This window comes from Papio anubis, chromosome 13, assembly GCF_008728515.1.
Source record: "Papio anubis isolate 15944 chromosome 13, Panubis1.0, whole genome shotgun sequence".
NCBI classification, from domain to species: domain Eukaryota; kingdom Metazoa; phylum Chordata; class Mammalia; order Primates; family Cercopithecidae; genus Papio; species Papio anubis.
The window spans coordinates 48386881-48531059 of NC_044988.1; the positions used below are offsets into that span (position 1 = coordinate 48386881).

The following is a 144179-nucleotide window of genomic DNA, read 5'->3' on the forward strand; positions in this document are numbered from 1 at the left end:
GATTCAGCAATCTATGCGTTGATAAGCATTCAAGGCCATTGTGATGGCTGCAAGTTTCAGAACCACTGCCCTAAAATAAACCTACCTGTGAGTGTACGTGTTGCCAGAGAGGAATTAATCTGTCCCTCTGAATTTTGCCCCACAGCTTCAATCCCTTTTCTACATGCTGGGAAAGACTTTGCATTGATACACGCTTTTTATTAAGTGTTTTTTCATATTTTATTACCTAACTCCTGCAAATAAGAATCTTATACAATAGGCAAAGCAAGTCAAAAAGTTTAGTATGCCCGTCTAACCATCATATAAATGTGAAAGCAGCAATAAGAGATTAAGTGACTTTCTTAAAATCACAGTTAAGAAAGTGTCAGAGTTAATGTCAATCTGGTTTCCTGACATATACCCTAGCTCGCTCTTTCTGTGTTTTAGAAATAGTATTTTTTTTCTACTTGTAAGAGTCTAATACATTAGTTGAAGAAATGCTGGAAAATACAGAAAAGACTACAGAAGAAAGCAAAAAATCATCCAGAATTCTACCACTGATATCATGCATTTCCCTCCAATCTTTTTTTTTTTTTTTTTTTAATGCATGAGTGCATGTGAGTGCAGATGCAATCCTCTTTCAATTACAGGACACATCACTGTGAGGAGATAAGTGGCTCTCTTGTTCTCAGTGCCTATGACAACTTTCCGATGGGACCATAAATAAGAAATTTAAATAATTATTTTATTTATCTTTTGTTCATCAAAGTTCTACGTAACTCCAAAAGCAGATGCAAAAATCTAAGTGAAATGAAATCAGCATTGCTGACTTTTATTATAGCCATGACATACTGGAAAAATTGCTAATCCCTTATGAAAATATTCAATAGATCTATGCTCTTAGGGGTGCCTGAGGCAAGTCCTAGTGCAGAGAGCATGTGTAGTCTCATGGTGACTAACTGTAATTGAATTCAATAAAAGATTCCATTATCATAATAGTCTAGGGTGTCAATAAAATTGATACTTCTGTAATAGGAAAAAATATAAAATATACCCAAGGGCATACAATGGGAAGCTTTTAATTATTGTTTATTGACCCAGACAATTATTTTTCCCTGATTCTGGCATTATTCTGAAATCCAGTATTTCTGTCCTCACTTCTTTATCTCCCTTTAAAAAGCTAAGGTCAAAAAGTCTAAAGAAAATTCATGGGAAGGCCAAACTAAGTGCTATTTCTGACAAATAACATTTATTTAGTGCACTCGTAGGTGCTTATTTTCAGCCACACTTGTTTATCTTGTTGGTTTATGAGACAGCTAGCAAGAACTTCTGCAAAAGGGTTTTGAGTTCCTTTTGGGGGTTCTTATAGGAGTCCCTAACCTGCTGGATCTTTATTTCAGAATGTAATTCCAACAATGAAATCAACAATTTTATTTCAGAGCAACACAAGGGAAAAAAGCCAACTAACAAAAACAATCCCAGTTGTTGAGTGTCTACGGTGGGCCAGTACTATGCTGGTGCTCTCCAAGTCACTGGAGTATAATCTCTTTTTAAACTTACAAAATATTTTAAACACTCAAAATGGCATACAGAATGATATAATAACCAACAATGAATCTACTGCCTGATTTATTCAAATTTTAGTATTTTTAATATTCACAGTTACTTGAAAGAGGTAAAATAATCCAGATAAATTTAAAGCCCTTGGCCAGGCGCGACGGCTCACACCTGTAATTCCAGCACTTTGAGAGGTTTAGGCGGGCGGATCACGAGGTCAGCAGATCGAGACGATCCCGGTTAACACGGTGAAACCCTGTCTCTACTAAAAATACAAAAAATTAGCCGGGCGTGGTGAAGGGCGCCTGTAGTCTCAGCTGCTCCGGAGGCTGAGGCAGGAGAATGGCGCGAACCCGGGAGGCGGAGCTTGCAGTGAGCAGAGATCACGCCACAGCACTCTAGTCTGGGCGACAGAGTGAGACTCCGTCTCAAAAAAAAAAAAAAAAAAAAATTCAAGTCCTCCGTGTTCCCTTTTCATTCCACTTCTCTCTCTCCCTTCCCTCACCATCCTGAATTTGATATTTATCATTCTCATGTACTTTCAATGCCTATACTTTCTTTCTCTCCCATTATATACATATACATGCATGTATATGTATTTAAAACATTTCTATGAAAGTTTTCATAATATACACACAAAATTTGCTTATATTTGCTGTGTTACATTATGCAAGTCCTTATACATATAGTTAATCTCTTTATGCCTTAATCTCTTCATCTGTAAAATAGGGATAATAATCCTACCTAGAAGAAGACTAACTAATACTGATAAAGTGCTTAGCACAGTGTCTAGCATGTAATCAGCATTTGATAGAAGTTAGTCATACACATGTTATTATCTGACATACCACTTTGCCTTTCAAGAGGTCAAAGGAAATTCTTGTCTTACCTGGAAATTAACTTTTACTATGAGTGTCTTCTCTAATTCATATATTTCTACCTGCTCCATGTGACACAGGACAGATCAAATGCAAATGTATCACCATAGACTGCTTGAACACACGTGTGATGGCACAGACATGTACATACACACACCACACACATGAAGGCTAACGACATGACAGGAACTGACTGGAGCTGCTCTGGGTCAATCCATTTCATCCACACAAATCAGCGAGGTGTTTTGATTATTTTCATTTTACATATGAGGAGACTGAGGTGCAAAGAGGTTAATAAATTGACAGATATCACAAAGTTAGCAAGTACTATCACAGCAAGATGTTCTATGCAAGCAGTCCTGTTCCTGAGTGTGTGCTAAGGGCTGACACTCAGTTGCCTCTTGACTCTTAGCCTATACAGATTTTCCTATTTGCTGGTTCTGCAAAATTCGTAAGTTCACTAAAGAGTTATGTAATAGTAAATATTATGTGTGTTCCCAGGTTATTTATTGAATTATTTACCAAAAGCAAATACCCAAAGCCATTTGTTCTGGACAGGGGCTCACACTCAGCTTAGCTGAAGCAGATATAAAGATACTATGCAGGAGAGGAGATCTGTGATTTCAGTTGCCTGAGTACTTCTATTAATACAAGAAAAAATTCCCATTCCACTCATGCAAGCCAGCAGGCACATTTTCCTCTTTACCATGAGACTTGTTTCTTTATACTCAACAAAATGACAAAACATTAATCCCTTCCCTCTGAAAAGAATAACACAAGAATTTTTAGACTGGCCTCCACTGATGCAGTGGGGTAAGTGGTGGAAGAAATTGTTGAGTCACCATTGTGAGCACGTTTAATTAAAGTTCTGTGAGTCACAGCTCAGCAGTAAGATTGTGCAGAATGAATGTCAGATGTGGTGGGTTAATGTTAAAATTATGATCTTTGTGGTTTAACCTGATAATAAATTTTCAGCAATATTGGTCAGTCCCTTCATCTAGGCAGACTAGGCCCAGATGTTTTTATTGTCCCTTTTTTGATTTTTTTGTTTGTTCGTTGGTTGGTTGGTTTTAACAACACAGCTAAAGACATCCTCCCGGCTTCCTGATAGCTCTGGCCTGACCAGAAGTGATAAAGCATTCCTAGAAACAGAAGGAAGGGTGAATCACAAAGTACAGTTCAGCCACAGAGGAGGGTGATAAGCAACCCTCCTCCATTTCAAATGGAGACAGCTAGGAGGAAGTTGGTTTGTGTTAAATTAGAAACAACAAGAACCTCCTCCTATCTGGAACAGGTTGCTGTACCAGATTGTGTAAGCTCCTTCTCTCTAGAGACCTTGAAGTACAGGATAAGACACATTTGATCAGCACAACCGGCTTCCAGAGTTATTTCCAGATGCCATTAATAAGCCCCTGAAGTTCTCATGAATCAGCAAAATTGCTTTGGGCATTCCAGATACTGACCCAAGTCACCTCTCTTTTCTGCTCTCAGCTCAGGTTACTTAGGTGAGAAAGGTTAAAATAGACAACAAAAAGATACAAAAGCCAGACCTCCTGAATCCTCAGCAAAACATGGTATTCAATTATTTTTAAATGAGATAAAAGAACAGCATATATTTCATTTATTTTGGCTTGTCTTCCTATCTGAATACTGCTAAACTAACCAGAATCTTTTTTTGACCATATTTTTATATTTGGTTGGATGTCCATTTTTAAAAAAGGTATTTGTGTGTATGTTCAAAGGATAAAACAAAGACCACCAGAGATTAAAAACAAAACAAAACGAAACTAAGTTTATTGCTTGTGGGATAAGGGAGAACCACAGCTCAGCCACATCATCCAATAAATGAGTTTAGCTGGTCTCTTCCTGTCTAAAAGCAAAAAGGACTGTTTATTTCTTGTTAGAAGAGATTCTACGCGTTATAAGAAATGTCCAACGTAGATTAAATTTAGGGGTAGCCATATTTAGCAAATAAAAATTCAAGATGCTCAGCTAAATTTGCATTGCAGATAAACAATGAATCATTTTTAGTATGTCCCAAATATTGCATGGGATAAACTTACGCTAAAAAATGACTTCTTGTATACTGAAAATAAAACTTACCTAACATCTTATATTTTATCTGGCAACTTGAATTAGGTGGGACTCAGTGGGGTTTGGGGTCACGCAGCAGCAGCTAGTCCATATGCTCACAGTTGGGACTTGCTAACATTTTTCTTTAACAGTGTAAAGTAAATGTCACATTGCAGTGCATTCTGCTAAAGGGACCCTAAACCAAATTCTCCCATCTAGGATCACCTGTTGTGAGCAAGTCCAGTGGAATATACCAAGTTGGGGAGCAAAGCACATGCCTGCTAGACCCTCCAGGAACTCAAGCCAAGGTCAGAGGAACTGCAGTTACCCATGCTTCCCAGACCAGGAGAATCAGTTGTTGGACACTGTCGGGGTACACTGGTGTCAGAAGGTGGTTCAAAGAAGCCTTTGAAGACAACTCCAGTTTTTAGCTTGTAAAGCTGGCTGCAGGATAATGTTTTAACTGAGGTCCAGAACACAGGAAGATTCACTGGGAAAACCAGAAAGGCCCAGGGGCCACTGCAATCTCTCTCTGTCCTCCCCAGTTGCCTAACGAACACTTCTATCTAAGCATCCTCTGCTTGGATACCCCGCAGTTCTCAAACTCAACATGCTCAACACTCAATTCATCCTCTTCCTTTCCAAACCCATTTGTCCTCCTATAATTCCCGACTCAACTACAGACAGCATGGGAAGGCTCTAACAGCCCCAGGCTAGAAGTCTCCAAGTCATCTCCAGATGCCACTGCCCCCTCATACTGCAGCTAATCAAATGCCAATTCCTTTTGAGACTATGTCTCCTTCAGTTCAAGTCATCATCATCTCTGATCTCAACAACAGCAAAAGGGTCTGAACTGAGCTCCGCCCCTGTCTAGTCATTTCCCCTTTTGGTCTACTCTTTTCATCGATATCTTTATAAAATGCAATTTTGAGAATGTTTCTCTATTTCTTAAGTACCTCAGCAGCTTTTCATGCCTAGAGGATAAAATCCAAATGCCTCCAGGGAGACACAAAGGTCCTTCAAGGTCTGGCTTTGGTCTGTTTCCAGCTTCTCAACCATCACTTTCCCCCAACAACAGATGGTGCCAAGCTACCAGCAAGTTGTCTGCCATCTGATGCTCTTCCACATCAAGACGACTTTGCACAGACAGTTCCTGTACCTGGAATGTCCTCTGCCTACTCTGCTTTTGTCTGGCAAACTCACTGAAGACCCTGCTTTAGTGTTAGGCAGGCTTCTGGTAAGCCGGCTTCCTTCTCGACGGAAGAATTAGCTCCCCGCCTAGTTTATATACCCATAGCATTCTGTGCCTGCCTCCACTATGGGGCTTACTATTTTATGCTGAGTGTATTCGGTAACATGTTTGTCTTCCTTGTAGGATTATGAACCTGGAGGAGGAACTATGCTTTATTTGCTTTGAACCCCTAGGACTTCACACAGTGCTGACTGTAATACTTATAGCAGTAAAAATTATTGTCGCCAACACTATGTGCTGGGCAATTTTCTGGGGCTCTTTATCCACCTTAAATTGTTAATCCTCACAACAATGCTAGGAGGCTGGAGCTACTATTATGTCCATATGACAGAAAAAGAAAGCAAGGCAAAGATGTGAAAGGCTGGCCAAAGTACTATATAGTTAGTAAACTGGTAGTTTCCAACCCAGCTACAAAGTAGAAGCACCTGAGAATATTTTTTCAAAATTTAAAAATCTTGAGTGGGCTCCAGCCCACTGGAGAACCACTGAAGCTGAATCTTTGGTGGGCTGGGACCTGGAGGATCCTATTAAAATTTCTCAGGTGATTTTACTGTGCAGCCAGCCTTGAGAACCACTGATCTCAAGTTCCTAAGAAACTTCAGCCAGTGCTGGGGGGAAAGGAGAGAAACCAAATCATTTTTTGGGGGAAAAAGGGATGCAGACATGGGGAGTGGAGAGTTCCATAGCTCTGCAGCCATGGCCCCAAGTGTCTTACCAAGCATGAGACTTGTAGGTGAGCAGAGTACCAGGCTCACCTGACATGGCGATCTGCCCCCTTCCTGAACATTACAGATAGGACCATGGCTCTTTCTTTAGCAAATATGTGTCTGGAGGATCAGGTGTGGGAAGGGTGGTGGAGCTGGCTCCTTTTTAACCTGGCAGTGCACTTTACCAAGAGATAGAAGAAGGTTTGGCTGAAATAGGCATTTCTGAGCACAGGCACTATAATTCTGCCTAATCTTCAAAAACAGAATGAACTCGTCCTGCACCTCTCTATGTACCAGCTGCTTCTCTGCAAAGAAATCATTCCCTTCCTCAAATTAGAATGTACAATGTGGTAACCACTTTCCATGTAGTCAAAAGGTTGTCAAATGACAGAATTTTACCTTAAAATGTTAATTTGATGAGTGCTTGCGAAACATTTGCGTATGTGTCATCAGTGCGAGATGCTTTCCAGGGAAGAAATAAGAACGGAAACTAGAGAGAAGAGGTGCAGAAGGAATGAGGACTTGATCCAGGATGGAGCTTGGTAGATAGAACAGGGATTTTTCTTGGTAGATAGAAATATACAGTAACTCACCCTAGGAAAGATTGTTGTGAGGACATAATAAATTGAATACACATAGATTGATTGATTGATTGATTCATTCATTCATTCTCTCTCTCTCTCAGTGTTAGCTGTTAATATTAATGTAGATTCCTTACCTAGGAAAGGGTGAGTTACTGTAGATTTGATCAGCAGGAGTCAAACGTGGGGCAACAATGCAGGCTTATGGGGTGATGGACAGATCAATTCTGACTCGAACACTGAGGGCTTATGACAGGATCCGAATGAGAAAAAAATGAAGATTCCCTATGACTGGAAAAAAGAGGCTGTATCTTTAAGGGTTAAATCTGTCAAAGCGATCATCATGGCAGATAAGGATGCCATTTAACACAGACCATGCAGTCACGCAATTCTGGGGAGCTGGACCCTGGCCCAGCCCCTTGGGAGCTCCATCACGTTGGGAAAACTCCTTAAACTCACGAGCCTCAGTTTCCTCTTATATAAATAGACTTAACAAAAAACCTACCTCATATGGTTGTGGGGAGGAAGAAATAAGGAATCTACATTAATAATAACAGCTAACACTGAGAGAGAGAGAGAGAGAGAGAGAATGAATGAATGAATCTATGTGTATTCAATTCATTATATCCTCACAACAATCTTAGACACTAGGTACTATTCCCATGCCCATACTACAGATGAGGAAACTCAGGAACAGAGAAATTGAGTGACTTTCCCACAGTGGTATATATAATAAGTGGCCAAACCAGATTCTGACCCAAGGCAATCTAACAATCTAGCACCACCTGCAATACTAGGCTCCTACTGCAATACTATGCTCAAAATTCTCTATATGAATTAGCAGACAAAATGAGGACAAATAACAGATGCAAGAAAAATGTAAGGGCCAGAATCCCTAATGATTTCAAAGGAGGTCCCTAATCCCTCGGGTGCCCGGAGTAAGATTTAGACCTAGATTCACATTTTATCATATTCCGTCCTTTTCTTTGCATACTCTAGCTGGATGGAGAAGGGCCTTGAATGAGGGAGGACACAAAAGGCACCATTTGAAGTACCCAGACCACTGGTGACTCCTCCAACTCAGCAGGCAGGGAGGACAGGAGCCTGCAGCAGAATCATTTCTCATCTAACAACGTCTCTCTCAACCAGTGCTCCACCAGGCAGCACATCTGATTTCTCAGATTCCCCAGTCCCAGCATTTGTGAAACTGCATTTTGTCTGTGTTGACAATCAATAAAGCTTTTAAGAATAGAGATAGCTCTTATTCTGAGAGTTCTAAGTGCTGGTGAGCAGATCTAAGAATGCAGAAAAATATTAATGACCCTAAACTATTAACATCCCCAAATAGTTTGTTCATTTTCGTACAGTTGGGTGCTTATTAGTCAGACTGGCACAAAACTAATCTTTATTTTTAAACCACCATCTTCCTTTAGTGTTGCATTCATCTCTATTTTTTAAGAAATGAATGAAATTTTGTTACTGTGAGCAGTGGTATCTGAATCTCCAAGTTTCATGTATCCTCAGGCACTTCCTTGCTTTAGTATTTTCTCATTTTTTCCACCAAGCACAGTGTTTGCCTACTTGGCCACCTCTTTAGAATAAGTCATATTCCTTTAAAACTATCATCCCATCAAAGGTATGTACTAGTGAAAAAAGCAATCCAAGGACTAGACAGGCATCCTGTGTCATCTGGATGTGTACTGGACAGGAAGAACACAGCAGTTCCTTCAGATTTCTGTCACAAAAAGTGGCAGGGGATGAGACCTACAAGTACTTTCTGGCTCCAAAAATTGGCATCTGGCAGCATCTCCTTCCCCCTGCATCAAACTCCAAGCTTCTTTTAGAGAATCAAGCAATCTTTTCAGCAGCAAAGGTATGAAAATGACTGATTAAATTACATATTTGAACATGGATACAAGAAAGCACACTTAAAAAAATAAGAAAAAACTCCTATCCTTTCCACAACATTAACAATTTAAACTACAATATGAAGGTAAAAAAGGTTACTACTCAGCTTTCACCAAGGTAAGCCACTGAATGAATTCCTCAGAGATTCTGTCAAAGGAGCCACATCCTCAGTAGTAGGGTGGCAGAAAGGATCCACCTGCAGCCACAGGCCCTGCCCCACTCACTGCCTCCCCAAGACTACAGTCCACTCTTCTAACAGCCAGTCTCTTCCTGAAGCCACCCCGTCTATCCTCCTTCCCCAAGGCATGAAGAGCATAGGACTTGGAGCGTGACAATCTGATGACAGCCTGGCCAGCCCTATTTCTCACTGTGTGACCTTAAGCACTTCAACCGAAACTTTGAGCCTTGAATTCTTCAATGACATGGGGACTTGCGCCCAGTGTCTATTCCACCTTCCTTCTAGCATGCCTTCCTGATCTGCAGAGGCTTGGAAATCTGACAGTACAGATGCCCTTGCAGCTGGGTGCAGGGTTTATTTCGGTTCAGCCAATCAGACACTCTCAAGCTGGATTTAGAAGGTGAAAGTCAGGTTAAAGGCTGTGTTTCTTGTGTTTCTGCTCTTTCTCCTGGAAATCATGGGAAGAATTTTTTTTTTTTTTTTTTTAAATAACCTGTGGTGTTTTGTAACTAGGATCCTAAGCACTGAAGGGCAGGGCCCTGGTAGTGGTATGTGCCGAAATGCAACTCCAAGCTTCTTTTAGAGAACCAAAACTGTGCCAAAATGCAGTTCCGGTGGCAGCATCCCAAATCCTCTCCTTCTTGACTGGCAGAAGCAGCTGCTCTTCAGGCAAACCACTTTTACAGTGAGGTCTGAGACATAGCGCACTGAGACCTAGCCTGCTCCACAGGCCTTTCAGTGATTTTGTAAGCATCTAATTCCTACATTAAAACCTGATCTCTCTTTAAAATAATAAGATGGTTTCTATTTTCTGCAACGTAGCCCAGACTGATATACCTCCCTATCCTTCTGAGCAGGTGTAAAGACTGAAAGATGAAAGGGAGGCAACAGAGCACAGCAGTTAAGAACATAAGCTCTGAGCTCAGATGGCCTGGGCTTAAATCCTGGTCCCCCCTCTTGCTTGATTTGCAACCAGGGGCAAGTTCCTTAATCTCCAGTTTTTACATGATGGGGATATTATAGGATTACATAAGATAATACATGTAGAATCCTTGCCAAGTACTTGGTCCCGAGTAGGAATTCGATACATGTTAGTTTTTTCTTGTCCTGAGTTCTCACAGGACCCTCTGTACACTTCTATTAAAGCAGCTATCCCATTGTATTGATCAATTCTCTGTGAGCACAAACCCAGAGGACTGTTTATCATATATAAGTAGAAAGTAGAATACCCCAAATTCTAATCCACGTGACTTGGGAGTAACCTTGAAGAACTGAAAAAAATAATTGAAACTTATTAAGTGAAAACATAATTGTATCTACCGTACTGTTATGGAAATAGTGTGAAACAGGTGGCCAGGTGTGGAATTATAACATAGAGGGGAAATTACAGCAAGAGTTGGCCAGGACTGTCCAATGATGCTCAAGGATAGAGGAAATCTTGGCTGGGCAAATGCTCTATTTTCCTCAGTAAGGTCATCCCTGCTGTGGGTGAGAGTCTATCAAGCTATTTTAGCAAAGCAACACTTCTTAGGTCCACCACGATGCCATAATCTGGCTCCTTAGTTTGTTATCTGTACAGAGCCAATGTGCTAGTCAGAACAGTCAACTTGACAGTTTAATTCCTAATCGTAAATTAATAGATTGTCACCTGGTTATTACAATTTTACTTGCCTACAGGCAGATACGGCACTGATTTTAGCTTTCCATTTGGTTTTAGTGATGTAGCTCTCTTGTATTACACTGAGCTGTAATTGGATTTGTATTAATATATAGCAGTCATAATGAGCTTGGTTCATATAAGTCCACCTAGGAGAGACAATCCCTTTGCAGTGAGCCATCACGATCAGGTTTATGATTCCACTGGGCTGAGGGCCAGGTTCCTGACCATGGCAAATTCACCAAGTTACCTGCTACCCTCTAACTGCTTCGAGTGCCCTGTGTGCCCAGCAATAACCTTCAAATTTGAGCACTGAAACTGTATACAATGATCTTCTTTCATGTCTGTGAAATGATCATTCCTAAATCAGATTTTACCTCCAAATGCCCAGCCAGGCACATACATAGTTGATATATAATAAATATTTGATGAATGAATCCATAAACAAATGGATGTGCCCTTCTGCAGAGGAGTTAAAAAAAAAAAACTATAGAAATGGCAAGAAAGAAAATAAATCCAAAGGGACTCTGAGAAGAAGAGAATCACAGGCTTAAATATTTTGTGGTGATTCTTTGCGAATATTCAAAGCTTAGCTATTGATATTCTAACATTTTTGGACAGCTTTTTATATAATGCTGTTACCATGAGTGTATTAGTTTTCTATTGCTGCTCTAACACATTACCACAAAATGTGATGCTTATAACAGTATTTATGTATTATCCTACAGTTTCTGTTGTCAGAAGTCCAGGCCCAGCATGGCCCAGCTGGGTTCTCTGCTTGGGCAATCATGTTATTCTGTGACAACTAATTCACCTTTGAAAAGCACTACAAATTATCCTAAAGTTCCAGATTATTCTGGAGCTAAAAACCAGATTTTGTCTGGCTCTATTTCAGACTAGGCTCTTTGAAAGAAGCCTTGACTTAAGTCTGTTTACTTCAATTGGAAAAAGATGATGCTTCTGTAGTCTTTCTCTAGCAAATGCTCAAGTTTAGGGAAGTATTTTAGGGAGAGAAAAGGTGACACCAGAAATGTATAAAACTAAAGCTTGGTATTCATGGCATTCATACTTCTTTTACTGAAGCTTTTTTTTGTTTTTGTTTTTTTTTCTTTCTTTTTAGAGACATGGTCTTACTCTATTGCCCAGGCTGGAGTAAGTAACACCAACATTACTCACTGTAGCATCAAACTCCTGGGCTCAGGCAATCCTCCTGACTCAGCCTCCAAAAGCATTAGGGTTACAGGTGTGAGGCACTGTGCCCAGCCTGAAACCTTTTAAAAAGAAAAATGTCTACCTCAAAATTCTGGAGTCAGTTCATTCAATTTGCCAACTCACATTTGAAACAACTGACTAATCAGATGATAACAGGTTGTAAATTTCTTGAAGGCAAAGCTGCATTTCATTTGTCTCTGCACCCCAAGAGCTGAGCATGGGGATTGTTGTGTATTTAGCACACTGTATGTTTGATAAATTTGAGACCTTTGGATGAAACTAAACATGGCAGCAAAATACATGGCTGTATAAAAACACTTGTCAGTAATTGAAAAATTTCACTGATTCATAAGTTTAGTTCCAAATAAGAAAAAAATCGTAAAGCAGTTTCTTTTGTTTCCTCTTTTCTTTCTCCTCCTCCTCCTTTGTCTTGCTTTAAATAGTGTTCACCTAAAATTTTAGAAAGCTATTTTTTTCTTGTTAGCAAATAGATGCAAAGCAGAAATAGCCCACTGATAATTAAAAATTAGCTTGAGGTAAGGGCCAGGCCCATAACTGAAATAAAGAAACATTTAAAATACCCCAATAAGCCAATGGAATTTCCCAGTCCTTTAAAATAACATAAAACCCAGTAGAGACCTTGAAAAAGATATAGACATACTACTATCATTTATTTTTCTTCACCAAAATTCACATTGAAATTTGATCTTCAGTGTGTGGTGAGGATGTTGGGAGGTGGGGTCTAGTGGGAGGTGTTTGGGTGGTCATGGGGGATGGATCCCTTATGAATGACTTAGTGTTATACTCTTGGTAGTGAGCTCTCCCTCTGGCAAGACTGTATTATTACTCTTGAGAATAGATTAGTTCCCTCTAGAGTAGGTTGTTATAAAGCCAGAATGCTCCTTGGGTTTCTCTCTGCACATGTCCACTTCCCCTTTTACCTTCTTTTTCATGTCAGAACCCAGTATGAAAGCCCTCCCCAGAAGCCAGGGCCATGCCCTTGAACTTCCCAGCCTGCAGAACCATGAGCTAAATAAACGTCTTTTCTTTATAAATTATCTAGTCTCAGGTATGATGTTATAGCAACACAAAACAGACTAAGATACCTTCCAACAGAGAAACTGAAGAGATTTGATCACTGAGTCTATGCTAGAATAATTTTTATATAAAACAGGAAAAACTGGTTTACAGAACATTAAAGAAAATAACCTGTGACCTACCAATAGACATGGAGTCCAGGCTTTTTGCCTGAACTAAGTTGGTGAAGAAGATAGACACAGGGAGTATCCATCAACCCCAGTTTCCCATCCCATCACTCTTTGTCCACAAGAATAGGACCTCAGCCCTCCTCCGGAATAGGGAACGAGGAACAACCATAAATAACCTGCTTGTGGGGTCAGAAAGTTTTCTAATTAGGACTATTCTACATGAATTATGAACTTTCCTTATTTATTTTCAGTAAGTCTTTAGTTAAAAAAAAAAAACAAACCTAAGAATTAGAATATAACATTTGGAAAACTCTCTTTGCTATAAAGGAACAAGAGATCATGGTTTCCTTCTTTTGAAAGAACCGTAGGAGTAGTGTATATCTGAAAGGTTTTTCAATGGGGTTGGCTTTTGCAAGTATGGGAGTCCAAGATGAAAGAAGAAACTTATCAGGATTGGTTTGTTTTCAATAAATAAAGGTAATTCCTTTTAAATAATGCTATATTCAGTAGGAAAGAAATCAAGAGAGTCATTTCACTTTCTGCTTATCGCTGGTGTCAATAATTCCTGCTAATCAGAAAGTTGTAGCTAAAACACATTCTCTTGTTCTACTAAGGTAAAGTCATCTGTTCTCCTTGATTCAATAGCTTACCTCATACTGCAATGCACCTTCCTTCTGTTTCTGGGATAGACTGCAAAAAGTGCTTGCCTAACTCTTTTCTGTCAAGATTGCACAGCAATCAGTATGCTGCCTATCGATTTATGTGAAGACACTCATCTTGCCAAGTGAAGAGAAATAAAGTACAATTAGCTTACTTTGTGATCCTGCTGTTTACAAAGAAGATCAAACAAAAGACACCTACAAGCAGCCACCTAGATCTGGAATACAAAGCACAATGTTTCTATTTAGTTCCTGATTCTTACCATGTCTGCCATATGGTAGCAAGTTGGCATAACCTAAATACCAGAGAATCTTGTTTTGAATTTCCACAACCATATCTGGGTTTCTCAGTATTGGTGTCCAGCCCATCAACAGATGGTGCCCAGCATTTTACCCATTAAACACTATGATCTCCATAACCATTTAATAATGAGATTGGACCAGATAAGATCAAGGAACAGATTAATATTCTGCACAGATTCTGCCAGCTTTTCAACTGCAAAGTGAATTTATAGATTGAATCCTCTGAAATTATCCCATAAAAGCAGAACAATATTCGTTAGTCAGTTCACAAAACAGTGTTTGGAGGAAAATGGCAGCATTGCAGCCATATGGACACTTGCACTTGAATGATAAAATTTGACAATGTAAAAACAGATTACTTACAATTAATTGCTGTATCTTTTTAAGTAAAGAATACTCTGGTTGACCTTGGTTTTGATATCAGTCATTCACCAATAATTATTTACTGGGTATCTATTATTTGCCAGGCACTCTTTTAGGCATTAGGGATTCATGTGTGAAAAAACAGATTTCTGCCTGAATGAAACTTACAGTTCACTGACTTCTTTCTATGTTTCTACCATAAACTATATACTGGCATAACTGGGGCTCCTAAGAAAGTGAGTGGACCACCCTTTAGGCCTATCAAACTCCATATAAACATCGTGCTATATCCTTTTGTTAAAAAACAATGTGGCCTTTTAAACTAAGATAGATTAGTGTTTATCACCCTTGGCTTTTCAAGCAGTACAGATTTTGGTAATTCAATCTGAGCCACATAACTTTATTTTGTTGAATGTTGGTGTGATCCACAAATGACTTTCAATACTCACCAATGAATTTTTCAGTCAAATTGTGGAAGTCTGTTGCCTTTTATTCTATTGAGAAAATAGAAGCAAAAAGACAGCTTCTACAAGTCCCTCCAAGACATTCATCCATTACCTCTAGCTGGGCAGTCACCCGGCTCCCTCCTTACTATTAATATGTGGGCACTTGTCAGGGCCTTTCTATTTGTGTGCAGGATCCCCTGCCCATTCCCCATCCATTCAAGGACAATGCACCAGTAATTCCCCCTCTCTTGAATTATCAAATCTTTCCTCTGCTGTGTAATTCCCATTACCACACAAATGTACTATAAGTTTTATTATTTTTATTATACTCTAAGTTCTGTGATACATGTGCAGAACGTGCGGGTTTGTTTCATAGGTATACATGTGGCATGGTGGTTTGCTGCACCCACAACTTGTCATCTACATTAGGTATTTCTCCTAATGTTATCCCTCCCCTTGCCCCTCACCCCCCTGACAGGCCCCTGTGTGATGTTCCCCTCCCTGTGCCCATATGTTCTCATTGTTCAATTCCCACTTATGAATGAGAACATGTGGTGTTTGGTTTTCTGTTCCTGTGTTAGTTTGCTGAAAATGATGGTTTCCAGCTTCATCTATGTCCCTGCAAAGGACATGAACTTGTTCTTTTTTATGGCTGTGTAGTATTCCATGGTGTATAGGTGCCACATTTTTTTAATCCAGTCTAACATTGATGGGCATTTTGGTTTGTTCCAAATGTTTGCTCTATCGCAAGGCCAGAAAACCAAACACCGTATGTTCTTCACTCATAGGTGGGAACTGAACAACGAGAACACCTGGACACAGGGTGGGGAACATCACAAACCGGGGCTCGTTGTGGGGTGGGGGGTGGGGGGAGGGATAGCACTAGGAGATATACCTAATGTAAATGACGAGTTAACGGGTGCAGCACACCAGCGTGGCATATGTATACATATGTAACAAACCTCCACATTATACACATGTACCCTAGAACTTAAAGTATAATAAAAAAAGAAATTAAATTTTTAAAAGTTTGCTATTGTGAATAGCACTGCAAGAAACATACGTGTGCATGCATCTATTGTTTCCTGACTTTTTAATGATCACCATTCTAAGTGGCATGAGATGGTATCTCATTGTGGTTTTGATTTGCATTTCTCTAATGACCAGTGATGATGAGCTTTTTTTCATATGTTTGTTGGCCGCATAAATGTCTCCTCTTGAGAAGTGTCTGTGTCATATCCTTTGCCCACTTTTTGATGCTTTTCTTTTTTCTTATAAATTTGTTTAAGTTCCTTGTAGATTCCAGATATTAGCCCTTTGTCAGATGGATAGATTACAAAATTTTTCTCCCATTCTGTAGGTTGCCTGTTCACTCTGATGGCAGTTTCTTTTGCTCTGCAGAAGCTCTTTAGGTTAATTAGATCCCATTTGTCTATTTTGGCTTTTTTTGCCATTGCTTTTGGTGTTTTAGTCACGAAGACTTTGCCCATGCCTATGTCCCGAATGGTATTGCCTAGGTTTTCTTCTAGGGTTTTTATGGTTTTAGGTCTTACATTTAAGTCTTTAATCCATCTTGAGTTAATTTTTGTATAAAGTATAAGGAAGGGGTCCAGTTTCAGCTTTCTGCTTATGGCTAGCCAGTCTTCCCAACACCATTTATTAAACAGGGAATTCTTCCCCCATTGCTTGTTTTTGTCACATTTGTCAAAGATCAGATGGTTGTAGATGTGTGGTGTTATTTCTGAGGCCTCTATTCTGTTCCATTGGTCTACATATCTGTTTTGGTACCAGTACCATGCTGTGTTGGTTACTGTAGCCTTGTACTATAGTTTGAAGTCAGGTAGTGTGATGCCTCCAGCTTTGTTCCTTTTGCTTAGGATTGTCTTGGCTATACAGGCTTTGGTTTTTTTTTGTTTTTGTTTTTTGGTTCTATATGAAGTTTAAAGTTGATTTTTCTAATTCTGTGAAGAAAGTCAATGGTAGCTTGATAGGAATAGCATTGAATCTATAAATTACTTTGGGCAGTATGGCCATTTTCATGATATTGATTCTTCCTATCCATGAGCATGGAATGTTTTTCCATTTGTTTGAGTCCTTTCTTATTTCCTTGAGCAGTGGTTTGCAGCTCTCCTTGAGGAGGTCCTTCACATCCCTTGCAAGCTATATTCCCAGGTATTTTATTCTCTTTGTAGCAATTGTGAATGGGAGTTTGCTCATGATTTGGCTGTTTGTCTATTTATTGGTGTATAGGAATGCTTGTGATTTTTGCACATTGATTTTGTATCCTGAGACTTTGTTGAAGTTGCTTACCAGCTTAAGGAGTTTTTGAGTTGAGACAATGAGGTTTTCTAAATATAGAATCATGTCATCTGCAAACAGAGATAATTTGACTTTCTCTCTTCCTATTTGAATACGTTTGTTTCTTTCTCTTGCCTAATTGCCCTGGCCAGAACTTCCAATACTATGTTGAATAGGAGTGGTGAGAGAGGGCATCATTGTCTTGTGTCAGTTTTTGAAGGGAATGCTTCCAGCTTTTGCCCATTCAGTATGATATTGGCTGTGAGTTTGTCATAACTTGCTCTTATTATTTTGAGATATGTTCCATCAATACCTAGTTTACTGAGTGTTTTTAGCATGAAGGGGTGTTGTATTTTATCAAAGGTCTTTTCTGTATCTATTGAGACAATCATGTGGTTTTGTCAATGGTTCTATCTATGTGATGGATTACGTTTATAGATTTGCATATGTTGAACCAGCCAGGGATGAAGCTGACTTGACCATGTTGGATAAGCTTTCTTTTTTTTTTTTAATTTTTTTTTATTATTATACTTTAAGTTCTAGGGTACATGTGCACAACAATAAGCTTTTTAATGTGCTGCTGGATTCAGTTTGCCAGTATTTTATCGAGGATTTTCACATCAATGTTTATCAGGGATACTGGCCTGAAATTTTCCTTTTTTATTGTGTTTCTGCCAGGTTTTGGTATCAGGATGATGCTGGCCTCATAAAATGAGTTAGGGAGGACTTTCTCTTTTTCTATTGTTCGGAATAGTTTCAGAAGGAATGATACCAGCTCCTCTTTGTACCTCTGGTAGAATTCAGCTGTCAATCCATCTGGTCATGGGCTTTTTCTGCTTGGCAGGCTATTAATTACTGCCTCAACTTCAGAACTTGTTATTGGTCTATTCAGGGATTCAACTTCCTCCTGGTTTAATCTTGGGAGGGTGTATGTGTCCAGGAATTTATCCATGTCTTCTAGATTTTCTATTTTATTTGCATACAGGTGTTTATAGTATTCTCTGATGGTAGTTTGTATTTCTGTGGGATCAGTGGTGATCTCCCCTTTATCATTTTTTATTGTGTCTATTTGATTCTTCTCTCTTATTAGTCTGGCTAGCAGTCTATTTTGTTAATCTTTTCAAAAAAACAGCTCCTGGATTCACTGATTTTTTGAAGGTTTTTTTTTCTGTTTCTATGTTCTTCAGTTCTGCTCTAATCTTAGTTATTTCTTGTCTTCTACTAGCTTTTGAATTTGTTTGCTCTTGCTTCTCTAGTTCTTTTAACTGTGATGTCAGAGTGTCAGTTTTAAATCTTTCCCACTTTCTCCTGTGGGCATTTAGTGCTATAAATTTCCCTCTAAACACTGCTTTAGCTGTGTCCCAGAGATTCTGGTACATTGTGTCTTTGTTCTCATTGGTTTCAAAGAACTTATTTATTTCTGACTTAATTTCATTATTTACCCAGTAGTCATTCAGGAGCAGTTTATTCAGTTTCCATGAAGTTGTGTGGTTTTGAGTGAGTTTCTTTATCCTGAGTTCTACTTTGATTGTACCATAGTCTGAGAGACTGTTATGATTTCTATTCTTTTGCATTTGCTGAGGAGTGTTTTACTTCCAATTATGTGGTTGATTTTAGAATAAGTGCTATGTGGTGCTGAGAAGAATGTATATTCTGTTGATTTGGGGTGGAGAGTTCTGTAGATGTCTATTAGGTCCTCTTGGTCCAGAGCTGAGATCAAGTCCTGAATATCTCTGTTAATTTTTTGTCTCATTGATCTAATATTGACAGTAGGGTGTTAAAGTCTCCCACCATTATTGTGTGGGAGTCTAAGTATCTTCGTAGGTCTCTAATAACTTGCTTTATGAATCTGGGTATTCCTGTGTTGGGTGCATATATATTTAGGATAGTTAGCTTTTCTTGTTGCAGTGATCCCTTTAGCATTATGTAATGCCCTTCTTTGTCTTTTTAAATTTTTGTTTGTTTAAAGTCTGTTTAAAAGATTGCAACTCCTGCTTTTTTTTGCTTTCCATTTGCTTGTTAAATCTTCCTCCATCCCTTTATTTTGAGCCTATGTGTGTCTTTGCACATTAGATGGGTCTCCTGAATACAGCACACCGATGGGTCTTGACTCTTTATCCAACTTGCCAGTCTGTGCCTTTTAATTGGGGAATTTAGCCCATTTACATTTAAGGTTAATATTGTTATGTGTGAATCTGATCCCGCCACTATGATGCTAGCTGATTATTTTGCCCATTAGTTGATGCAGTTTCTTCATAGTGTCAATGGTCTTTACATTTTGGTTTGTTTTCGCAGTGGTTGGTACCGGATTTTCCTTTCCATATTTAGTGCTTCCTTCAGGAGCTCTTGTAAGGCCGGCATGGTGGTGACAAAATCCCTCAGCATTTGCTTGTCTGTAAAGGATTTTATTTCTCCTTCATGCATGAAGCTTAGTTTGGCTGGATATGAAATTATGGGTTTAAAATTCTTTTCTTTAAGAATGTTGAATATTGGCCCCCACTCTCTTCTGGCTTGTAGGGTTTCTGCAGAGTGAACTGCTGTTAGTCTGATGGCTTCCCTTTGTGGGTAACCCAACCTTTCTCTCTGGCTGCCCTTTTTCCCTTCATTTCAACCTTGGTGTGTCTGACAATTATATATTTTGGGGTTGCTCTTCTCGAGGAGTATCTGTGGTATTCTCAGTGTTTCCTGAATTTGAATGTTGGCCTGTCTTGCTAGGTTGGGACGTTCTCCTGGATAATATCCTGAAGTGTGTTTTCCAACTTGGTTCCATTCTCCACATCACTTTCTGGTACACCAATCAAATGTAGGTTTGGTTTTTTCACATAGTCCCATATTTGTTGGAGGCCTTTTCATTCTTTTTTCTCTAATTTTGTCTTCATGCTTTATTTCATTAAGTTGATCTTCAATCTCTGATATCCTTTCTTCCACTTGACCAATTTGGCTATTGATACTTGTGTATGCTTCACAAAGCTCTTGTGCTGTGTTTTTCAGCTCCATCAGGTCATTTATGTTCTTCTCTAAACTGGTTATTCTAGTTAGCAATTCCTCTAACCTTTTATCAAGGTTCTTAGCTTCCTTGCATTGGGTTAGATTATGCGCCTTTAGCTTGGAGGAGTTTGTTATTACCCACCTTCTGAAGCTTACTTCTGTCAATTCGTCAAACTCATTCTCTGTTCAGTTTTGTTCCCTTGCTGGCGAGGAGTTGTGATCCTTTGGATGAGAAGAGGCATTCTGGTTTATGGAATTTTTAGCCTACTTGCTAAAAATTCGTGGATTTATCTACCTTTGGTCTTTGCTGTTGGTGACCTTCAGATGGAGATTTTGCCTGGTCATCCTTTTTATTGATGTCGATGCTATTGCTTTCTGTTCATTAGTTTTCCTTCTAACAGTCAGGCCTCTCTTCTGCAGGTCTGCTGGTGTTTTCTGGAGGTCCACTCCAGACCCTGTTTGCCTGGGTATCACCAGTAGAGCCTGCAGAACAGCAAAGATTGCTGCCTGCTCCTTCTTCTGGAAGCTTTATCCCAGAGGGGCACCTGCCAAATGCCAGCCAGAGTTCTCCTGTATGAGGTGTCTGTTGACCCCTGGTGGGAGCTGTCTCCCCTTCAGGAGGCATGGGGGTCAGTGACCCATTTGAGGAGGCAGTCTGTCCCTTAGCAGAGCTCAAGCACTGTGCTGGGAGATCCGCTGCTTTCTTTGGAGCTGACAGGCAGGAACGTTTAAGGCTGCTGAAGCTGTGCCCACAGCCGCCCATTCCCCCAGGTGCTCTGTCCCAGGGAGATTGGAGTTTTATCTATAAGCCCCTGACTGAGGCTGCTGCCTTTCTTTCAGTGATGCCCTGACCAGAGAAGAGGAATCTAGAGAGGCAGTCTGGCTACAGCGGCTTTGCAGTGCTGTGGTGGGCTCCACCCAGTCTTAACTTCCCAGTGACTTTGTTTCCACTGTGAGGGGAAAACCACCTACTGAAGCCTTAGTCTTGACAGACGCCCCTCCCTGCATCAAGCTCAAGCATCCCAGGTCGACTTCAGACTGCTGTGTTGGCAGCGAGAATTTCAAGCCAGTGGATCTTAGCTTGCTGGGTTCCATGGGTGTAGGATCTGCTTAGCTAGACCACTTGGCTCCCTGGCTTTAGCCCCCTTTCCAGGGGAGTGAACAGTTTTGTCTCACTGGCATTCCAGGCACCACTGGGTTAAAAAACAAAAAAAAAAAACAAAAAAAACTGCAGCTAGCTCAATGGCTACGGCTGTACAATTTTGTGCTTGAAACCCAGGGCCCTTGTGGTGTAGGCACCTGAGGGAATCTCCTGGTCTGTGGGTTGTGAAGACCATGGGAAAAGGGTAGTATCTGGGCCAGATAGCACCATCCCTCACAGCACAGTCCCTCATGGCTTCCCTTGGGTAAGGGATGGAGTTCTCCAACCCCTTGTGCTTCCTGGGTGAGGCAGTGCCCCACCCTGCTTCTGCTTGCCCTCTGTGGGCTGCATGCACTGTCTAACCAGTCCCAGTGAGGTGAACTGGGTACCTCAGTTGGAAATACAGAAATCACCCACCTTCTGTGTTGGTCTCATTGGGAACTGCAGACCAGAGCTGTTCCTATTCAGCCAACTTGTCCAGGAATTGATCTATAAAATCTTTTACTTTTAAAAAGAAAAATCACTTGACCTTTGTTTTAGTTCATTTTCTGTTGGTTATAAAAGAATACTTGAAACTGGGTGATTTATAAAGGGAAAGAAGGAGGCTGCAAAGTCCAAGGTCTAGGGGTTGCACCTGCTAAGAGCCTTCTTGTTGGTGAGGACTGTCTGCAGAGTCCTGAGGCAGCACAGGGCATCACATCGTGAACGGGCTAACTATGCTAGCTCAGGTCTTTCTTCTTCTTCTTATAAAGCCATCAGTTCCATTCCCACAATAACCCATTAATCCATGGGTAAATTAATGGATTCATGAACACAGGGCCCTCAAGACCCAACCACCTCTTAAAGGCCCCACCTCTCAATACTGCCACATTGGGAATTAAGTTTCAACATGAGTTTTGGAGGAGACAAACATTTAAACCATAGCAACTCTATATTTTTCTTCCAGCTTCCACTCCCATTTGTTCATCCTCCCTTACAAATACCTCTAATTCACATTCTCTCACTTCTTGAACCCATTTGACCAGGTTTTCACCCAAGTACTCCACCAAAGCTTCTCTTACTAAGTCACCAATGACCTCTTCATTGCTAACTCCAATGTTCAATTCTCCAGTGAGCTGAGATCCGGCCACTGCACTCCAGCCTGGGCAGCAGAGCGAGACTCCGTCTCAAAAAACAAAAAACAATGTTCAATTCTCTGTCCTCATCCTACTTGGTCACCAGTTTCTTTTCTTTGAGTATAGTAGCCTCCCCTTATCAGAGGAGGATATGTCCCAAGACCCCCAGTGGATGCATGAAACCTCAAATAGTACTTAACCCTCTCTATATTTTGTTTCTTTGATAACTGAGATGGCTACTAAGTGACCAATGGGTGGGTAGCATCTACAGTATGGATACCCTGGACAATGGGATGATTCACATTCTGAGTGGGACAGCACAAAATTTCATCATGCCACCTGGAATGTCAGCACTCAACTTAAACTCATGAATTGTTTATTTCAGGAATTTTCCATTTAACATTTTCAGACTGTGGTTAACTGTGGGTAACTGAAACTGTGTATACGGAGGGACTACTATGCTTTCTTCATCTGGCTTCCTCATCTCCAGGTTTCTTCCTTCCTCAGTAGCTGCCACCTCCCAGGTTCCCTTGCTGGTTTCTCCTTGTTTTCCTCATGTTTCAATGCTATGAATCTCAGGACTTAGGCCTTTGAGTTCTTCCCTGCTACACTCATTCCTGGGTGATTTTATTCCATCCCATGGCTTTACACATTATCTATATTCTTATGATGTCTGAACTTCTATTTCTAGTCTGAATTTTAGACTCATACCCAACTTCCTACTCAGCATCTCCATTTCAGTGTCCAAGTTAACCACCTTAAACCCAAAATTGAACTCCTCTCTCTTCTACTTGAAACTCACTCCTCCTGAAGTCTTTCCCTTTTCCATTAAGAGCAATTCCATTCTTATAGTTACACAGGCCAAAAAATCTCAGTGTCACCCTTGATTTCTCTTTTTATCATACCCGCATCAAACCCATCAGCAAATGTCGTTAGCTCTACCTACAAGATATGTCCAGCATTTGATCACTTTCACTGCCTCTGCTGCCACCACCCGGGCCAGGCCACCACTGTTACCCATCTGATTCATGGCACCAGTGCCTGAACATGTGGGTCACTCTGCTCACACACTTGACCCTACAGCCTGTCTCAACAGTTCCACTGTCTCTAACACGAGTCACAGTGAACATGAGTCAGACTTTGTCGGTATTTCTTTGGGTATTATCAACATTAATTACTATATTACTCTCATGCCTGCAGATGCCATGAGGTGAAGTGTTGTGCTTTGACCCTACACTTACTGACCCCAGACAAATATGTTTTTCTACGTTCTTATAGTTCTTCCGATGCTTACTGCCACTGACTGTGTTATGAATGTAATCTGCAGGGCTGCATCCTACACTGTGCATTTGTGCACTGCTCAGAGATGCATGACTGAGTGAGGCTCAGAGCCCATGTTCCACACTCCAAGCCATGAGTCCTGGTGGGCACAGCATCTGTCCACCCAGAAAAGATGGCACCTTTCTTTTTGCACAAAATGCCTTTTGCTCAACACGCCCTACACCTATAGGTCTGTCTACACTTGTGTCTGTGGGGGGTTACCTGTTCTATTTGGCCTGCTCAGAGCAGGGAGCCTTTTAAAATCTGCTTAAAGACACTAAATAGGTCAGTAGCAGGCACTGTGCACACTGTGCACTTACTTTAGTTACTTTAGGTAACTTACTTACCTAAATAAAGTAAGTTAGGTTTCCTGGCTCATCAAGAAGTTAGAAGCAGCAAATACAGTCTGTATCATCCCATGTAGACTGCATTCGCTGCTTCTAATTTCTTTATGAGCCAGGAAGCCTAACTTACCTGATTTCTGTATATGACCAAAGTCAGCAGACTTTAATGGAGTCTCAAGAAGTTGCTGTATGACTAAGTGCCTGGAATTTAGAGCACTGATCTTCTTCTATTTGGCTGTTCAAAAGTTCTCTTGGTTTTGGATCATGGTTCTGTTCTGGACATCTAGGTAAGATACTTCTGGATTAATGGACATTCATGGGATCAAAATCATACCCAAATATAGTTTGCCAGAAAGTGCTTTATAAATCTCTCAAGATTAATACATATGCTTTTTTTTTTCAGGTCACATTAGAGCAATCCTTTCTATAAAGACTATTTGAACTTTACACTAAAAATGTGCTTGAAATCATTTTACTCTACTTGTCACTGTCTCTTCATGTCTGCAGTTTTGTTCTAGCATGGGCTCAGAGAGTGATCCATTCCTATTACCTTACTAATTATCATACTATCGCACAAGGCAAGAGAAAGGCCATCTGCTCCCACTTTCTGATGGAGAGAATTGGAAACAGATAAATGCATAGGTAACTTATAAAATATTGGAGCATGTAGTGAGATAGTAGCACATAAAAATATTTTGAGATAGGTTTATAGAAACTAAAACTTAATATCGATCATTCAGTGAGTCAGTAAGATCCTCAGAAAGGTATTTATTTCCCAGGACTGACAAGGTCAAAGATAGAGAAGAGCAACTCATAGCACATTAAAAATACTTAATATTATTTTTTAAGATGGTAAAAAACAGCTCTTTAAATTTCTGTAACCCAAACCCAACTCTAAGACTTCAATAATTTCATTAAGAGGCCCTTGCTGATAATATTTTTTAAACAAGCTATTCAACTCTGGAAGATTCATCCTGTGATTCACATTTGCAAGAAACTGGACTGAGTTGGTGGTATGGTATTCTAAGCAATGTTTTCTTAAAGATAAATACCGAAAGCATGTATTGGGGCTGCTGAGAGAAGGAAGCATCATTCAGTAGTGGCATGTGGCAGAGACGCCAATCCAAGGTAATTATGCAATGAGCATAACTGGCAGTAACACTTACTTGGGGCTTGTCTCCCAGTGGAGATAGAGTTGGATTAATTTTTAGCCCAGTTTATGATTCTGCACCAGTGAAGCATGTGGTGTTATTTCCCAGGGCGTTTAAATTCTTCCTCCTAAAGCACAACACTATCTTGTCCTGTTCTATTTATTTTCCTTAAGTGTGTGTGACTTGCAGAGCATTAACACGCCAAAACATATGTTTCCTAAGCCTGTTCTCCCATCTCACCTTCACTTAGACTTTCAAGGTCAGAGCTATTTGTGGCTATCCACTTAATTGGACTTAAAATAAAAGGCAGCAGAAAATAGTAGATTTGTAATGGCCCTTCATAGTGAGCATCAAAAGAGCAGCCTGGCTGCTCATCTGAATGTTATTTAAATAAATCAGCCTCTTATAATACGTCAGGGCCACAAAACTCCATCTACCATTCCACCAGTTACTGTGTAGCTGACACAAGCTAGAAGCGAGAGGGAGGATGTTTCCTGAGCCCCTTGGAAACCACTGGAGCTTTGAACCAATTGTGCATTTTTGTATAAAGCATGATCATGTGGTTAAGTTCTCTTTGCCCTCGGAATGTGCACATTAATCAGGTTTGTGCAATTACTGTCCGTGCTAGACAAGGACAGAGTAGATCATTACTGCTATTGTTATTTTTTACTATATATATAGAGCTTCATACAATTACAAAGTGCTGTTCAAGATGGATGCAAATGTTCCTAGGGCATGGAATGGGAGGGGTTACATGTATTGGGGGATGGAAGGTGGATGGACAAGTTTGGTCCATAAGCAAGATGTATAAAGCTAAGGGCCCAGGTATAGACAGCAAAACAGGCAAAGTTCACATATGGGAGCAAAGGCCTGTGGCCTAACTGCTTTGCTGGTAGGGCTTCTGGGCAAGAAGTAGGGAAGATTTTATGACAAGAAAGTCTTTTAGATAAGGCAGAGAAGAATCAGGAGAAGGCAAAGAAGGATGATGCAGCAACCAGATGACAGACATCCTGGGTCCAATGTTCAAGTAGCTTTGCATTCCCAGGTTCTCTAAAATCAGGAAGTTCTGAGCCCCAAACAACCCCTGAATCCTCCTCCAGTTCTTAGCTTCAGGGGAACAATCTTTTCCAAGGACCAGCTCAAAGGAAGAAAGGGCTTTAGGGTTGATCCAAGGGTCTCAAATCACTCTAGATAACAATGTGCTTAGAAAACAATACAGAACAGCTTGGTAGGGGTTCCCAGGCTAGGAGCTGCCTTATCTGTAGAGCACATTTCTTAAAAGCTCACAGAATGGAAGAAAATATTTGCAAATCATATATCTGATAAGGGGCTTGTAACCAGAATACATAAGGAACTCTGAAACTCAATAGTAAGGCAAATAGCCCAATTTAAAAATGGAAAAAGGACTTGAGTAGATACTTCTCCAAAGAAGTTATACAAATGGCCAATAAGCCCAATGTTATCATTTATCAGGAAAATGCAAATCAAAATCATGAGGTATCACTTCACAATCACAAAGATGGGTATAATGAAAAAGACAGATAATAACAAATGTCAGCAAAGATGTGGAGAAATCGGAACTCTCATACACATAGGAAAGCAATATGGTCCAGGGACTTTGGAAAACAGTTGGCAGTTCCTCAAAATATTAAACACAGAGATAGCACATGACCTAGCAATTCTACTCATAAGTATATGCCAAAGAGAACTAAAAACATGTATTCACACAAACACTTGTAAGTAAATGTTCGTTTCAGCACTATTTATAATACCCAAAATGTGAAAACAATACCCAAAATGTGAAAACAATCTAAATTTATTCACCAACTGATGAATAAATAAATAAAATGTGGTATACCTATATAGTGCAATACTATTTGGTCATAAAAAGGCTACAACATGGACGAACCTTAAAAACATTATGCTAAATGAAAGCAGCCAGTGCAAAAAGCCACATATTATAAGAATTCATTTATGTGAAATGTCCAGAATAGGCAAATCTATACTGACAAAGTAGATTAGTGGCTACTGGGGGCTGGGCAGAGGGAGGAATTGGGAGAGACTATCAGTGGGTACAGGGTTTCTTTTTGGTGATTAAAATGTTCTAAAATTAGATAGTGGTGATGGCTGTATGACTCTGAATGTATATGCTAAAAAACACTGAATTATACAACTAGGGTGAACTCTATGGTAAATGAATTACATCTCAGAAAAGCTGTTATTAAAAAATCAATAGAGAAACATTATACAATGCTAGAAGGCAAAGAGAACTATTTTGGGCCACAGCTGGAATAAACTGGCTTTTAGAATTGAAATGCCTTACCTAACCTGATGCCCACACTTGCAACCTGAGGGGACAGGAGGGTTTCTAATGATTCCTCTTTCGTAAGTAGGAAATTAGTCATTTGCTGCTCGAGTTTAATACAAAAACACTATATTTTATGACTGATTCAGGCTCAGACTTTTTATCATGAACACTCATCATCACCATTATCAACTTCTGGAAGCGTTAAGTGCCCTTTGACCTTCTACCTATGACACCAAGCTAGGCACCAAATACTGCAAATGAGACCAGTTAGTTACTGAGTCAAGGGGAGTGATTCAATCCAAGACAGAAAACACAGATGCTGGCAAACCAACATCAGGCACAGCTATGGCTAGATGGGTGCATGAATAGCTAAGATTAAATATTGATGATACACACAAGAGTGAACACATTTATAGGGTGGCAAGAGGAGGGCTCAAGAGAATTTCATGGTTGAGCAAGGTTTAGTTTCAGAGATAGGAAACTATTTCTCTCTTAATCCTCTGCAAGAATAAAAAGAAAGCAGGGTCAAGTCCAAACACTGAGGATTTGACTATTAGTTGGGGAACTGCAGATTCATATGGCTGCAAGGGAGACATCAAGAGGAAGGTCTAGGAAATGAAGCTTAGGAAGTAGGCGAGGCCCTGAAATGGCAGTAGGAAAACACTCTGCAGGGAAAGATAGGAATGAAGAATAGGCTTATAGCACAGAGAAAGGACTCAGAGCAAAAGAGACCAGGATTAGAGTATCTTTGGTGAGTTGGGGAGGAGGGGTGCAGAAACTGGACTCTGCTAAACACGTTTCCTGTTTAATCTCATCAAAAATTCATACCCTCCTTATGAGGGAAATTCTAGTACTTTAAACATTTATGGATAAGTAAAGCCCAGAGAGGTTAAGTAATGTATCCAAGATCACACAGCTAGGAAGGTCTATCCAAAATAATATCTGTCCTAGGTCTAAATAATAATTTCATTGTGTTAAGCTTTAGCCGTCATCAGCCATCTCAGAAAATTAAGAGGTTCCTGGAATACACCAATATTCGATGCCTACCACAGGCCTGAAATAAGTGGTTCAATATATATTTGATTGCTATCAGGTGGTTGGGAAAAAGAAAACCACCTCAGCCTACGTAAGTTGCTAGAACAACAGATGACAGGTTATAAGTGGGGAAAACGGTGCTTCAGGTTTTAGCTGAGGGTGAAACCTGTATTTCTACCTGCACCCTGCTTGTGTAACTCAACATCCATCAAGCAGTAAAAGAGAGTTACTTACAGAGAAGCAGAAACTCATCTGGCCCTTTCCAAGAAGGTCCTATAGATGGATAAAGAAGCCCCTCATTACTCCTCCAAAGGAAGCAATCCTCTTTAATTGGGTTTCTTAATTGGAAAGGCACTCTGAAGGAAAGAAGTTCAGCGATTCATGACCTGACTATCTCTTCTGTTGGCCAACCCATAAATACAAGCAAGTACACTTGTTTCTTTCCCATTAACAGAGAAGCACAGAGTTATCAGAGCTGGCAGGATCTTGGAGGTAAACTAGCCCTTTCATTTCCAAAGAGAAGATGCTTGGGGCAAAGTGCCTGGCCCAGGGTTATGCAGCCAGTGTCCGAGACGAAAGGGACTTCTTTCCAGGCTTAGTCCTGCTGATGCAAAATTGTGACTGCACCCTTTAAAACTGTGAACATGACATTAAATATGGCCTGGTGCCCAGATCCTTTCCAAAACCACCAGTTTTAACCCATACAAGAACAATGTCTGCATCATTTGGTTTACAAATCCAATCCTTCATAAAAACGAAACCCACCTAATCTCAGTGCAGCTTCTTGTCTAGATTCTGCTTTTCTCTGATTTCATAACCTCTCTGCTTCACCCACACTTCTTTTCCACCTGATGACAAGCTCACTGGGAATCAAGAATGACTGGAGGCTCAGCAAGCATATCACGCTGTGATCTATGCCTTTTTTACTCTGCAATCGTTTTATCTCAGAGCCAGAGAGCAATATACGGTTTGCTGGGTGTTGGCGTCAGGATTCTGCAGAAATCTGCAATCGTCAGAGTTAGCCAAATGGGCATAGATGGTGTGTGTGCTTGCGGAGGAAGTAATGATGACGTGTGGATCTAGGTCTAAATGGCTGAAAGAGTACCAGTCATGAAGATTAGCATGGATTTACATGTATTTAATGGTCCTTTTAGATCAATGGCTCTGAAGTGCTAAATTAATTATTAAAAGGAAAAGTTGAGGGTAAGAAGCAAGGCCACCACCAGGCCAAAAGACACCTTTGTGGAATTAAGAAAAGGCACCCCTTCCTTTAGGCAGCCACAGTCCCACACCAGTGCATTCCACTCATTCAGTAGAGTGATGTCTGGCTTCCTTCTCCTGTTTGTCACCTTGATCAAACAGATGCCCTTGTAGAGTACACCACTAGTAAAGCTTTGCAGGGCAGCCCTGCTGAAAGAAAGAAGGAAAAAAAACATTCTTAACATATCTAAGGCCACAGCCCTTTGGTGGTCCATGAAATTATTTTAGAAAGTTGAAACCAGTATTTTTAATAGAATGAAAAATTTAAGAAACATAAAAATGCCTTATACTTAGATTTTATCTTTATATGGATATGTAAATATGCACATATGTATGTGTGCATGCATGTGCACATACATATTGAGTTGAGAGGTAAAATATATTTACATGGGTCATGGTCAAAAACATTTGAAAGTCACTGATTTGACAGCTCCCAATGTGAAAAGTGAATCTAGTTTGGAGGCCTGCCTCGTCTGTATTCTTAACTGCCCAGTGAGAAGCTCTAAGGTACAAGAGAACTAGCTTGCACTTTGAAATCAGACAGGCTCAAGTTCAAATGCAGTTTAAATATCACTAAATTTGAACCTTAGGCAATCATTTGTGTTTCCCAATCCTCAGATTCCTGATCTGCAGATGGAGGTGATAATATTTATTTCAGAGTGTTGATGTAGTAAGTACCTGGTATTAAGCACTGCCTACTTTTCAGATCCCTCTCTTCTCTTGACTTTGGAGAGACCTACAGAGAGCAGCAGTCCAGGGACACACATGCAGCTGCCAGGGATAGTTTTCCTCACCAGAAGCCACCAGTGCTGAGGTGGTCTAGTGTCCTACAGTGAACTTAAATGACTTTCTCCCATGCACGTTGTTCTCCCATCTGGATGGAAAAGCTACCTCCCACAGCATGCTTAAGCTAAAATTATTGCTTGGTCAAGTCAATTAAATCATTTGAGAGAAACTACTACATGTAAGTCAGTTAAGAAAAAGAGTTGGGTGACATGGGTATGGCTAGACTCTGATCTTCTGTTTAGGGTGAATGTATTAGATTGCTGCTTTGGCCTGGTTAGAATATTCCACATTGTAAATATTACAGCTCCTGAGGATAGAAATGACCAGCCAAAAATCTGTTAGGTCACTGAGGGCGAATCTCCCACATTCCAGATGTTTCAATAGGGTTTCTTGGAGGTAGAGAATCCCCCAAAGTTAAATGGCCGAGGAGCCCATCCCAGTCCCTGAAAACTTCATTTCCCAACTCTTTGGTCATGAGGACTTCTCTTCAGAATAATTCTCCCGTTAAAACGAAAACAAAAACAAAACCTGCAAAAACTTCCTGGCTTCATTTAGGTGTGGAAATGGGGAGAGAAAGGAGAGCTAAAGTTAGTGATTCTCAGCATATATTTGTAAGAGATCTTTGTGTGAGTCATCACAGCTAGCTTTAAAATTGCCACAAAGGACACAGGAAACTGGCAATCTATAAAAGAAAAATGTCATTCTTCATAAACATATGTTTCAAAGCTCAGACTCCCAAATAAAGCAATGCACATTAAAAAAAATTAAAATGCTATGTTTCATCTATGAAACTGGAAAACATTAAAAATTATAATATTCAACACTACCCAGTATGTAGCAATGTGGCAGAAACTTTAAAAAGCTAATAAGCCCTGACCCAGAAATTCTGCTTCTATGAAATCAGAAATTCATGTGTAAAGCTATTTGTTGTAGTATTTTTTATAATAGTGAAATATTACAACAAATGGCAACATAAAAGGCTTTCTGTATTATGATAATACTAAACAGTAAATAGCATTTTAGAAAAACATTTAATGACAGGGAAAAGGCTCCATAATAGACCAAATTCTTAAAAAAAATCTTAAAACTGTATATATTCAATATGGTAAATTTAAAATTTTGCATGTCCAATATGTTCCTATTTATTTAAATATATAGGTGTGTGTATATATGTCTAGGTACATATGCATGTGTATATGTATGAGAAGTTCAGAAGAACGCTATATACAAAAATGTGCATAGTCATCTTTGAATGATGCAATGGAGAGAATATAAACTGTTCAAAATTTTCTTTTTTATATTTTGATGTGTTTTTATACTCTTGTACAATGAATACATTAGTATTTGATAAATATATTAAAAGGCAAACCTAAAATTTAAAATGGCCTCATATAACTTCATGTTAGAATTGCCCCTCAAATTTGAATGACTAAAACTTGCTGTTTCTAGGATTTATTATTTTGATGAGAAACTTTACTATGATGCTCAGGCTGTATTAAACATTGAAAAAAATGCCATCAAAATTCCCTAACAGTGTCACTTGTTGTATGCATTATCTTTTGAGAAATCTATAGTCTGAAGCATATATTTCTGGCAATAGAATAACAAACCCTTCTTAATATAGTACTCCCTAAAATGTGGGAATATTACACTTTAAATATATTTTTTAAATATCTATTTTATTTAGTGAGGAATAAAGGATTCTTAGAACCCGGAACACTGACTAAATACAAGTCTAGAAATGTCTGTGTTGCTTTGCCTTCAAGGTATTTGCCATTCCCTGGCCGCCTAAAGACTAGGTTTTTACAAAACCTAAAGTACAAACATGAGGCCTGATAGGGGGAAGAGAGTTCAGAGACCTTCTGTATCTGTAAGCTGAGACTCCTGAAGGGTTGACACTTTGAGTAAACAAATAAGAAAAAAGAAAAACTACCTCGCAAAGGGAGATGGTAGGATGTGTCTATTTGAGTCTTGGTTTTTAGTGCTGCTGAAAGTTGAACAAGGGGAAGAAAGATGAATCTCCCTTAAGAATTTTTAAGCACAGGCTCACTCATATGGGTTTGCAGTCTGAATTCACACTACCCGGGTAGCAAAAAAAAAAGTCAAACATGTAGCTTAGAATGGCCCCAGTTGGTAGTACTCCCAGACCTTCGACAGGACAGCAATCCTCTCTGGAGGAATGCACTTAAAACCCAGGCCTCAGTGGAGTCCCACAGGAAAAGTTCCAAGAAACATGTGCTCAAAGTTTAAAAAACTTTCATAGTTAAGAATCAATAAAACAACAAAACTAGACCCACAAGGATATTGCCACAAAATTTATCAACAATGAAATATAAAATAAATATACTTAACATGTTTAGAGGAATTAAGAGGCATTAAAAGTATGATGAAATTAGAAACAATGAAAAGCAACCTAATAGATTTGAAAGAGAGCCACATAAGACTTGTAGAAATGAATAACATAACTAAAATTAGAAACTCAACAGATGAGCTTTAGAGCAGATTAGACAAAATTAAAGAGAAAATGAGAAGCTAGAAGATAGATATGAAGAAATGACAAGAATGAGGATCACAGACAGAAAACCATGAACAGTGAAAAGACATGGAAGATAAGATAGTATAAGATATGTCTAACTGAAATTCTAGAAGGCAGACTATAGGAAGATTGGGGTAGCGGCAAAATTGCTGGAAAGCACTAATCCTCAAAATCAAGAAACCTAGTGAGTCACAAATAGGGGATACCTAAATGAGAAGATCACACGTGACATATCTTAAGGAAAATGCCAAATACTCAAAGCAAAAACCTTAAAAGTAGTCAATGAAAAAAGAGAAATTTCTTATAAAGGAGCAATGTTTACATGGATGGTAGTCTTTCAATGGCAAAATGGAATTGAGGGACAGTGGAATATTATTATCAAAGTGGGATGAGAAAATAATTTTCTACTCACTACTTTTGTCCTATATTTCAAGAACAAAAGTGAAATACAACTCTAAGTAGATAAAAATCAGGTGCATTTACTATTAACAGATTAAGAAACATTATGAATGTACATAAGGAGTAGAGGAAAAACCTGTAGATAAAAGGTTTGACATACAAGAAGGAATGAGGAGGGGAAAAACCAGTACATATGTGGATAAATCTAAAAACAGTGACGGTAAAATGACAATGTCTAATTTATGAGGCTTAAAAAATTAAACCTCAATAAAGCTGTTTACAAAGAAACATCTGAAAATTGTTAGGCAGTGGTGTGAGGCTCACATATAATCTGAGCACTTTTGGGAGGCGGGTGGTGGATCACAAGGTCAGGAATCAGCCATCCTGGCCATGGTGAAACCCGCCTCTACTAAAATATACAGAAAATTGGCAGGCGTGGTGGTGGCCTGTAGTCCCAGCTACTCGGGAGGAAACTGGGGGCAGGAGGTAGTGAGGCAGGGGAGGCTACAGTGATCGAGATAGCCAGCCTGAAGCTGACAGAAGTGAGGGAGGCTCAGTCTCAAAAAACAAACAAATAAACAAAAACACATCAAAATAGAACTTAAATTCTGGACTTCAAATTATATACAATGGGTGAAGTGGTGACTGAGTAATTTTCTAAGGTACTCAGGTTGTTTAGCTGGAGCATAAACATCTTAATTAACTTTATACTATGTTAAGTTAAATACACAGGTTAAAATTTCTTTCTTTCTTTCTTTTTCTTTTTTTTTTTTTTTGGTTGGGATGGAGTCTCACTGTCGCCCAGGCTGGAGTGCAGTGGCCCGCGATCTTGGCTCACCGCGCAACCTCCTGAGCCACGGGTTAGAAACAGGTGGCTGCATAAGCCTCCTGTCGATACAGGTCTCTGTAGAGACGGGGGTTTCACAATCTTGGCCACGCTGGTTTTGAACTCCTGACCTTGTGATCCACCTGCCTCGGCCTCCCAAAGTGCTGGGCTTATAGGCGTGAGCCACCGTGCCCGGCCACACAGGTTAAAATTTCTAAGGCAAGCATCAAGATAATAGAAATAGAGTGTATACATTCCAAACTATTAAAGGGAAAAACAGATTTAGAAAAAAATTCAAAAACAGGCAAGAAAAAATTCTAAAAGAAACAGAAAGGCCAAAACAAATAGAAAGTAAATAATAACATGATGAAACAGAATCCAAATGTTACAGTAATCACAGTCAATATAAACAAACTAAACTTTCCAGTTAAAAGATAATGCTTGTGAAACTGAATTAAATAAAGTGCATGTATATTCTGGTTACTAGAGACTTATCTAAAACAAAAGAAGTTTGAAAATAAAAGAATGGAAAAACTAAACCTGTCAAATCCACACTGTGGATGTACTTGTGTCCCCAGTAGCCATACAGCAGCTTAACATACGATCCCACTCTTTGCTAAAGTTAAGATACAAATTATCTACTTCTACCAAAAAAGAGGGGAGGGGGACAAACGAAAAGAAGGGAAGAGGAGAGGAAAAGAAGGACAAAGAGAGGAATAGAAAGGGAAGGTGGAAGGGAGACATATGGGGACTCCAGTTCTCTAGGCTTCACAAAGTTTAGGTCATCTGTTGCCAGGGGAAACCAGAATAGCAAGGGAAATAGCCAAGGGCAATTTGAACTGTGTGTATCAAAATCCACTGGGCCCTTTGGGGTCTCTCAAAATGCCTTGTTCGCTCCCTGAATCACAAGCAGTAACTGATGGGTTTACTTTTAGGATAAGTAGAGGGAAACAAAATAAGGAAAATATCACCAAGCTATATCCCTAGATAAACACACTACTTTCACAGTCAGTTAAGAATTTTAATGCCTAAACTTTTTTAAAGAAAGACAGAGAATTAGTTTCCAAATCTATCAAGTAATACATCTTTTTATTTAATATAAGGACCATCTTACCTACTTTGAAGCTTGTATATTAATTTTACTAATTAATAAAATCTGTGTCTTAAGCAAAGTTGGGGCAACACATGTATACTTATACAATTATTTATGGCTTAGTACTTTACAAGAAATACTTCATGAGAGAAAAGAGAGACTTGGAAGGGTGAGAGGCGACTGAGGGATGAGAAATTACTTAATGGGTACAATATACATTATTCAAGTGGTGGGATACACTAAAAACCGAGACTTCACCACTACACAATATATTCATGCAACAAAACTGCACTTGTATCCATTAAAATTATACAAATAAAAAATAATAAAAATAAAAAAAAAGAAGAATATTTATAATTTTGTTTTAATCCTGAGTTTCCAAAGACCATTAATCACAGTTTGAATTGCTAAAATCATTTACAGCTTTTCAGAAACACACAAACTGAATAAAGCAAAGCACACCTAAATTACTAAGTAGTCCGGCCCTCCAACTATCCAGCTTTAGGCATCTTTATTTAGATCGTGCCCTTCATTAGAACCAGGCCAATTTGCTGTCAGATTACAGTGCCAAGTCTAAGACGAAGTTAAATACCATGGACAGCTGCTTTCTAGGCCAATGACAGCCTAGCACCATAACAGATCAACAGCCCCCAGCAGCCAGGCCAGGAGCACAGCAAAATGAGCCGAATGACCTGAAACTTAACTGCTTCACATCCTGCAGGATTCAAACTTATTCCTAACCAACTATAGAAACGTTTTAAGAAGAGAGCCCCAAGCATCTATAAACAAAAATACCCCGAGAGCAAAAGTCTCTGCTCAGCACAGATATTGCTAAGTCCCAACCAATGAGCTACTCACTTTAAGTAAAATTCTAAATAATAAAATTCCAGGACAAAATAAAGACATTTTGAAGTTTCCTTGGAGTTAATGTTTGGCCCATTTATATTCACTGTATGTGAACTAGAGCTTATGAATATTATAATACAGCAAATATTATATAACCCTAAGGGGTAAAACGGCCTGCTTAACTCGAGGATTCACTGGAGCAAATTCAGTCTTCAAAGAATGTTTTATAACTCTTGAATCTAAAATAATTTATTCCAATTCATTTTTCATTTAAGAATGAAACATAAAAGGAAGGCATTAACATTTATTGAAAACAACCCACATTTTCCAAGGATCACGCTAGATGCTTAACATTCATTTCTTCATTTAATAATTTTACCAATCTTATGAAGTAGGTATCATTATTCTCATTTTCCAGTTAGGAAACTGAGGCTCAGAGAGTTAAAATGACTTCTCTGAAATCACTGGGCTTATTACACAACCAGGCTAAAAACTCTTTCCTTTTTGAGTAAAAGCCCCAGGGTCTCGTCACTGCATCATGACAGTATACAACTTTTCAAAAAGGGTAGTAGCATCACTAAAAGAAATAACAATAATAAAAATAAGAACCACACACAAGGTAGAGAAATTAAATGAGATGAGAAACTGTTGCTTTAACTATGAAAAAAAAATGCCAGTTCACATTTTTCCATGCTTCACAGTTACCCTATGATGTACATCATCAACAATGGAACCAAATTAAGATTTTCTATTTGTCTATGAAGCAAGTAGTTTCAAAGCTATTCACTGCCTAGAGCCCAGCAGAGTTGACTTTTTAGCAAGAACCATTTGATGATTTGTATAAGAATATCTAAAACGTGTTTCCTCTACCTTCCCAAACTCCCATGCCCCATAATTTTGCAAATAGGACAATGAAGTGGCTTTGCATGAAAACATGCTGAGTATTTTGCTTCCTAAATTCTTGTACAGCACATTTCTCTCTATGAAACTCCATCGAAGGCCGCATTTGACTTAAAGTCTTTTTTTCCTAAATGTTTTGGTGATGTCAGAAGCATTAATTTCTGTAAGAAAGGTAAGCTACACAGTCAGAATTCAACTCTGCAGCCCAGGGGACTAGATGACCACACTCAAGGATTCATCCCAAAAGATTTTAATTACATTAAAATCACATTCGGAGATGACACCTTATGTTCATTGCTTGGGGAGCAAACCTCCCTGAGTTTCTGAAATCAGGCATATGATAAAGGCTGTAATTACTGAAAAAAATTCCAGTAATAATTCAAAAGTGAAATTGGCAAGGTGAAATTTCCTAAAGGAAATCACACATCCTTATGCACGTTCCACTTAAAAACGTGTGACTGCGCTCTGGCATTTTTTTGAGAAGTACAAATTAAGACATAGCTTCGTTTAGAAAAAAATCTCTACTTCCATTAGTTATCGAATGTCAAAAGAAACATTAATGACTAAATGGAATCAGTTAAAGCTATTTGGTGCTAAATGGAAAACAATACAATGAACACATTTTGGGGAGAATCAGAAACATAAATAGTTATGAATATAATCTGCTTCTTTTTAAATTAAGTAAATGTAGAAATTCCAAATTTTAGAACACACAATATTAAGTATAGCACAAAATTATGGATATAAATAACAAGTGTTAAGGGATGACAACCTGAATTTCTCACTTTAAAATAATCATAAAAACGATACAATAGTCACCTAATTGAGTAGGTAAAGATCCTTCCAGGGCTACTTTAATGAATGGTTTATAATTGACTAAATATAGTTTATAAACCTGTATTGGGAAAGCTATTTCTAAAATGCATGAAACCATCTCCCACCCCACTAAAATCAGAATACAAAATCCTCCCGCAATCCTACATACACCATTGTATTGCTCTGCAGGTTCATTTTTCATAAATGTTGCCAATATAACGTTCAGCCAAGTCTCCGTCTAAGTTAATGAAGTTCCACTAGGGTGTAAGAAAACAAGAAAGTACTGAGTTCTCAAACAGACTTTTTGCCATTGATCTGCCCAAGAAATGTATAAGACGTTGAATCATTTCCTTGTCTCTAAAAAATATGCATTTCCTTGACAATCGTTCAGTACTTTAATTGGAATAAACTGAAGATTATCAATGTAAACCACCCAAACAGACTTGAGGAGAGCACTTGAGGGATCATCTTTTCGGCTGCTAAGTTAGAGTAGGGGAGAACTTCCAATGATGGTCCTATCTTATGCCCTGAAGGAGATGTACTCAGTTGTCACATCTGAATGCTTGTTTGCCACATATTTTGCTAAATGATTTTTTGGTTTTACTATAGTTTCTAACAAACAAGCATATGAGAGAAATGTTAGAAAAAAATGTAGTACAAGTAGAAATATTACTAGTCTTTTTTCCTGCACTTTGCTTCCATTTCATGGCTGCAATGAAAATGATGGTCATCAAAATTGGCTATAAAAGAATTATGTAAATTTAACTAAATTAATATCATTTTTCTTTTTGGACAAAATCTCTCACCCCCTGCTGAAACATCTGTTTTTTGCATACATGAGAATTTTCGCAGATGCTGGCACGAAAAGTCTATGTATGTATTTTGACTTTCTGTTTAAAATCACATTCAGAGATGACATTTCACTGCTGGGATATAAATCAGAACTGAAATTACAATACCACACACAATTTTATTGATGCCACTTGTCCACTACTTTAAAAATTTACGTGTTTGCAGGAATTACTTCTAAGCTCTTTACCAACATGCTTTCCACCCACCTAAGTGGTAGGATGGCCACTATTGTTATTAAAACTCCCTCAAATTCTACTCTAAAACTAGTGAAGTCATGTTTATTATGGTGTGCAAAATGGGTCATTGTGATGCAGAGGCAGATGGTGGGGCTGGCCAATGACTCTCTTTACAATGGATACTGATCAGTTCCTGGTCAAGTGATCTAAGGCATGATTGTGTCAATCAAGAAAAACAGCCATGACAACAATAATGACAAGCCCTGCTGGGCTAGGCTGCTGACTAGAAGGTACAGCTATGGTGACACAAACTTTCTTCCTCAGACGTCTCTAAAGAGATGGTTCTTTCTTGGTTTTTGTCATGTGTTCATTAAAAAAGAAAAGGCCTTGCAACTTTCTAGGCACATACGCGTTTTTCTGTGAAAATTAAATTGTTCACAAAATCATTATGCCCACTTTCAGAAAATAAGAGACAAATAACTGCTGAATCGGCTCTGGGAGGCTTATGTAACCTATATTTACAAGTGTTTTACTCTGAAGCAAGTAGCTGGGCAACTTAGTAAACATCTGCAAGAATACCCTAAAATTATTTTTTCCACTGCTATGTTAGTCTAGCTATCACAGAACTGCAGAATCAATCTGCTATCCATAAGAACCCCAAACACCATCACATCAAAAAAGTTGCAGATATCAAAAACATAATAATTCAGAACTGTAGTCAAGAAAAGCATTAAATAAAAAACCACCACCACCAACCTTTGCTTGGGCTTCTGGTGCTGTCACCTTGACGACCTTATTGCGGTTTATCATTTGCTTCACCCATTTTTCTACTTGGACGTTGAATTTCATGAAAACCACATAGCAAAAATAAGCTGTTAAGAGAAGCAAGCTTTCCCACCACATGATGACATTATCCAGGAAAAATATGATCAGCATGATCAAGTCAACAATGTAGAAAGACACATCTCGAAAGAGCGGCCACCATGTCAGGTTTAAGATTTCTCTAGAAAACAGAGCACACATGCCAATAACAAAGAGGATGTTGAATACTGCTGAACCTACAATTGTGCCTATGCCAACGTTGCTGTGAGCGATAAATACCCCTATGAGAGATGTGAAAAGTTCTGGGGCTGACCCCCCTGCAGCCATAAAGGTGGCTCCAGCCACATCATCAGAGATGCCCAGTTTTTCAGTGATGACAGTCAAAGAAGGAACGAAGAACTCATCACAGACAATGGCTAAGGCTATGAACATGTAGATCATTCCAATGACATGCAGAATGATTGCACCTTTTCTTCTCTCCTCAAGGGAAAAGATGTCTTTCGGGTAGTCTCCTTGGGCATGATCTGTACTATTCTCAGACTCACCTTCCTTAGGAATAGGTGGCTGTGGAGTATAATCCTGAATCTTGTCATTTAAATCTAAGAGAGTTCTCTGACGGTAACCCTGTGCTACCCTAGGGCCACTTACAACACTGGCCTCTCCTGTGCTCTGTGTGTCTGTCTCAGAAAAGGCACTGATTGAAAATGAGACAGTGCTAATGGCTACCAGACCCATGAAAAGGCCTAAGATTCGAATTAACTTCAGTTTTTTCTTGACATGATAATGTCTTCTGCAGCCAGACAGTGACTCATCCAAACACCATTTCTCTAGGAAAGTGATGGTGGTGCTTTGGTGCAGATCCATCCTGGGTCTTCTGGTGGATATGGTGATCTTCCAACTTTAGACTCAACCAGATGGTTCTTTCATACTTTTCCTTACTTTATAGTTAACGATGCTTGTGGGGCACTTTCACAATCAGGGATTCTTATGCTTCACAGGCAACTTTCATCATTTATGCTTAAATAAAAATAAAAAAGAGAATAAGTACATCATAAAATCATGTCTTTTTAATAAAAAGATATTTGCAGATATGATTAAGTCCTGTCCTGCAGCTGTGTGATCTTGGATAAGTTACTTTACTTCTGTGCCTCAGTTTCTTCATTTGAAATGGGGACAGTTACAGTACCTATCACCCAGGATTGTTTTTAAGATGAGTAAAAACATATGTAGCACTTAGTATAGGATGTGGCACTTATGAAGATGTATGTATAAACCCAAATAAATATTTTGGTAAATCCAATGATAGGTGTAGAGAATGCAGATGTAAGAATAAAAATTTTATAGGTGAAAAATCTATCAGATTATCTCATCTTAAATCATGTAACAACCTTCCAGTGCTATAAGTAGGTCCCACTTCTTTCAGAACTGTCTAGGTACTTGGCAACTAACAATTATTCATTGTTTTCTTTTGGTCCAATTACATAATTCTCAATTGTAGGCAAATTTTTCTGATTTAAGCTATCATTTGGAAAGTGTTTCTTTAATTTAGTTTTATTTTTTCTGCACACACAGTGATATCAGATCTTATTTTTCATAAAAAGCCTCTCCTTTATCAGATGTGGGAAAGTAGTCCTTTACAAATTTAAGTTTACAAAAAAATATTCTGGTGATATGCACAAGCTGTCTTCCCTAAACTAGACATTGTTTGCAGCTAAAGCTTTTTTTAAAAAACAGCCTTTAGTCATATTTAAAATAGGCAGCTTAGTAAGTCAAACAACTCCCGATGCAGTGAAATAACAAGGTTATTTCGAGAGACCACATGTGTATTTCATAAACAATACGCAAGTTGTAGCAATACCTCTGTCCACAAAATCTGCCCAAAATAGCCCCAGCACTGACTTTAATAGGTTAGATATCCAAAGCAGAGTTTTCATTCTCTATCCCATGGAGGAGATGGGTAAAATAGCCAGACATGACAGCTGATATTCTGAAGAGTCCTCTTTTTAGTTTTTCTTTAAAAAGACTATTCTTTTCCATATCAACGATTTCATTTTGGAGGCAGTCGCTGAGATAATCTCAGGTGTAAAATAAGCTAATTAAACACACGCTACTTAAATACTGAGATTAGCTGGAGCTCAGGTTTTCAGAGCAAAGCAAGAGCACAAATCAACCCAGCTGAGTTGCTGCTACTCCTGAGATAACCCGAACCCATCACGGAGATTCCCAGCTGGCTGCGAACGTCAACGCTTAGCAGGAACGATTAAGCGATTCACAGCACTCGGGGGATTGTCTAAATGCCCGGCCCGGGCGACCATCAAGGGACAGATTCAACTCCCCGGGCGCAAAGTCATCTCCAGCCGGATCCTCGCTTCCCCTGCAAACCCACCGCTCGTCTCCCCGAGAGCTGCCTCCGTAGGAGAAGTTCGCCCCCAGCCGCGCCCCAACTTTGCCTTGCGTGGTCCCAAACTTTCCCTGGTGGATTAATAGGAAAATAAATCTAAAGGACAGACGCCCCACCTGTGAGCTTAGAGCTGGGTTGCATTTGGTGAGGCGGTTGGCCCGCATCCCCCTGAGTCGTTTGTAGGTGACTGGGGAAGGGAAGCGCCCCTCTACGCGTCTCCCCCGACGGCAGGCCTTTCCCCGCGCTCCCCATCCCAAGTCAAAAGCAAGGGTAGGAGAGGCGGGGGCTCCAAATCCGCGCCCCGGAGCAGAGAGAGTTGGCTAACTCCTAGCGGGGCCTGGGGCGCCCACATCCACGGCAGAGCCACCTGTGAGCCTGTAGCGCAGCAACGGGATGCCCGCAACTGGGATCCGGGCACCACGACCACCGCGGCTACAGCGGCAGGCGGGGCGCAGCCGCCCGCACTTACCAGGATAAGATGGGAGGACGCGCACACGGCGGGGCCCCCGAGCGCGGCCCGCCGTTGCAGTCCGCCGCTCTCTCCGGCCCTCCGCCTACCCGCTCTGAGGCCCGGGCTCTGGCTCGCACTGGCCGCCGTTCTCGCCAGCCGGGGCTGGTCTCGGCAGGAGACTGAGCCGCTGTGAGCCCGGCGCTCCGAGTCTGCCGCTGCCCGGCCCCCGCCGGCCCCTCCCTCTGGGCTGTGCGCTGGGAGCGGGGCCGCAGCGCGCTCAGCTCCGGAGTCCTTTGCTCCACGCCTCCTGGGCGCAGAGGCGACGCTGGCAGCAGTCTCTTAGGAGATTTCTCCGCAGTGTGGACGGGGGTCAGGATTTGCAGGCGAGCAAGGGCAGAGAGGAGAAATCGTACAGGTCGGTGACGCGCCTAATTCACAAAGCCTGAAAGTGCTGTCAACTTTGGGGTCATCTTATGCTGGGCACCGCCTCTCCAATTATCTGCAAAAAGTGATAGCAGCCGCGCTTTTCTTTAGGAGGCGATGCGATGTGTAATGGTGGAAAAAGACGTTCAGTGAAAAGGAACGGAGGCCTGCAGGACAGGCTGTTGGAGTTCAGGGTTTCTTGAGTGTTGCATTTGGATGCTTGGGACACTGCAGGGGCTTCAGGCTTGCAGGGTGACCTTTCATTTCATGGATGATGAGACTAAGACCCAATACCCAGTGTCATTTTGAATCACTGATAGGCTTCGGCTTCTGGCCTCGGGATTTCCAGCCTAGTGCTCCTTCCTGTCCTGTCTGGAAAGCAAGATCCCCTTGACCACAAGAAATAGAATCAGGCTTGTTGGGGCTGAAAGACTAGAATCTGGGCCGAAGAATGGAAGACGATGGTAAGACAAACTGGTAGTGAAGGAACCCCTTTTACCCAACCCTGTGCCCACCAGCAAAGCTGCCAAGAGGTACCCACCTCGTGACGCTCTGGAAGCTTTTCGCACATTTTCCCCTCTCCTTACCCTCCAACCTTCTGTTCTCTCCCCCATCCAAGAGGGTTTCCTCATGCCCTCCTTATGATGGGGGTAATGGGTATATCCTGAGAGCTCCTGACCTCTAACTTAGAGTACAGCTCCGTAGTCAGACCTCTCTGCCTACTCATCGATAAGTCAAGGGAAGCCTTGGGAACTTAGAAATCTTTTTCTCCCCACTCCCTCCCAATCAAAGTCAGGCATTCAAGACTCAACTTTTTTTTTTTTTTTTTTCCTTTCTCCTTTCGAGACTGGATCTTGCTATGTTGCCCAGGCTTGTCTTGAATTCCTGGGCTCTAGCCATCCTCCAGCCTCAGACTCCCAAGTGCTTGAAGACTATAGGTGCCTGACTGAATTTTTTTATCTTTAACTTTTAATTTAGTAAACTTCAAACATACACAAATGTAAGAAAGTAGTATAATGAATCTCCGTGGGGCCAGCACCAGCTTGAACAATTATGAACTCACGGCCATATTTCATCTACACCCCTTTTTCTTGTGTCATCATTTTGAAGCAAATCCCAGAGCATCATATCATTTTATCTGTAAATATTTTCAGAAAGTAAGAAAACTATCAACTACCACTAGGGTTGTGTCAAGAAGACTCAGGGAACAATTCAAACAGGCAGTCATTGACCAAAGATGAGCTAATTTGAGCATCCAAAAAAAAAAAAAAAAAAGATCGCAATTGTTTAAAACACATCAAACATGATTATATCTATTAATTGATAATATTTTAAAAACAACTGAACAGATTGATTGCTTGATGGTTGAGAGGGAACCAGTTCATAATTTTCAAAACTATTTTAGGAAAAAGAAAACAATTGTGCATTTATTTTGCTTTTTCTATACAAATTGGACCTCTGGGTAACCAATTAGGCTTTATTTTTACCCTGCCTTTGTCTATTTTCCTAGTTTAACAATCCTATTCTTCCCTGAGGCAATAGGTGCCTCTGGCTACATGGGGTGTGGAGGGGAATATCATGCACAAAGTTCTGCTTAAAAGAAAATATTTTAACATAATTAAAAAAATTATTTCTACAACCATGTCATACTGTTCCTACCAGGATCTTTTGTTGTTGCTGTTTGTTTTTGTTTTTAAATTTTTATTTCAATAGGTTTTAGGGTTCAAGTAGTTTTGATTACATGAATAAGTTCTTTAGTGGTAAGTTCTGATATTTTAGTGCACCCATCACCTGGGCAGTGTACACCATACCCAATATGTAATCTTTTATCTCTCACTTCCTCCCAATCTTTCCCCCGAAGTTCCCAAAGTGTATATCATTCTAGTGCCTTTGTATCCTCATAGTTTAGCTCCTACTTTTAAGTGAGAACAGACGATATTTGGTTTTTCATTTCAGAGTTACTTCACTTAGAATAATGGCCATTAATTCCATCCAAGTTGCTGCAAAAGACATTATTTCATTTCTTTTTATGACTGAGTAGTATTCTGTGGTGTATACCATATTTTTTAAATCCACTTCGTTGATAGGTACTTAGGTTGGTTCCTTATCTTTGCAATTGTTAATTGTGCTACTATAAACAAACAGGTGCATGTGTCTTTTTCATATAATGACTTCTTTTCCTTTGGGTAGATACCCAGTAGTGGGACTGCTGGATCAAATGGTAGTTCTACTTTTAGTTCTTTAAAAAAAATCTCCATACTGTTTTCCACAGTGGTTGTACTAGTTTACATTTCCACCAGCAGTGTAAAAGTTTTCCCTTTTAACCACATGCATGCCAATATCTATTGTTTTTTCACTTTTTAATTATGATCATTCTTGCAGGAGTAAAGTGGTATCTTGTGTTTTTAATTTGCCTTTCTCTAATTAGTGATTTTGAGCATTTTTCATGTTTGTTGGCTGTTTGTATATGTTCTTTTGGGAGTTGTCTATTCATGTTCTTTGCTCACTTTATTTGTTTGCTTCTTGATTTGTCCGAGTTTCTTGTAGATGCTGGATATTAGTCCTTTGTCAGATGCACAGATTGTGAAGATTTTCTCCCACTCTGTGGGTTGTCTATTTACTCTTCTGATTATATCTTTTGCTGTGCAGAAGATTTCTAATTAGGTCCCATTTACTTATTTTTGTTTTTATTGCATTTGCTTTTGGGGTCTTAGTCATGAATTCTTTGCCTAAGCTAATGTCTAGAAGAGTTTTTCTTATGTTATCTTCTATAATTTTTATGGTTTCAGGTTCTTCCCCTACAGCCCAGAGATGACCCTGAATCTTGATCTGGTGAGAAGGGGAATGAGATCCAGGTGAAGACCTCATGAGTCCACAGAGTGTATTGGTTGGGATTTGCATTTGGTTGCATATAAAAAAAATTCATTCTTGGTGATTAAACCAAACAAGAATTTATTTTTCTCATGGTAAAAAGAAGTCTGAAAGCAGACTGCCCAGGGTTTATAAAACAGCTTCAAGATGCTATCTGGGAACCCAGATCCTTTGATCTGTCTTTCTTAATGTATGGCTTTATCCTCATGGCTACAAAATGGTTTCTTCTTTTGGCATTACATCTGTGTTCCAGGCAGGAAGAAGGGAAAGAGTGAATGGTGAAAGGTAGAAGGCCTCCTTACTAGGCTTTGTCTTTTTATTTAGGAAGGCACACTGTCAATGCTTCACTTACATTTCACTGATCACGACTTGGTCACAAGACATAGCTGCAAGGGAGTGTAAATGGTGTTTCAACTGGGCACATAGTCATCTTTTAGAAAATCAGGGCTCTTTTAGTAAGGGAGAAGGGGGAAATAAATGTTGTGGGAGTGACTAGAATTATTTGACACACAGTTCCAAAGCATCTCAATGAGATCCATATTCGACTGAAGATGTGGCAGTTGACCAAGAACTTGGCAATTAATTGCCACAACAGTTGAGAAGGCTACAACTTCCATCTTGGTAGCAATGGAGAAAAGCAAGGCCTGTCATTTGTCCAAGTCACACTACATGGAAGCAGAGGAATTGAATAACAACTGTAGGTCTCCCAGATCCACAGACCTTATTGCCTAGTCACAAAGAAAGGATAGCTTCAGGAGAAAATTTACTACCATCAGATGAGTTGTTAAACAGTAGCACTTGCTAAGAGACTCAAGTAGATTAATCAATGGGTCTCCTTTTAGAAATTATTAAGGAGCTACTTCTTTATATTTGTAGATACTTGTATAAGTATAAACATTAGTTGGCATCATATTTACCCTTCTATTAGCTGTAAGATTGGTTTTAACATATAGTTTATAGGAGTCATTAGTATTACTAGTTAAGAACAATGGGCTCTTTTTGTTTTGAAGAGGAGGCTTTCAAAAATCAGTAATGAATTTTAAAAATCACTGGGTCATACTTAAGCTAATAAAGGATTTTTAATATAAAACTGCCAAAGGGGTGCTAGTTAATAGTTTTGCTAAGCACCCATATCATTTTCACATAGCTATCTAGGATGGCATGACTTAAAATAGGGTTAGAAATATCCCCTTACCCCATCTGAAATAACATCCCCAGGGGACCACTGTATCTACAATTCCGCCATTAGAAATTCATTGCTTTGGCTTTATATTTTATAACTTAAGGAATTTTTAAAGAAGCAAGTAGCTCTGGAGTCATAGTAATGATTGGCAATTTTTTATTGTTTTTGACTTGACATTCAGTCTCAAGGGAAAAAAATTCTAGTAAACTGTCATGAGCAGAAGGTAAAAGAGATGGCTGAGGGCCAGGTGTGGTGGCTCACGCCTGTAATCCCAGCACTTTGGGAGGCTGAGGTGGATCACCTGAGGTCAGGAGTTTGGCCAACCCTATGTATGGTGAGGCTCCTATCTCCACTGAAAAAAAAAAAGCTGTGTGTGTGAGGTGGCAGGTGCCTGTAATCCCAACTACTTGGGAGGTTGAGGAGGTAGAATCATTTTACACACAGACCTGGGAGGTGGGGGTTGCAAGCAGGCTGGTCACCATTGCACTCTCAGCCTGGGAAACAAGAACTAAATTCTGTCTCAAAAAATAAAAATAAAAATAAAAAAGATAGCTGAGTCAGAAAGTTTTGGACAACCCAGGGACAAATGAAGTGCAATGCCACACTTTCTCATTTCTTTCTTCATTAACTCCACATATGCCACACTTTTTCTGACTTTTAAAAAAATCTTTAGCTTCTCTGTTATTAAAATTGCAGGCAATCAGCACACTTATGAAGTATTCAATGTGCACAAAAGCAGTAGTTCCAAACCCGGCTTTGGCTAAACCACAAAGAACTGGGGATTTTTTTTTTTTGAGGCAGGTCGCTCTATGCATGGCTGGAGTGCAGTGGCGGTCCAGCTCACACTGCAAGCTCAGCCTCCCAGGTTCTGCGCCATTATTCCTCTCAGCCTCCCGGTAGCTGGGACTACAGGCCATACCTCGCCCGGCTAGTTTTTTGTATTTTTTAGTAGAGATGGGGTTTCACGGTGTTCGCCAGGATGGTCTCGATCTCCTGACCTCGTGATCCGCCCATCTCGGCCTCCCAAAGTGCTGGGATTACAGGCTTGAGCCACCGCGCCCGGCCGAACTGGGGATATTTTTAAAAGACTCCTGACAATGACCCTCACTCTTCCCCCATTACTATGAGCCCCGTAAGAACAAAGAGTCAGTATCATGCATTTCTCAGCATCTAGCCCTGTGCTTGGCATTTTGGCCAACACATAGCAGTGAAGTGAATTAAGATGATGGCAAATACAGTTACTTAAAGGAAAGTGAGTCAGTCAGGAGGATGTAGGTTATGCTATGGTAACAAAAAGTTCAAAAATCACAGTGGCTTAAAACAATGAAGGTTTTTGTTTCTCACTTGTGTTACCTGTCCTTTGTGAAGTTTGCTGTGTCATCCTAACTCCTAACCCCAAGCTGGTCACTATCTGGAACATTGCCATTTGCTGTTGCAGAGAGAAAAGATGCATGGCAAACCTAGAACTTGCTTTTGAAGCTTCAGCTTGGAAGTGATGCATCACTGCTGCTAATATCTCATGGACTGAAGCAAATCAGATGGCCATATCTATTTTCAAGGGAGCAAGAAAGTGCAGTTGCATTGTGTGCTTGGGAGAAGAACGGAAAGATTTGGTGATCATCAATAGTAACTACCACGATGGGCATCAGTGGTGGGCAAAGAGAACCGATATGTTACACACCTACCATGAACTAGAGTGTTTGCTAATCTCTTTTCAATCTCATGAGTTTTTATCACCATTATTATCCACAGATGAAGAAACTGAGGCTCAATGAGGTTAAGTACCTTGCCCAATATCAAACAGCTCCATTTGAATCCAATAATGGCTCCAAAGCCCGAGTTCTATTTCTCATAGTATATGATAGTCTCTGCTTAACTAAGAGTTAGTTGCATTTTTCCTGTTGAGATTATATACTTAGAACCTATGGATTTCTACCAACAGCCCGTCAACAATCAAGGATAGTTGTCTACTTCCTAAGAGGATCTGCTTTGCTTGTTTAAAAAAATCACAGATATAAGTATCAAAATATCCTGATGTTCTTTAAGAAATGTTCTCCTCAGGCCTCCAAATCTGGACTGATTTTATTTTCCTTTGCATTGGGCTCATTTTTTGTCTGGTGGCTTTCCTTTTCAGTTCAATGAGAACCATAAAAGTAGAAAAAAAGTTCTGCGGGATTGAGGGATGAAAGTGCAGACTGCTTTGTTTTTGACGGAGATTTCTGCAACAGCACTTAAGGCCAACCCCCACATGATTGCTTTTTCTTCTTTTCTTATTCACTTACGAGGTGAGAAGTGATGAATGCCTATTATTTTTACATTAGGAACAGGAATTTTTCTGGCCTTAAAAGCCCAGGAAGCCCTGAAATTAAGCTTTTCTTTGCAATACCAGCTCAGCTTCATTGCACCTGAGCACCAAAACAGGTTATAGTCATTATCCTAAGTGAATTAATGCAGGAACAGAAAACCAATGCCACATGTTCTCATAAGTGGGCGCTAAACATCAGGTACACATGGACACAAAGAAGGGAACAGTAAACATGGAGGCCTACTTGAGGGTGGAGGGTGGGAGAAGGGTGAGGATTGCTGATTACCTGGGTGACAAAATTATCTGTACATCAAACCCCTGTGACATGCAATTACCAGTGTAACAAACCTGCATGTTTACCTCTGGAACCTAAAATAAAAGTTGGAAAGTTGGGAAAAAAAGCCACAGTGTGAAGTCTCCAAGGGCAGAAGTGTGGTCTGTCCATTTCATCAAGAGACTTGGTGTCTCAACCCTTGGCTACTATTGCTACTGATTCCAGCAGGGACTTCCTGAGAGTCCTCCAGGGTACTTCCTCGTCTCTCAGAGCCACATCAGTAAGGAAATAAGGATAAATAATACTTGTAAAGGAGGCACACTGGAGAAGAGGGTACAAAGGCAAGACAGCCCACTCAGAAGGCAAGCAAGGAGCATTGCTTTTTATGACTCAAAAAAAAAAAAAATTGTGCTCCTGCTGCCTTCTTTCTTAAGCTAGACTCTCTACCTATTTCTGGTTCAGAATTTCAACATAAAATAAAACTTAAAATACTGAGAAAGAGGAGCCATGTGCCTTGAGCCTCAAACATAGGACAAGCCAGAAGAAAGGTGCTACTGTGTCTGTGGTTTCTGAATACTGAACTAAAATACTTGTTTTATTCAATTCATAAAATTGAAAGCAATGTCACTATTTTCCCAGCTCGGTTGTGGAGAGGGGTCTCAAGTTGTTCTGCTGGAACTAAAGCTTCCTCCATCTCCTCCATACAGTATGTACATATGTGGTGGGTGTAGTGGGCTGGGGAGTATCCCTCACCATCCTGACACTGTGTGAGCAGGCACCCCTCCACCCCCCCTCCCCGGCCCAATGCTGGGATTCAGGTAATAAGCCTGTTTGGGGTTCATGCCCACCATTCTCCAAACTGGCACTTCTTAGTAATAACAGTGACAGTTCCTCTCCACTTGCCTCTCTTTATGCTCATCTCCCAATTTGTTTGAAGTCAAGATAGGAAGACAGGTGACATATATTGAACCCCTCAAATACTCCAAATGTATATGGAAAAACTGTAAATCTTTCTCCCCGACACTTCTGCTTCCTGGTCTCTAGAAAGAACCATATTCAAAGGTTTTAGCTGTTTTGTTTTTAAAAGTTTTTGTTCCCTGGTACTTAGAACCATCTTTCAAAGTAGTAGGGTCACTTTCCTGTCTCTTGATCTTTCTGATTTGGATGTTAGCTCTTAAATGTTTATCAGGGAAGAGGTGGATTTCTTCCTCTCACAATATTCTCCCCCTTCCCTCTCTGAAGCCTCCATCTCACCATACTCCCTCTTCCATTCTTCCCATAGAGTTATATTACCACTTGGAATACATTAATAGTATTTACATCCTATAATTATGTAACTATAAGAATCAGTTGAGCTGCTTAGTATACTAATTCACCCCAAACTCTCTGATAGAACTGTTCATTTCCCCTCAGTGTTTTCAAACATGTCAGTTGAACTTCCAGTTTCTTGTTTCTTCCTTGACAGCCTATGCCCAAGTTTTATGTCTCCCACATGGTACTTCATTCTAGGAATTTTCTGCGCCTCTTCTTTGTGTTAAAAACCCCATGTCCTGAAGCCTCTTTCTTGTTTATGCCTTTGCTTTTTGGAGCACAGCCTCCAGTGTCTTCCCCAGAATGGGGCACAGGAGGAAAATGTTTGAATCCTTGTATGTTTTTGATGTCTTTTTCCCACTCCCATACTCTATTTTCAAAGTATGGCTTTGTGTAAATATCTAGGTTAGAAATCATCTTCCCTCCATATTTTTAAGGCAATCCTTTCTTCACTGTATTTGACATTTCATTGTTTCTATAGAGAAGCCTGATATCATTTGAATACCTGGTCCTTTTTGATGGAATCTATTTTTTCTTTTGAGATCTTTAAGTCTTTTTACTTGCAGTGTTCTAAATCTTGATGATAATATACCTTGGAGTGGATCTTTTCTCATTCATTATTTTCTGCCTAGAAACTCATAAATATCTGGGAAATTTGTTTTGTGTATATTTGAAAAGTTTTTCTTCTCTCCATTTCTCTTTCCTTTTTGGAATCTCTATTATTTTCATATTGACCTCCTTGCCTGATCCTCTGATTAATACTTTATCTTTTCTCCATTTGCTATTCATCAACTTTATCATTTAACCCTTCTCTTGGTAAAAAGTCCTCACATTTTTAACTTTTAAGAAGTTCTATCTTATTCTTTGCATATTTCTATTACTGTTTCCCATTTTTATTTCATAGGTCTTGTAGCTTCTCTTATGTCTCTGAGGTAATGTAAGTTTCATGAGGTATAAACTTTGGTTTGTTCATTACTTTATGTTGAATGCCTAGAACAATGAGTGCCTACTGTAGTAGGTGAATGATAAGTATCTTTGAATTAACAAGACTATTTACTGTAGCTTATTGTGTATTCTGCTCCCTGAAGTTTCTGTTTCCCACAAGTTCCTTTTTACTGTAATATTTGTTCTGGCCTGGTTTTCTTATCACAGGCCTTTCTAATATATCTGGTGATCTTTGTTGTCTGTTAATAATTACGAATCAGGCATTAAAATGCTAATGAAAGCTCTTGCTTGGATGCAACCTGCCAAGTAGAGGTCTTCCTGTAGGGTAATCAAGTGAGGATGCAACCATTTCATTGCCAGAAACACATGTCAGTATCTGTGCATAATTTCTTAGGCTGATCAATTTCCCCAGAGTGGGGTTCTCTAAGCTCTTCTCTCTGAAGTATTTGTGTTTGGCTGCCAACAGTATATGAGAGTTGAGCTAAAAAGTGGGAACTTTATTATTCACTTTATGGTTACCAAGTTAGCTTACCCTTATCTTCAGCTTTGCCTGTTCGAACAACAACTCTGGCTTAGCTCCTACAGAGAATCAACCTCCCCCTTTTTGCCAGTGCGGGAAGGGGCAGTCTCCTGGCCATAAAGGATGGGGAACGGTGTTTGTAGATATAATTGCATCTTTAAGATTTTCAGCCCCACCTTGTGCCTCTGCTCTACTGGTTTTGTATTGTAGGCTATAACAGATTACCACAACCTTTGTGTTTCAAAACAACATTTATTATCTTACAGTTCTTTAGGCCAGAGGTCTGGTATGGGCGAGTTCTTTCCTGGAGACTGTATCATGTTTATATAGAATTGGATCTTATTTTTTAATCTGAGATTAAATTTCACTTAATAAACTAGTTTATTCATTTCAGTTGCTTGAAGTAAGTTTTATCTAAAATTTGTCATCTCATTTGATATTTATGTTTTTAATGCTTCATCATTTTCTTTCATTTGTTCTTTTATATAATACGATTCCACTTGTATTTGCTGATTTGTCAATGTTAGTAGTACTGATTTGTTGCTAAAAACAAGGCCATTTATGAACTTAACATTCTTTCTTAAAACTCCTTTCCCAACTGCATAGAACAAAGTAATTCCTACAGCCATAGTTAGCCTTAGTCCTTTACTGAATAAGTCACATACTCCATCTACTTCTTCCAAAATATGATTTTCTTACTTGTACAGTTTTAATATTAATTGATACCTTGGTTAGCTGGATTTAATTACCAAGTCATTTTTACAAAGAGGGCCTATGAGTGAGATCTTTAATATTGATAAATCTTTCCATTTCTTTTATATATGAACAATAAGTTTGATCAAATTCTTTATAACACCCCCCGCCCCCGGAAATTGCAGATACTGTTCCACTGACTCCGTCACCTGGTTTGCTAATGTAGAGAAACATGTATCCATAATTTTTTCACTTGCTTTATCTGCTCATATGCATGAAGTATTCTTCCTTTACCTTTGAAGTTCTGTAACACAAATGGCAAGTCTCACTGAAGATCTATAGCTATAGCTATTTATACCTCTCTCTACTTTTTCTCAAATAAGGTATGCCCTTTCTCTCTGAATCTTTACTTTATTTCCGGTTAAAAAACGTGATTTTTCTGTTTCTAGTTGTATCACCTTCTTTGGGAATAATTACAATTATACACATATCACCTTTCCATCCTCTGTAGCATCTCCTCCCTCATTTTCATCTTCTTGTATTTCATTTCATTTTTTTTTCACGGGATTTTCAAAGAAAGCTTCTTCACTATTCTAACTCCTTTTGAAAATAGGTTTTATTCTACTTCTTGCTGTTGCTAATGGTAGTTTTATTTCTACTGTTTCTATTTTTTTCTTTTATTCAATTTCTTTTTTTCAACTCTTCTAACTCATGCTTTTTTCTCCTACTATCTCATTTCTCCAGTTTTATCTTTCATTCATTATCTTAGCTTTATTTCTTTTATCTACTTAGAAAAAGCCCTTGTCACTTTTATTTCTTTGGGAGAAAATACTTTGCTGAAGTATTTGCCTGATACACTTTTTCTGTTTCCTAAAGTAATTCTTCTTCTGTATATTATTTATCTGCCCTCTGCATGTGATGTTTCTTTCAACTCCTGTCACGTTCTATGTGTATCTATACGGTAGAATCCATATTGTGTCCTTTACTCACTCATCTTTTACTGTGGTAAGTTCTCTACATGCCTGCACTTAGCTCATGAAGTTTGGAGAGGAATGGGAGGTAAGGAATGAGGCGGAGTGATTTGAAATAGCTGTCAGCTTAAAATCAGCTTAAAACCACAGATAGCATAAAACCTATAGATCCTCTGCATAAACCAGATCTCACCTTAACTTTTAGCCTCCTCTAACTTCAGTGAGAAAGTACATCTAGGCGAGCTCACAGCGTGGCTCATAATGAAGGCTAATAGATCGCAGATGCTTTGTGTTTCATAATTTGGTGTTTATTTCTATTCAGTCCACTTTGGTCACCACTATAAATATGCTTAATACTCTCCCCTCTCTCCATCATACTCTGGTTTTTCAATTGGTATATTAGTTTCTTTGGGCTGCCTCAGCAAATGACCACAAACTTGGTGGCATCCAACAACAGAAATTTATTCCCTCACGGTTCTGGAGGAATCTGAAATCAGGCATGGTTAAGGCTCCAGGGCAGAATCCTTCATTGTCTCTTTCTAGTTTCTAGCGGCTCCCAGAAATTCTTGGCATTCCTGGATTTGTGGCTGCATCACTGCAGTCTCTGCCGTCTTCTTCATAGGGCTTTCTTATATGCGTCTCTCTCTCTCTCTATTCTCTTCTTATAAAGACACCAGTCATTGGATTTAGAGCCTACTCTAAATCTAGGATGATTTCTAAATTTGGAGTAGATCATGTTCTGAGGTTTCAGGTGGGCTTGAATGTAGAAGACATTTTTCAACTCACTGCTTGTGAATAGAAGTCCAGGTCTGAGAAAATAATATGTTGTGCCCACATTGTGACCCCTGTAGCCCTGCCAATCCATGATGAGAAAGTGAGGCTCCAAGGTATAGCCTGTACTCCTCTATTAGTCAATATCTTCACTTTTTGTTGTTGTAAGCAAGAAATTAGATTTCTCTTGTCTTATCACTTATTTTGAGGGAATATTATTGACCTCTGGAACTTTATTACTTTTAAAAAAATTCTTTCAATTTGTCCAAATATCATTGTACTTTGCAAAAATTTTTCCTCACTGTTAGTTACAAATAAAGCCATTTCTTGGGTTAATTGTGTATGGAATTTCCTTTACTGTATGATTTTGTCTTATTGTTGATTTGGAGGCACTTTAATGAGGTGAGTGGGAAAAATATGTATTATACAGTACTACTACATTTACTGAAAGACTACTTTTTTTTTTTTTAAAAGGCTGCATAGCATTTTATCTCACATACGAATCATAACTTATTTAGCAATTCCCCTATCACCCTATTTTGTTTTCCAGTTATAAATAATGATGTAATGGACATAATTATGCATGTGTCTCAGTGTGGAAAGATTCTCTTATTTCCTTTGGAGTATGTTTCTTGCTACTGGGAACTATCTGGGAATTAATGTGTGTCTCTCTTTCATGAGTGGGATGGAGAGGATGAGTCTTCTCTGCTGATGTTCTCCCATAGATCACTCCACTTCTCTCAATAACCAGTGGTGAGTCTACCTTATATGTAATCCATAGGGTGGGCCAATGGGCCTCCAGTGTTCTCTTGGCTAAAGTCCATAGCAAAAGTATTAGGAAATAATCACTGCTTTTTCTTAAATACTTCATGTTTTATTAGTTTTCTATAAACATAGAACATATCAGACTGCAATAGAGGTCGTCCTTTATTAAAGATAATTCTCTTGCCCCTACAAGGATAGGCCCATGTAGATGTAGAGCTGATAGTTAGTGGACAGGTTGTTTGCTAAAATACTGAAATCCTTCTATACCACTTGGCATATTATATCATAGTAACATGATAAGCAGCTAAGTTGATTTATAATATAAACTTTAGAGTAAATTTATTAGTTGAAGTGAAATATTGTAGGATGTCTCAACAACCCCTGATACACGGGCCACCTGTCAAAACATCTAAGAAATATTTGTAGCTCTATGACTGGTTGGCCAATGTCTAGTAAACAATGCAGATACATTGTGTATTCTTTATAAAACTCTGTATTTTGGGAGAATCACCAGTTTATCTTCACCATGGAATTATAGTTCCTATTGAATCTGAATAGTTTGGTTTTTATTTGTCTTTCATAGTTACTGTGTTGTAAATCTTGTGTAAGTGTATGTTATATTGTTTAAAAATAAGGACTTATAATAAGATACTGAATACAAACACCCAGGATGAAGGAACAATAAACTCTGGATATGTTTCTCAACACTTCTGTTAAATACAATGAATAAGAATTGTTTGGGTCTGTGGTAACACAGAGAAGAAATTATATCAAAATTATATTATTAAAAGGTAGAAATGTTAAATGCTTAAATATTTTATTTGATTAGGAATAAGGATCTATTAAATCTCTTGGTTTAAACAAAGGAGACACAATCATTTTTTTAAAACCACCAAGAGAAGAACAGGGGAGCAAGATGGCCGAATAGGAACAGCTCCAGTCTCCAGCTCCCAGCGCGAGCGACACAGAAGACAGATGATTTCTGCATTATCAACTGAGGAACGCAGCTCATCGCCAGCAACGGTTCAAAGCTGGACAGAGAATGACTTTGTGAGGATGAGAGAAGAAGGCTTCTGATCCCATCAAAATTTCTAGAGCTGGAGGAATTCAGTACCCAATTAAAAGAAACTAAAAATCTGCGAAAAAAGAGTGGAAGAATTGATAACCGAATGGTAATGCAGAGAAGGCCATGAAATGAATGGACAGGGATGAAAATCGCGAAGCCGCGGGAAATCACGTGACAAATGCACAGCTTCAGTAACCGGCTTCGATCAACTGGAAGAAAGAGTACTCAGCGATTGAGGATCAAATGATAGAATGAAATAGAAGCGAAAGAGAAATCCTAAAGAAAAAGAAAGAAAAAGAAATAGAACGACATGCCAAGTATATGCAGTTATGTAAAAGACCAAATCCTAAATCTGATTAGAGATTGCCTACAAAGAGAGTAGAGGGTAAAAATGTCCTGGAACCAAGTGGGAAAACGCCTATTCAAGGATGTTATCCAGGAGGGAACCACAACCCTAGTAGGGCAGGCCTTGCAGGCTGGGGTCCAGGAAATACAGAAACGCCCTGGGTCTCCCTTGGGGAAGGGCAACTCCAAGGGTGCATGGTGCCAGATTCACTTGAAGTTGGAAATGAAGGAAAAATCTGGGGCAGCCAGAGAGAGAAAGGTCAGGTTCCCCTGTCAGACTAACAGCAGATCCTCTCCTTAGAAACTCCTACAAATACTGGAAGAGAGAGAGGGGGCCAATGTTCCAACCCAATCTTAAAGAAAGAATTTTCAACCCAAATTTCATATCCAATAGAGCTAAGTTTCATAGAGTAGAGGAGAAATAAAATCCTTTACAGATAAGCAAATGCTTAGAGATTTTATCACCACCAGGCCTGCCTTACAAGAGACCCTAGAAGAAAGCACTAAACAGAGAACAGCGGTACCAATACATTGCAAAACATGCCCAAAATGTAAGAGACCGCCGGGCTAGGAAGAAACTGCATCAACTAAGGCAAGTAACCAGTTAATCCTGTGGCAGGATCAAGTTCACATAACAATGTGTATGTAAATGTAAATGGACCTAAATGCTCCAATTAAAAGACACAGACTGGCAGAGCTGGATAAAGAGTCCAAGACCCATCAGTCTGCATTCCAGGAGACCCATCACATGCAGAGACGTACATGACTCCAAAGAATAGGGATGGGAGGAGATCTGAGCAAATACAGAACAAAAAAAAAAAGCAGGGTTGCAATGCACGAATCTCTGGTCGAAACAGACTTTAAACCATCAAAGATCAAAAGGAGACAAAGAGAGTCATTACATAATGGTAAAGGGATCAATTCAGCAGGAAGGAGCTATCCTAAATATATACACCCAGTACGGGGAGCACAGATTCATGGCAGGTCTGGGGCCCACAAAGAGACTTAGACTCCCATAAAATATGGGAACCCCAGCACTTACTATCAATGTGGAGCAGATCAAGCAGGAATAGAGAGGTGCTGGGAGATGCTCAGAATTCAGGCTCATCTTTTACAGCAAAGCAGGACTAATAGACATCTACAGAACTCACTTTTGATCAACTGGGAATATACATTCTTCCTCAGCACCCACATGCATATTCCAAAATTAGTGGCCATATAGCAATTGGGAGTAAAAGCACTCCCTCAACTAAAATGTAAAAGAACAGAATTATAACAAACTGTCTCTCAGGACCTGGTGCAAATCCAGCTGAGACTCAGGACTAAGAAATGTGAGAATCAAAGGCCATCAACTACATGGAGAGCTGAATAGCCTGCTCTATGAATGGCTACTGAATTTTTACAACAAGAAATGAGGCAGGAAATAAAGATGTTCTTACAAGAACTAATGAGAGAACAAAATTTGCCCGGCGTTATCAGAATCTCTGGGACACACATTTTAAAGAAATTTACTGGCACAAATGCACAGAGAGAGAAGCAGAGCATCTAAGATTGGCCTCCTAATAATCCTACAGAATTAAAAGAACTAGAGCAAGAACAGCCACATTCAGCTAGCAGAGGCGAGAAATAACTAAGATCAGGCAGAACTGGAGGAGATGGGGCCACACAAAACCCTCCAAAGATCAGTGATCCAGGGGTTGGTTTTAAAAGATCAAGCAAAAGATTGATAGACCCATAGCAAGATAATAAAAGAAGAAAAGAGAGAGAAGAATCAAATAGACCTTACAATAAAAAAATGATAAAGGGATGCATACAGAATACAAACTCACTCATCTGGGAATACTAAAAGCCTCCTTGGAAATGAACTAGAAAAAATGGATAGAATTTTCACATGGACGCCACTCTACAGTTAGGCAGGAAGAGATCCTGAATATAAGACCAATAGCAGGCTCAATTTAGGCAATAATTAATAGCCACCAACTGAAAAAGTCAAGAATAGGATGCAGTTCACAGCTGAATTCTACAGAGAATTTGAGGGAGGGAGCTGGTACCATTCAACTACACAGAAACTAACTCAAATCAATAGAAAAGAGGAATCCTCCTAACTCATTTTACTTAAGAACCAACATCATCCAATGCAAAGACCTGGCAGAGACCCACCACAACAAAAAAAGAGGTTACAGACCAATATCCACGGTAGGCATCATTGCAAAAATCCCACTCAATATACAGCAAACTGGAGTCCAGCAGCCCGTAAAAACATCCAGTCAAGTGGAAGCTTCATCCCTGGGATACAGGAGACCTGAGTTAAGCAGTCCAGCAAATCAATAAACCTCAAAATCCAGCATATAAAACAGAACCAAGACCGAGAACCACATGATTACTCAATGGGTGCAGAAGAAACTTTAAACTAAAATTCAATGGCCCCTTCATGCCTAAAAGCAGCTCAATTCAATTCCAGTGTTGGTGGAGGCATTACCTCAAAATATGCATCAGAGCTATTGCATAATAGGCACGTAATATCCACTGGAATGTTGGCCCAAAACTGGAAAAATTCCTTTGAAACTAGCTGGGGCAGGGATTTCCCTCTCTCACCCTCCCTAATCAAGCACTGGTGACTGGAGACCTGGCTAAGACAATCAAGGCAAGAGAAAGAAATCAAAAAGAAGGTATTCAGTTGGAAAGGAAAGAAGTCAAATTGTCCACAGATGACATGATTGTATATTTAGAAACCCCATTGTCTCAGCTTAAAAGATGTATGCTGAAATACATTAGCTTCAGCAAAGTCCTGGTCCCTACAAGAGAATCATTATTACCGAAATCCACAAGCATTCTTGCATATACCCAGTAACAGACAAACAGAGGCCACCCGTCCTTGGGTGAACTGAGCCGTTTGTGAAGGGAATCAAATGCCTACCTAGAAGTCCAGCCCACAAGGGATGTAAAGGGACTCTTCAGGAACTACAAACCACTCAGTGAAATAAAAGGGGATACTTAAACAAATGGAAGACATATACTTGTGGATAGGAAGAATCAATATAAATGGCCATACTGCCCAGTGTGTTTATAGATTCAATGCCATCCCATCAGAAGCTACCAGTAGGTTCTTCTGGAATTGGAAAAACTGCTTCTGGACCATATGAGACAAAAAAAAAGGGCGCGTGCAGGCAATTCACAGTCAAAGAACAAAGCTGAGGCATCACTGCTGAAAGCCAGAGGCCCTTTCACAAGGCTACCAGTAAGCCAGCAGGTACTGGTGCAAAACAGAGATATAGACCAATGGAACAGAACAGAGTCCTCAAGAAATAATTTTTCACACATCTACAGCCATCTGATCTTGTGGAAACCAGAGAGGAAACCAAAAGAAATTAGGAGAGTATTCCCTATTTAATAAAATGAGTGCTTCTGGGAAAATTGGCTAGCCATAAAAGTGAGAGCTAGAGCTGGTCCTATTTTTCCTTGCCTCCTTATATGAAATTAATTCAAGATGGATTGGGAGCTTAAGTGTTAGACCTAATACCATAAAACCCTAGAAGAAACCTAGGTAATACCGAACTAGGATAGAAGCACAGGAAGCCAAGGACTTCACAGCCATCTAAAACACAAAGAAACAACAGCCAACAAAAGCCAAAATTGACAAATGGGATCTCCCGACTAAAACTAAAGAGCTTCTGCACAGCAAAAGAAACTACCATCAGAGTAGACAGAGCGCCTACAGAATGGGGAGAAAAATTTTGCAATCTCTCATCAGACAAAGGGGCTAATGTCCGAACCTACAAAAGAACTCAGACAAATTTACAAAGAGAAAAAGAAACAAACAACCCCATCAAAAAGTAGGCAAAGGATATGAACAGACATTTCTCAAAAGAAGAGGACATTCATACCAGCCAGCAGGAGCCACATGAAAAATGCTCATCATCCCACTTTGGCCATCAGAAATGCAAATCAGAAACCACAATGAGATACCATCTCACACAGATTAGAATAGCAATGTAAAAGTCAAAAAGGAAACAACAGGTGCTGGAGAGGATGTGGAAATAGGAGCTTTTATGCCTTGGTGAGATTGTAAAACTAGATTCAACCATTAGCAGAAAACAGTATGAATTCCTCAAGGATCTAGAAGTACCATACTTAGGCCAGCCATCCCATTACTGGGTATATACCCAAAGGGTTACAAATCCTTACTGCTATAAAGGAATAGATGCCACTTGCGTATATTTATTGCAGGCACTGTCCACAATGTAAGACTTGGAGGTCAACCCAAATGTATTAGTAGACTGGATTAAGAAAATGTGGCATATACACCATGGAATACTATACAGCCATAAAAAGGATAGGTTGTGTCCTTTTAGGACATGGATGCAGCTTGGAAACCATCATTCTAGGCAAACTGTAAGAACCTGAAGCTGGCATATTCTGCTCATAGGTGGGAACTGAACAATGAGATCACTTGGACTTGGGAAGGGGAACATCACACACCGGGGCCTATCATGTGGAGGGGGGAGGGGGAAGGGATTGCATTGGGAGTTATACCTGATATAAATGATGAGTTGATGGGTGCTGACGAGTTGATGGGTGTAGCACAGCAACATGGCACAAGTATACATATGTAACAAACCTGCACGTTATGCACATGTACCCTAGAACTTAAAGTATAATTTAAAAAAAAAGAAAAAACCACCAAGAATGGACAAAACAATAAAAATGCTTAAAAATTTTAAAAATGAAATTCTTGAAAAACTAAATGAAATTATGTGAAAGTCCAGAAAAATTATGGTCAGTTTTAGGCATGAATATTTAATAAAACTTCAGAAAAATAATAATGTTAATATGGATATGCTATGGTCTGAATGTTTGTGTCCCTCAAAACATACATATTGAAATGTAATTCCCAATGCAATAGTATTAAGAGATTGAGTCTTTAGGGGGTGATCAGGTTATGAGGATGGAGCCCTCATAATGGGATTAGTGCTTTTATAAAATAAGTCCTAGGTAGCTTATTTGCCTCTTCCACTATGTGAGGATACAGAAAGAAGTTGCCACATGAAGCAGAGAGTGAGCCCTCACCAGACACTGAATCTGTTGACACCTTGATCTTGGACTTTTCAGCCTGCAGAACTGTATGAAAAAAAATTTCTATTGTTTAAAATCCACCCCGTTTATGGTATTTTTGTTATAGCAGCTTGAATGGACTGAGACAGGACACACTGTAATCTATATGCGTAGTTCTGACTTGTTAAGAAGATATGTACTGAAAAGAGAATGCTTCTTTTGGAAAACATAAGACAGTAAAATTTCAATTATTATTGACAAAGCTTCATCTGCTCTATATAAACAAAGAATCATTTTCTTTAAATGAAAAATTCAATACTTTGAAGAGAGAGTTGAAAATTGCTCTTTTGTTTTTTAGTCTTGGGATGCTGACATATAAAAGTTCTACAAAAGTATTTTGTTGGTGGTGCTTGAGAAAAAATGATTTCAATGAAATATATTGACATAAAAACCTTACTGGACTTTACATAGTTGTGCTAGTGTAATGTTAGAGAGAAAGTCTGGAGTTTTAACTATAATTTTTTTAAACTCTGGATATTTTAATTTGGCACTATTTAAGTAACCATATTAAATCCCTTATAATTAATGCCATAAAAATATAAAATAAATGTTTTCTCAATAACCTTATATTTACTACTTTTCATCAAATAAACATCAGAGAGAATTACCCAATTGTTCAGAAGAGATGAGAAATGAAATAATAAAAATTAGAGAAATATTTGCACCTCAGTTGTCAGCTTATGGTGCTAGAGTTGAAAAACAGTTTGGAGATTATGCTATTGTTAGAAATTGTGAGAGGGCATAGTTAAATTATTTGAGAAACTAAAAAGAATTTGGAGCATTGGGGTTTCTATTAATAAAATAATTTAATTGAGATATAATTCATATCCCATTAAATTCATCTTTTAAAAATATACATTTCTCTTGTTTTTAGTGATGAAAAAATGGCACTTAATGAAGAAGAAATTTTATTTAGTGACAAAGAAATGATACTGACAATAAATTAATCTAGTATATCTTCGGATGTTGTGGAAAAATAGTGAAATGTGAGTCCTCTAGCATTGTTCTTTTTCAATATTATTTTGGCTATTCTGGGTCTCTTGCATTTACCCATGAATTATAGAGCCAGCTTGTTAAAGTGGGTAGCCTGTGAGATGGCCAGCTGGGATTCTGATAGAAATTGTGTTGAACTGGTAGATCAATTTGGAGAGAATTGCCATCTTAATATTAAGCCTTTCAATCCACAAACATGCAAATTACTTATATTTATTTAGGTCCTCTTTAATTTCTTCCAAAAATGTTTTGTAACTTTTCAGAGTATATGTTTTTTACCTCTCGAAAAAATTTTTAAATGAATATGTACTATTTGCACATATTTATGGGGTACTCTTTTGTTAAATTTAATCTTAACTAATTTATTATTTTCAAAGTTATAAATGGAATTGCTTTCCTAATTTCATTTTTCAATTTTCCATTGCTGGCATATAGAAATACAATTGATGTTTATATATTATATTATATTATATCCTACAAACTTGCTGAACCTGTTTATTCATTCTAATAGCTTTTGGGGGATTCCTTAGGATTTCCTATGTTCAAGATCCTGTCATTTGCAAATAGAGAGTTTAATTCTTCCTTTGTAATCAAGATGCTTTTTTATTTTCATTTTCTAATTGCACTGGTTAGAACCTCAAGTACGACATTGAATCAAAGTGGTAAGAGCTGTCTTATTCCTGATCTCAGGGGGAAGGCATTCAATCTTCCACCATTAAGTACGATACTGGCTGTGCATATTTCATAGATGGTCTCATCAGGCTGAGGAAGCTCCCTTCTATTCCTAGTTTGTTGAGTGTTTTAATTTTTAATCATAAAATCATGTTAGATTTTATCAAATGCTTCTTCTGGATCAAAATGATCAGGTAGCATTTCTCCTTCATTCTACTAATGTAGCATATTATATTAATTGACTTTCAGATGTTTGGAGATTTGATTTTAATAAATGATATTCTAACAGAGCTGTCAGCACTTCCTTTAACTTTACAAGAAAGAAATGTTTTAAGTATTAAAGCTGACATAATTTGACAAACCATCATAGTGATTGAACACAGAATACTAACATATTATTCTTGACTCTGGTCAGCACAGTATGATATGTGGTATAATGGTGTCAATAATGGAATAATTTTACATAAGTACCCACCTACATTTCATGGAAAATATTGACACATTTTGACTTTGTCACTCATCATATTGACTTACCCTCTTTAGCTGTACATTTTGTAAGGATGCTTATGTTTTACATTGAGGTAGTTAGTATAATTGAACATGACAATACCATAAACAGACATTTCCTATGCCATTTTTCTAGAGACTACTATCCAAGGCAACATAAATCCATTAATCAATACCTTAATGTTTGGTTGCTCATCTAACAATAAATCGACCCAACAATGCTATTATGCAGAGCAACATTACTTCACCTTATTAAAAAGTACACTTTAGGAGATTAACTCAAAATGAACATACATATGGTTGATTCTGCTGGACTATGCTCTGTGAGGGCGAATACTTTGTCAATGTGATGTCCCCAAACCTTTGAATAGTACCTGACACATAGAAGTCTCTTAATAAACATTTGTTGCCTGAGTGAATGAATTCAATCCCTTGCTGTGAGCAATCAAACATAGTGAGTGATCAAAACAAGAAATAAAAATTAGGTTACCCTGATTAGTTCTTTTTGAAGCTATGCCTTCAAAGGCATCCAGGGTATGAGCTTGATACTTTTTTTTTTCACAGTTAGATTCTGGTTTTGTGTGGCCTGAAGCTCAAACACTTTCATGGGTCTGAATTAAAAAAAAAAAAAAGAAAAAAAAAGAAAAAAAGCAAACTTACTTATAGGGCATTTATAGGGTTGGGCAAGCGTGGGTCCCTGAGGCTTAAGCTTTATTCACAGTGAAATGTCACTATAGATTCATGCTTGTTGAATGAATGAATAAGTGAAAGTCTTTTTTCCTCCTAAAAATTAAAGCAAAACTTTTGTATTACCTCATTTTACTCTGACTTTGGCTCTTAAACTAGAAAAAATTAGAATAGGCATACTATTAATCAAGTATTAGGATAACTCAGACTAAAAAGGGTTAATTTTATTTTAAAAATATAATTATTTAGAAAAACTTTAGCAACAAGTGAAATCCTGAAATTTAAAGCTATAAGGGGTAGAGTGGAATCAGCTAGGTGTGAAGACTGGGTAAAGGATGGAGTGCACACACAGATCAGGCATCGGGGGCTTAGCTTCTAGCCGTTAACTAAATGTGTGATCTTGAGCATATCCTACAGAAATTCAGAAAATATGATTAGATATAGAGTTTATTTGAGTACAAAGCTTGAGGACATGCACTTGGGAAGCACAGATTTCAAAGAATGGAAATTAATGTTTTGAAATATAAAGGTTTGGGGTCATTTATATAGACAAGGTTTAGGGAAGCTTAAGAAAATGTCACCATCTTTCTATATAAGGTTTACTGTGTGGTTACAATGAGTTTAGGATAGAATTGGTTGAGATAGTCTTTTCTTTCAGGAAAGGTATCTTTAACATTCCACACTGAAGATATAACAGTCATGAGATCTTCTGAGCTATCTGATCTAAGTTAGACAGGACAATACAGGAGACAGTTAATATATTAACTATTAATATAACAAAGGTCAGTGATTAGAAGGGTAGAAGGTCTGGCCTCTAGTTTCTTCTAGTCATTTAAGAACAATGAGAAAGAGAGTTAATCCATAATCTCAGACCCGGAAGTTGCAACTACGTGCCATGCGACTCACATCACAGTCACAGCTCTCTCATGACTTAAAGTGTTTTGGGGATTCTAACAACTTTTAGATTTTATTTATTTTCACAAGTAGGTCCCTCCTTTTTTTACAGCCTCAGTTTTCTCACCTGCAAAATAAAGAGTCTGTACTAGACAAACTCTGAGATTCCATCTGCTTTGAATTTTGATGCCTGTTTCTAAATAGATGGATTTGAAAACTCATTTCTGTAATCACAAAATCACATGTCAAAACAGGGACTGAAAGAGAAAACATGGGGAGAAATGCTAATTTTACACTACATCTTATATCTCATTTGAGATTTTCCTTTATGTTAAAAAAGAAATGAAAAATGGATTTCATTTGAATTCTGTCCCTTTTTGGAAACAATCCTGCTGATCTGACTCTTGAACTTCATAACCCAAGTGAAGCTATTTATAATCCCAGTACTTTAAGTTAGTAAAGTGGTACATCTTTATGGTAACAAGGAACAAAAGAAAGGCAATAGATTTGAAATTTATGTAAGAACTTGGCTTTTGCCATTTATCTGAATACAACGACATCTTCTAGCCGTTTCTGTTAGTACAGAAAGTTGTTTCCTAATTTGGTTATTCAATGTGATATTTTATTTTGCTTTTCTCACATCCTTTAGGGAGAACCGATATATGTTAGAAGAAAAAGTACAACAGTGGATTCTATTAGAAAGAACAAATGAGAAAGAAATTAGGTATATTTAGGAGAAAGGATAAAATGAATGGCTCAAGTAGACTTGTAGCTGCAACCAAATCAAAATATAAAAGGGTTACTATGACTACAAAGGGGGTATATTTGAATAAAAATGGATATGAAAATCTCTTTCACATGCTAATTGAAATTGGTGGAAGTCTGTCATTTCAAACTGCAGACAGTCTTTCTCCACCTCCTCTTCTCTACGTTTGGATTGAATCTGCTTTTGGATTGAATCTGCTTTAAACAGTATTGCCCTGTGAAACTGAAAAGCACTTTGAGTTCCCTTGTGTAAGGGCTAGTTTATACCAGTTCTAGCATTGTGACTCCGATTCTTCATTTGTTCAGGGTCAGAGCCTCAGAACCCGCCCCACCCGTTTTTTGTTTGTTTGTTTGTTTTCTGAAGAAGAAAAAGCACAATGATCCACCTGAAACATCTTATCTTCAAGGTATAAGTCATCCCTTCTAAATGGTTATTCCTTTCAGTTAATTCAGAGAAGACTTATGGAACAAATTCTAAATGCAAGGCACTGTGGGGAAAGACAATTGTGGGGAAAGATGGATAATTTGGGTTCTGCTCCCCAAGGACTCCTTACAGATGGGGAGTTACTGAGTAATCTTTTTGAGTTCTTTCTGGATCTTGCTTTAGGCTCCTAAGAAATAGCCACTGTTCCTTGTAGTTAAATATAGATTGTGCTGGAAGGTGCCTGAAATAAAACCAGTATGGTAGTGTAAGCATTACCAGATGACACAGATATACTTGAATTAACTGCAGTATTCTTTCTCATCTCTGATAAATTTAAAGAACATGCATCTGCTTTTAAAAGGCATGTGAGTAATGAATTAGAACTTACTTTATGTCCCATGAAAGAAATGGGTGACATTTACAGAGTATTTGACTATAGAATTCTTTGTTCTGAGAACAACAGTTAACAAGTGTAAGAACAAGAGTTTTCTGATTCAGTATGGGAAATTGTGAGAAAAATGCTCACCCGTCCAAATCCAAAGAATGGACTCAGAAGCACAAAGAATAGCGAAAAGTGAGACTTTTAATAGCGGTCTTGCAAGATCTGATGGATGTCTGGTTGGCAGGCACATCCAGGGCAGCTACAACAGGTAATTTATCTCCTAGCACACAAGTCCCTCCCCCAGTTCCTCACTGGTAGAGCACTATGGGGTTGCAGTCTTCCCCCACATCGCCTAAGTTTCATTATCCCCCTTATAAGGTTATACCCCAGTCCCCTTCCCTGCTTAAGTTTTGATTTCCCAGTAAAGAAACTTTCTTCCCTTTTATGGGCTGACCCCTCCTCTACATTCTGTTCGCTTAATATGACCTTCTAGGAGCATGAGCCATGTGATTTGTTACATCTGCAGGCTGGCTGCCAGTGCTTAGATTTACCATGCCTTACAAATGGACCATTTAAAATGTTTTCTTACAGAAATGAACATTTCAAGATTATTTAATGTCTAGATCACAATAAAGACTTACTGAGGATGGGCCCCAATCTCCAAAGGTTGCAGCATCTGAATCTTACTTCTGGTCCAGTCATAACCTCTGGTTACATATTTGCAAATAAATGAGTTAATGAGTATACATTTGGCTTTTGTTTTTCTGTTGTTAACTTTTTAATCATGTACATGTATAACTTTAATTTTTTTATATGTCCCCAGGAGTTATCTGGGTGATGGAACGATATGATAGTTTTGGTTTTCTTTCTAATATCTATATATTTTTTAAAATCCATCAACAATGGATTTAGAAAAAACAAAACAAAACAACAAAATCTGTTGGATTTTTAAAAAAATTACACAGGTACAGATTAAATGCTCTGAGATGCAATGGAGTAAAAATAAATAAAAGCGTTAAAATGTTAAGGATTTACAAAACTAATGTATCTGGTGTAAGATTATTTTCTCAGTATACCAAATGATACTGGAGTTACAAAGACATTACGTAGGCAGATAGTGAGGGTATGGAAGCCCTCCGTAAGGATTTTTTTAATGAAAAGCAGCCCCAAATCATTTTCCTTTCTAACAACAGCAGCCTATAAAATCGAGCTGCAGACATAGATGCCTGCAGTTGTGCTAATCATGTTCAAGATGGCGGCTGTCTTCCCCTCTCTTTGTCAGCCACATGTACAGTAAGGAGCGGACAAGATGGCAGGAGCTAAGGGGAAAGTTGATTTTCATAATAAGATTAGGGTGGGGCAGCCAGCCTTCCCCTGCACTATGTAAATGGCATACCTGATCGAGTCCTATGTAAATCAGACACCACCTCCTCAAACCTGACTATAACTTCCGGTGCATCAGCCACCTGCTGGTCTTTCCTCTCGGAAGTTCCCTCTCTCTATAGAGAGAGCTGTTTTACTTTCTCTTTTCTTCTACCTAATAACCTCCACTCCTAAACTCCTCGTGTGCGTCCGTGTCCTAAATTTTCCTGGTGCCAAACAACAAACCCCGGGTATGTACCCCGGACAAGGTAGCCACTTCACAATGAACAGTCTGTAGAATATTTCACGGTTTGGGAAACTCTGATCTATCTCTTGGGGCATAGAGACCACACTGCTGGCTGGAACCATAGCAAGCAGCACGGAGAAATTTAACTCAGAGAGAGTAAGTGGTCTAATGAAGCCTAAAAGAGGGGAGAGGTGGTTCCAGGGACTATTGAGGTAAGCTGGACATCCCCAGGTCCCCGAGGAGCACCTGTGCTCATGCAAGGCACAGTCTCAGGAGAACAGATACCCCAGCCACTGGAAGTTTGGACATCCACAGCAGAGGGTCCTCAGTGCGTAAGAGTGAACTGCCAGGTGGAGCGGGTAAGGTTAATATTTGCAGGTATTTTATTTTATCTGTTAATAAAGTGTCTGTTTTTAAAGACTAGTCTTTTTAAAAGAAAAACCTGTGTAAATAGGCAATAACACAAGGAACTGTGATTAAGCCAAACAGTTCGAGACAAAACAGGAACTGTATTAAGAACATGAAGAACTGATCGGCTCTAATGGTCACTGGAGGAAATGGGTTCCCACAGTCCATCAGTGTTACACATTTCCATAACTATGTAAAAAGAGGGTACATCTATGTGTTCCAAGGTACTAACTTACTTTCATGTCTGAAAGAGGAGAGTTGATTCAGTTAATGCATCCACTAAAGTAGCCGGTTATAAGGAAAACCATGATAAAATCCATAGCTCTTTTGTATACAACCAGTAACTTGTTAAAAAACAAAATGGACAATGATAGTTTATCATAATAACTTTAAAAACTATGTAATAACCAATATTGAGGATAATCTTAAAAAATGTGTGAGGTCCAAAGAAAGAAATGTACAAAATTTGTAGCATAGTTGACTAGAAAAATAGGTATATAAAATATTAATCACATTTTTATTCTTTTAAATTTTAAAATAAAACATAATGGGAACATTTCTAACAACTGAAATTTTTGAAAATAAAATTCTTATTCTCCCCACAACCCCTTTCACTCCCCAGAGGTGCAATAGTGAACAATCTGCTATGTATCTTTCAAATAAGTTATGGACTGAATGCTCATTTGCCCCACAAAATTCATATGCTGAAATTGATGTTATTGAGGATGGGGACTTGGGAGGTAATTAGGACGTGAGGGGGAACCCTCATGAATGAGATTAGTGCCTTTATAAGAAGAGGCTGAAGAGCTAGCTCCCTCTCTTTCTGCCATACAATGAGAAGTTGACAGTCCACAACCCAGAAGGGGACCCTCAACAGAGCCCAAACATACTGGCACCCTGATCTCAGGCTTCCAGCCCCTAGACTGTGAGAAATAAATTCTGCTGTTTAGAAGCCATCCAGTCTATGGTACTTTGTTATAGCACACCAAACTAAAATGAAATATTTGGAGTGTTTATTTCAGTTACATTATTGAACTTAAATTTGCAATGGGTTCATTTACATGTAGTGTAATTACAGTTATATTTGGTTTGATATATCAACTTGCTATTTTACCTATTTTTCTATCTTTTTCTTTCTTTTCCTGCTTTCTTTGGAATTAATCAAATAATTTTTATTATTCCATTTACCTCAGCCTTCCAGAGTGTTGGGACTGCAGGCATCAGCTGCTGTGCCTAGCCTCTATTAACTTTTATTTTTACATTTATTTTTTACCATTTTTTCAGAGGTTAATTTCAGCATGCAGCCTTGATTAATTTTAGTCAAATATGGATTATCTTTTACCACTTTTCTGATAACATTAAAACTTTAGATACTTTTAACTTAATTATCCCCCTGCTAACTTTTATATTTTATTTCTATACATATTTTAAACCTTGTAAGACATTATTATTGCTTTGTATGCTCAATATTTCATTTTTACAATCTTTTTCATTGTTTTACTGCCTCCCTTTCTGTGTTTCAATCTGGAATAGTTTTCTTTCTGGCTGAAAAACTTTCTTTAGTATTTCTCTTAGTGCAGGTTTGCTGATAAAAATTCTGTTTTGTTTATTTGAAAACATCTTTATTTTGCCTTCATTTTTGAAGAATAATTTCACTGAATATACAGTTTGAGACTAAAAGTAATTTTCTTTAATATCTTTCAATACACCATCTCATTATTGTCTGGCTTTCAGAAGTTCTGTTGAGAAATTATCTTCCATTTAATTGTTGTTATTGTTGTTGTATTTGAAGATAACATACTATTTTTTCTTAGCTGCTCTGGGAATGATTTCTATTTTTTTAAATCACTTTTGGAAATTCTTTAATCCTTCAAAAGTTCTTCCATTTTCCCCCATATTCTTTTTTCTCTTCTTTTGGGAATCCAATTAAATTTATGTTAAACTTTTTATTATGTGTATCGTACATTCTTCTAAATTTTATATCCTGTTTTCTCTTAGTGCATCACTCTAGGTTTTTCCTAGCAGTCTGTCTTCTACTTCACTAATGCTCTTTATTGCTATCTCGAGTCTCTTGTTAAACCCATGATTTGAATTCTTACTTTCGGGTATTATGTTTTTTAGTCCTAGAACTTTCATTTGATTCTTTTTATGAATTCTAATTATATAGTACATTTCTTTATCTTTTTGTCTGTTTTCTCTAACATATTAATCTTGCTATTTAAAAATCTTTGATAACTCCACTATAAGAACCACCTGTAGTTCTACATCTGTTGTCTAATTTTTCTCTTCATTTTGTGTCATATGGTTCTATCTTTTGGAGTGTGTAATAAATTTGAGTGCATGCCAGATATTGTTTATTACTAGATAGCCTCCAGATAATTTTATCTCCTTCCAGAAAGTATTCACCATTTTTTTCCGACAGAAAAAAATTAGGTCTGATAATCTTACTCTGTTTAGCCACTTCAGTTTCAGTAAGTGTCTGCCTACTTCTATTATTCTTTGCTCCTAAGGTGTATCCCTCTAGGACTTTCAGCGAAGAGCCTGATGTATTTTCTGGGCACCTGGAAGGTCCTGAGTTCTAATCCTTGCCTCTTAGCTGAAAACTCTGTTCTGTTTTCCAGAGGCTTTTTACTTAGGTCCTTAGTCTCCTGCTCAGTTTAGTTTCAGAATTTGGTAAATGGTTAAAAGAGGAACTAGCCACATGTCAGGCTTAGTTCTCTGCCCCTGCCTTCCTCAGCGTTTTTGGCCCAGGATATTTCTAATTTTGATTCTCCAGCCCCGTGACACAATCAAAATCTCTACTGGCTTCCCTGTTAGCAGCCCTCTCTGTATGTGCAAAGGCTGGAATCTCAGCCACCTCTTGCCCTGACTCAGAGAGAAGCAGTTGCAAATGATCAGCTCAACTCACTTCTCCATCATCTTCCACTTTCCTTTCTTTTTTTTTTTTTTTTGAGATGCAGTCTCACTCTGTCACCCAGGCTGGAGTGCAGTGGCACGATCTTGGCTCACTGCAATCTCCACCTCCTGGGTTCAAGTGATTCTTGTGCCTCCCTGAGTAGCTGGGACTATAGGCACATACCACCATGCCTGGCTAATATTTGTATTTTTTGATAGAGAAGGAGTTTTGCCATGTTGGCCAGGCTGGTCTCAAACTCCTGGCCTCAAATGATCCACCCACCTCAGCTTTCCAAAGTGCTGGGATTACAGGTATGAACCACCACGTCTAGCCCATCTTCCTCTTTTCCAAATTTAATCCGTGCTGTGTTCTGAATGTTTGCATCCCCTCATAATTCGTATGTTGAAACTGAATCATCAAAGTGATGGTATTTGGAGGTGGGGGCCTTTGGGACATGATTAGGTCAGGAGGGTGCAGACACCATAAATGAGATTAGTGCCCTTATAAAGAGACCATAAAGAGCTAACTAGTCCTTTCCACCATGTGAGGACATAGGGAGAATGCACCATTTCTATAAACCAGGAAATGGGCCCTCATCAGACAGTAAATCTCAGGCTCCTTGATCTTTGACTTCCCAACCTCCAGAAGTGAGAAATAAATTTCTATTGTTTATAAGCTACCCAAGGTCATAGTACTTTGCTGTAGAGGCCCAAATGAACTATGACAGTTCCTACAGTTCTAGTGACTTTAGTAGCCCTTTAATGGCTTTAAACATTTGTTGTTTGTTTTATATTTTTATTTAGCTTTTCTAATGGTTCTTATTGGGAATATTGGTCTGCTATAAGTTATTCATCTTACCCACCAATATCTCATTGTCCAGACTCTATAATATGGTCATATCTCACACTGAGAAAGATAATTATTTTTTATTTTGAATGACAATATGCCAAATAAAAATCAAGATTCTGTTCCCAGGAAAGAATGGGGAGAATGGATGTTGGGGTAAGCAACTAGCACACTGTTCCAAAGTGAGAGGTGGAAGCCAGTTATAGTCTCATGGAAGGATAGGGAGTGGTTTTCACATATGCTGGGGAAATGAGTTGCCAGAATCCACCTCTGACTTAGGAGAGCTCATAAAACAATAATAACTTGGTTAACATTTGCTATCAAAATCATCCAACTCTCTATGTTCAGATCCATGCTTACCAAACAACCTTGAGGCAGTAATTGAGCTTTCCTTAGAGACTTGGAGAGAATGTGCTAATCCTCAGAAATGAATCTACCAGTTCATTTGGCAGTTATATTTCTCAAGGTAAATAATCAAAACCAGTGTCCAGGGTCATAATCTGCATGATGAACCAGTCTTTTTTGGCTCACTTTGCCCTGGATAAAATGACAAAATACAGTTTCTTGACCTACTAGAACTTGACTGCTGCTGTGATTCTCTTACGAAAGTATTGTCAACATTTAGACATTAGGAATCTCTTGCTAAATTTAGCAGCAGGTTCTTGTCTATGAAATAAAAAATGAATCCTGTTTAGAGAAGAGTCTTGCAAATAATGTCTCAGTTTCTAACAGAAAGGTAAAAAATCTTGTAAGAGTGATGAACACTGAAAAGATAATGTCTGAAAACAGTTTTCTCCTTATGTTAGGTTTGGAAAATGTGATCTTGAAATTTGGTGAAAATACAACTCACAGAGAATTCTAAAAGACTATCCCTCAGACTGATTGGTCTGCAATTTGGGATTTATGAAAAATGTTTGCTCTTTTTAAAGATAGAGGAGAATTATGGATTCTGGCTAATTGGAGAGTACTTTCCTATTAAGTTAATCACTACAAACATTGGGCCCTAAGACACAGAAGAGATTTAAATTCTGAGGGTAAGAGCTCTCTTGGCACCCAATTCAATTTTATGGGAATAATCAGATGATTAAGAGAAAAAAATAGTGACTCAAGAGGTCCTTGGGATTCTCCTGTAAATTCTGAACAAGGCACTTAATTTTTCAAATTCTCATTTCTTCCTTTTCCAATCTGTTATGGAAGATAAAATCTGGCCTCTGAGGATACATTGCTTGTACTAATGAAATAATAACTGGAAGGATTCTGTGTTCATTGGATGGGTTCTGGGACAATTTCCCTAAAACCTGTTCCTTCCTAATTGTCAGCTCACTTAAAATTCAGCACTTTATTACTATTTTTGCATCATTTTGAGTGCTCATATTCTTTTTTTCCTTTTAAAAATCCCTTTTAAATATTTTTAGACGCTAATCCATTTAGTTTTTAATCTTGTAGGCTCAGATGTATGCTGTGGAACCTATCCCTAGAAAATTGTGTTTTGCTCAAAACCACAAACTTTTGCCTGCAGTTTCAAAAGAGTCACAGGCTCCTAAATTAAAGGAAATATAACACATGTTAAATTCTTTCAAATATATGGTTGTTGAGTTTTGAACACTTTGTTAACAGATAGGCTCTTTTGTATCCCTAAGGATATATTCCTACTTCTGAATATTTTTTCACCATTTCCAGTTCATAACATCACACTGGATTATAAAACAAAGAAATATGTACAATAATGGTAGCCTGTGTAATGGGTAATGAAGTATTAATAATTCCAGTAAATTCCATGTTGGGACAGGTATGATTATCCATTTATTTTTTGCCCTATTTATTTTTTACCTTAATCAGAATGTGTTATTTCCTGATTGCTTTGATGGCTTTTCCCAGGCTTACCTGGTTTGTGACAATCAGCTGCTAAAATCAACAGTCATGCTGATTTCTTTCAGTTTTTCACAAATGTGCTTTCTTACTAGGAGTATTCTGTGCGTGCTTTTCCTTCTGTCTTTCTTTCCTTCTTTGCACAGTTAAATCCTCCTCAGCCTCACCTAGTTGCTGAGTGGCTTTCCTCTGCAGGGTTATTCAGGGACTCACGCTCTTTCTGTTTTGTTACTCCACTATCCCCTAGGACCTCAGAATCCTCTGCTTCAAGCAGGGGAAAGAAAGATAGAGAAAGCACCCATTTATAATGTCCTTGACCCAGAAGTGACATGCATTACCTCCAAACACATTCTGATGGTAAGAGCTACTCACATGGCTCTACCCAAGGTGCAAAGGTGTTTGAGAAATGGAACTCCTGAATGAATAGCCACTTCCTAGGGTCATCTCAATACTGTGGAAGGGGACACATTAATTTTTGGTGGTAGCTACCTGTATTAGGCCATGTTTGCATTGCTATAGAGAAACACCTGAGACTGGGTAATCTATAAGAAAAGAGATTTAATTGGCTTACAGTTCTGCAGGCTATATAGGAAGCATAGCACTGGCATCTGCTTCTCATGAAGCCTTAGGAAGCTTACAATCATGGCAGAAGATGAAGGGGAGCAGGCATCTCACATGGCAGGAGCAGGAGCAAGAGAGGGCAAGGGAGGTGCCACACACTTTTAAACAACCAGATCTTGTGAGAACTCACTCACTATGGCAAGAACAGCACCAAGAGGATGGCACTAAGCCATTCATGAGAAACTCACTCCCATGATCCAATCACCTCCTAAAGGCCCTACCTCCAATACTGGGGATTACAATTCAACATGAAATTTGGGTGAGGACAAACATACAAACTATATCACTACCTATCTCTGCCACGCCATGATGTACCACCAGCATGTAGCATAGTAGCACTTAATAAATATTCATAGAATGCATGAATAAAAAGGAATGAATGCAATTGTTTGAAGTAGTTTGTGATTTGTATTATAACAATTTCACATCTGGTATACAGAATTTGGAGAAGCAGCAGGTTTATTAGGTTGTAGATGTCCAATTTACATAGTATCAAAATAATCATCTGGAAGACACTGTGCATTGTCGGTGTCATATATCAAAATACACCAGGAGGGGCAACTTCACTCTTAAATCTCTGCCTCAGTCCTCCAGCTTGGATCGTTCCACTCATATATCAAAAGAAATGGAAGAAGCAACTATAGGGAATTATGCCTGAGACTCTTGCTTGAAATGTATCCTGCCCATTTCATACTGTATCATGAGTTAATTGCCCAAAAGAGGCAAAAGATAGTGTAACATCAGAACAGATAAATAACCAATCAAAAGTGGGTTGAATTTGGGTTAACTGATCATTGGGTAAAGATCTTTGAGCAAACCAACCTGTTCCCATTGGATGACTTTATGTATCTATATGTAATATATAAATTATATATTAAATTTTATGTGTATTCACTTAACATTTTATGTATATTCATTTTTTATATATTCATGTATATTAATTTTATACTGGCCATATGAAGTATTAGAGATATGGAATTAGGCATATATAGAACACATCAGGAAACTTTTTGCCTCTTCCACATTATAGCTAAGATTTGATTATAAAATATAGAGTTTGATTATGTGACAAGTGAAATTCTGCTTGCACCAAATCCCTAAATGTTAGCCTTATAATGTATCTTTTTTTTTTTTTTAAGAGACAAATTCTTGCTCTGTCGCTCAGGCTGGAGTGCACTGGTACAACCATAGCTCATTGCAGCCTCTCACTTCTGAGTTCAAGGGATCCTCCTGCCTCAGCCTACTGAGTGAGTAGCTGGGACTACAGGTGCACCCTACTACATCCAGCTAATTTTTAAATCTTTTGTAGGGATGGAGTCTATGTTGCCCAGGCTGGTCTTGAACTCTTGGCCTCAAGACATCCTCTCACCTCAAGTAATCCTCCCACCTTAGCCTCCCAAAATGCTGGCTTTATGGGCATAAGCCACCACACTGGCCTATAATGTATCTTTAAATATGTACCTTTACTGAGGAGTTAATCTGATAAGATTAACAAGGACTAAGAGATTTATTTATCTTTAATCTTTGGTGCAATACCTGGTGCATTTTAGAGTCTCCGGCCTCGTTTTCCTCATTGTTGTAACATTCTTCCAGTTCATCCAGCTCTGTTTTTCACAAAGTCTCTAACTGCTACCTGCTACAAGGTGCTTCATGTTCTCAGCAGTCTTAATCTGTGTGGCTAGCTAGGAGAGCCAGAGAAGCAGAGAATCTGTAAGCTGGAAAGGACTTCAACTTCAATGGGATAAATCTGCTCTGTGATCTGATGAATGAATTCAAAATAAAGAGTTAGGGACTTCACAAACTGTCACTGTTTGCTGACGATATGATCGTTTACCTTGAAAACCCTAAAGACTCCTCCAGAAAGCTCCTAGAATTGATAAAAGAATTCAGCAAAGTTTCTGGATACAAAATTAATGTACACAAATCAGTAGCTCTTCTATACACCAACAGCAACCAAGCAGATAATCAAATCAATAACTCAACCCCTTTTATAATAGCTGCAAAGAATAAAATACTGAGGAATATACCTAACCAAGGAGTCAAAAGACCTCTACAAGGAAAACTACAAAACACTGCTGCTGAAAGAAATCATAGATGACACAAACAAATGGAAACACATCCCATGCTCATGGACAGATAGAATCAATATTGTGAAAATTAACATACTGCCAAAAGCAATCTACAAATTCAACACAGTCCCCATCAAAATACCACCATAATTCTTCACAGAATTAGAAAAAACAATTCTGAAATTCATATGGAAACAAAAAAGAACCTGCATAGCCAAAGCAAGACTAAGCAAAAAGAACAAATCTGGAGGCATCACACTACTTGATTTCAAACTATAGCATAAAGCCATAGTCACCAAAACAGCCTGGTACTGGTATAAAAATAGGCACATAGACCAGTAGAATAGAACAGAGAATCCAGAAATAAACCCAAATACTTACAGCCAACTGATCTTGACAAAGCAAACACGAACATAAAGTGGGGGAAAGGACACCCTTTTCAACAGATGGTGCTGGGATAATTGGCTAGCCACATGTAGGAGAATGAAACTAGATCCTCATATCTCACCTTACACAAAAATCAACTCAAGATGGATTAAAGACTTAAACCTAAGACCTGAAACTATAAAAATTCCAGAAGATAACATTGGAAAAACCCTCCTAGACATTGGCTTAGGCAAGGATTTTATGACCAAGAACCCCAAAGCAAATGCAGTAAAAACAAAGATAATAGCTGGGACCTAATTAAACTAAAGAGCTTTTGCACGGCAAAGGGAACAGTCAGCAAAGTAAACAGACAACACACAGAGTGGGACAAAATCTTCACAATCTATACATCTGACATAGGACTGATATCTAGAATCTACTACAAACTCAAACAAATCAGTAAGAAAAAAACAATCCCATCAAAAAGTGGGCTAAGGACATGAATAGACAATTCTCAAAAGAAGATATACAAACGGCCAACAAACATATGAAAAAATGCTCAACATCACTAATGATCAGGGAACTGCAAATCAAAACCACAATGTGATACCACCTTACTCCTGCAAGAATGGCCATAATGAAAAAACCAACAGTAGATGTTGACAGAGATGCGGTGAACAGGGAACATTTCTACACTGCTAGTGGGAATGTAAACTAGTGCAGCCACTATGGAAAACAGTGTGGAGATTCCTTAAAGAACTAAAAGTAGAACTACCATTTGATCCAGCAATCCCACTACTGGGTTTCTACCCAGAGGAAAAGAAGTCATTATTTGGAAAAGATACTTGCACACACACGTTTATAGCAGCACAATTCACAATTGTAAAATCGTGGAACCAACCCAGAAGCCCATCAATCAATGAGTGGATAAAGAAACTGCATATATATACACATATATACACACACACACACACACATATATATATACATACACACACACATACACACACACATACATAAAGAAACTGCAGTGTGTATATATATATGTACACACACACACAATGGAATACTACACAGCCATAAAAAGGAAGAAATTAACAGCATTTGCAGTGACCTGGATGAGATTGGAGACTATTATTCTAAGTGAAGTGACTCAGGAATGGAAAACCAAATATCGTATGTTCTCACTGATATATGAGAGCTAAGTTATGAGGACACAAAGGCCTAAGAATGATACAATGGACTTTGGGGGTTTGGGGGGAAGAGTGGGAGGGGGTGAGGGATAAAAGACTACAAATATGGTGTAGTGTATACTGAACAGGTGATGGGTGCACTAAAATCTCACAAATTATCACTAAAGAACTTACTCATGTAACCAAATACCACCAGTACCCCAATAACTTATGGAAAAATAAAATAAAATAATAAATTAAAAAAAAGAACTTACTCATGTAACAAATACTACTTGTTCCCCAAAAACCTATGGAAATAAAAAGTTTTAAAAAATAATAAATAAATAAATAAAATAAAGAGTTAGGGACTTCAGAAGTTATTTGTAATAGAAAAACTTTAATTAAAAAAATCACCAGGGTGATATATCTGACACAAGGTAATGGATTAAGGGTAAAAGTAACTAAGGATTCTCTGTGTGTGTGTGTGTATGTGTGTGTGTATTTGTGTGTATGTACGTGTGTTTATGTGTCTGTGGGTGTGTATAGGGGATTACATTGCTGCGTAAGGTTTATGTGATACAAAAGAAGGCCTGGACCCTTCAAATCATGCTGGACTAGATTACCTTTGCTTACAAATCTACATGTTCTCAGCATATTCCCTTCAAAGAGCTTAGTTGTAGCATTTATGTTTTCTGCAATATCAAGGAAGCAGACACATTTTAGACCCCCGCCTAATATTTGCATAAAGGAGTTCTCCACTGAATAACCAGAATTTTTTCTAAGATGTTATATTTTTGAAAAAATACTTTTATTTCAAAACCTCTGAATGGCTTTGGCTTGCTTTTGAAATAAAATGGTAACTTTTTTTAGTGGATAGTTTCTGAATGATTGTTATGTAGGAGAGCTTTACATATAGGTGTGAAAACAGCCAATTTAACTGCCTACACTTCTGTGTCCCCCAGAGTGATGCCAATTTGTACTGCACTGTGAAGATTCAGAAACAGAGAGAAAAAGCTGGTGCTAAATCTGAGAGGTAAAAATTGAATTTGATTCCCAAAATGAAATTTGATCACATAGAATTTGTAATCTAGGTTCTGCATCTAGAATACAGAAATAAATACACAGTCCCTTCATTTTATTGAATTAACACATTAGTTATGATAGTCCCTATTGCTATTCATCTTATAGATTGTAAATTGATTTATTTTTTGCCTTTCCAGCTGGATTTGGAAGGACTCAAAAGAATCTACTAAGAATGTGATATCCCAGTGATCTTGAAAGATACAGAAGAGAACAGGACTGGCTGAAAAACACTCAGAATGCTGTGTTTGATAATTGGGAGTAGAACTTCTGAAGTCTAATGATCCAGGCCAGATTTAAATCTTAACTTTTCATCAGCCTTCAGTGTTTTTAATCCAAGGAATAATTATCTTCCTGTATTTCTATTTCTTAGATCAGAATTTTTAAATGCCAACTTCATTAATTTTCTAAGATTTAAGTTGAAACAATGTACAATGTTGTATATCCTAACTTTCCTACAAGGGGCAGGAAGCAAGGTTATGTGCATGGCCACGAGTTTGTAGGTACATGTGTTGAAATAGGAAGTATCCTAGTATGTATTTAGATAAGAAAAACTTACATACTAGTGTTGTCTTTGAAATTATAACATTTATACCTACATATTCTTTGTGTTTATTTTAAAGTTTTGAAAATATACAGGACTGTTAATAAAAAAGAACGTGATATCAATTTTATGAAAGCCCTCACCCGAGGATGCTGGGGACTTAGTATAGTGTGCAAGATATTTAATGGTATGAGGCATCATCTATAGCAGTGGTTCCCAACATTTTAAAATATAAGGTACATTTTGAAACTAAGAAAAGCATCACCAGGTATTGTGTGCTGGAAGTTGTACTGTTTTCATCTATTGATTGACAAATAACCTAGTGATAATGCCTATTCTTAGTAATGCTTTAAGTTGTATTTACATGTTATCAATAATGACAGAATCAGCATGTTTTTGTAAAAGTATAAGAGCTATATATGAGGGGAATGTTATCCATGCCAATCATGCTTGGCCTGCATTCTAAACTTGTAAACCCTTTAATGGCTTGTCACCTACAGACCAAACAGTGGTGACTTAGATTAAAAATATATCATTGATGATAGGAATCTTTTGAGTTATTATGAAAATTATTTCTTGACAAAATCCTGAGAACTTTAAGTAAAACACTTCTTTCAGGGCCTGTGACTGATGCTGGTCTTATTCTCCCCACTGATGTCTCATCTTTTCTTGATGCAGAATTCGACTTCTGGTAATCCCATGTGAATCTAAAGGTTTATCATTGCTGGAATGATACTCTTCACTATGAAGTTGCAATCTGACTGATGTTCTGTTGCACCAAAAAACTGGCTAGGGAAAATATCAGGCCTGATTAATTAACTAGGTAATGTGCTGAACTACAGCCCACTTTGCAATATCTCTAAGATGATGTGATTGCATAAGCTAATGGAAAATAAGTTTATGGGCTCAGAATTAAAAAATAAGATTATTATTTACAAGGACTTCATCACAGAATGTAAGGGAGTGCTCACTAATCAGAGGAAAGGTATCATCATATCCTAGTTCCTAAACACATTAAAATGATAAGCTTACTTCCATTCATGCAAAACCACAGGCCCCTTCTCCAAAAAGCTGGAGATGAGAGGCCTCCAGAGACTTGGATAAAGGCAGCCTGCTTCCTTCCTGTTCTCCGTCTCAGGAGTCAGAGCTGCACAGCTATCTAAAACTCACCCTGCCCACTCCTGCATCTTCCCCTCTTTAACAGGAATTTCCCCAGTAAAATCTTTTCCAGTTCTAGTCCCTTCTGGGCATCTGCTTCTGTAAAGACCAGATCTGCCATACCACGTATAAGCTTGGTTGAGCTACTTAATCCTTATAAGTATGGGCTATCTTAGCAGAACACAGGTAAGATAATAATATTTAGATCCCCCCATACCTTTTTTGTTTTTACATAATTTCAGATTTACAGAAAAAGTTGCAAGAATAGTACAAAGAATTTATGAATACCCTCACCCAGGTTCCCTGTATTAACATGGTGTGTGTGTGTGTATTCACAAACACATAATTTTGAACCCATTAAGAAAAAGTTATATACATGACGTTCCTTTACTTCTAAATATTTCCGTGTGTGCTTTCTAAAAGTAAAGAATTTTCTTACTTGATAATAATCACAGTATAATGCTTAATCAAAAATTAACATCAAGCTGGGTGTGGTGGCACATGCCTGTAATCCCAGCTACTCGGGAGGCTGAGGCAGGAAAATTGCTTGAAGCAGGGAGTTGGAGGTTGCAGTAAGCTGAGATCGTGCCACTGCACTCCAGCTTGGCAACACAGCAAGACTCCGTCTCAATAAATAAATAAATAAATAAATGAATAAATAAATAACATCAGATGAGATCAGGTGTCTTGAGGGTGGTATGCTGAGCCAGTATAGCCAACACAATCCTAAGCAACAAGAACAAAGCTGGAGGCATCCAGCTACCTGACTTCAAACTATACTACAAGGCTACAGTAACCAAAACAGCATGGTACTGGTACCAAAACAGATACATAGACCAATGGAACAGAACAGAGGCCGCAGAAATAACACCACACATCTACAACCATCAGATCTTGGACAAATGTGAAAGAAACAAGCAATGGGGAAAGGATTCCCTATTTAATAAATGGTGCTGGGAAAACTGGCTAGCCATATGCAGAAAACAGAAACTGGACCCCTTCCTTACACCTTATATAAAAATTAACTCAAGATGGATTAAAGATTTAAATGTAAAACCTAAAACCATGAAAACCCTAGAAGAAAACCTAGGCAGTAACATTCAGGACATAGGTATGGGCAAAGTTTTCACAACTAAAACACCAAAAGCAATGGCAACAAAAGCCAAAATAGACAAATGGGGATCTAATTAAACTAAAGAGTTCTGCAGAGCAAAATAAACTATCATCAGAGTAAACAGGCAACCTACAGAATGAGGGAAAATTGTGGCAATCTATCCATCTGACAAAGGGCTAATATCCAGAATCTACAAGGAACTTAAACAAATTTACGAGAAAAAAAAAACCCATCAAAAAGTGGGTGAAGGATATGAACAAACACTTCTCAGAAGAAGACATTTATGCAGCCATCAAACATATGAAAAAAAGCTCATCATCACTGGTCATTAGAGAAATGCAAATCAAAACCACAATGAGATCGCCAGTTAGAATGGCAATTATTAAAAAGTCAGGAAACAACAGATGCTGGCAAGGCTGTGGAGAAATAGGAATACTTTTATGCTGTTGGTGGGAGTGTAAATTAGTTCAGACATTGTGGAAGACAGTTTGGCGATTCCTCAAGGATCTGGAACTAGAAATATCATTTGAGCCAGCAATCCTATTACTGGGTATATACCCAAAGGTTTATAAATCATTCTATTATAAAGACACATGCATGTGTATATTTATTGCAGCACTATTCACAATAGCAAAGACTTGGAGCCAACCCAAATGCCCATCAATGATAGACTGGATAAAGAAAATGTGGCAATATACACCATGGAACACTACGCAGCCATAAAAAAGGATGAGTTCATGTCCTTTGCAGGGACATGGATGAAGCTGGAAATTATCATTCTCAGCAAACTAACATAGGAACAGGAAACCAAACACCACATGTTCTCACTCATAAGCAGGAGTTGAACAATGAGAACACATGAACACAGGGAGGGGAATATCACACACTAGGGCCTGTCAGCGGGGTGGGGGCAAGGGGAGGGAGAGCATTAGGACAAATACCTAATGCATGTGAGGCTTAAAACCTAGATGATGGATTGATAGGTGCAGCAGACCACCATGGCACGTGTATACCTATGTAACATACCTGCCCATTCTGCACATGTATCCCAGAACTTAAAGTAAAATTTCAAAAAATGTTAACATCAATTCAGTTCTATTATCTAATAGCCATTGTGTTACCCATTGTCTCAATGATTTCTTTTATAGCAATAGAAAGTCCAAGATCAGGCTTTAGAGTTTCCCCTTTTATTTTGCCTGGAGTAATTCTATAAATAATTTAGTAAGTGCTCAGTAAGTGCCAGGTGGGCACTGACAAGACTAAGGTGGGGAACAATGGGTCCCAGTGAATGAGGAGCCTATGTCTACTCTGGGGAAGTAGACACCTGATAACTAGTTTATAATTTAGGCTATAGTGTGATATGTGTGGAGATTCAGTGGGACTCATTCAATATGGAATGTAGGGTCTAACTGCAGCATAGAAGGTAGAAATAGCCCAGTTGCAGTTTTACATCCTGCCCCACAACAAATTCAGAGCAGCCAGATTTTGTCTCTTACACTAGACTAGATTTTTTTCTTTCAGTTAAGCAGCAGACGAAGTAATTATTTTGCTTGTAGGGATCACGTTATCTAAAAAATAATATTTTAAAATACCAAAATCCATTTTATCTTGGTAAGAGGCTCACTCAATGAGAGGCACATGGGAAAACTGAAACCCTTAAAACGGATTCGGGCAGGTCCATTGACTCAAGATCTCTCTAGGCATGTGCCCATTGAGGTGTGAATTACCTCCATGGTTTAAATTGTTGATGTACTTTCTGTTAAATATAGAATATGACTCTGAATGACTATTCTCCTTGCTCAGAGGATGGAAAAATGATTAAAACAAAATGCCTACTCTGAATGCAATTAAACCAGGGAAAATAAGACAAGAAAAAAATGATCATAACACAAAATATGACAGAAGTAGTTTCAGAAGAATGATGCATTGCAAAAAAACAAAACAAAACAAAACAAAACAGTAGGCTCAGCAAAGACTTCGTGGAAGAAGTGACATATAACATGTTCATTAAAAGAAGAAAGATGTTTTCTGGATACGGTAGGGGAGTTACCTTCTGTGAAGGTATTAACATAGGTTGAGAAATAGAGACAGGAAAGCACTAGAGTGAATGGGATATCCAAGTGTAGGCAAGAGGGAGCAGTCCCATTCAGCAAGATCTTCTGGGATTTGAGGTATTTGTGAGAGAGTAGTGAAAGGCAAGGTTGTCTTACTTGATGTGTACTGCCACAATAAAATATCCAAGACTGGGTAATTTGTAAACAACAGAAATTTATTTCTCAGTTCTGGAGGCTGAAAAGACCAAGATCAAGATGCTGGCAGACCTGGTTGCTGGTGAGGGCTGTCTCTGCTTCCAAGTTGGCCCCTTGAAGACTACTTCCTCTGGAGGGGACAAACACTGTGTCCTCACATGAAGAAAGGATCTGAAGGAGTGAACTCATCCCCTCAAGACTTTTTATAAGGCATTAATCTCATCCATGAGGGTAGAGCCCTCATGGGCCAATTACTTTCTAGGAGGTACACATCTCAGTACTGTTGCACTGGGGATTTAGTTTCAATGTGAACTTTGGAGGGAATGCAAACATTCAAACCATAGCAAGGATGGAGAGAAATTCGGGGCAGACTGTGAAGCACCTTGGAATGTGGTCTCCAGTGAATCTCCTCCTGGTTCTATGGGTGAGTCCTGGGAGCAGTTTGTTTCCCTGCTTACTCTCTTGTATCTTCTCCCTTTCCTGTACTCCCTGCTTTTCCTGCTCTTTTCTCTTGATATACAGAGACCTTTTCAACATAGTTCTTTGCCAGGTTGGACAGACTTTCCTATACTCTCGCTCGCCACACACTCAGCTTTAACCCACTTTGTTAAAGTACAGAGACAAACTTTTTCATGTTTCTAAGTTGTCACAAAACTACCGGGATGAGGGACACTAACACACACACACACACAACACAGAGAGGAGTCATGTGGGTCATCTGAGGAATGGGCTGTGCATCAGCTTTGGTCTGTTGTCTCCCAACAGTGCATCTTGATGAGATAAGTATATGAAGCTCTGATTAGGTTTAATGTTTTAGTCAAATGAGCTGTTTACCTCCACTAGATGACTTGGATGAATATGTTAGAAACTTTGGGTTTGCAGGGGTGCATTCTTCCTGAGAATGGCAAATTAAGGCTGCTCTGAAAAGTTACCCTAGTTTTGTTTTCTTGTTAGGAACATTCAAATGAGCATGAAGAAAGAGCAAATACTTACCAGTGGTAATTAAAAAAAAAATATATATATATATATATATAAAATTAGCTTTATTGCCGTATTTCCTTGATTCTAAGATGTACATTTTCATGTATTTTTACATTTCTGGAATGAGAGTAAGGCTACATGCATGTTTAATGTGGCATCTCTCTGTTTTCCTTCCGTTCTACCTCTCTCCCTCATTCTGCAAATCAAACAAACAAGTCGAAGCTCTCATTAAATTGCTGTCTTACAATCAAGGGAATAAGATGATATTTTCTAGTTCCTCACTCCTGTCCCCCAGAGACACCTTTTTTGCTTATTAGCTGGATGAGAAGAAATCATCTACTTTAAAATGTCCTATTGAGGGTTAAGCATCCTTCCCAAGAGGATGCTACCAACTCTGGAATCACCCATGTATAAGACATGTCTAGACTATTTCCATCAGCTGAGGCCCTTTCTTCTCCTGCAAATTGAGATTCATCTGAGTAATTCTCACATGTGCACGTCCTCTGCCATCCAACTGTCCTCCTCAGAGGCTTCATGACAGAAAGCAGCAAGGGATTAATTTTTAACAGCCCAGCCTGGTTTTTATGATGGTCAACATTATTATTTTTTAATGTACAAATGGTCCTTTGATGATTCTGTTACAACTAGAAGTGCAGGCACTTTGGTAGATTGGTTTATTTATCCTGAACAAAACTGAATATGGGTATAAAAATACAGTGAATGAAACTGAGTATTGAATAAGATCTAGTAATGAATAAGATCTAGTATTCAGTAGCACAATAGAGTGACTATAGTCAGCAATAATTTATTGTTTATTTTAAGATAACTAAAAGAATGGAATTGAAATGTTCCTAACACAAAGAAATGAGACATGCTTAAGGTGATGGAAATCCCAATTATTCTGATTTGATGGTTACACATTGTGAGCCTGTATCAAAACATCACATGCACCCCACAAATAATAACTATTTATTACCCATACAACTATTATTTACCCATAATAATTCAAAATAAAAATTAAGGATAAATAAAACAAACCCCAAAACCCTGAATATGAATTAGATATTTTTAAAAATAGGAAATGAGTTTCTGTTCTCAATACTCTGTGAGTAAATTCATGAATGAGAGGGGCTCATATCTAGGTTCACATTGGGACTGGGCAAATCATATCCTGTTCCTGCCCTGGCTCTCCCCCACCCTCAACGACCTCGAGTTTTAAAACTGGATAAAATCTGGTGACAGTGCGCAGATTGGACAGCTGCAAGGAATTATAAAAAGTGAACAGGTGTCACAAAATAACACATTGCTTGAGGGGGTGAGTATGTGAAGGGGAGGAGATGTTGGCAGGTCATTTAGCATCAGCTGCTTTGCTGAAGTTGTGTGTGGGATTAGCAGAGGGGAGGGTCTGCTTGCTGCTCAGGCCCAGAGAAGCCCTGGCTCCATCCCAACATCCTATTTGCAATCTAGAGGGGGCTATTTTAACAAGCTCAGCAAATCTCCCTCTAGATCCCTAAGGGACACCCTGCAGCCCTCTCCTCTACTGCCTACTAATCCCCACACTGACTGGCCTCCTCTCCCATACTTTTACCCACCCTTCCTTTTAATCTTTAACCCTTTGCTTGAACTCCTTTTGCTCTCTACACAAGAAATCTAACTTTCCTTATCAAATTCCCATTATGGAGACAATACCTTCTTCATGTACCTGAAACTCACAGGGTATAAGGGTTTGCATAGCTCTTGTTTCTCTGTGTCACTTTTCTTGCTACTTTGCCCTCTCTCTCAAGACTCTCTTTCTATGAAGCCCATAGAGTGCACTTGCAATGACCATGTGAAGGGGCACAGAGAGCAGTTTGGAGCACAGGTGTGGTTGATACTAGCTTCCCCCATTCAGAGGTGATAAGACCTAAGAGCACATTGGGTGGTTGAGAAAACTAAAGGATTTGCTGTTGAAGAGCATCTAACAGAGGACCTGGCATATTGCAAGCACTCAGTGAATGATTTGAAAGGCATTGACATGGTTTGGCCAATGCCTTTTAAGTAGTGAATGGAACCTAAAAAATCTTTAATTTTTCCCACCTTACCTCAGCTGTTAGAAAGCTCAGGACATTTCTTTTTTTCCCCTTAAAAAAAAACAAAAAACAAAAACTATAAGCTGGGCATGGTGACTTCTGCCTGTAATATCAGCTATTCAGGAGGCTGTGGTGGGAATATCACTTGAGCCCAGGAGTTAGAGGCTGCAGTGAGCTATGATTGTACCACTGTACTCCTGCCTGGATGACAGACACTGCCATATATATAACGTTATATATATATAACTTTTTAAAACTTTAATTCTTCTGGTATAATTGTTCATTTCCTTCCATTCTCTTTTTATTAAAGTTTGAGATTTTATTGTATTTGGATTCTCCAGTTTCAATCTTTCTTTCTTTTTTGATATAAGAGGAAGAGTAAATAAATACAACCTGAAACAATATCAGCCTACTTGGTTCCCTTGGCCACCCAAGGGCAGGGGCAGATGGGTGATGAGGGAGTCAGTCCATGGTGGATGAGTTTTTCTTGTAGTTTTCCAGCAGAGTTCCAAGTTATCTCTCCAGGGCTGCCATGCAGGCCTTGAGGCCACTTTGAGTAGAGCCCACTGATATAATCTATCTGAGATACTGGGTTTTATGGCTGAAAGAAATTGCTAGACACGTTGTTTCATTTCACATATGTCAGGATATCCTTGCCCCAGGGAAAGTAAGTTCTTTCCGAAAATTCCTCAGGAATCTGGGGCCTTTTTAATGAATTAATATATTTTTACATTAACACATTTGATATGTTTATTTGCCATGAGGCATTGTGTCAGATTTTGACATGCATTAATTTGTTAGATTCTCACCATAACACTGTGAGATAAGAATTAGTAGTAGCTACATTTTACAAATCAGGAAGCTGACTCTTAGAAAGGTTATATAACTTATCCCAAATTACACAGCTACGAGTTGGACCCAGAATCATTCATTCGAAACCTCAATCCACAACAACATTGGTATATTTCAGGGTAGAATGAAATTGACTGATTCTTCCAGTAGTCTTCCATTCTGGGAACCAGCAAGGCCACAAAAAGTTCATCTGAGCAGCTCTGCAGTGTGGCAGATCATCTAGACCCAGCAGATTCCAGACTCCTGCCTTTCCCTAACTGGACATTACAGGGACTCTGAAGATTTCAGCATTGATGCATGAGCCAAAGAGCCAAGCAGAGGACACTGAATGAATGGAGTATGCCTGACTGTCTTAGTCTGTTAGTCCTGCTATAGCAAAATACCTAAGACTGGGTAATTTATAAGCAATAGAAATATATTTCTCACAGTTTTGGAGGCTGGAAAATTCAAGACCAAGGTATCAGCAGGATTGATACCTATTTGGTGAAGGCTATTCTCTGCTTCCAAGAGGGTGCATCATTGCAATATCCTCCAGAGGGGAGGACTACTGTGTCCTTACTTGGTGGAAGGAAAGGCAAGGCAAAAGAATGCCCCCTTTAACCTTGAACCCTTTTGTAAGGGTACTAATCCCATTCATGAGGGTTCTGCCCTCATGACTTAATCACCTCCCAGAGGCCACATCTCTTGATACTATTGCATTGGGGATTAAGTTTCAACATGAGTTTTAGAGGGGACATCATCATTCCAACCATAGCACTGACTGTAAGAAATTCTAGTCACTAGCTAGATTAAGTACATTATGCATTTTAGTCTGGCTGCCAGGGGATAGTGCTCATTCAAGACCTTCTTGTGTCTTTCATCTCCTGAAAGTCTGCATGAAAATAAAGTCCAGTATTTTTTATACCTCATTTAAAATTCCTCCACCACTCTCACTCTTTAACTATCCTTTCCACATGAAATACCTCCTTCCTGCTAGCACATAAAATAAGGCCACTTATAAGCCATATTGAAACTTGAAGAAAAAAATGAGCATGCATTTTTAAAGCATGTCCCTAAATAAATTTGAAATCAAATCAGTTCAAACAATTGTAGTGCTACAAATATCATTAGATTCTCGATGACACTGCTTCATAGGTTTTTTATTTCCCCAACTGAATGTTTAAAATGATTTCTAATTAGGAAGACAACATTGTCTTTAAAATTATTCAGTGATTCAGAGACAAAGAATAGAAAAGGACAAAGACTTCTGGTAGTGAGAAAAAAATCTCAAGCCTTCACCATGCCAAATATTTATTTTCCTTCTGAAGCAATGTTATTGCTTTCCAAATAAAGAAGCCATTTAGAGCCAAGATATGCCATTCAAATCATAATTGCGTTTCCTTGCTAAATTTAGAATAGAAGAATGTATGCAATAAAAATGTTAGTAACTCTAGAAGTAAACATTTTGCTCATGATACATATCAAATTAAAAATATTCTAGCATAATGAAAAATATAGCATTGCTGATCCAGCATTAGTTGGACTTTTTTTGTCTGTTTATTTTGTTGTTTGTTATGAACTTTGTAGTAGTGGGATAGATTTAGATCACATCTTTGCCTGTCTGTACTCTCTCACCCAGGCTTTTCCAGAGTCATGAAATGCCAAGGCATGGTCAGAGGGGTTGGTTTCAGAATAGGCAGAATCTAATTGCCTCAGAAAGAGAAGAAATCCCAGATTTTGGTCTAGTGAGCAGAGTATTCCAACTGTAACCCAAAACACCAGTACCATTTAGAAGTTAAACAAGGAGCCCATAATATATGTCTTCAAAGTAATTTGGCTGTTTTTAAATGACTAACTACTTTAAGTTGTATCAGTGAATGTTATAGTTCTCTATACAAACCTACTTAACCTTGTTATAAGCCAGATATGAGTCATTCAAACAAGTGATTAGTAATGGATTTTGTCAAAATGATCAACCAAGTCATGTTGTGTAGACTAGAAATTTCAAAAGTAAGGTCAGGGAAACACTAATTATTCATTAGGATATTAAATGATGACACTTAAAAAAAAATCAGTGGCCCAGTAAGCTTGGAAATACAGTGTCAAATGAAAGTAAACAGAACAGTTAGTGTAGAACTGGTGTGGATACAGACTTGGTGACAACAAAATCTTTTCTAATTAATCTTTTCTTTGTGTTTGAAAAGAAGGGTTTATGAGAGCCTATATATGGAAGCCATTATTGGCTTATGCCGAAAAGTTGGTGCAAATAAGTACAGATTTCTTACCAGTTACAAAGAGCCTGATCTATTCATTTTATCATCAGTTACCTGAGGGACATTTTCATTTTCCATTTCCTTGTTGCTATTTCTGTTTCAGCAACATGCTCAGGGATAGGGATGATTTCTATTAGGTGTAATGGCAAAGTGCTTCTTCCATTCTTGCTCTACCCAGGGAAATGCTGTTAGGTACTGTAGTCTGGATGATATATTTCTTTTTTTTCTGCATTTCTCTTTATAGAACCACCTGACACATTCTTTTGTGTAGTGGATTGATAATATAATTCATGTAGCAAATATATTCTAAAAAGAGAGGAATAGTAATTACAATTGTTTGAAGTAAAGGTCAAATTCTGGGTTGGTTTGAAATTGATGGAGGAAGATCATGAAATTTAGGGACTTTTTACAGTTAATGAAAGTGTTCCCTTCAGGCTCCAAAACACAGCTGAACTGTAGCAATAATTTCAAGAAATTATAGTAGTAATGAGCTGCATAATAACGTTTAGGTCAATGACAGACCACATAAATGAGAGTAGTCCCATAAGATTATAATGGAGCTGAAAAATTCACCTACTGATATCATAGCCATTGTGTCAATGGCCTACAGTATTAATTACAGTAACATATACTGTACAGGTTTGTAACCCAGAAGCAATAGGCTATACCATATACCCTAGGTTTGTGGTAAGCTATATCATCCAGGTTTTTGTGAGTACACTCTGCGTTGTTTGAACAATGATGAAATCACCTAAGGATGCATTTCTAAGAGTGTATACCCATCATTAAGTGATGCATGACTGTGTGTCATTTTCAGAATGGCAAAATAGAACTCAAGACATAACAAAATCATGGGAACTTAAAGGACAATTTAATTTGTGACTCCAAGACCCTGCATAGACAGTTAATTGTAGTCATTCATAACTCATTTTTAACAACATTCCTGTATATAGCCTTTCTTTAAAAGTAATGGAGGTAAACACTACCATTTCCCTAGGTAGCCTCTTTCAACAATTTACAATCCTTATAACTGTGACTCTTTCTAGAATTAAACCAGTATCCAGGCTTGAACAGCAGTAATCATAATGAGAAATAACAGGATTAGGAGACCCACACTAAAAATGGAAAGAGGAACTATAGGCCTCTTAATTTCAAATGTTTGAGGAGAGACTTAATACTTCCCAATTTCCCTGTTCAGCTATACAAGAGCTTTTCCTGGGCCCTTAGCTAATCTCTTTTGTGACTTGATTTCTGGGCAATGACCTTGAGTTTTTCTCCTGGTTTAATGAACAGATATTTATCAAATTGGGATTACAGACTGTTTTGTAACTTTATATTTATTTTACATTTAAATTGTTATCAAGTTTTTCATTGAGGTAAAATTTACATAGGATGAAATGTATTCATTTTAAGTGTGTCATTCAATGAGTTTTGATGAGTGCATATTTCTGTGTGACCTCCATCCCAATCAAGAATACAACATTTCTATCACCCTGGAAGGTACCCTTGAGCTCCCTTCCCCTCTCTCTGATTTTTATCATCTTAGATTAGTTTTACCAGTTATAGAACTTTATAGAGAGGGAGACATACAGCATTTACCTTTAAAACTGGCTTCTTTTGCTCAACATATATTTTTTTAAGAATTATCTATGTTGCTGTATATATCAGGAGTTAATTCCTTTTTATTGTTGAGTAATTTTCCATTGTACATAAGGGAATATATATCAGTTTTCCTGTTGATGAACAGCTGAATGGTTTATAGGTTTTTTTTTGAGTCATAGACTTTTCAATCACCATTGGTTTAAATGAACACAAAGAACATTTAAGTTTTCTATAACCACTCAATAACACGTATTTATTAAGAGCTTACTCTGAGCCAGGTATTATTTTAAATGCTGAGAATGCAAAAATGAACAAAATAGCATCTCTGTTTTTGTGGAGATTGTTTTCTGGAGAAGAGACTAAAAATAAAATAAGAAAGATATAACATTATATGTCAATAAGTGTTATGGAGTAAAATAAGGCACAGAAGGGGAATAGGGAGTGTGAGGTGTCCAGGGATGCCATCACTAAGGGGATGGCATTTGGGCAAATACCTGAAGGAGATGAGGGGTAAGTCATCTGGATATCTGGGAAATAAGCATTCTAGGTAAAAGAAGAGCAAGGTGAAACCCTTCAGGCAGACACATACCTGGTGTTTTCAATGTGCATAGGTGAAGTGCCCCTCAAAGGGATTGGTAGATGATGGGTTAGGGGAGGGCATAATGTGCTAGTTAGGATGACATGCCAGTTATCAATGTATTATCTCTCAGCTCTTAATTCACCTTTTTGCCTGTTCTTTGAAATTGGATCTGTGCCCTTTAAATAGTGTTTCCTTGCCAGGTCACACTGAAGCTTTGTCAAGTGAGGACACTGAATAGGATTGGAATATTGGTAACAAGAAAGTCTGGGGAAGAGGTATATGGCTGGATCTCTCTGAATGGACACAGACTGCAGATATTTGTACCCAATATCAATGCTCATCAACAGGCATCCATTGCAGAGAAGGCTCTTAATAATCAGGGGGACACAATTATTCATTCTGTGGATATCAGTAACACCAGCCACCCTAGTGCTTATTGGGCCCACGAATAAAGTGTCTATCGTGGCAGGGATGGAGGCTAAACATGGGCCTAACAGCATGAACTTCTCCTTATGAAGAATTATCTGTCTAATATTACTGTTGAGTATCCAATCTGCCAACAGCAGATACTAAGATGGAATCCTGGGTATGCCACCATTCCCTGTGGGAACTGACCAGTCACCTGGGGACAGGCTGATTACATAAGACATCTTCTATTATGGAAGTGGCAGAGATTCATCTTCCTAGGAAGCATACATATTCTGAATAAGAATTTGCCTTTCCTGCTCATAATGCTTCTGTCAGCACTGCATCCAAGGACCCTCAGAATGCGCTATCCATCATCATGGATTTCTGTACAGTATTGAGTCTGATCAAGAAACTCTTTGGCTACAAAAGAAATGCAGCACTGGGATCATAACTATTGAATGAACTGGTCTTACTACATACTCCATGATCCAGAAACAGCTAGCCTAACTGAAAGGTAGAATGGCTTACTGAAGACTTGGTTGTGATGTGGTTAGGAGATAACACTTGAAAAGAATGGGCTGTATTATACAGGAAACAATTTATGCTTTGAATCAGAGGTTATTATATGCTGCTGTCCCCATAGCCAGAATACATGGGTCCAGAAATCAAGGGATGAAAGTAGGAATGGCTACTCTCACAATTCCAAGTAATATCTCACTCACAGAAATTCTGCTTCTTATCCTGGCAACTTTGAGCTATGCTGGTTTGGAGACCTTAGTCTCCAAGGGGGGGATGTTCCCACCAATGAACACAATGGTTCCACTAAACTGAAATATGAAACTACAACGTAGAAATTTTGAGTGCTTTATGCTACTGAACCAATAGCTTTATTGTATATATTGTGCTTTTATCTATTCTACACAGTCCTTCTATCAGACAGTCCTCCTCTAAAATTTCCGATCTCTCTCCATTCTTCAAACACAGCTCAGATCACTAAGCTTCCACTAAGCTCCCTAGCTCCTGGGGATCTCTCCCTTCTACTTTATAATGTTTTCCCTAATGTTAGATTATCATTTACAATTATTATGTTTTCAATGTTAGATTTTATTTCCCCCAGCTGATTGTAGGGTCAATTGAAGCAAGAACTGGGTCTTTGTATTTCTGTATATATCCTGTGGTAGTGTTTCTCAAGTGCTGGGGCCAGTCCATGAACAATGCTGTCATCTGTTTAGGAAAAAGGGAAAAAATAAAGATACGTAGCCAGTTTTTTTTTTAAAAAGCTAATATGTTCAAGTTAGAAGAGTGTCCTTTATCTTGAAATTGTGCCCTTCATACTTTTTAAAAAATAATTTTGGGCCAGGTGCGGTGGCTTATGCCTGTAATCCCAGCACTTTGGGAGGCCAAGGTGGGTGGATCACCTGAGGTCAGGAGTTCGAGACCAGCCTGGCCAACATGGTGAAACCATGTCTCTACTAAAAATACAAACACACAAAAAAAGTAGCCAGGCGTGGTGGCACACACCTGTAACCCTAGTTACTCAGGAGGCTGAGGCAGGAGAAACGCTTGAGCCTGGGAAGCGGAGGTTGTAGTGAGCCGAGATGTTGCCATTGCACTGCAGCCTGGGCAACAAGAGCGAAATTCCATATAAAAAACAATAATTTCGACTTTTATTTTAGATTCAGGAGGTACATATGTATGTTTGTTATGTGGGTATGTTGTGTGATGCTGAGATTTGGAGTGTGATTAATTCCATCACCCAGGTAGTAAGCACAGTGCCCAATATTTACTTTTTCAACCCTTGTCTCCCATCCCTCCCTCCCTATTCTATTAGTCCCCAGTGTTTATTGTTGCCATCTTTATGTCTATGAGTCAATGTTTAGCTCTCACTTATAAGTGAGAGCATGTGATAGTTGGTATTCTGTTCCTGCGTTAATTTGCTTAGGATAATGGCCTCCAGCTGCACCCATGTTGCTGCAAAGGGCATGATTTCATTCTATTTTATGGCTGTGTAGAATTCCATGGTGTATATGTATGACATTTTCTTTATCCAATCCACTGTTGGTGGGCATCTAGGTTGAATCTGTCTTTGCTATTGTGACTAATTCTGCAATGAACATACGATTGCATGTGTCTTTTTGGTAGAACAATTTATTTTCTTTTGGATATATACCCAGTAATGGAATTGCTGGGTCAAATGGTAGTTCTGTTTTTAGTTCTTTGAGAAATCTCCAAACTGCTTTCCACAGGGGCTTAATTAATTTACATTCCCACCAACAGTATATAAATTTTCCCTTTTCTCCATAGCCTTGCCAGCATGTGTTGTTTTGTGACTTTTTAACGATAGCCATTCTGACTGGAGCGAGATGGTATCTCATTTGATTTGCCTTTCTCTAGTGATTAATGATGATGAACATTTTTTTCATATGTTTGTTGGCTGCTTGGATGTCTTCTTTTGAGCAGTGTCTGTTCATGTCTTTAGCTGCTTTTTAATGGGGTTATTTGTTTCTTGCTTATTGAATTGTTTAAGTTCCTTATAGACTTGGGATATTAAACCTTTGTCAGATGCATAGTTTACAGATATTTTTTCATTCTATAGGCTGTCTGTTTACTCATTTGTAGTTTCTTTTGCTGAGCAGAAGCTCTTTAGTTTAATTAGGTTCCATTTGTCAATTTTTGTTTTTGTTGCAATTGCTTTTGGGGATTTAATCATAAATTCTTTTCCAAGGCCAATGTCTGGAATGGTGTTTCTTAGGTTTTCTTCTGGGATTCTTATACTTTGACATCTTACATTTAAATATTTAATCCATCTTGAGTTAATTTTTTTATATGGTGAAAGGCAGGGGTCCAGTTTCATTCATCTGCATAAGGCTAACCAGCTATTCCAGCACCATTTATTAAATAGAGTCATTTCCCTATTGCTTGTTTTTGTTGACTTTGTTGACTATCAGATGATTGGAGGTGCACAGCTTTATTTCTGGGTTCTCTTTTCTGTTCCATTGACCTATATGTCTGTTTTTATACCAGTACTATGCTATTTTGCTTACTGTAGCCTTATACTATAGTTTGAAGTTGGGTAATGTAATGCCTCTGGCTTTTTCTTTCCTGAGGATTGCCTTGGCTATTCAGGCTCTTTTTTGGTTCCATATAAATTTTAGAATAGCTTTTTTTTTTTTTTTTTAATTCTGTGAAAAATGACATTGGTAGTTTGATAGGAATGGCATTGAATCTGTAGATGGCTTTGAGCAGTATGATCATTTTAACAATATTGATTCTTCCAATCCATGAGCATGGAACTTTTTCCATTTGTTTTTGTCATCTATGTTTTCTTTCAGCAGTCTTTTAAAATTCTCCTTGTAGAGATCTTTCATCTCCTTGGATAGATGTGTTCCTAGGTATTTAATTTATTTTTGTGGCTATCATACATTGGATTGTATTCTGGATTTGACTGTCAGCTTAAAAGTTGTTGGTGTGTGGAAATGCTACTGATTTTTGTACATTAATTTTGTATGCTGACACTTTACTGAAGTTATTTATCAGTTCCAGCAGCCTTTTGGCAGAGTCTTTAAGATTCTCTAGGTATAGATCATATAATCAGTGAAGAGAGAGAGTTTGATTTCTTCTTTTCCTATTTGTATCCCTTTTATTTGTATCCCTTTTTGCAGTCTATTGATTTTATTTATGCTTTCAAAGAGCCAATATTTGTGCTTTTGACTATTTATGGATTTGAGGGTCTCAATTTCATTCAGTTCTGCTCTGATTTTAGTTATTTCTTTTCTTCTGCTAGGTTTGGGGTTAGTTTGTTCTTATTTTTCTAGTTCCTTTAGATGTGATGTCAGAACATTATTTTGAGATCTATTTAACTGTTTGAAGTAGATGTTTAGTGTTATAAGCTTTCCTCTTAACATTGCTTTTGCTGCATTCCAGAGATTTTGGTATGTTGTTTCTGGTTTCATTTGTTTCATAGAATTTTTTTATTTCTGCCTTAATTTTGCCGTTTTTCCAAAAGTCATTCAGGAGCATGTTGTTTAATTTCCATGTAACTGTGTGTTTTTAAGAGATCTTTTTGGTGTTCATTTCCGTTTTTATTCCACTGTGGCCTAAGAGTATGTTTGGTATGACTTCATTTTTTTTTTTCTGAGTTTATTGAGACTTGCTTTATTGCTGAGCCTGTGGTCGATCTTGGAATATATTCTGGGTGCAGATGAGAAGAATGTATATTTTGTGTTTGATAGGTGGAGTATTCTGTAGATGTCTATTAGGTCCAATTGGTCAAGTGTCAAATTTAATTTCAGAATTTCTTTGTTAGTTTTCTGCCTTGATTATTTCTCTAACATTTTCAGTAGGGTGTTGAAGTCACCCACTATTATTGTGTGACTGTCAAAATCTTTTTGTAGGTCTAGAAGTACTTGTTTTATGAAACTGAGTATGCCAATGTTGGGTGGTGCTTATATATTTGGATAGTTAAGTCTTCTTGTTGAATAGAACCCTTTATTATTATGCAATGCCTTTCTTTATCCTTTTTTACTATTGTTGGTTTAAAGTCTGCTTTAACTGATACAATAAGGACACTTGTTCTTTTCGTTTTCCATTTGCAAGATAGATTTTCCTCCAAATCTTTACCCTGATCCTACGGGTATAATTACATGTGAGATGGGTCTCTTGAAGACAGCAGATGAATGGGTCTTATTTTTTAAATCTAACTTGCCACTCTGTGCCTTTTAAGTGGGGTGTTTAGACCATTTACATTCAAAGTTAATATTGATATGTGAGGTTTTAATCCTATTACAAAGTTGTTAGCTGGTTGTTTTGTGGTTTCTATTGTGTGGTTGCTTTATAGGGTCTGTGGGCTATGTATTTAAGTGTGTTCAGTAATTTTTATTTATATTAAGTGTTGGGACAGAAATGCAGATCTGGGGCTGGGAACAGTAGCTCATGCCTGTAATCCTAGCACTTTGCGAGGCTGAGGCAGGAGGATTGCTTGAGCCCAGTAGTTCAGTAACAGCATGAGAAACATGGTGAGACCCCATCTCTGCAAAAATAAAAAAATGAGGCATGGTGGTGCATGCCTGTGGTCCCAGCTGCTCGGGAGGCTGAGGTGGGAGGATCTCTTGAACCTGGAATGTCGAGGCTGCAGGGAGCTGTGATCGTGCCATTGCTCTCCAGCCTGGGTGGCAGAGCAAAATCCAGTCTCTTTAAAAAAATGCAGATCTGGCTTAGGTTCTGTTCAAATAATTTTTAGGTAAAAACAGCTTCTCTAATTATTTGACATTATGCAATTATTATATTGGACTATTTATAGAACGAAGTCTCTAATGCTATATAAATGCAAGTAAATATGTGGCACAAAAAGGGAATCATTCAGAAGGTAACAAAGAGTATTAATTTCTGCATCTTTTAATAAAACTTCTGTTTATTTGTTAATTTAATATCACCCATTACTTAAATAGACCTGAAGGAAGTTTCTCTTGAAATTTTATGTTGGGAAAAAATTTATGTGTTCCAAAGAATAAATTGCATTATTTACCAGATAATGCAAACTATATAATTACAATGTTTCTCTTTTAGCCTTGTCTGCCAAGAAGTTCAATGCTAAACAAAACTCTCAATTGCGTTACCCTGTCTTCTCATTGGTTGTTGATATAAATCTCTCCCCCTCTCCTGGGTTATTATTCTCTTTTAAATTTTAAAGAAATGTGCTTACATATATGTGTTTTTAAGGTAATTTGTCTCAATGACTTATGGAAAGTAGGAAAAATAAAAATAACAAATGCATTACCAATAAGTAGAACTATCCACACTGGAGAGAAGACTGGGAACTTACACAGAAGGCAAGCACAATATATATTTTGCTACCCCCATTGGGGGTAGTTTACCGTCCTAATCCTTGTGATTTTGACGATTTTGATTTTTGCTTCAGACCAGTAAACATTGACCCAATTTGCACTTCTGTACCATCCTAATCCTTGTAATTTTGACTATTTTCATTTTTTCTTCAGACCAGTAAACACTGACCCAGTTTGCTCAGAACAAATAGACGGTGACTTCACAGGACCCACAGTCATTGTTGGGTCATTTTATGTTTGGATAGAGAAAGCTGTCGGCCTCGGATGGCTACAGAGGTTCATCCCAGCTTTGAATCTTATTGTCAAGGGACTTCTCTTTTCCAATAGGAAGCTATTGTTCAAATTTGACAACCATCAGCAGCTACCTTGTTACCACAATTCTTGTATGAGATCAGACTGTGTTATCATCCCTTGCCTTATTATTTTAACTATTCTGAACAAGTGGATTTTTCTGAATTTAAACACGTTAACTAGACAAAACTAAACTTGTATAGAAGAGGGGTTTATTTGTTTTGTTTTTTAGCTTTTACCAACCAAAAATAAGCATTAATTTATGTTTTGTTTTGTTTTAATTTTTGCCAACCAAGAGGAAGCACTGATAGAGGAAGAGGTTTAAATTGTAGATTTGCTGAAAATATTATGCTAAACACTGGGGGAGAAAACAAGTGGGTTCAAATTTTGGCTCTATTATCTTCTAGCTGTGTTATTACCTGTGTAAATTATTTAACTTCCACTTGCTTCTGTTTCTTCATTTATAAAATAAGCAACAATTTGTTATTGGTGTGGAGAATAAATGACATATATAGTAGTGTAGGTAACATATTGTATATAAATGACATTTATAGTGTGTGTAAAGTATTGTGCATAAATGATATATGGTATTGTATGTGAAGCACTTAGGATGGTCCTAGGCAAGAGTTAGCTATTATTAATATTTTAGAATTATAGAAATGTAATTATCTATAATAAGCATTACAAGTGAATAATTTAAAAATTTGCTTCCTAAATATAAGTTAAATGTAATTTCACATAAAGGGTAGTAGGTGAGATAAAAAATGTAAAAACTCTCCAACCACAAAAGATTGTTCTTCATTATTTAAATGGTTTCGCACTTCCTTATGGTCAATGGAATTATATCCACTCATTTTTGTGTCGCCTACTTGACCTGAGCATTTATTAAATAGAAGATGTTCAATAAATGTTGACCTGAAATAATCTGAATTCTGACCAGCTGCTATTCAAAGGCTATATTTATTGAGAGACAAGGACACTCCAGGCACTGGGGATACAAAGATAAATAAAACATGGATTCTGCATTCCAGGGAAGCACACCCTAGAGTGGGGGGCAGACATGTAAAGAAACAACTGCATCCCCAGGGAAGTGGTGCAAGCGACAAATGTGCAGACGGCTGGGGACACGGAGTGGGCAGAGACCCTGGGGAAGGGTGGCTGTCGGAGGAGGTTTGCCCAGTAGCGTGCCATTGCATCTTAACCTTCCCTCTTCTTTGTGTTTGGGGATTAAAGTCAGTGAATGAGGCAAGAAAAAAGCAAGCACATATAGGGCCAAATTACTCTTGAAGAAAACTCTTCACTGCTCACTAAGAATACATAGAATAAATCCTATAAGGATACACATCTGTACACATGTGAAATGTCTCTGATAATGTAAAACATATAAGTAATATTTTACAGTATTTTAATTTTAAAAATTATTATTTTTCTGAGACACTATTGTTCAACTCAGTTAATTTAAAAGTGTAAATGATGAGCTTCTGCTGAAAATAGGGCCTATGTTTTAACCATATTGGCTAACGAAAGATGTTGTACTACTATTACATTTATGACTAGTTTGTGAATGTTTCAATAGAGAAATAAAGCACACGGGGGAAAGAAAAGACATATCTAATTTTAAAAATGAAATGCATTATTGTAAAATATGAATGTGAGTGAAAATAAAATTTACTCACCAACGTGTAGGCTATAGCCTAGAAATGCATCTATTTTTTATGCTATAGACTTTCTGTCAAGTTTCCAAGTAAACGTCTCTGTCCTTCTAAGTCTGGAATGTTATGACTCTGAGAAGACATAAATATAGCTGGCACCAACCTAAACTGCAAAGACCAAAACACTGAGATAATATTTTATCAACAATCAAGGATATTTAAAGTGAATGTCTCCATAATGAATTTAGATATAGAAAGTTCTTTAACGGTCGTTGTGAAATAAAAAGAAAAAGGAGCTGATATATGTGAATAACATTTGAAAGGCAGTTAGCACATTTCCAGCAGGCTATTTTTCCAGAAAAGGGGCCAGAAATCTAAATCATAAGAATAAAAACTGCTTTTTTAGTAGGATGAATGTTTTATAGGGCTATGTTTCTGAGTAAAAGCCTGATGCTCAGTTCTTTATAAGAATGCTCTCCTGAAATTATATAAATGCCTGTACACTTATAAAGACCTTAAAATAATTAAAAATAAATTAAGCAGTCATCAAAATAGTTAATTTTTAAAAATTACATTTAATATGATAAAGTAGCATACAGTATTATTCAATGCTCTGATCTTTATAATTTGTAGGTTATACTGCAGTAAATGCAAAGTTTGAAGAATTTTTCTAATTTATATTTTGAACATTTTCAAATGCAAGGAAAAGTTCAGGAGTAGAACATTTGAATTGTGTAGTCACCATTTAGATAACAAACTTTTTAAGTGTGAAAAGCATCTATATATGAGCAATGCTATCTCCTCATAAATATGCATACCTTTTATTTATAGCTTTATTGAGGTATAATTTACATACCATAAAATTTACCCTTTTAAAGTGTACAATTCAATGATTCTTAGCCATTCATAAAGTTGTGCAGTCATCACCAAAATCCAGTTTTAGAACATATCCATTATCCCCCAAAATTCTCTTGAGCAATTTTCAGTCAATCTTCCCTCCTGTCCCAGCCATAGGCAACTATGGATCTGTGCTTTGTTTTAATAAATTTGCATGATCTGGATATTTCATATAAATGGAATCATACAATATGTAGTGTTTTGTATCTTGCTTCTTCCATTTAGTATAATATTAAGTTTTATCTATTAAAAACATAGCATGTGTCAATATTTCATTTATTATTGCTGAATAGTTTTCCATTATGTGGATATGTCACATTATGTTTATCTAGTTACCAGTTGATGGATATTTAGATTGTTTCCAGTTTTTGGCTATTATGAACATTCATGTACAAGTACTCATGTGGGCATATATATATATATATATATATATATATATATATATATATATGAGAGAGAGAGAGAGAGAGAGAGACATGGAGTCTCGCTCTTGTTGCTCAGGCTGGAGTGCAATGGTGTGATCTCAGCTCACCACAATCTCTGCCTCCTGGGTTCAAGCAATTCTCCTGTCTTGGCCTCCCGAGTAGTTGGGATTACAGGCACCCGCCACCACGCCAGGCTAAATTTTGTATTTTTTAGTAGAGATGGGGTTTCATGATGTTGGCCAGGCTGGTCCTGAACTCCTGACCTCAGGTAATCCACCTGCCTTGGCCTCCCAAAGTGCTGGGATTATAGGTGTGAGTTACTGCGCCTGGCCTGACATATATATGTATTTTAAATTTGAAGTTCCAAGGTACATGTGCAGGATGTGCAGGTTTATTACATAGGTAAATGTGTGCCATGGTGATTTGCTGCACCTGTCAACCCATCACATAGGTATTAAGCCCAGCATGCGTTAGCTATTTGTCCTGATGCTCTCCCGTCCACCCCCGCCACACTACCGACAGGCCCCAGTGTGTGTTGCTTCCCTTCCTGTGTCCCTGTGTTCTAACTGTTCAGCTCCCACTTATAAGTGAGAACATGCGATGCTTGGTTTTCTGTTCCTGCATTAGTTTGCTGAGGATAATGGCTTCCAGCTCCATCCATGTCCCTGCAAAGGATATGATCTCATTCCTTTTTATGGCTGCATAGTATTCCATGGTATATATGTACCACATTTTTAAAAAATCCAGTTAGTTATTGATGGGCTTTTAGGTTGATTCCATGTCTTTGCTATCATGAATAGTGCTGCAATGAACTTACAAGTGCATGTATCTTTATAATAGAATGATTTATATTCCTCTGGGTATATACCCAGTAATGGGATTGCTGGGTCAAATGGTATTTCTGGTTCTAAATCTTTGAGGAATTGCCACACTGTCTACCACAGTTGAACTAATTGGCATTCCCACCAATGCTGTAAAAGCATTTCTATTTCTCTGCAACCTCGCCAGCATCTGTTGTTTCTTGAGTTTTTAATAATCGCCATTCTGGCTGGCATAAGATGGTATCTCACTGTGGTTTTGATTTGCATTTCTCTAATGATCAGTGATATTGAGCTTTTTTTCATGTGTTTCTTGGCCACATAAATGTCTTCTTTTGAGAAGTGTCTATTCATGTCGTTTGCCCACTTTTTAATGGTGTTTCCTTTTTTTTTGTAAATTTGTTTAAGTTCCTTGTAGATTCTGAGTATCAGACCTTTGTCAGATGAATAGATTACAAAAATTTCCTCCCATTCTGTAGGTTTACTCTGATGATAATTTCTTTTGCTGTGCAGAAGCTCTTCAATTTAATTAGATCCCATTTGTCAATTTTTGCTTTCATTGCAATTGCTTCTGACATTTTTGTTGTGAAGTCTTTGCCTATGCCTATTTCCTGAATGGCACTGACTAGATTTTCTTCTAGGGTTTTTATAGTTTTGGGTTTTATATTTAAGTCTTTAATCTATCTTGAGTTATTTTTTGTATAAGGTATAAGGAAGGGGTCCATGTTCAGTTTTCTACATACAGTTAGCCAGTTCTCCCAGAACCATTTATTGAATAGGAAATCCTTTCCCCATTGCTTGTTTTTGTCAGGTTTGTCGAAGATCAGATGATTGTAGATGTGTGGCCTTATTTCTGAGTTTTGTATTCTGTTCCATTGGTCTATGTGTCTGTTTTTGTACCAGTACCATGCTTTTTTGGTTACTGTAGCCTGGTAGTACAGTGAAGTGAGGTGAAATGATGTCTCCAGCTTTGTTCTTTTTGCTTAGGATTGTCTTGGCTATATGAGCTCTTTTTTCATTCCATATTAATTTAAAAAAATTTTTTTTCTAATTCTGTGAAGAATGTCAATGGTACTTTAATGGAAATAGCATTGAATCTATAAATTTGGGCAGTATGGTCATTTTCATGATATTGATTCTTCTTATCCATGAGCATGGAGTGTTTTCCCATTTGTTTGTGTCCTCTCTTATTTCCTTGAGCAATGGTTTGTAGTTCTCCTTGAAGAGGTCCTTCACTTCCCTTGTTAGATGTATTCCCAGGTATTTTATTCTCTTTGCAGCAATTGTGAATAAAAATTCATCAATAATTTGGCCCTTTACTTATCTGTTGTTGGTGTATAGAAATGCTTGTGATTTTTGAACATTGGTTTTATATCTTGAGACCTTGCTGAAGTTGTTTATCAGCTTAAGAAGCTTTTGGGCTGAGATGATGGGGTTTTCTAGATATAGGTCATGTCATCTGCAAACAGAGACAGTCAAATAGACTTTCTCTCTTCCTATTTGAAGACCCTTTATTTTTTTCTCTTGCCTGATTGCCCTGGCCAGAACTTCAATATTATGTTGAATAGGAGTGGTGAGACAGAACATTCATATCTTGTGCTGGTTTTCAAGGGGAATGCTTCCAGCTTTTGCTCATTCAGTATTACATTGGCTCTGGTTTTGTCAAAAATAGCTTTTATTATTTTGAGGTATGTTCCTTCAACACCTAATTTATTGAGAGTTTTTAAAATGAAGGGATGTTGAATTTTATCGAAGGACCTTTCTGCATCTATTGAAATTATCATGTAGATTTTGTGTTTGGTTATGTTTATGTGATAAATTACATTTGTTTGTTTGCATTTGTTGAACCAGCCTTGCATCCCAGGAATGAAGCCAACTTGATCATGGTGGAGAAGCTTTTTTTATGTGCTAATGGATTTGATTTGCCAGTATTTTACTGAAGATTTTTGCACTGATGTTCATCAGTGATATTGGCCTGAAGTTTTCTTTTTTTGTTGTATCTCTGCCAGGTTTCGGTATCAGGATGATGCTGGCCTCATAAAATGAGTTACGGTGGAGTCTCTCCTTTTCAATTGTTTGGAATAGTTTCAGAGGAAATGGTACCAGCTCCTCTTTATACTTCTGATAGAATTCAGTTATAAATCCTTCTGGTCCTAGGCTTTTTCTTTTTGGTAGGCTATTTATTATTGCCTCAGTTTCAGAACTCATTGGTTTTTTCAGGGATTCAACTTCTTTCTATTTCAGTCTTGGGAGGGTGTTTGTGTCCAGGAATTTATCCACTTCTTCTGTATTTTCTAGTTTATGTGCATAGAGGTGTTTATAGTATTCTCTGATGGTTGTTTGTATTTGTGTGGGGTCAATGGTGATATCCTTTTTCATCTTTTTTTATTGTGTCGATTTGATTCTTCTCTGTTTTCTTCTTTATTAGTCTAGCTAGCAGTCTATTTTATTAATTTTTTCATAAAACAGGTTCCTGGATTTGTTTATTTTTTTTTTTTGAAGGGTTTTTCGTGTCTCTATCTCCTTCAGTTCTTCTCTGAGCTTAGTTACTTCTTGTCTTCCTCTAGCTTTGGGGTTTGTTAGCTCTTGATTCTCTAGTTGTGATGTTAGGATGTTGATCTGAGATCTTTCTGGCTTTTTGACGTGAGCATTTGGTGCTATAAATTTTCATCTTAACACTGCTTTAGCTATGTCCCAGAGATTCTGGTACATTGTCTCTTTGTTCTCATTAGTTTCAAAGGACTTACTGATTTCTGCCTTAATTTCATTATTTACCCAGGAGTCATTCAGGAGCAGATTGTTCAATTTCCATGTAGTTGTGTGGTTTAGGTGAGTTTCTTAATCTTGAGTTCTAATTTTATTGTACTGTGGTCAGAGAGACTGTTATGATTTTAGTTCTTTTTTTTGAAATTTTACTTTAAGTTCTAGGGTACATGTGTACAACGTGCAGGTTATACCATTACTGGGTATATACCCAAAGGATGATTTTAGTCCTTTTGCATTTGCTGAGGAGTGTTTTACTTCCAATTATGTGATCAATTTTAGAGTAAGTGCCATGTGGTGCTGAGAAAAATATATATTCTGTCACTTTTGGGTGGAGAGTTCTGTAGATATATATCAGGTCTACTTGATCCAGAGCTGAGCTCAAGTCCTAAATATATTTGTTAATTTTTTGTCTTAATGATCTGTCTAATATTGACAGTGGGGTGTTAAAGTCTCCCACCATTATTGTGTGTGAGTCTGAGTCTCACTATGTGTCTTTAAGAACTTGTTTTATGGATCTGAGTGTGCCTGTATTGGTGTATATATATTTAGGATAGTAAGCTCTTCTTGTTGAATTGAACCCTTTACTGTTATGTAATGCCCTCCTTTGTCTTTTTTGATCTTTGTTGATTTAAAGTCTGTTTTGTCAGAAACTAAGACCATGACTCCTGCTTTTTTCTGCTTCCCATTTGCTTGGCAAATTTCCCTCTATCTCTTTATTTTGAGCCTATGTGGATGGGTCTCTTGAATACAGCACACTGATGAGTCTTGACTCTTTATCCAGCTCGCCATTCTTTGTCTTTTAATTGGGGAATTTAGCCCACTTATATTTAATGTTAATATTTTTATGTGTGAATTTGATCCTGTCATCATAATGCTAGCTGGTTATTTTGCAGACTTGTTAATGTTGCTTCATAGTATCATTGGTCTGTATACTTCAGTGTGTTTTGTCGTGGTTGGTAATGGTTTTTCCTTTCCGTATTTAGTGCTTCCTTTAGGAGCTCTTGCAAGGCAGCCCTGGTTATGACAAATTCCCTCAGCATTTATTTGTCTGAAAAGGATTTTATTTCTCCTTCTCTTATGAAGCTTAGTTTGGCCAGATATGAAATTCTGGATTGGAAATTCTTTTCTTCAAGAATGTTGAATATTGGCCCTGAATCTCTTCTGGCTTGTAGGGTTTCTGCTGAGAGGTCTGCTGTTAGTCTGATAGGCTTCCTTTTCTAGGTGTCCTGCCTTTCTCTCTGGCTGCCCTTAACACTTTTTCCTTCATTTCAACCTTGGAGAATCTGATAATGTGTCTTGGGGTTGATCTTCTCATGGAGTATTTTACTGGGGTTCTCTGGAATTCCTGAATTTGAATGTTGGCCTGTCTTGCTAGGTTGGGGAAGGTCTGGATAATATCCTGAAGTATGTTTTTAAACTTAGTTCCATTCTCCCTGTCATTTTCAGATACCCTGATCAGTCATAGGTTTGGTCTTTTTACATAATCTCATAGTTCTTGGAGGTTTTGTTTGTTCCTTTTCATTTTCTTCTAGTCTTGTCTGCCTGTTTTATTTCAGCAAGATAGTCAACCTCTGAGATTCTTTCCTCTGTTTGGTCTATTTGGCTATCAATACTGGTGGTTGCATTGTGAAGTTCTTGTGTTGTGTTTTTCAGCTCCATCAGGTCATTTATGTTCCTCTCTAAACTGGTTATTCTGGTTAACAGCTCTTGTAATATTTTATCATAGTTCTTAGCTTCTTTGCATTGGGTTAAAACATACTCCTTTAGCTCAGTGAAGTTCATTATTACCCACCTTCTGAAGCCTACTTCTGTCAGTTCATGCATCTCAGCCTCAGCCCAGTTCTGTGCCTTTGTTGGAGAGGAGTTGTGATCAATTGGAGAAGAAGAGGCACTCTGGCTTTTTGAGTTTTTAGCATTTTTGTGTTGATTTTTTCTCATCTTCATGAGCTTATCTACCTTCGATCTTTGAGGCTGCTGACCTTTGGATGGGGTTTTTGTGGGGGTCTTTTTTGTTTATGTTGTTGTTGCTTTCTGCTTATTTGTTTTTATTTTAACAGGTAGGCCCCTCTCCCATAGGGTTTCTGTGGTTTGCTGAGGGTCCACTCCAGACCCTATTCATCTGGGTCCCTCTTGCACCAGGAGGTGTCACCAGTGGAGGCTGCAGAATAGCAAAGATGACTGCTTGTTCCTTCCTCTGGGAGCTCTGTCCCAGAGGGGCACTGACCTGATGCTGGTGGAAATGCTCCTGTATAAAGTGTCTGGCAGCGCATGTTAGGGGGTCCCACCCAGTCAGAAGGCACTGGATCCAAGATCTGGCTGCCCCATGGTGGATTGGCTGCCCACTCTAGCTGCCCCATGGTGGATCAGGTATGCTACACTGCACTGGGGAGAAATCCCCCTCATGTGGACAAATCCCCCTCATCTGGACTGCCTGGCCGCTTCAGAGCCAGCAGGCAGGAAAGACTAAGTCCACTGAGCCACAGAGACCACCACCACCACGTGGGCATATTTTAACATGTCTTTTCTGGTTGGGAGTAAAATTGCTGGTTTGTATTTTAACCTTATTGTTAAAAATGGATTTATTATCTTACAGTTCTGGAAGTAAAAAGTTCAAAAATCAATCTCACTGGGCTAACATTAAGGTGGTGGCAGAACTGGTTTCTAAACATGGATTTATTATCTTACAGTTCTGGAAGTAAAAAGTTCAAAAATCAATCTCACTGGGCTAACGTTAAGGTGGTGGCAGAACTGCTTTCCTAGTATCGATTTACTATCTTACAGTTCTGGAAGTAAAAAGTTCAAAAATCAATCTCACTTGGCTAACGTTAAGGTGGTGGCAGAACAGGTTTCTTCTGGAGGCTCTCAGGAGAGAATCTATTTCTCTGTCTAGAAGATGAAACTGAAAATCTTCTAGAGTCTACTTATATTCCTTGGTTTGTGTCCACTTCTTTGCATCATTCCCATCTTTGGCTTCTATTATTATTACATCTCCTATTACTCACTTTGACCCTCCTATCTTTCTCTTCTAAGGACCCTGTGGTTACAGTGGGCCTAGCTAGGTAATCTAGGAAAATCTTCCCATCCCCAAATCCTCAACTACATCTACAAAGTTATTCTGCAGATTAGATATGAACATCTTTTGAGGGTCATTATTCAGTCTATCACAACAATATTAAGTCTTCCAATTCATAAACTTAGGTTGCTTTTGTATGTATTTGAATCTTTAATTTCTCTCAGCAATATTTTTTAGTTTACAGATACAAATTATGCACATATTTGTTAAGTTTATTCATAATTATTTTACTCTTTTTGAAGCTAATATAAATGGAAATTATTTATTAATTTAATTTTCAGATTGTTGCTAGGGTATGGAAATGCAATTGGGTTTTAAATATTGATTCTATATCCTGAAACCTTGCTAAACTAACATTACTTCTAGCAGGTTTTTTTTTTTTTTTTTTTTTTTTTTTTTTTCTGGTGTGCAGATTTATTAGAATTTAGGATTTTCTAATTACAGACAGACTCACATCATTTGTAGATAAAAACAGTACTATTTTGTCCTTTGCAGTCTGGGTACTGTTGTTATATTTTCCCTCATTTCACTAGCTAGAACCTCCAGTATACCATTAAGCAGTTTACATATTCAATGCTATTCCTATCAAACTACTAATGACATTCTTCTGAGAATTAGAAAAAAACCTATTTTAAAATTCATGCAGAACCAAAAAAGAGCCTGAATAGCCAAGGCAATCCTAAGCCAAAGGAACAAATCTGGAGACATCATGTTACCTCACTTCAAACTATACTACAAGGCTATAGTAATCAAAACAGCATGGTACTGGTACAAAAACAGACACGTAGACCAATGGAACAGAATGGAGAGCCCCGAAATAATGCCACACACCCACAGCCATCTGATCTTTGACAAAGTAGACAAAAGTAAGCAGTGGGGAAAGGACTACATATTCAGTAAATGGTGCTGGAATAATTGGATAGCCATATGAAGGATATTGGAACTGGACCCCTTTCTTACACCATACACAAAAATTAACTCAAGAAAGATTAAAGACCTAAATATAAAACTTAAAGCTCTAAAACCTCTGGAAGAAACCTAGGAAATACCATTCTAGACATAGGAATGGGCAAGATTTCATGACAAAGATGCCAAAAGCAAATGCAACAAAAACAAAATTGGCAAATGGGACCTAATTAAAGAAATTCTTCACAGCAAAATAAACTATCAACTGAATAACAGACAACCTACAGAATGGGGGAAAATATCTGCAAAGTATGCATCTGACAAAGAAGATTCATTTAAGGAAATTAAATGAATTTATAAGCAAAAATCAAACAGCCCCATTAAAGAGTAGGCAAAGGACATTAACAGATAATTTTCAAAGAAGACATACATGTGGCCAGGAAACCTATGAAAAATGGTCAACAGGAATAATTTTTAGCAAAATGCAAATCAAAAGCACAATGACAGACCATCTCACTAGTAAAAATTGGTATTATTAAAAAGTCAAAAAATAACAGATGCTGGCAAGGTTGTGGAGAAAAAGGAATGCTTTTGCACTGCTGGTGAGAATTAAAATTAGCTCAACAATTGTGGATATCAGTGTGGCAATTCCTTAAAGAAATTAAAACAGAATTTCCATTTGACCCAGAAATTTCATTATTGGATATATACACAAAGGAATATAAATCATTCTACCATAAAGACACATATATACATGTTCATTGAATCACTAGTCATAATAGTAAAGACATGAAATCAACCTAGATGCCCACCAATGGTAGACTGGATAAAGAAAATGTGGTATGTATACGCCATGGAATACTATGCAGCCATATAAAAGAATGAGATCATATTCTTTGCAGAAACATGGATGGAACTGGAGGCCATTATCCTAAGCAAAATAACACAGGAACAGAAAAAAAAATACTGAATGTTCTCACTTATAAGTAGGACCTAACAATGAGAACACATGGACACAAAGAGGGGAACAATAGACATTGGGGATTACTTGAGGGTGGATGACGGGAAAAGGGAGAAGATTTAAAAAACTACCTATTGAGCACTATGCTTATTACCTTGGGGACAAAATAATCTGTATATCAAACCCCCAAGACATGCAGTTTACCTATGCAACAAACGTGCACATGTACCCCTGAACCTAAAATTAATGTTAAAAAAAAAAGATGAGGGGTAGAGCAAGATGATAAAATAGAAGGCTCTGCCAATTCCCCTTGCCCCCTGCAAGGACACCAAATAAACGATTATCTACACGCAAAACAAATCACCTTATAAGAACCAAAAATCAGGTGAGCACTCACAATACCTGGTTTTAACTTCGTATTACCGAAAGAGACACCAAAGAGGTACAAAAAACAGTCTGGAATCAAGGACATCACCCATTTCTCATCCCCTTGCAGTGGCAGCATGGTGAGGAGGGCGTTTCTGCAGGGGCCTTTGAAAACAGTATGCTGAGAATAGATAGGGCTCAAAGACAGTATCTCCAACTGAACTTTTAATGAACTCCCGTAGGCGCCAAGAAGGCGGGTAGATAAGAAAGAATATAGAAACAAGGTACTGAGTAGAAGGTTACATGTGGGAAAAGAAAGTTTGTTTTGCATTGCATTCTTTCTGCTGACGTGAGGTTTATGGAGTATAAATAAAGTGAGGCGGAGGCTCTGAGTGCGGCCGCCATGTTCTCTGTGTGTCTTTGTCTTTGTGTGTGTTCTTTCATTCTCCACCACCCCCGGTGCGGCCCCCAACACATTTCTGTGCTCTGGGGAGTGTGAGAGTCAGCAACTGTGAGACATTAAACTTAGTACTGCCCTTGTTATAGCAGGAAGCAAAACCAGACCAAACTCAGCTGATGCCCACACGTGGACGGTGCATTTAAAACAGCCCTAGACAGAAAGGAATTTCCCATCCCAGCGTCAGAACTTAAGTTCCTACAAGCCTTGACACCATGGGCTGCTAAAGGGCTCTGGGTTATCAAATAAACTTAAAACATAGTCTAGGCCACAAGGACTGCAACTCCTAGACAGTCCTATCTGAACTGAGCCCAGAGACAATGGACTGGGGGAGCATGTGACCTACTGAGACACCAGCCAGGGTGGCTACGGGAGTACTGACATCATCCCTCCCCTAACCCTAAGTTGCACAGCTCATGGCTCAAAAAGAGACCCCTTCCTTCTGCTTGAGGAGAGGAGATGAAAGAGTGGGGAGATAAGGCACCAGTCACAGTCATGAGACCTCCTTTTCAGGCCCTATCTCCCAGACATTTCTAGACACACCCTAGGCCACAAGGGAACCTGCTGCCTTGAAGGCAAGAACCCAGTCCTGGCAGGATTAATCACCTACTAACTGAAGAGCTCTTGGCCTCTGACTAACCAGCAGTGATACTCAAGTACTTTGTTGAGAGCCTTGGTAAGACACTGAGACTTGCTGGGTTCAGGTGAGACTCAGCATATTACCAGCTGTGGTGGCTATGGGTCAAGACTCTTTCTGCTTGAGAAAAGTGGAGGGGAAAGTAAATAAAACTTTATCTTGCACATTAGGTACCAGCTCAGCCACAGGGCAATAGAGCACCAAGTAGCCATTAGAGTCCTTGATTCTAGGACTTGCCTCTTGCATGGAATTTTTGGACCTGTCCTGGGCCAGACGGGAGCACACTCCCATGATGGGTGAGTCCCAAGCTAGGCAGCATTCATGACAAGCTAACTGAAGAGCCCCTGGGCCTTAAGAGAACATTGGCAATTGTCTGGCAATATTCACCGTGGGCCTGAGGTGGCATTGACCTGAAGGTGAGACTTCTCTGCCTTTGGAAAGGGGAGAGAAGAGTGGGAAGAACTGTGTCTTATGGTTTGAGTGCCATCTCAGATGCAGTACGATAGAATACCAGGTGGAGTTCTAAGGTTTTTGACTGTAGCCCAGATGGCACCTCTGGACCCACCCAGGGCCTAGAGGATCTTGACGCCCTGAAGGGAAGGAGATAGGCCTGGCTGGCTTTGCCACCTCCTGATTATAGAGCCCCAGGGCTTCTGGCATACATAAGTGGTAGCCAGGGAGTGATTACAGCAGGGCTTGGGTAAGACCCAGTGCTGTGTTGGCTTTATGTGTGATCCAGTACACTCCTAAGGATGGTGGCTACAGGGGGTGCTTGTGTCACTCTACCCTCAGCTCCAGGTGGCTCAGAGCAGAAAAAGAGATTCCATTTGTTTGGGAATAAGTAAGAGAAGAAAACAAAAGTCTCTGCCTGGTAATCCAAAGAATACTTCCAGATGTTGTCTAAGACCATCAAGGCAGTACCTCTACAAGTCTGCAAGAACCACAGCACTACTGGGCTTGGGGTCCACCCTAAATCAGATGCAGCTTACATCACAATGTCCAAGTCCTTTCAAATATCTAGAAAGCCTTCCCATGAAGGATAGGCACAAACAAACCTAGACTGTAAAAACTACAGTAAATGCCTAACACTTCAATCCCTAGACACAGATGAACACCTACGAAGTATCAAGATGATCCAGGAAAACATGACCTCATTAGATGAACTAAATAATGCACCATAGATCAATCCCGGAGAAACAGAGATATGTCACCTTTCAGATAGATAACTCAAAATAGCTGTCTTGAGGAAAGTCAGAGAAATTCAAGATAACACAGAGAAGGGATTCAGAATTCTATCAGATACACTTAACAAAGAAATTGAAATAATTAAAAGGAATCAAACAGAAATTCTGGAGTTGAAAAATGCAATTGGCATACTGAAGAATGCATCAAAGACTTTTAATAGCAGACTTAAGCAGACAGGCTATTTCAAAATACAGAGTCAGAGGAAGCAAAAGAAAAAAGAATAAAAGCCAATGAAGCATGCCTACAGGATCTAGAGAATAGCTTCAAAAGGGTAAATTGAAGAGTTAAGGGTAAATTGAAGAGACAAGGATAGAAAATTTGTTCAAAGGGATAATAACAGAACTTCTCAAACCCAGAGAAAGATGTCAGTATCCAAGTACAGGAAGGCAATAGAACACCAACCAGATTTATCCCAAAGAAGACCATCTCAAGGCATGTAATAATCAAACTCCCAAAGGTCAAGGGTAAAGGATTCTAAAAACAACAAATGAAAATAAACAAATAACAAACAATGGAGTTCTAATATGTCTGGCTGCAGAGTATTCAGTGGAAACCTTACAGGCTAGGAGACAGTGGTATGACATATTTAAAATACTCAAAGAAAAGAACTTTTACCCTAGAATAGTGTATCTGGTGAAATTACCCTTCAAAAATGGAGAAATAAAGACTTTCCCAGGCAAATAAAAGCTGAGGGATTTCATCATTACCAGACGTGTCCTACAAGAATGCTAAAGACAGTACTTCAATCAGAAAGAAAAGGATGTTAATGAGCAATAAGAAATCATCTGAAGGTACAAATCTCACTGGTAATAGTTAGGTACACAGAAAAACACAGAATGTTGTAACACTGTAACTGTGGTGTATAAACTACTTTTAAGTAGAAAGATGAAATGATGAACCAATAAAAAAAAAAACAACCTGTCAAGACATAGTACAATAAGAAGGTATAAATAGTAACAATAAAAAATTAAAACATGGAAGTGATGAAGCTATGGGGTACAGTATTCCTTAGTTTTCTTTTTGCTTGTTTGTTTGTGCAGTGTTAAGTTGTTATCAGCTTAAAATAATAGGCTATCAGATAGTATTTGCAAGCCTCATGGTAACCTCAAACCAAAAAATATGCAATGGGTACCCAAAAAATAAAAAGCAAGAAATTAAATCATATCTTCGGAGAAAATTACCTTCACTAAAAGGAATATAAGAAGGAAACAAAGAAAGAAGGAAGAGAAGGCCACAAAAGCAACCAGAAAATAAATAACAAAACGACAGAAGTAAGTCTTTACTACAAGAAACACACTTCACCTATAAAGACATATACTGACTGAAAATAAGGGGATGGAAAATGATATTCCATGTCAATGGAAGCTGAAAAAGAGCAGGAGTTGTTGTCCTTATACGAAATAGATTTCAAGACAAAAACTATAAGAGAGACAAGGTCACTATAGAACGATAAAGGAGTAAATTCAGCAAGAATATTTAACAATTTTAAATATATATGCACCCAACACTGGAGCACCCAGATACATAAAGCAAATATTATCACAGCTAAGGAAAGAGATAGACCCCAATATGATAGTAACTGAAGACCTCAACACCCCACTTTCAGCATTGACAGATCTTCCAGACAGAAAATCAGCAAAGAAACATTAGACTTAACTGTACTCTAGACCAAATGGCTCTAATAGATATTTACAGAACATTTCATCCAAGAACTGCAGGATACACATTCTTTTCCTCAGCACATGGATCGTTCTCAGAGAGAGACCATATGTTAGGTCACAAATCAAGTCTCAAAACACTCATAAAATTGAAATAATATCAAGCATCCTCTGACCATAATGGAATAAAACTAGAAATCAATAACAAGAGGAATTTTGGAAGCTATACAAATACATGGAAATTAAATATTCTTCTGAATGACCAGTGGGTAAATTAAAAAATTAAGAAGGAAATTGAATTTTTTAAAACAAATGCTAACAGAAAAACAACTTACCAAAATCTATGCGATATAGCAAAAGTGGAACTATAAGGGAAGTTCATAGCTATAAGTGCCTACATCAAAAAAGAAAAACTTCAAATAAGCAATCTGATGGTGTATCTTAAAGAACTAGAAAAGGAAATCCCAAATTAGTAGAATAAAAGAAATAATAAAGCTCAGAGCAGAAATAAGTGAAGTAGAAATGAAGAAAATATAAAAGATCACTGAAACAAAAGTTGTTTTTTTTTGAAAAGTTAAACAAAATGGACAGACCTTTAGCCACACTAACAAAAAAAAAAAAAAAAAAAAAAAAGATTCAAACAAATAAAACCAGAGATGAAAAAGACATTAAAACTGATACTACAGAAATTCAAACGATCATTAGTGGCTACTATGAGCAACTATATGCCAATAAATTGGAAAATCTAGAAAAAATGGACAAATTCCTGGACACAGGACAACTTACCAAGATTGAACCATGAAGAAATCCAAAACAATAACAAGCAATGAGATTGAAGCCATGATAAAAAGTCTTCCAATAAAGAAAAGCCTGACTCAATGGCTTTACTGCTGAATTCTACCAATATTTAAAGAACTAATACCAATCCTATTCAAACTATTCCAAAAAATAGAGGAGGCAGAGGGAATACTTGAAACTCATTCTACAAGACCAGTATGATACCCAAACAAGACAAAGAACTAGCAAAAAACAAAACAAAACAAAACAAGACAAAAAAACAAAAACAAAAACAAACTACAGGTCAATATGCCTGATGAATATTGATGCAAACACCCTCAACAGAATATTAGAAAAACAAATTCAACAATACATTGAAAAGGTCCTTTATCATGACCAAATAGAATTTATCCCTGCAAAGCAAGGATGGTTCAATGTATGCAAATCAATTAATGTGATAGATGATATCAACAGAATGAAGGACAAAAACCACATGTTAATTTCATTTGATAAAAAGGCATTTGGTTAAATTCAATATCCCTTCATGATAAAATCCCTCAAAAAAATGGGTATAGAAGGAATATACCTCAGCATAATAAAAGCTACATATGACAGACCAACAGCTAGTATCATACTGAGTGGGGATAAACTGAAAGCCTTTCCTCTAAGATCTAGAACATGACAAGGATGCCCACTTTCATCATTGTTATTCAACATAGTACTGGAAATCCTAGCTGGAGTGATCAGATAAGGGAAAGATATAAAGGATATCCAAATTGGAAAGAAAAATGTCAAATTATCCTTGTTTGCAGATGTGATCTTATATTTGGAATAACCTAAAGACTCCACCACGAAATATCTAGAATTGATAAACAAATTTAATAAAGTTGCAGGATACAAAATCAACATATAAAGGTCAGTAGCCTGTCTATATGCCAAACTGAACAAAGTGAAAAAGAAAATTTAAAAAGTAGTCCCATTTACAATAGCCACAAATAAAATTAAATACCTAGGAATCAACTTAACCAAATAAATGAAAAATCTCTATGACGAAAACCTGTAAGTCACTGAGGAAAAAAATTGAAGAGGACACCAAAAAATGGAAAGGTATTCCATGTTCATGCATTGAAACAATCACTATTGTTAAAATGTCCATACTATCCAAAGTAATCTACAGATACAATGCAATTCCTGTAAAAATACCAATAACATTCTTCACAGAAATAGAAAAAGCAACCCTAAAAATCAATTCCAAATTTATATGGAACCACAAAAGACCCAGAATCGCCAAAGCTGTCCTAAGCAAAAAGGAAAACACTGTAGGAATCCCAGTACTTGACTTCAAATTATACTACAGTGATGTAGTAATCAAAACAGCCTGGTACTGGCATAAAAACAGACACATAATGGAACAGAATAGAGAACCCAGAAACAAATCCACACACCTGCAGTGAACTCCTTTTCCACAAAGGTGCCAAGAACATACCCTGGGGAAAAGATAGTCTCTTCAATAAATGGTGCTGAGAAAACTTGATATCCATATACAGAAGAATAAAACAAGTCCCCTATATCTTGCCATATACAAAAATCAAATAAAAATGGTTTAGACTTAAATCTGAGACCACAAATTGTGAAACTAGTACAGGGAAACATTGGGGAAATTCTCCAGGACTTCAGTCTGGGCAAACATTTTTTGAGCAATACCCCACAAGCACAGGCAACCAAAGGAAAAATGAACACATGGGATCATAGCAAGTTAAAAAGCTCTGCAAAGAAAAGGAAATAATAAATGAATTGAAGAGACAACCCACAGAATGGAGAAAATATTTGCAAACTATCCATCTGACAAGGGAATAACAACCAGAATATGTCAGGAGTGCAAACAACTCTACCGGGGAGAAAAATCTAATAATCCAATTTAAAAATGGGCAAAAGATTTGAATGAACCTTTCTCAAAAGAATACATACACATGGCAAACAGACATATGAAAAGGTGCTCAACATCATTAAACATCAGAGAAATGAAAATCAAAACTACAATGAGATGTCATGTCACTCAAGTTAAAATGGCTTGTATCCAAAAGACAGGAAATAACAAATCCTGGCAAGGATGTGGAGAAAAGAGAACCCTCATACACTGTTGGTGTGAATGTAAATTAGTACAGCCACTATGGAGAACAGTTTGGAGATTCCTCAAAAAACTAAAAATATAATTAGCATAAAATCCAGCAACACCACTGCTGAGTATATACCCCAAAGAAAGGAAATCAATACATTGAAGCTATATTTGCACTCCCATGTTTGTTGTAGCACTGTTAACAATAGGAAAGATCTGGAAAAAACCTAAGTGTCCATCAACAGATGACTGGATAAAGAGAATGTGACATTTGTACACAATGGAGTATTATTCAGCCATAAAATATAACGAGATTCAGTCATTTGCAACAACATGGATGGAACTGGAGACCATTATGTTAGGTGAAATAAGCCAGGCACAAAAAGACAAACATCACATGTTTTCACTTATTATTTGTAGTATCTAAAAATCAAAACAATTGAACCCATGGATATAGAGAGTAGAAGGCTGATTATCAGAGGTTGGGAAGGGTACTAGGGGGTTGGATGGGAGGTGGGGATGGTTAGTGGGTAAAAGAAATGAATAAATGAATAAGTCCTAGTACTTGATAACACAACAGGGTGACTGTGGTCAATAATAATTTAATTGTACATTTAAAAAATAACTAAGAGTATAATTGGATTGTTTGTAACACAAAGGAAAAATTATTGAGGGGATCTATAATACCCTATCTTTCATTATGTGACTATTATGCATTGCATGCCTGTATCAAAAAAATCTCATGTACCCCATAAATATATACACCTGCTGTATACCCATAAAAATTAAACATTAGAAAAAAAGAAGTGGCAAGAGCTGATATTGCATCATTTTTTCTTTAAGTAGCTTATAGAATTCATCAGTGAAACAATCTGAGCCTGGGATTTACTTTGTGGGAACATTTCAAAATTTGAATTCAATTTACTTAGTTGTTAGAGGATTATTCAGAATTCTCATTGCTTTTTGAATCAATTTCAGTAATTTGTGTCTTTCTAGGAATTTGTTCCTCTTATTTAAGTTGTCTAATTTGTTAGCATACAATTGTCACAATATTCCTTTTTAATTTTGTTTCTCTTTCTAAGATTGCTAGTGCTGTCTCCTCTTTCATTCACGATTTTGGTAATTTGGTCCTTCCTCTTATCTTGGTTAGTCTGCCCTAGTGTTTGTCAATGTTATTAATCATCAAAACAACTTTTAGGCCGGGCACAGTGGCTCACTCCTGTAATCCCAGCACTTTGGGAGGACAAGGCAGGCAGATCACTAGGTCAAGAGATCCAGACCATCCTGGCCAACATGGTGAAACCCCATGTCTACTAAAAATACACAAATTAGCTGGGCGTGGTGGTGCACACCTGTAGTCCCAGCTACTCGGGAGGCTGAGGCAGGAGAATCGCTTGAACCTGGGAGGCGGAGGTTGCGGTGAGCCAAGATTGCCCCACTGCACTCCAGCCTGGGCAACAGAGCGAGATTGTCTCAAAAAAACAAAAAACAAAACAAAAACAAAAAAACTTTTGGTTTTGTTTTAAAATTGTGTTTTGTGTTTTGATTTTTCTACTTCATTTATTTTTATTCTATTATTTATCCTTTACTTTTGCTTGTTTTGGGTTTATTGTGCTCCTTATTTTACATTTTTAGGTTGAAACTTAAGTTATTGATTTGAGTACTTTCTTCTTTCAGATATAGGAGCTTAAAACAGTAACTTCTCTCTAATAGTTGCATTCACTAATTATATATTATAATAAGCATTATGCGACCCATAAATTTTGAAAAAAATTGTTTTCATTAAGTTCAATGTATTTTTAAATTTTTTTCTTGTGATTTATTCTTTGATCTGTTAGAGGCTTATTGTTTGTTTTTCAAAGATTCTATTGTGAATCTAATTTAATTTCATCAAGATTTGTGAACATACTTTTTATGATTTTGATATTTGTAAATGTATTGAGACTTGTTTTGTGGCCCAGCATATGGTTTCATATGGTTCATCCTGGAAAATTATCTATGTGTGCTTGGAAAGAATTTGCCTTCTGCAGTCACAGGATGGAATATTCTATAAATGTTAGTTAGGTCAATTTGATTAATGATGTTGTGCAAGTCTTTTATGTCCTTGTTAATTTTCTGTCTAGCTGTTCTTTCCATTTTTTAGAGTGGGATATTATTTTTGTCTATTTCTCTTTTCAGTTCTGCTCATTTTTTTAGTTAATATATTTTGAGCCTTTGTTTTTAGTTGTGTATATATTTATAATTGCTACATCTTCCTAGTCATATTCACCCTGGTTTCATTATGAAATGACCCTGTTTGTCTCTAGTAATTGTTCTCGTTCTGAAGTCTATATTTTCTTATACTAATTTAGCAACTCTAGCTCTCTTTTGGTTACTCATTGTATGGTATATCATTTTCCATTATTTTACTTTTAACCTATTTGCTTTTTTGAATGAAATATGTGTCACTTTCATTCAAAACTGAGTCTTCTTTAAAAAAAATCTAGGCTGATAACTCTCTGCTTTTTGAGTGGGTATTTAGTTCATGCACAATTAATGTAGTTATTTATGTGGGATTTTTTTGTTGTTGTTGAGACATGGTCTCACTCTGTCACCCACGCTGGGGTGCAGTGGCAGGAGCACAGCTTCCTGCAGCCTTGACCACCTGGGCTCAAGTGATCCTCTGGCCTCAGCCTCCTGAGTAGCTGGGACCAAAGGCATGTGCCACCATTCCTGGCTAATTTTTTATTATTAGCGGAGATGAGGTCTCCCTATGGTACCTAGGCTGATCTCAAATTCCTAGGCTCAAGCGATTCTCCTGCCTTGGACTCCCGAGGTGCTGGGATTACAGGCTAGAGCTACTGCACCCAGTCTATTTATGGGATTTATGTCTGCTATTTGGCCTTCTCTTGTTTCATATCTTTTAGCCTCCACTATTTTTGACAATAATTCACCTCTTACTCATATTCTTGTTCTCTTGTACTTGAGTATTCAATTTTCTGTTGCTCCTTTCAAGATTTTTTCTTTGTCCTTCAGTAGTCTGACTATGACTACAATAGTTTTTTGTCTTTCTGTTCTCCTTTCACTAACTTTTACAGATTGCATAAATGTTTTTGGTGTAACATTTTAATTCTTTTGTTGATTTTTAAAAATTATAATTTCAAAGTTAATTTTTTAGTGGTTTCTGTACATATTACAATGTGTATCTTAATTTATCATAATCTATTTCAGAATGATACTGAGTCCTGATAATTAAAAAAGCTGTGTCCTTTTCCTCCCTCTTCCTTTGTGCTATCCTTGTCATATGTATGACAACTCTATATGTCATAAATCCAACAATAGTATAATTATTATAAAGTTATATATTCTTAAAAAGTTAAAAGAAAAATATCTTTATAGAGCTTTTGTATTTTCCCACAAATTTATCATATTTAGTGCTTTTCATTTGTTTGTGTGCATTCAAGCTACTGTCTTGTGTCACTTCCTTTCAATCTGAAGGACTTCCTTTAGTATTTATGGAAAGTAAGTCTCCTAGGAAGGAATTTGCTTAGTCTTTCTTCATCTAGGGATTTCTACACTTCATCCATACTTTTGAAGGAGAGAATTAAAAAAAAAAGAAATATTATCACATAACATAACACTCTCTCTGGTAAAATTTACAGTTCAGTCTTTTTTTTAGTTTACTCACATTGTTCTGCAGCCATCACTCTATCTAGTTTTAGAACATTTCACCATCTCACAAAAGAAACCCTGTACTCATTAGTAGTTATTCCTCAATTTTCCCTCCCCTTAGTTTCCGGAAGCTACCAGTCCACTGTCTTTCTCTATGGATTTTCCTGTTCTAGACATTTCGTACAAATGGAATCATAGCCTTCTGTGACTAGTTTCTTTTATTTAGCATAATGTTTTCAACGCACATCCATGTTATAGCATGTAACCACAGTGTTCCATTCTTTTTATGGCTGAATAATATTCCATTGTACCGATATAACACATCTTGTTTATTGATTCATCAGTTGATGAACATTTGGGTTATTTCTACTTTTTAGCTATTATGAATAATGCTGCCATGAACATTTATGTACAAGTTTTTGTAGGGATATATGTTTTCATTTCTCTTGGGTATATACTTAGGAGTAGTATTACTGAGTCATATGGTAATCCTGTGTTTAATCTTTTAGGGAACTATCACACTGTTTTCCACAGTGGCTGTACCATTTTACTATCCCACCAGCAGTGTATGTGGATTCCAGTTTCTAAACATTCTCACCAGTACTTGTTATTTTCCATTTTGTGACTATAGCCATCCTAGTAGGTGTGAAGTTGTGTCTTCTAGTTTTCATTTATATTTACATCATGGATAATAATGTTGAGCATATTTTTCTGCATTTGTTGGCCATTTGTATATTTACTTTGGATAAATGTCTATTCAGATCCTTTGCCTATTTTTAAATTGGGTTATTTTTCTTTTTATTTTTGAGTTGCAAGAGTTATTTATGTATTTTGGTTACAAGTCCCTTATCAGCTTATATGATTTCCAAATATTTTTTCCCATCCTCTGGGATGTCTTTTGACTTTCTTGATAATGTTCTTTTATGTACAAAACTTTTAATTTTAGTTTCAATTTTTTTTCTGTTGTTTGTGCTTTTGCTCTCATATCTAAGAAACTATTGCCTAATCCAAGGTCAGAAAGACACCTGTGTTTTTTTCAAAGAGTTTTATAGTTTGGCTTTTGAATGATAGTTTTGCTGAACATAAAATTTTTGGTTGCGAGTTCTTTCCTTTCCATTCTTTGAATATGTAATTCCACTGCCTTCTGACCTCCATTATTTCTGACAATAAGTTATCCATTATTCATATTATTGTTAACTGAACATAATTCATTTTTTTTTTTTTTTGCTGCTTGCAAGATTTTTTTGTCTTTCAGCAGTTTGACTATAAATTGTTTAGACATGAATTCCTTTTATGTTGATGCTACTTTGGGTTTGCTTAGATTTATCCAATTTGAAGAACAGAAAGATTGGTGTTGTTCCACTAGTAGTTTTTTCTTTCTGTTCTTCAAATGGGATACATTCTATTGATATACTTTTAAATTCACTGTATCTTTCTGCTGCTATCACAAATCTGCACTTGAACCCCTCTGGTGAATTTGCCATTTCAGTTAATAATGTGTTTTTCAATTTCATAATATCCATTTTATTCATATTTGTGTATGTGTGTGTATGTGTGTAGATACTATATATTGCATGAAACAATATACAGGATTAGTTGTTAATTGAAAAAAGTTAGATTAAAACTATGTATAGAAGATACTTTACTTTGTGTAAAAATGAGGTATTTTTATTATTATTTATCTATACTTGTGTTTTCATAGAATGTTTTTGGAATAACAATAGTTTTTCTGGAAGGGGCAAGAAAATTTGAGATATTATCTGGAGAAAAGTTACATTTTATTGTAAGCTCATTTTTACTGGTTATTTTTTTAAATATGCAAAATTTTCTTATTTGGTGGCAAAAACTGCTTACAGTTAAAGAACATATTTAACAAACTTACAATTTGTAAGATTTTTTTTTTTTTGTAGTCTTCTTTGGTTTGCTCCTAGTACATAGTCCTGTGGTTGTTATATATCAGGATTCTCTTGGTGTATGGACCAATTAATTTTAGTGACTAGATGGGGCCCAAAGCTGCATTTGACCAGGTGCACTGGGAGTCAGGTCCAATTGTGGAACCTGGTAGCAAGGATGGTATGGTCTAAAAGGATGCTAGAGAGCTCCAATATGTAGTAACAGGAAGGCAGGCAGTAACTACGGGGAATATAGGAACATGCATTGTTTAGAGACTCAGGCAGTTACTCAGCTTTGGAAACTTCTGAGATCTCATTCCATAGACTGCAATCCAGGGAGGGGACTCAAGGCCTTGGAAGGAGATGGAGTTCTCAGTATTATGGTGATTATGCCTAATTCCTCACTTCAAATCATTCAGAAGGATAAAGGAGGAGTTCTCACTCTCACTGGGCAGGTGCCAGCACACAGACAGACATTTCTAGTGATTGAGGTTGTTGTACCAGAAGATCATATGTATGCATGTGGTACCTTCTTTTCTATTTCCTGCTGTCTGTCTCAGGTCATTTTCCTCAGCTCTCCTCTCATTTCTATTCTTCACTGTACCCACCTTCTCTTATAGGGCTCTGAGAGGAGGTTGCTGATGTGTTTTCATTTGTGATAACTTCCTGCTAAGGCCTTGATCCTGAACTCTGTGCTCTAATTCAGTTTTAACAGATGTAGACATTTGAGCAGTAGGGCCTAGTACAAGTAGTATAATATTAACCTGTTTTTTTTTGCTAATAATCCTTGTTGTATATGGCAGCTCTATTGGAAACTTCAAGTGGAAGGGATAATTGACAGAGCAGGATTTTGGCAGTCCTGGGTCTTCTTGTAAAAATATTCCCTTATACCATAGTAATTTCATAGCAAGTGCTAACAGGGATCAGAGAAGAATCAAGTTTTCAGAGCCCTGGTAATAAAGTCAGTCCTGTAGTGCTGGAGATTAGCTCCTTAAATCCCTCATGTCTAAATTCAAGATTGTTAAGAGATCTGAACTGGTCAAAGATGGTGGTTAATGGTTAGGTGGGAAGAAGAAGAATAATTAAAGGCATTATAGAAATAAGCACAATCATTAAAAATCAAGTTGTTTGTCCCTCTGTGTTTGAACTCAGAAAGTCTGAAGAAGCAGTATGGCTTTAGTGGGAAAGGATTGGATTATGAAATCAGGTTTGAATTTTCTGCCATGCATTAAATAGTTGAATCTAAGTACTTTGTCCTTCCTTCCTTCCTTCCTTCCTTCCTTCCTTCCTTCCTTCCTTCCTTCCTTCCTTCCTTCCTTCCTTCCTTCCTCCCTCCCTTCTTTCCTTCCTTCCTTCCTTCCTTCCTTCCTTCCTTCCTTCCTTCCTTCCTTCCTTCCTTCCTTCCTTCCTCCCTTCTCCCTCTTTCTTTCTCCTTCCTCTTTCTCCTTCTCTCTCTTTTTCTTTCCCTTCCTTCTTTCTTTCTCTTTCTTTTTCTTTCTTTCTTTTGCTCTCTCTCCCTTTCCTTTCCTTTCCTTTTTCCTTTTCCTTTTCCTTTCCCTTTCCCTTTTCTTTTCCTTTCCTTTCCTTTTTCTTTTCTTCTTTCTCTAGAGACAGGGTCTCATATTCAGAAGAGAAGCTTCACCTCCTAAAAGAAGGGATTAGATTCTACTACGTGTGAATTTTAGAGACAAAACTCAGTTTTATTATGAGAATTTTGAGCCTACCCATAGTAATGGTGGAGAAGGGGGATAAAGTATATTACACAGCACTGAAGCTACAACTCCATGTACTTGCTGAACGCCCCAAATCACCAAATCACCACCTCTCAATATCCATAAAATCCTAATTTCTAAAAAACAACACTTATTGGCTGCTTTAACGATAATTTGTGCAACTTGTTTCTCTAGATCAGCAATTTTTAAAATTTCTGAAGCCATAAATCCCTTTAAACAATGGCTGAAAGCTACAGATTCCAATTTAAGGTAAAAATTCTGTAAACTTGTACATATTATATTTTTCTTTTTCTTTTTGTTTTTTGTTTTTTTTTTTTTTTTGAGACGGAGTCTGGCTCTGTCACCCAGGCTGGAGTGCGGTGGCTTGATTTTGGCTCACTGCAATCTCTGCCTCCCAGGTGTAAGCAATTCTCCTGCCTCAGCCTCCTGAGTAACTGGGATGACAGGCGTCAGCCACCACAGCCAGCTAATTTTTGTATTTTTAGTAGAGACGGGGTTTCATCATGTTGGCCAGGCATATTTTTCAATCAATATAATTCATTGCTCTGGAAATTTATTTCCTCCACAAATACAGAATAGAGAAGTATTGCCCAGAAAAGCTAATATTTCCCATTCTTATTTTTCATCTAAATGTAATTGAATACTTGCGAGAAAAGTCCAAAAATTCAAACAAAATTAAAAGTAGAATTTGATTCTGAAGGTTTATGGCAAGATAAGGAGGTTGTTGTTGACCTGTACAGGAAGTTGGAATTTGTGTAATGATCTTGAATATGGAAATATGCATGACTTTGACCCAAATACTTTTCAAATTTTCATGTCAATGCCCGAAAATGTTTAGAAAGGTCTGTGGCATCCACATCTCTCTTTGCCAGACAAGGACAGGCTTATTTCTAGACACTTGAGTTCCCTCAAGATTCTTCAGGTTGAATTTACACTGCATCATTTCATTTGTCCTGATCTCCAAGGTCAGCTTTGTCTGTGTATGAGTTATTGATGATATCTTAGCAATGGAATGAAGTCTTCTTTATCTGTGTTTCCAAATTTTAAGCAAATAATTTGAGCAGAGGTACTCTTCTTCAGTGTTTGTCTTTAAATTTCTGCTTATAATGAAACCTCTAAGGCTTTATTTATTCTCCTCGATTTACAGAAGTACTTCTAGCTTCAGAGAGTTAGCTTAGTTAATTTTGTTTTCTATGTCTAACTTTATCTTCCAGAAATGCAAAAAAAAAAAAAGAAAAAAAAAAAGCTCAGCCAAAAGTTTTTGCCTTATTTGTTTTTAACTAGCATTCATATGGTGACTTGATGCCTTCAATGGAAAGTTTACTTTTGCCTACGGGCAAAAGTATTACTGAGAAAACCAAATCATAAATGGATACCTTTGTGTCAGATTATACTGAACAAGCTTTCCTTTTCTCTCTCAAAGAACCGAAATTTCCTCCTGATGCTTCAATCAACTCTTTCAAGACTTGTCTTCAAAAAACACCAGTGTACTTCTGCTTAGTAGATAACATTTTAATTTTGCTCTCATTTCTTCATAAAATCATTTGAAAATGAGGTGGATGAAGCCCTGACTCTGATGAAATTGAGGTCTTACTTCTAAGCAGATAATGACAAAACTTCTTCCAAGTTGGTTAGCAGAGTCTCTAACTGAAAAGCATACCAATGAGGACAGCAGTGAGTCATTATGACTTACGGAGCCTCTTTGTTCATCAAAGCATCAACCCAGATGTGTTACCAAGTCCTGCAAGGGCTCCATCTGTGAGCAGACTATCAAGATTATCCTCATGGGGAGGTTTTCTTGGCAAAGAAACTTGTCACCATCTTGAAGACAGTGAGGGCCTTTGAAATTTCAAAATAGGGCTCAAGAAAGAGGAATTCTTTTATGAATTGCAGGCCTGCACCCAGCAGCTGAAAATCAGTTGTGAACTACAGTGAGAAATGTAGTGGTTGCATCCAGTTGCATATTGAAAGGAATGATGAATAGCTGCCAATTCCTGTACGAATGTGCTTAAAATATGAGAAGAATCTGGAGCTAGATCATGTCACTTGAATAACACACTGCTTCAGATTCCTTTCTCTGTTTCAAGTCACACATTCACTTAATCATTTCCAAGGCACATGGATTAACCAAGGCTTCTCCAGTTGTGCATGGTAATGTGATAAGCAACCTTATCCAATACTTCAAAACAAAGTTTAATGTTTGGGAAAAATGCAAGATTTAGTAGAATACCAAGCAAGACTTTCTCCAAAAAATCCTCTATCTAATATATTTGTAGCATGTCAAGTCTTCCTTCAGTATTGTTAGGGCCAAGAAATTTGATTATTAAAGCCAAATCAAAGAGCATATTAATATTATGCTTCTTGAATATTTTCCAATTTAAACCAGACAGCACAGAAACATAAAAAGGTTTCTATAATTGTGAATGTGGTTCAATGGCCACAAGGGCATGTTCAATAGGAAATAATAAGACATCATTATATTAATTAAAATCCTGAGGATATACAACAGTATCCTATGCCATCTCACATTTACTTAGAATGAGATAATATCTCAACATATGGATTGACATTAAAATGTATGTTTATTGAAGGTGTGTATGTGTGTGTATGTGTGTGTGTGTATGCATGTGTGCCAATTGTGGTAATTCATAGAATTCTTGGAAGCCATACATAAGGGGCTATGTGAAGACCCTCTGGCTGAATTCTTTACAATCTTCTTCTGGATTAAGTCAGATCAGCAGCAAATTGTGTTCTTCACCCATTTTAAATTGGCTTTCCATAGAATTGCTTTTACTGAATGGTGATGTCTCCAATTTATAGTGAGGATCATGGTAAGAAATAGTTTTATAAAGCTTGTTGCTATGTTAACTAATAGATATTATGAAAGATGTTTTTATTACATTATACAGCTTTCTCTGTGTCTCTCTCTCATAGCCATGGGAAAAGTTTATTTTTGTCTTATGGGACACCTTGAAACACAAAGTGAGTCATGTTTCCTTCCACAAGGTTTGCTAGAAGATTTAGAACCATATTTGTGGTTCACCAAAAATATTGAGTCAATATTTTTGAAATCTTGATCTAAGTAAGTTCAAGCGGCTATTTTAAAGCTGCCAGCTGTTTTCTGCTTCATTTTTGAGGAGGATTATTTTCTTCATTAGGAGAAATATTTTCATTTATCTTTTGCAAAGGTAAAGCCAAAAATTTTATTTCAAAATGGAAAACTTTGGACAATATGGAAGCTGGATTTCTCTATATATTAATATGAAACTTTGCCTTTCTTTAGGGGACTCATGTCTGTGCAGATTATTATGCTATTGTCTGGAAGACGGGCCTGAGACTGAGGGTGAGGGAAAAGTGATGTTCTTCCCTTTTTGTTGGGCCACGGTGAGGACCGGGTTTCTTGACTTTCAAAAGGGAGTGAAATCAGAGGAAGAAAAATTCTTCTGTGGGAAGCAAGCTGGAGCCTGCCATTAGACTGAGTTTGAGGAAAAGGAGAGACAGCTGGGAAGAGAGACTATGGAGATCCACAGTTTGTAAATGAAAATGGTCAGTGCCTCTAGAATCTGTAGGCTAAATGATCATAGTTTAGCCTATAGATTCTAGAGGCACTGACCATTTTCATATACAATTTAAAATTTTCCTTTTCTATGTGGCAACTTCTTCATGATAGTTCCCTTAATTTTAGTAAAGTCGTATACATTCCAGAAACCGACCTCAAATGTGGAATTCCCTAATGTTTGGAGTGAAGGAGTGTGGGAATGTAGCAGCAGTTAGGACAAAGCTGGATCTGAGATGGCCAGAAGTGACTTGCCCAAAGTGAGACAGCAAGCTGAGGAGGGAAGTAGCCCCCAAGATAGAACTGTGGCAGATGAAAGCTTTCTGCAGAGCTCCAGAAACACTCAGAGACAGGAACCTGGAGGAAGACTGGATTGCCTATGGTCACCTGGAATGGATACCTGGACTCTTGCTTTGGATATTAAAGAGAACAGTGAAACACAAGGGCTGAAGTAACTGGGACTTCTAGGTTACAAGAGTGTACAATTTTGTGGCGTACACTTAATTTACATCTTCAATCCTTGTTCCATCTTATTTTCTCATCCTCATTTTTTCATTACTCATTCCTATAAATGTATGTATGTGCTTATTTAATTTTTTAAAGTTGTGAACCTATGAGGCTTGGGGGTAACACCAGAAAGAGAAGATATTTTTGGCTAGAACTCATGGCCACAAAGGCAGCAGACCTGTTACCACCCTGTGCAGAGGCATTTTGGGTTCGACAGATCCAGAGTGCTCCAGTTGAGGGACAACAACACCTATTACTCTTACTTTTTTTTTTTTTTTGGAATGAGCGCAAAAATGCCCTTATCAGCAAGAAGACTTCTTATTGCCAAGCTGCCAGAACTTAGGTGGCTGCTGTTTGCAGCAATCCTGGGAAAACAGCTCCATAACACCTGGAGACTTTGAGGCCAATAGGAAATTGAAGCCCTTGCTGCTAGGGGAAGGATTGGATGCCGGTCTCCTAGTAGGAGTAGGAGTGGGGCCAGTTACATTGGGCCAGTTACATTGGATGAGCACTTGGAGTTTAAAAAAAAAAATCCATTTATTACTTCGTAACATCTTTGGAAATTAAGAAAGCAGAATAGAAATAATTAAAAACAAAATAAGAAATAGCATAATGATCATGACAATCTCTTATATGGTTTAGATTTGTGTCTCCACCCAAATTTCATGTAGAATTGTAATCCCCACTTTTGGAGGTGGGGCCTGGTGGGAGGTAATTGGATGATGGGGGCAGATTTCCCCCTTTGGTGCTGATAGCGTTCTTACCAGATCTGGTTGGTTAAAAGTGTGTGGCACTTCCTCCTATCTCTCTCTTTCTCCTGCTCTGGCCTTGTAAGATGTGCTTGTTTCCCCTTTGCCTTCTGCCATGATTGTAAATTTTCTGAGGCCTCCCCAGCCATGCTTCCTGTACAGCCTGTGGAACTGGAAGTCAATTAAATCTCTTTTCTTTATAAATTACCCAGTCTCAGGTATTTCTCTATAGCAGTGCAAGAAGAAACTAATGTAATCTCCTTCCCCTTCTCCCCCAGGAAACCCCAAATTATGCCACACATATAATATTGTCTTCAAAATAATTCCATAATTCAAAACATATTGGACTTCTCTTTGGAAACCACCTTCAAAACCATTTACCACCACAGGAAAAAAACTCCATCATTACCTTATGGCAATTAGACATTCTGTCTCAGTCCTCTAATATTTATTCCTCTTTGTCTTTTTTTCTGTGGAATGCATCCCCTCCCACCTCTGTCCCTTCCTCATCTTTTACACAAGCAGTAGTAATATCCCCAGAGAGGCCATGCTGGGGCTGCTACTGGCATAGAGCTAGAGATGCTGAAACACAGGGCTGCGAGGCCAGACAGGCTGGGAGTCAAGGAAGCAATTTGCAGCAACCCTGATAGGAGACGGACGATGGTAAGTTAATTTGTATGCAGTCTGCAAAGAGCTATTTTATAGCTGAGTGCTGTACAGGTGAATCATGGTAGGTTGGAATTGCTGTGGCAAGTCAAATTGCTTTGAGTTTAGGAAAGCCTATAGAGAGTATCATATAAATGCCTGGTGTAGTAATTATTACCTATTTATTTTAAAGGAAATAGCAAGTTATTTTGGCCCCAATAGAACCTTGTTATAAAGACTTGAATGTTAAGATGTTCTTGGTTTTACATATCTGAATAGTAATTTTTTTCACTTACCTCTTAGTAGTAATAGTAGTATCAGAAAATATTCTCCCCTAGCCAAAAATGCAACACCTGAGAATCATGGAAGAAAAAGCCAGTAGGGGGCACACTGATTAGAACTAAATGCTCTTGAGTCAACTCTATTACCCCTAAGGAGTAAGAGTTATTTCAAATATGAATTCAAAAGTCAGCATCTGGAATTTTTATATTCTTGTTTGCTTAGAGGATGTAAGTATTTGCAAAGTAGAATGAGTGAATTTTATAATAAAATTAGCAAGTAAATAATAATGTCTTTTATAATTACCTTGATCTCCTCATTTTTAAACAAAAACATCCTTTCTATAGTCCCTCTTAAACCTGGTTCTTAACATTTTCCTTGACTATCAAAATAAGATATTCTGAAAGGTAGAATAAAACATGAAGAAGTAAAAAATAATAAAATGACCTATAAGAGAAGTGCCTAGAGTAAAAATCTACTTATGTTTTGACTTCTTTTTTCCACTATTTTCCTGTGTATTTCCCTATGACTATTTTAAAGTGTAAGGCAGTATTATAATGCAATTACTTTTTTAAAAGAGAGTTTATGGCAATGTTGTGATGGCATGAGAGGTAGCATGATACATTTTCTTCTTAGCCTGGACAGCATTCCAGTGCTTCCAAGAGTAAACTTACATTAACACATGGAGAACCAGGGAAGCAACTCAGGATTGGTTGGCATGCAACTTTTCATCATATAGCTTCCAAAATTATTATCTGGTTGGGCTGGTATACATCACAACACATGGAGCATCCTTATTGGATGAAGGGATTTAATCTTTCTTATGTCCACTTTTACATAATTACCATTGGCTTCGACTCTGACCCTTGGGCCAATATGTCATGGCCATGGAAGTGGGGCTGTTTTTTCTTAGCACATAGTACAGTCTCAACATATGTGGAATTTAGGTTATAAAGTCAATGTGAAAATCCAGGCGAGAGAAGTTGATGTGACTTAGGATAGTAGCTACAGAAAAGGTGAAAAGAGCAGTTGGATTCTTGGTATAGTTAGAAGCCAAACTAACATTATTTGCTAATGGAATGAGTGTGGGAAATGAAAGAAAGAGAGAAGTCAGGGATGGCTTGAGCAACTGACATAGACAGGGGCCATTTACTGAACGAGGCTATAGGAGGAAGAGATTGGGGGATTGGATATGTTAAGTTTGAAATTCATCTTAATGACCAAACCAAAGATGTTCAATGTACAAATCTTGATTTTAAAGGAGTCGCAGGATATAGAGGTATAATTTGGGGGTCATCAAGGAGGTGTGTTGTGTAGTGCTTAAAAGCAGCTACTCTGGAGCCAGATTGCTTAGGTTCAGTCTTGGCTCTTTTTTCTACTAGCTGTGACCATGGGCAAATGATTTAACTTCTCTATGCCTCCCTTTTCCTTCTAAGTTGAGGATCATAATAGAAACAATCTCAGTGCTGTTGTGAAGGATGATATAGTATATGTCATACACTTAGAATTAGGCTCAAAGTAGGCATATCAACCATTTGTCCTGTTATTATCACATAAGTATAGTTGATATTTAAAACCATTGTACCCAGTGAGATCACTTGAGTCTAGCAGGAGACAGGGTTCAAAGACTGAGACCCGAGATCCTCCAATATTTAGATTGTAGGAGGAGAGGAAGAGACTAGAGGAGACTTAAGAGTGAATAGGATAAGAAGAAAGAGGAAATAGTGTCCCCAGAAGCCAACTGAAAATATCTAGAAGAAAGCAGAGATAAAAGTATCATATGCTGTTGACAATTAAATAAGACGAAGCCTGAGAACCATCTAGTGACTTAGGCTACATAGAGATTTTAAGGGACCTTTACAAGAGCTATTCTGATGGGAAAGTATGCACAAAAAAGACATAATATGTAAAGGATAGTGTTATAGACTTGTATCTTTATACACTAGACTTATGATTATTTTGGCAAGGAACCTCCACTATGACAGCTCCTTAGAGATTGAGATTGTCTGAGAGCACAGCGAATTCACAACCCTTATCTCATGTTAACTTAGGGGTACACACTTATTTAGTGGAATGTTAGGCAACATTGCCAGCACTCTTTTAGTAGTTATTTTTCTCATTTTATTTTTTGCTGCAGACATAGAGTTAAATTTGCACATGTCAAATCATGTAATACCACTGTCTTATTACAGGCTAAGTCAACATTAGATATAAACAACTGCTAAGGGTGGTTTCCTCAAAACGGAACTTGGGAAGTGGTTGGCAATTTTGGTTTCACGGACTCAGTAGTACATTTGTCCTGTCCCCTACTTTCTTCATACGGTATTACATCATGAGCATTTCTGCCTGTTAATTTTTTTCACAAATGTCATTTTTAATAACTTTAATAATTCAACCTATGACTGTTCCATAATTCATTTAACTATTCTTTTGCACATTGATGGTGTTTATAATTTTTAATTGTTTCAAACAGCACCATATTAATCTGTCATACATTTATCTTTGCCATTCTCTCTATTTCCTTGGGGTAGGGGATAGTTCTTAAAAATGGGATTAAAGCATGAATATTTTAAAGGCTGCTGTTAAATAGATTTCTAGAAATATTATACCAATACAAGATATGCCAACAGAGATAAAGTGCCCACCTCACCACACCATGGCCAATACTGAACATACATTGTTAAGTTGTGATAGTTTTTATCCATGAATAAAGACATCATACTGGTGTTTTAATTTTCAGTCCAAAAGTTAGCATCTTTATTTGTGTAGTTAGCATCGTATTTTTTTCCTTCTGAGATTTTTATGTTCCAGTTCTTTGCCCGTTTTTGGTTTTTATTACTAGGGTTATATGTCATCTTGATATATGTGGATCTCTTCCTTGTGACTGATAGCTCATAAAATTACTTTTCCCTCCCACTCCCCTGCCCACTTTCCTTAGTTCCCTGAAAAGCAATGGGCAAAAGAAATGGCATGGAAATCACAGTCCTGACTTTAGGAAAACGCTCAGCGCTGCCCACTGTCAGCTTTAACTTTCTGGGGATTTGGTCCCTGCAAAAGCTTCCTGAGGATCTACAGGGACAGAGTATAGGAGGTGGTTAAAAAAAAAGAAAAAAAAAAAAAAAAAAAGAAAATAGATTTCCACCACCCAGTCATTTACTGGGCAAACACTTTCTAAAGATATATAAAACTCACCCCACAGGTTAGAGAATTTAGCTCAATGATTCAAATAAAAGCAAGCAGCAAGCAACATTGAAAAATGTCATCTTTCAGTATCTCCTAAACTGAGCTGTGCCCTGCTGGGTGAAAAGGCTACTCTACCAAGCAACTGATGCAGGATGCCTTTTAGAGCTCTCAGTGCCTAGTGATATGCAGGAAGACTGATGAAAATAATTGCACTGTAAGAGACTCTGGCTAAACAATTTTTTTAGCAGAAATCCCAAATATGGCATAATTTTATTAACGACAGCCTTCATGCTGTGCGTTAGATCTCTATTTATTACAAATATTTGATTAAACATTTGTGACTTAGAATATCAAATGATTAAAAATTACCTAATACAAGAGTTACAGCAATCAGGATTTTGTCTACTGCCTTAAGAACTACTAGAACATTAATTAGGAATATCATGTTTGCACCAGGCAAATGTCTGTGTTTCTTAAAGATATTTTGCCAGTCTAAACCATTTTATCTATTCCAATGCTGATTCATTGAAAAGATGATAAACTTCTAGTATCATAAGTGGTATGTCTAGACTGAAATTACATACAGGTGCAATAAATGCTTTCCTAAATTTTGTACAAATCAGAGTCTTACAAATTTAATAGAGATAAGAAATTTGTATTGTAAGTAACTAAAATAAAAACTAGAGTGTAGCATTTTGTAGGGCAAATAATTATTTCATAAGTAAAGAATCTATACCTAATTTATCTGCAAACCATGTGGACTTGTTCAAGTCATTTACCATTTTGGGGACTCAGTTTTCTCATCTGTAAAATGATGTTTCTCTACATTGTTGTGTTTTTGTTTGTTTGTTTGTTTTTTGGAGATGGAGTCTTGCTTTGTTGCCCAGGCTGGAGTGCAGTGGCGCGATCTCGGCTCACTGCAAGCTCCGCCTTCCGGTTTCACGCCATTCTCCTGCCTCAGCCTCCCAAGTAGCTGGGACTACAGGCGCTCACCACCTCGCCCAGCTAATATTTTGTATTTTTAGTAGAGACGGGGTTTCACTGTGTTAGCCAGGATGGTCTCGATCTCCTGACCTCGTGATCAGCCTGCCTCAGCCTCCCAACTCTATACATCTGTTTTAGATGTATCTCTAAGGCTCCTCTGACTCTATCACTGTTCTAATATGTACCATATATAGACAGAAATTGGCCTTATTAAAGACCTACCCTGTAAAAGGTGCTACTTATTCTGAGAAAAGTCATCTCAGGTCTCTGTCTTTGACCCTTGTCTCCTGCTAGACTAAAGTGATCTCATTGAGTACAATGGCTTTAAATATCAACTATACTCATGTGATGATAATAGGATGAATGGTTGATATGCCTACTTTTTGTGCCTCATTCTAAGTATATGACATATACTAATTATCCCTCACAACAGGGTCAATGCACCCAGTCTAGAAATTCATCTATAATGATCTTTTTACTTAGGATTTTATAACAATGTGTATTAGTTTAGAATAGCTAAACCAAAACTATACAATTAATTTTTAAGAAATTCAGTGTTTATGAGCCCTATTCCTAAAGAATTTTGTTTCCTCCACCACATCCTACAAAATGCCTGCTAATTAATACTGCTGCTTGATGATTATTGGATGACAGCATCTCATTCTGTATACACCATCCTGGTTCTATATCTGGGTTTTGGTTTTTAATCTTCTGAACACTGTTGTATAGTTGAAAAAGGAAACTATGAGTAAGTTCTCCTACTTTCCACATTTTTTAATTTGAAAGTGTTTCATTGTGAAATCTGTATTAGTCAGACACTTGGATGGAAGTGAATAAAGTGCAACTCATATGCTTACGTATATATGTACATATATCTAATGTATATTTCTATATATAAAAATATGGTTCCTGGCTTACAATGGTTCTATTTATGATTTTTTCAAATTTATAATGATGCAAAAGTGATATGCATTTAGCAAAAACCATGTTTTGAGTATCTATATAACCATTGTTTTCACTTTCAGTATAGTATTCAATAAATTACATGAGATATTCAACACTTTAGTATAAAATAGGCTTTGTGTTAGATGATTTTGCCCAACTGTAGGCTAATGCAAGTACCCTGAGCATGTTTATGGTAGGTTAGGCTAAGCTATGATGTTCAGTAGATTAGGTGTATTAAATACATTTTTGACTTAGGATTTTTTCAACGTACGATGGATTTATTGGGATATAACCACATGGTAAGTTGAGGAGCATCTGTATTCTTACAGAGTGGACAAGGTTGAATGGGACTGGCCATACAGGAGGACTGGAATTCTTTCAGAATGCTGTCTCTCAAATCTCATTCCCTCTGCATGTCAGCTTTATCCTTGTGAGTGTCTCCATATGGCAGGGTATGTGGCCATCAGTGTCTCTGGGGACATATCCATATAGTTCTTGGCAAGAAAAGAAAAAAGTTCCTCAAGCAGGACTCTCATTGGACCAGTTTAACTGTCATGCCCTTCTTGACCCATCACTGTGGCCAGATGCATGCTAACGTGCTTAGGTGGGGAGGCACTTCCATCATAGTAAGGAAGAACAGTTCTTCAAAGGAAGGGGAGCTATGCTATTACTGGAAGAAGGTAGGCAAGGGTCTGGGTAGACAGAAACACTAGATGTTCACATGGAATCATGGTTGTTTCAGGCAAACAATGATGCTTTAATGTATAGAGAACTTATAACTTATAAAACATGTTCACACACAATGTCTGTTGGTCCTCACAGAAACTCTATGAAAGTTCATTCTTATCCTCTCCCCATTTTACAGATGAGGAAACAAGCTCAGAGTTGTGCAGCTAGCATGTGGTGTAGTGGTAACTAAGCACTTAATTATGATTAAGAATTTTGTTTAAGACTTATTTTAGGTTCAGAGGTACATGTACAAGTTTGTTATATAGGTAAACTGTGTGTCATGGAGGTTTGGTGTACAGATAATTTCATTACCCAGGCAGCATAGTACCCAATAGGTATTATTTCTGCTCCTCTCCTTCCTCCCACCCTGTACTCTCAAGTAGGCCCCAGTGTGTGTTATTCCCCTGTATCTACCTATGTGTTCTCATTGTTTCGGTTCCATTTATAAGTGAGAACATGTGGTACTTGGTTTTCTGCTCCTGTGTCAGTTTGCTAAGGATGATGTCCTCCAATTCCATCCATGTTGCTGTAAAGGACACGATCTCTTTCTTCATGGCTGCATACTATTCTATGGTGTATTTGTACCACATTCTCTTTAGCCAGTCTACCACTGATGGGCATTTAGGTTGATTCCATGTCTTTACTATTGTGAATAGTGCTGTGAGGAACATATGCGTGCATGTGTCATTATGGTAAAATGATTTATATTCCTTTTGGTATAGACCAGATAATACGATTGCTAGGTTGAATGGTAATTCTGTTTTAAGTTCTTTGAGAAGTCACCACACTGCTTTTCACAATGGCTGAACTAATTTACACTCCCACCAGCAGTGTATAAGCATTCTTTTTTTGCCACAACCTTACCAGCAACTGTTGTTTCTTCACTTTTTAGTAATCACCATTCTAACTGGCATGAGATGGTATCTCATTGTGGTTTTGATTTGCATTTCTTTAATGATCAGTGATGTTGAGCTTTTTTTCGTATGTTTGTTTGCCGCACAAATGTCTTCTTTTGAGAAGTGGAGCAGACACTTTTCAAAAGAAGACATACCCACGGCCAATAAGCCTATAAAAAATGCTCAATCATTAGAGAAATGCAAATCAAAATCACAGTGAGATACCATCTCACACTAGTCAGAATGGCTATGATTTAAAAGAAATAGGAATGCTTTTCACCGTTGGTGGGAATGTAAATTAGTTCATTGTGGAAGACAGTGTGGTGATTCCTCAAAGATTTAGAACCAGAAATACCATTTGACGCAGCGATTCCATTACTGGGTATATACCCAAGGGAATATAAATCATTCTACTATAAAGATGCATGCACATGTATGTTCATTGCAGCACTATTCACAATAGCAAAGACACAGAATCAACCCAAATGCCAATCAATGATAGACTAGATAAATAAAATGTGGTACATATATACCATGTAATACTATGCAGCCATAAAAAGGAATGAGACCATGTCCTTTGCAGGGACATAGATAGAGCTGGCAGCCACTGTCCTTAGCAAGCAAACTCAGGAACAGAAAACAAAACACCACATGTTCTCACTTATAAGTGGGAGCTGAACGACGAGAACACATGGACACAGGGAGGGGAACAACACACACTAGGGCCTGTAAGTGGGCAGGGGAAGGGAGAGCATCAGGAAAAATAGCTAATACATGCTGGGCCTAATACCTAGGTGATGGGTTGATAGGTGCAGCAAATCACCATGGCACATGTTTATCTATGTAACAAACCTGCACATCCTGCAACTGTATCCCAGAACTTAAAATTTAAAAAAACTGTTCATGTCCTTTCTCCACTTTTTAATGGGGTTGCTTTTTGCTTGTAAATTTGCTTAATTTCTTTGTAGATTCTGGATATTAGACCTTTGTTGGATGCATAGTTTGCAGATATTCTCTCCCATTCTGTAGGTGATCTGTTCACTCTGTTGATAGTGTCTTTTGCTGTACAGATGAATAGGCAATTCTCAAAAGAAGATATGCAAGTGGCCAACGAACATATGAAAAAATGCTCAACATCACTAGTGATCATGGAAATGCAAGTCAAAACAACAATGCAACACCACCTTAATCCTGCAAGAATGGCTGTAATAAAAACATAAAAAAATAATAGATGTTGGCATGGATGCAGTGAAAAGGGAACACTTCTAACACTGCTGTTGGAATGTAAACTAGTGCAACCACTATGGAAAACAGTGTGGAGATTCCTTAAAGAACTAAAAGTAGAACTACCATGTGATCTAGCAATCCCATTACTGGGTATCTACCCAGAAGAAAATAAGTCTTTATACAAAAAAGATACTTAAATATGGAACCAGCCCAAATGTGCATCAACAAATGAGTGGATAAAGAAATAATATATATATATGATGGAATACTATTCAGCCATAAAAGGGAATGAATTAATGACTTTCACAACAACCTGGATGGAACTGGAGACTATTAAGTGAAGTGACTCAGGAATGGAAAACCAAACATCGTATGTTCTTACTCATAAGTGGGAGCTAAGCTATGAGGATGCGAATGGACTTTGGGGAGTCAGGGGAAAGGGTGGGAGTGAGGTGAGGGACAAAAGCCTACAAATTGGGCTCAGTGTATACTGCTCAGTGATGGGTGCACCAAAGTCTCACAAATAACCACTAAAGAACTTACTCATATAACCAAATAGCACCTGTTCCCCCAAAACCTATGGAAACAACTGTTTTTTAAAAAGTATTCCTTCCTTTTTATTATTATTATACTTTAAGTTCTAGGGTACATGTGCATAACGTGCAGGTTTGTTACATATGTATACTTGTGCCATGTTGCTGTGCTGCACCCATCAACTCGTCAGCACCCATCAACTCGTCATTTACATCAGGTATAACTCCCAATGCAATCCCTCCCCCCTCCGCCTCCCCCCTCCTCCCCCCAAAAAAAAAATCAGCCCAAAAAAAAAAAAAAAAAGAAAAGAAATGACACCTAAGGGTAAGTAGAATCCACAGGACGAAATAGAGACTGTTAATGGTAACTGTTAACTAATATAAAATATCTTATAAATACAAAAAAAAAAAGTATTCCTTCCAACCTTTTAGTGGGCTGTTCACCTAGTCACCCTGTAAACAAACAACATGCCTCCATTATGTTTTAATTTTTCTGGAAAATGTTTATATAACAGAATGATGTTTCTGAGTAGGTGCAAATGACTTGAAAGATCTTCTCATAACTTTCCTTTCATTCCATTTTCCAAAATTTGCCATTATTTCTTCTGCCTCTCTCTAATTTTCTGACCACCTTGTTCATTGATAAAACCTAAAGTGACTGAGGAGTATGCACCAATTTTTTCTTCTCTTTTATTTATAATAAAACCCCCAACCTCATGTGTAATGTGACTTCCCTATTTAAAGTGATTAAATCTTGGTGGCATGTTATTATCTGTGGGATTTTAACTTTTGATTCTGCAGCATTTCATTAAATATGCCATTTATTTGTAGGCCTAAGAGGTATTCTGGAAGAGTAAAAATGCAAAAGACCCAATTCCGAGAAATGATGGTACTGATCTTGGTTTTACCACTTTCTAATGTATGATCCTAGGGGTGTCAGGGAAGCTGACCCACTCCGGGTGATACAGTACAGAATCTGCTGCCTCTGTGTCTAGTTGTGGCCTGAAGTTGCTCTAGATCAACTGAGAAGGCGTTTGGGAAGAAATGCCAAATGCTCTTTCACGTGAAGGGCAGAGTGGGACGGGAAAACAAGGACAACTGGAACCCATGAGGACAATCTGGAATCCACAAGCACAAATTGGAACCTGGTCTGTTTCTCCCTGAATCTAACCTTGTGACACAGGTATCCTGACAAAGAACCTGGTAGCCTTCTCATGGAGAATCTGGTGGAGCCACACACACCCCTGGCTCAGGAGTCAGAGAAGCTACAGGAGGAGAGCCATGGCCCCAGACCATCAATGTGAGCCAGCACAGCAGAGACACTGAATAAGCGGGTGCCTGGCACCCTGCATCAACCTTCAGAGCACCTTGGCTGCTGCTTCTCTTCCACCACCCAATCACTGCACAAAGTTCTCCTGGGAATATCCTCAACCTGGATTTTCACTGGGAAGGAAATTCTGGGGCTCGTAGCTTCAGCTTAGCTAAACAAACATGGAAGCCAGTACACTGGATGTGTCTATAATCCACCTGAACTCCATTTCCTTGTCTGTAGTGCAAGTTTATTATAGGCAGAAAAAAGTCTTTAGTATTTGGTTGGTGTTCCATAAATTGTAATTATTATTATTATTAGATAGATGCAGCATACTCAGATTGACTTTCTTGATACTCATCACTTGAAAGGAAATACAAATGTAATCCTTAGTAGTCCCAAAACAGTCTGTAGGCCTCCATTCATGCTTAGTAATCACCAAAGCTTCCTCCTGAGAACACTCCTTCCCCTATTGTCTTTTCAGGGGTTAGGAATGGGGTCCTCATTACTGCTTCCAAACCATTTTTCCTTTTTCCTCCTTCAACTCAGGATTCTTAAATTATGCCATTAACATTTTATCCCTTCTTGTTTCTATCTCTACCAACTTGCCATTCACATTGAATCATGAATTGATGGCCCTGGCATCTGTCTTACTGTCAGTTTTACCATGGTGGCTGTCAAAATCCTGGATGACTTCCACACCTACATCAATGATTCATTCTACACCTTTAGTTTTTTCCTTTGCTCCATGTGGACCATTTATGCTCAGGGTTGTACTGTAGATGTTACTTCATCAATACCAGTTTTGAAATATCTATTTAAAGCATTGTTCTTTCTACTGACTATCTCTTATCTTCCTTTCTCAGTTATTCTGGTATGCCACCAGGCCTCATCGAATTGCATTTCTAATTCTTTGATCCACTACTTCTCTCTCTGCACACAGTTCATATCTTCACTTACCTTCTTACTTACTTAGTTTACAGTTTATGGACCACCAATATAACTTCTCCATTACAAACCCCATTAAGTTGTACACCACTGTCTTTCTCTATCATAATCGCCTTAAAAAATCCCAACCCAGTTTAAACCTAACTATCTGTTTACTCAATGCTGGCACCCAAGCCAAATGCTGGAGAAAGAGTCAACAAGAGGGAAGCCACAGTCTTCTCATAACCTAATTTCAGAAGTGATATTGTATAACTTATGCCATATTCTATTAAAAACAAGTCAATAGATGTAGTAAATGATGAAGGGAAGGAAATTGCACAAGGGCATGAATACTAGGAAGCCAGGACCATTGAAGGCTATTTAAGAGGATGCCTACCATATTCAAGTTGCCAGCGACCCAAATCTCACCAATGTCAATGGGCAATTTTCTGCCCTCATCCTACTTGACTTCTCAGTGTCATTTGATACAATTAATTACTTCCTTCTTAAAATACAAGGTCTCTGGTTTTCTGTGTCAGCATATTTATTGGTTTGGTTTTTCTCACTGATGACTACTTGTCCTTTACTGACCTCTAAATATTGGAGTGTCTGAAGGCTCTCTCCTTGGTCCTCTTGATACCTACATTCTTGGGTGATCTTACTCCATCTCAGACTTTTTTTTTAAGAAAGTAATTTACTGTTTTGATACAGGGGTCTCACTACGTTGCCACACTGGTCTTGAACTCCTGGGCTCAAGCAATCCTCCCACCTCAGCCTCCCAAATAGTTGTGACTACAGGCATGCACCATCCCATAGCTTTTAATAGATCTATATTCTGACAAATCTCACATCTGTGGCTCCTCCAGTACCTTTCTCATTAGCTACAGAATCATACATCCAATTGCTCACTTGACTTTTTTTTTTCCACTTGGATGCCCGATAAGCATCTCAAACTTTGCTTGTCTGAAAAAAGGACGATGGATTTCTCCCAAGCCTACCTTCTTTGATCATCTCCTACCCTAATATCCCCCACTCCTTAAGTAAAACACCTTTGATTTCTCGTCTTTGCACATACAATGCAACCAGTCTATCTGCAA

General features: G+C 38.0%; 1 long non-coding RNA gene and 1 pseudogene across 5 annotated transcripts; one reads left to right on the forward strand and one right to left on the reverse strand.

Annotated features, from left to right (window-relative positions):
• Positions 1–34783: 34783 nt before the first annotated feature.
• On the reverse strand, positions 34784–42952 carry LOC116270022 (annotated as a pseudogene). 2 transcript variants are annotated; one of them, XR_004177888.1, is made up of 2 exons: positions 42844–42952; positions 34784–40990 (listed from the first exon to the last, which is right to left on the reverse strand). The product of XR_004177888.1 is annotated as a sodium/potassium/calcium exchanger 2 pseudogene, transcript variant X1 (transcript). The 2 variants fall into 2 exon arrangements; XR_004177889.1 differs by lacking the exon at positions 42844–42952 and adding an exon at positions 42491–42764.
• A 122-nt stretch (positions 42953–43074) lies between these two features.
• Positions 43075–82894, forward strand: LOC108582389. 3 transcript variants are annotated; one of them, XR_002517575.2, is made up of 4 exons: positions 43075–43240; positions 55643–55845; positions 80523–80593; positions 80781–82894. It is a non-coding gene; the product is annotated as an uncharacterized LOC108582389 (long non-coding RNA). The 3 variants fall into 3 exon arrangements; XR_002517576.2 differs by lacking the exon at positions 55643–55845 and having other exon boundaries at positions 43127–43240; positions 80781–82893; XR_002517574.2 differs by lacking the exon at positions 43075–43240 and having other exon boundaries at positions 54170–55845; positions 80781–82893.
• Positions 82895–144179: the final 61285 nt, after the last annotated feature.